Here is a 144,179-nt window from a genome sequence, read left to right as displayed (position 1 = left end):
GTGAAAACTTTGCAGAAGTCTTACAGGATGGATTTTACAGACAAAGATATTGAGAATTTAAATGGTGCTGGCAGAACAGGACAGATTAAGGAAATGATTGCCTTATTGCGAAAGTGGGGTGATGTGGAAAAGTGGAAAGATAGATGGTACAAGAAAAGGAAAGATTCAGTGGACAGGACTTATTCAGCTTTTCCCATGAGAGAAAAAGAAAAAACAGTGGATGCTTATCCTATGAGAGAGATTCCTGGAGGAGGATATGTACATGTCCCATGGACTAGACAGGATATTTTATCATTTACGAATGATTTCCCTCGACTGAGAGAAAAGCCTGTCGAGTGGTATAGGCAGGTAGACAGATTTGTGAAATTGTCAAAAGTGCTGTGGATTGACCTGAATAGCCTGTTTGATATAATTGTTCCAGCAGACTTGTGGGCTGAGTGTAAAATAGTTGTAGATTGGCCTGCTAAGGAGTATCCGAGAGATCCGAAAACAGGAGCACCAGATTCAGAGGTGATGAGGAAATACGAGCAGGTAATTGTGTTCCTGAAAAATAAAGTACCCCCGAAAGAGACAGACTGGGTTAAGATAGATCGAACACATCAGGAAGCAAAAGAGTCCGTTCATGCTTTTTACGAAAGGCTGATACTGGCTTTCAAACAGTTTAGTGGAGATGAACACCTGGGTGATAAGGATTTGAGTCATTTTGTATACAGATTTGTATATGGTTTGAGACCTGAAATCAGTGAGAGAATACGTGAGCATACAGTGGATTGGCAGAGTAAAAAGATTGATGAAATCTTGAGACATGCAAAGTACTTCAGTGATGAGATTGAAGCTAAACAGAGAAAGCTGAAAGAAAAGGCAATGTGGGCACAGGTGAAAGTTGCAGAAAGACAAGAAGCACAGTTGGTGGAACAGGCAAATAATCCAGGAATTATACCCAGATATGCAGGAAAAGGAAAGGGGAATTTAGAGGAGGCCAAAAAGAAATTCCCTTGTCACAACTGTGGACAATTGGGGCATTGGAGATCCGAGTGTACCAATCCACCATTAGTGAGTAATGAGAATAAATCATTGAATCAACAGGTGCAGAACGAGGGGTGTAATCAACAGCAACAACAACAACAACAGAAGGTTGTGAGACAGCAGAGCCAAAAGCCAAAACCGCCCTTGCCGCAGAATAGAGGGTCCCAAAAGTACAGTCAGGATTCGGGATTCTACAATGATGAGCAGGTAAACAAACCGAGGCGTTCTAACCCGGTACAGCAGTACTGGTTAAAGAATGAGGGGAGTGAGTCTGAAGGGGACTATTGACGGTGCCGAAGAGAGGAGGAAGAGTGCATACTTGGTGCAACTCTAGAAATAGACCAGGCAGGACCATTTGTGGATGGGAAAATAAATGGGGAGAGTGTTACTTTTTTGGTAGACACAGGAGCGACGAGATCAACTGTCAGGTCAGTAGATATTAGAAATCTTCCTCTCTCGGACGAAGCAATCCAAGTAGTTGGTGTAGCCAATACACAGATTAAGACTCTTCTTACTGAACCAGTAAGGGTAAGAATAGGGAAATTTTCAGACATGCACAGATTTGTTGTCTGTGACACCAGTCCAGTGAACTTGTTAGGTAGGGACCTATTGTGCAAGATGAATTGTACAATTTTCTGTACTCCGGATGGAATAGCTTTTGAAACACCGGATGAGGATGTTTTGTACCGGATGACTCTAGATAATAGAGAAAGTGAGATTGTTGGTACATATGCAGTGTTTAACCCAGATGATTTGCCACAGGAGTTGAGACACACAGTGAAAACAGCAGTTTGGGATTTTACTGGAGAAGATGTGGGATTGATGAATAATGTAGATCCAGTGAAGATTTCAGTGAAAGAGGGGATTGTTTATCCTAATATTACTTTGTATTTTACATATGCTGTTCTCAACTATTTTTATAATCTTCTTTAGATGTACCTATGATCAATTGATTTTTTTTTTACTGTCCAACTTGATCCCTTTTTATTACTGTATGTTGTGCTTTTATGATATTTTTTATCGAATAAAGCTTTACCTACCTACCTACCTAATATTCCTCAGTATAAACTGACACCAGAAATAATTGAGGGAATTACTCCTATAATTGACAAGATGATTCAACAGGGTGTTTTGAGAGAAATACTGAGTAGCCCGTGTAATTCACCGATAATGGGGCTAAAGAAACCTAATGGAAAGTTCAGGATTTGAGAAAGGTTAACAAAATTGTGGTGGCATGTTGTCCTATTGTGCCAAATCCTTCAGTGATTTTGTATCAGATTCCTCATGATGCTGAGTGGTACACAGTGATTGATTTGTGTCATGCTTTCTTTTCAATTCCATTGCATCATGACAGCCAGCCGATTTTTGCATTTCGGTTTGGCCAGCGTATTTTAGCATGGTGTTGTATCCCACAGGGGTATACAGAGAGTCCTTCGATATTCAATCAGTTATTGAAAAAGTCATTGGAGAGTTTGATCATGCCTGAAAGTTCAGTACTAGTGCAGTACATCGATGACCTACTTGTGGCATCGAAGACACGTGAGGCTTGTGAAGTAGATACCATAGCTTTACTGAATCATTTGGCAGATGGAGGGTTAAAGGTATCTCCAGCCAAATTGCAATTTTGCAAGAAAGAGGTTCATTACCTTGGACAAAATATTGAAAAGGGTTTGAGAAAGGTGACCGATGACAGGATCAAAATTATCAGAGGAATGAGAGCCCCAATGACCCAGAGAGAAGTGAGGATGTTTCTGGGGATGGTGGGTTATTGTCGTCAGTGGATAAGTAATTTCTCCCTGATAGCAAAGCCACTGATTAAGTTGACCAAAAGTGAGGTGAGAGACCCATTGGAACTGGATGGAGAACAAATGGCAGCATTTGAAGAGTTGAAGAGCAGAATGTGTGAAGCCCCTGCTTTGGGAATGCCAGACTATGAGAAGGAGTTTGAATTGTACTGCAGTGAGAGAAATGGTTGTGCACTTTCAGTGTTAATTCAGAAACATGGACAACGGAGAAGGCCGATTGCGTACTTCTCATCGACACTTGACCCCGTAGCTGTGGGTTTGCCAGGTTGTCTGAAAGCAGTAGCTGCTACATGCAGAAGTTTGGAACAGAGTGAGGGTATAATAATGGGATATCCTGTAAGGGTATTCGTACCTCAGGATGTGGCTATTCTTTTGACAAGAAGCAGGACTCAGTACATGTCACATAGTCGGCTGACTAAATATGAGAAAATAATTCTGGGAGCATCAAATGTGACTCTTGAGAGATGTGTGAATGTGAATCCAGCGACACTTCTACCAGATGCTGAAAATGTGAATGTTGGAGATGATGTTGATCATGATTGTTTGGATGTGCTTGACTACTGCACAAAACCAAGACCAGACATAAGAGATTTACCATTGCCTGAGAGTGATCATGTGTTGTTTGTGGATGGATCATGTTTGAGAACTGATGATGGTGTGCTAAGTGCAGCATATGCGGTGTGCAAGGTTTCAGAAGTTATGGAGGCTTCGCCTTTGAAAGGAGTGAGATCTGCTCAAGTGGCTGAATTGGTGGCATTGACGAAAGCTTGTAAGATTGGGAAAAATTTGAGAGTGACTGTGATGACTGATAGTCAGTACGGATTTGGAGTTGTTCATGACTTTGGCCAGCTTTGGCTACAGAGAGGTTTCTTGACGTCGAGTGGGACTCCAATAAAGAATGCTGAAGTGATTGGGAAGTTGCTTGAGGCGATACAGCTGCCTAAAGAACTAGCAGTTGTGAAGTGTGCTGCTCATGGACAAGGAGATGATTTTGTTACACTTGGTAATAGATTTGCCAATGACATAGCACAGTATTGTGCGAAAACCAATCAATCGATCAATAGGGCACGAGAAAGGGAAATGTCTTTTTGTTCTGTGATGTTTACTAATGTCCTAGAAACGTGGGATGAAGTGAAACAGTTGCAGGATGAGGCAGGAGATGAAGAAATGAGAGATTGGATTAAGGCAGGTTGTGCCCCAAGAGAGACTGATCATTTTTGGATCTATAGAGATGGTAGACCAGTCATGCCTAACTCTATGCTGTCGACAATGGCAAGAATGTATCATGGCCAGGGACATTTGGGAAGCGATGCGATGATCAGGTCTTTTAAACAGACTTGGTACAATGCAAAGTTCAGGCTGATTGCAGAGAGCATCTGTCAGAGATGTTTGATTTGTCAACAGTTCAATACTGGGAAAAAGACAGTGGTGAGTCTAGGAACAATAGGCAGAGAGGGAGGACCTTTTACCAGAATGCAAATAGATTTCATTGAAATGCCCCAAGTGAACAAATTGAGGTATGTTCTAGTGGTAGTCTGTTTGTTCTCAAGATGGGTGGAAGCTTATCCGACTAGGAGAAATGATGGAATAACAGTTGCAAAATTACTGTTAAGAGAGTTGATTCCTAGGTACGGGTTCCCAGTGACAATTGAGTCTGATAGAGGTGGACACTTCTATAATGAGCTCATGGGTTTGATTTGTGAAGCATTGAGCATACAGCAGAAGCTACATTGCGCATACAGACCAGAGGCTTCTGGAGTCGTGGAGCAGATGAATGGCACAATAAAAAATCGAATTGGTAAGATGTGTTTAGCCACTGGAATGAAATGGCCTGATGTCTTGCCTCTAGTGTTGCTGACAATTAGGTCTACTCCAGATAGAACCACAGGTTTGAGTCCGTACGAAATCTTAATGGGACGTGCGATGAGACATGCATTTGTGCCTGTCAACAAGTTGATGACAAGAACTGATGACATGATTTTGGATTACTGTAAAGGCCTGGCTGACGCAGTTCATTCTGTGTTTCACCAGGTTGGAGGAGACGCTACCACACTTGAGAAGAAGCAAGCCCATGATCTGAGTCCAGGGGACTGGGTGAGGATTAAGGTACACAGAAGAAGAAATTGCTTGGTTCCAAGGTGGGGAAGGCCAAGACAAGTCATTCTGACTACGACAACTGCAGTAAAGTGTGCTGGTGTGAAAAACTGGGTGCATGCAAGTCATACTCTGAGAGTTCCAAATCCAAAGGATGGGACTGGTAAAGAGTATTTTGAAGAGTCAGATTCGAGTGATGATGAAGAAGCTGAACCAGTGAGAAGAAGGAAAAATCCTGAGAGAGCTGAAGGAGAAAGAGAGTCAGGTGATTCTTTCTTTCCAAGAGAGGCTTCAAGAGAAACATTGAGAGTTTCAGAGGAGGGATCAGATTTTGTAAGAGTGCCTGATGTTCCGACAAGCAGTGGAGAAGAAAGAAGAGAAAAGAGCAATTCCACAGTGACTACACCTGAATCAGATGAAGAAGTTGAGAATCCACTTGAGATTACACCTGAAGAAGCAGGGTCAGTAGAAGTTAGAGAGGGACAGTTTGCGGAAGACCCCCGAGGAGGTGTAGGGAACATTTCTGATAAGCTAGGTGAAGGGACAAGTAGACAGCAAGAAGATTGCGTGTCGAAGACCCGAGGAGGGACAGAAATAGGGAAATCTCAATCAGTGGTGGTAAAGACTGTGGAGCAAAAGAAAACTGCTGAAGAACAAGAGGCAAATGAGACAGAATCAGATGAGAGTGAGAATGAGAAATCAGAGGGTCGAGTTCTGAGAAAGAGAACTTGGATTGGAGAAAGAAATAATAAAGAAGTGAGACCAAAAAGGGTTGTAAGAGGAGATCTTTGGCCTAACAGGATAAAGAGGCTGAGGTACAGACTGATACGAACAATTCCGTCAAAAGCTGAACAAGTGCACGAGGTGTCGAGTCAGAATCAAGTAAAAGGTGAAAAACAAAAGGCTACAAAAGAACCAGAGGAGATCAAGAGAATCAGAAAACCTAACCAGAAGTATAGGTCACCGGAATGGACGTACGTGGCGCTGTCTGAAGGTGAAGAGGCAGAAAGTCAAGGAAATCCAGAGGGGGCCATACGTAAAGTGGTTGAGGAGAAAACTGTTGGAATCCTGACAGTTATCTTGACTGACATTGGAGAAGAGTCAGATGCTCAGGATGTTGTTGATGATCTGATACAATTCGATGTTGCTGAAGAAGAAGTGAAAAGTGATGAAAATCCAAATTGAGTGAATTAAAGAAGTCACTTGGAAAAGTGAAAGAAGAAAATCTGAAATTAGCTGTTTGAAATAATCTAGTGCTTTAGTGTTTCAGTAGAGGAGTAGAAGAGGCTAAGTCAAAAGACACTGCCAAAGTAGTAAAATGGCTAACACAGAAAATAATCAAAGTAGATGTGCCTTCTTGAAAAGATGGTGTAGAATGTGCTGCTGCTGTACTGGATTATTAATGCTATTATGGGGTGTATTAGCTTTATTAGTTACTTTTAGAGTTACAATAGGTACATTTGGAATACACACTGAGAATGTGACTAATGTAGAGAAGAGTTCGCAAAAAGTAGTTCCAACTAGAATTAGTAACATTTATATACATAAAGATAGGTCAATTAATGATTTTTCTAGTAATGTTTTTTCAAAGTTATTGTATGAATACGTAAAGACAATGGAAGTTAGGGATTGCTACGTATGTATGCAGTTACCTGCATCCGTTTCAGAAGGTGTTACTTATCACCATTTACCAGCTACGTATGGAATTTCATGTAGTGTTTTTTTATTTGTTAGAGAAAATAGATTATGAGATGTCTAACAAAGATAACATTTTTGGGCAATTGCCTATGAACAAAAAGCTGAATCCAGCTAAAGAAGCTAACATTTTTGGTGAGATTTGTATTGAGAAAGAAGAATTAACATTAGATTACATTTTTAAGAACAATTTAACTTGCAGTTTGAAAGAAGAGGAGAAGGCTTTCCTAAACATGGTAGAGGAAAGGAGAATGAGCATGCATGAAAAGGCAGGGAAATATAAAGTGGGTGAGACAATTTGGGACATTGAGATGGGAAAGGAATTGAAGAATGGGGCTAGTCCAACTTTAGCTTTAGATGCACCACAGAAGGGTAAGCTATGCATTACTAGAAAGAAATCCCAATATGATACATATTTTGTTGGGACTAGTGAGTGTTATGATACATACTTCATTGCAACAGGATGGGGTTTTAAAGGTGGAGAAGATCCAGTTTTCCCAGGAGTGTATTATGTTTGTGGGAACAAGGCTTATTACAAGTTGCCTGACCATTGGTATGGCACATGTTATGTGGGCCTGGTTTTTCCAAAGATTTTTCATATAGATAGGATAGAAGATGTAGAACATATTAATTTACTAACACGTAGCGTGGTTATCTGGCCTCTTGGATACTTTGGGGTTGGTGGATTGTTGGCGTTTGAAACACCCTACGCAGAAACAGTATTCCTTTCATTCCGGGGCCCATGGCAGTCTCTCAAGGCTAGATTATGTCCTGGTGCCGGCGGCGCATGCGGGGAGGATCGGGGAGGTGCGCCATTTGGCGCGGGGTATTTCAGACCACTCCCCGCTCCTGTTGCATTTCGACATTCTCCCGAGGGGGAAGGGTAGGGTGGTCCCGATTAATCCCTGGTACCTGCGTGACCCCACCATTCGTGCAGAATTGGTTAAATCCCTTAAGCGATATTTTGACGATAATGTGGGGTCAGTGTCATCGGCGGTCTCCCTGTGGGAGGCTTTCAAGACGGTACTCCGGGGGGAGGCCCTGTCCCTTATTTCCCATTCCCGGAAGCGCGAGCGGGAGGAGGTGACCCGTGTTGAAACTGAGATAACCGAGTTGGAGGGTGACCTGGAATGTGGGGTGACGGATGACAAACTACATGTTCTCCGACTCAAGCAGGCGGCCTATAAGGCCCTCGTTATGGAGGCGGCCAGGGGCCTCAGTAGAGAGCAACAGGGGAGACTGTATGATGTGGGTGATAAGGTTGGGAAACTGATTGCGTGGCTGGATAAAAAGGAGAGAGCGAGTCGAGTTGTCCCGTCGATTGAGAAACTGGATGGTGTGTGTGTCACTGAACCGGAAGAAATTGTTGATTGCTTTGCAGAATATTTCCGTGGGGTGTATTCCCCGGTGTCCTCCCGCTCGAAGATGATTCCCATGCCCTGCTCAGGGATATTGCGCTGCCTTCCCTTTCGGAGGAGGACAGGGTGTCGTTGGACGCCGCCCCAACATCTGAGGAAATTGCCCTCGCCATACGTTCGGTCGCTTCCGGTAAGGCCATGGGTCCTAATGGTCTTCCTATCGAATTGTACAAGCTGCGACCGGATACACTGGCGCCGCATCTCCGTGCTATGTTCCTCGCGGCCCGTTCGGCGGGTTCCCTCCCGCTAGACCAGCGTCTGGCTACTACCGTGGTTATTCACAAGGAGGGGAGGCCGCGGGACCGGGTCACGTTCTACAGGCCCATTTCGCTGCTGAATGCGGAACCCAAAATTCTCGCCAAGGTGTTGGCCAATCGGCTGGTTGGCGTGGTGTGCGATCTGATTCACCAGGATCAGTCCGGTTTTATCCCTCATCGCAACACTGCGCTCAACCTGCGGCGCTTGCACGGGGTGCTCGCGCGTGTCCCGTTCATACGGGAGCCGGCCATTTTGGCGTCCCTGGACGCCACTATGGCGTTTGACACACTTGAGTGGCCATATATTTGGGCGACGCTGGCGAAGTTTGGGTTTGGCCCGGGATTCATCGGTTGGGTGAAATTGTTGTATTCCGGACCGCTGGCGCAGGTGGCTGTTAACGGTAGAGTGTCGGCTCCGTTTGAGCTGGGCAGGGGCACGCGGCAGGGCTGCCCGTTATCGCCGCTCCTCTTCGCGCTTGCCTTGGAGCCCCTGGCGGAGTGGCTGCGGTGGCATCCTTCTATCCGTGGTCTCCGATGGACCCCCGAGTATGAGGACCGCGTATCTATTTACGCTGATGATATTCTTTTGTACCTGGATTCCCCGCGTAAATCGCTGATAGTGCTGGTCGATGTATTGCACTCATTTGGCCTCAACTCCGGCCTAGTCATCAATTGGGCTAAATCTTGTGTGTATGTCCTCTCTGGGGAGGCTCCTATCCTTCCGCGGGGTTGTCCTATCCAGATTGCCCCGCGGGGATTTAGGTACCTGGGTATCTTCATTACCCTGGATGCGGAGGCCCGGTATAACCAGAACTTGCTTACCCCCCTCCAGCGCCTGAAGGATGATGTTGCGCGTTGGAGGCGCTTGCCGCTCTCGCCGCTCGGCCGGGCGGCATTGTTTAAGATGATGTCGCTGCCACGTTTCCTGTACGCCTTACAGAACACAATGGACGTTGTCCCGGCGCGCTACTTTCGCGAGGTGGAGAGTTTGCAGCGCCGCCTGTTCTGGGAGGATAGACCGCGTATCGCCCTGGCGAAGCTGACGCTCCCGTGGTACGACGGGGGGGTTGCCCTCCCAGACATCAAGCGATATTACTGGGCCTCCCAGCTGGCTGCGATAAATCACGGCCTTTACGGGCCCGCTCTAAACCCGGCCTTTGAGATGGATAAAATGTTACTGCCGGGCGGCGACTATAATCGGGCGCTTTATTCTAGCTCGCTCGACGCACGTCTGACGGGCCCCACGTGGGTCATGGTGAGAGTGTGGCACGCGGCTAACTTGGCGATGGGGTGGAAGGATCGTTTGACCCGGGCGACGCCACTATACGCATCTGAGCGGCTGGGCTCCCTGTGGACCTCGAAGGGCTTTGAGAAGTGGGACATGATAGGCATCAGCAGGGTGGGCGATCTCTGGACGAGGGGGGGATTCAAAACGTTTGATGCGCTGCAGACGGAATTCCAGTTGCAGGACAGGGAGTACTTTCGGTATATGCAGATCCGTCATGCGTTGTGCTCCGTATTCCCGGACGTTGCCTCCATCCCGGAGTACTCCCCTCTGGAGGATAGAGTGCTAGATGGGCATGTACCGGACGCCACGATTTCATTAATTTACAAAAAACTCATCAATGATCGCTCGGGACTGCTGGCTGGCCTTCGTGAGGCGTGGGGGGCTGATGGATTGGAGCTGGATGACGAGGACTGGGTGTCTGCGGTGGCCTCCCCGAAAGAGGTGGCCATACCGGCTCGCCTTCGCTTCGTCCAGCTCAAGATACTCCATAGGGTCTATGTTACGGGGCCGAGTCTGATGCGTATGGGCTATGCTGTGGACGGGTTGTGTAAGCGTGGGTGTGGTTCTTTGGGGACCTTTCTCCATATATTGTGGGAATGCCCGGAGGTGGCGCGATTCTGGCGTGGTGTGCACGAGGTCTTGCAGGCAGTTACGCATGTGCCGCTGCTGCCCGAGGCGAGGAGATGTCTCCTGAATGTGTGGGAGCCAACCGACTACTCAGTGCCGCAGACGTGGTGGGTGACTCTGGGATATATGGTGGCCAAGCGTGATATTGCGCAACTGTGGGGTTCCCAGAGGTCACCGACTGTCTCGGCGTGGAAGGACAACATGGATTGGTGTATGTTTCGGGAAAAGGTGGTGTATGTTGCGAGAGGTAAGCCTGGGAAATGGGTGAAAGTGTGGGGCCCCTGGAACGCCTACCGTGGGGGAATCTGTACCCCGCCACTGGCGCCTGATCCGTCACCGGCCCCGTCTCCATAGCCTGCTTGTCTTCCTGGTTCTGGGCTTGAGTCCACTTTGTCTCCGTCCCGACCTATCCCCCCCCTTGATATTCCTGTGGACCGGTAGGGTCCCCCCCAGGGGAGCACATGCTATTGTTTCCGATTGTGGGTTGCCTTGTGGACTTGTTTTCTTCGTTATTTATATAAAAATGAAACCGTTGTGTGGGGTCCGGATGGTGTGGCTGCCAACGCTTCTTTCAACTCCTGTGATCTCTCTTCTGCCGCAGCGTGTGTTCTACTGTTTGTATTATATGCTCTTTCTGTCTGCTAGCGGCCGGCCTGAAGGTTGTAGGCCCATCTTTGTATATCTTTTGGATTCTGTAATAAACGGTTTAAAAAAAAAAAAAAATGTACTAACACGTTTTAAGAGAGAAACTTGGTCAGAAATAGTTGGTGATATCTTTGGAGCTTTAATTCCAGCAGTGGGAATTTCTTTAAATGCATATGGGATTCGGAAACTGTCAACAGTGGTGGATCGCTTATCGACAAGTACCGCTGGAGGGTTTCTTTTGGTAAATACGGAGATGATTGCAGTACGTGCCATGTCTATGCAAAATCGACTTGCCCTTGATATTCTATTGGCCAAGGAGGGTGGAGTCTGTGGAATGCTGAAAGTTCAACATTGTTGCACTTACATTCCTGACGAAAGCAAAGACCTGAAGGTCTATATCAAAAATATTACGGATTTGCATGAAGAATTAGTACCACTGGAAGCTGAAAGTATCTGGACCAAAATAGCTAACAAGGTAGTTGCTGTTAAGAGTTTTATTGCTAAAATAGGTAGTACCATTATTGGTAAAATATTATTTCCATTGACTTGTGTAATTGTTGCTTTATTATTACTAAGATTGGGGTGTTTGTGTTGTAAAAACAGGGGAGGGAAAAAGAGAATAATTAGAAGGGATGTTGAAAAGAAACGAAAAAAGTCAAGGAGAGACCCACAAGAAATAGAATTAGAAGAGATGAGGGAGAGTGTTTACTTGGAGACAAAGAGGGATGATGTGAGGGAGTCTGGTGTTTAATGTTGTGTTATAAAAAGACATTTTCGTTTTCTCCTAAAAATTGGGACTTAAAATTGTTTTTTGGGTTGTTTTTTTGTGTGGTTTTTTGTGGTGATAAGATATCACCAAAGGGGGGATTGCTGGAGCAGAGTTTTCTGTTGAAAATTTATCGAGTTTTAAGCTCCAGTTTTGTCTGTATGTTTTGATTAAAATGATTAATTTTAAAACACTAATTAATAGTTTGTCTTGTTAAAGTCAGACTAATCAATATTACTAATGAGAGAAAATATACGTGGGATGCATATATGTTGCTTAATAATAATGTGCGGGTTTTAATTAAATGAATGTTGCAAGGTGACTATTTGTTTAAAGCACAAACGCTTTTTAAAAATAACGTGTACTAATGCTTTATTGCGTTGCAAAAGGCTAGATAATTACATACACATAAGGGTATTAGTGGGGATTAACACTGTTTAATCATTATGCTGTGGTAACGTTGTTTTGTGTTTCTTTTAATTAAGATGGTCTGTTTTGGCCTAAAACAAGATGGCTGCCATTTACAGCCTGCACTCGAGTGATTTAATTTTGACGAGAGGCCTTGCTGAACATGGTCGAGAGTCACCTGACCACAGCTTTTGCCTGGTTAGAAAATCTTCCGTGAGGACAGCAGTTCTGGGAACGTGTCCAGCTGGCCTTGGACAAGGATAAAGCACAATGACCAATGACCAGTCTGCGGTGGCTCTGCTAAGATATCAAGGAAGAACATTTACGAAAGTAACATTTGCAAACTCGAGTTTCCTTCTTCCGTCTTTTTATTTTTGTGATTTTTCCTGAGCGGAGGTTTTCTAAATGTAACCGAGAGACTTCCTTTCCTGTTCGCTCTGCTCAGCGGCTCAACGGATATCTAATTTTTGTTTGTTACTTTCATTTGCAACATAACCTATAAAAATGTTAGACTAGAGAGGGTCCACGTTCGTTCGTCCATTCATTCTTTCCTGGTGGTCATCGCGTTTGGACGTTACCCATGCTGAGGACGGTAGCTCGAGAGACTTTACTGAGAGACCTGTCCTGACCCTTTTAGCTAGAATAGGTAACTATGAGAATGATAATTTTGCTAATGATTGACTTTCATGTGAATTAATTTAGAGTATTGTTTGAATATCAGTGTCGGGTGTTTATTCCTTGTCAATTATTGAGTTCCAAATGTATTTCCTATGTTTAAAATCATGACTCAAGGCAATATCATTCAAGTCGCATTGACCTCATTGTAGATGCAGATTGGTTTAGGTTTTCCCTCCTATATTCAGTGTGGATAGAGTAATAGCGTGAATTTAGTGTGTTGGGCCCTAGCGTATGATGTGTGTATGTGCGTGTGACTGTAGAGTTACTCTGTCCGTGGAAGCAGGGAGATTTTATATGCGCCGATCTGCAGCAGTTGGACCTCGTGTCAGGAGGGAAGGCTGCAGTCACTGAAGCCTACCCCACTCAATGGACCTCAGCAGACGTGGCTGCTGCAGTTGCAGCCTGTTCCCTGTCGCAGAAGTGGCGGGCATCGGGGGCCAATGAAAACTGGCTAAGTAAGAGGGGTCGCGGTTGCGACTAGAGGAGTAGCCCCTCGAGGTGTAGTGAGGAGGGGGGCATGGATTTTGGGTTTGGACCAGGCCTCGGCACAGGTGATATCCGATGCTGTGGGGAAGGCGAGCAGGAGGGGCAGAGAAGTGGCGAAGGGATGCGCTGGGGATTGCAGTGCTGCTGAGGCCTCGGGGGCCTTTCGGAGTCATGCGAGGGGCAGCGCGTTAGGCTCATGTACGGGGCCACCAAAAACAAAGATCAGAAGAAAGAGGTGGCATCTGTGGAGCCGCCAGTGCTGTAAGGAGCACGAGTGGGGAGGGTAGTATAGAAACGAGCGACATCTGCTGAGCCGCTCATGAAGCCCATGCAAAGGGAGGAGACGCGGGGAGCAGGAGGCCCACATGACAGACCTGAGCATTATATTTAACTGGCAGAAGGGAGTGCACAGCTAGTTGACATTGATGAGTTTATGGGTAGGAGGGTCCAGGGGGAGTGAAGGGGCTAGGACCCCTAGCCCGGTTATGCACACAGCGTACTGGGGGGCTGCATATCTTTGAACATTGGGAGGAAGCTGCGAGGCAAGGTTGGAGGGACAGGGTGGCATAGGTGGATGCTTATATGGGAACAGGTGGATCACTCCAATGGGGTGCTGAAGGGCCACAGCCTACAGGGGTGACAACGGAGAATTGGGGGGAGGAGGAGGTTTTCCCCACTGATGGGGGAGAGGAGGCAGCAGGGACTAGGCTGGGGTCTGCATCTGTGTTAGTGGTGCCCATGCTCGAATGGAGCGTGGAGGATGCCATGGATGAGGAGATCTTGGTGGATGAGGAATTCGGGGTCATGGAGAGGGAGCGACCCCAAGTGGGGGATGTGAGGGCATTGAGGGGAGCGCAGATGTCCTGGGACAAGGGAGGGGATACCAGGAGCGGTTGGAGAATTTTCTGGGCAGGATGAACATGTCGGGCCAGGCGCAACCGGCCAGCACACCAGCCCTGTCATCTTTTCTGCAGGTGCAGGGTTGGCGTGGAGTTCTAGACTCAGTAGAGCTGGGTGCGACTCATCAACACTGAGAAGAGATGGCTAGGCCCAGTGCGGGTCGTCTCACGTCGGCGGGAGATCCCTTTGCGACCACCATACGAAGGTCCAGGACAATCTCATTGGCCCCAGCAGCTGATAGGTATAGTATGGCCTCTGGCTCATTCGAGACGACAGGCAGGCAAGTAGTGTGGGCGAAGTGGCAGGGGTGGGTACTGGTCGCCACACGTCGCAATAAGCCTGAAACTTTTGGATCGGCTTCTAAGTGAGATATACGGGCGGGCCCCAGCTGGGGCGATATGGAGGACTCGTTAAGGGTCACAATATTGGACTATGAGGAGGAAAGCCTGGAGGAAGGGGAAGTGCGGGATGAGGAGCCGGACTGTGGAAGGGGTCCACTAATCAAGTGTCCAGTATGTTGCAGGTGCACAAGGAACAGCCGAATAGGAGTTTGGAAGAGGAGAGGCCACTAGAGAAGAGGACGACAACAGCACGGGCACTGACCTTGGCACCAGGTAAGGTCAAGTACACAGTAGGGACACCAAAGATGCTAGCCACAGATGAGCTAGTGAGCAGCTTGCCAAGAGGGGAAGGGAGGGCAGAGGGGAAAGGCTGTATAAAGGGAAATACGAGATGGATGTAGGAGTGGTCAGTGAGGAGCAGGTCAGTGCCCAGGGTCAGTGTAGCGGCGCAAACAAAAACGGAGATGAGCGCAGGCACCGTAGCAGGTAGGGGAGGATCAGAAGAGGCAGGGGCCCGAAAGCAAGGAACTTAAGTTATAAAGGTTACCATATATGAGCGTGACTAAACCACTGGGGGCTCACTTCATGCTAGCCATGAAAGAACATATTTGGAAGGGTGAGTAGGCGGAGATGCTTAAACTCTTCCACAGAGAGGTGTTCTCCAAAGAAGATTTGAAAGAGGAGGAATATGAGCTGGCAAAGCAGGCTAAAGTCCCCCTCACAATAAAGAATTGGATTGCAGGATTTCTGATTTACACCAGTGTATACAGCAAGAAATACCAGGAGCGTTGTGTAGCCATGTTCAAATACATGGATGTAGTGAGGGTGGCCCAACTCACGGGTGTTGGATATGCCTGGGCCCAATATAATGAAGAATTGAGGGTGCATCTGGCTTGGGATCCGGAAGCAAAATGGGGGGGGGGGAACAGGATTCTGATCTCTTGCAGCAAACCATGGGGGCCGCATAACTGGGGAAGACCATCTTTACAGCGAGTGCCCAGCTTATAGTGTATCACCCCTTTAAGGGATGTCCCACCCAACGAGGGGTGTCGGGAGCACCAAAGGCACAACATAGGATGGGGGGCACCTGCTGGGGACATCAACAAGGGAATGTACACTCGAGAATATTGCAAATTCCACCGCAAGTGCTCTAAATGTGCGGGACGATGCCCCCTTGTTAACTGTTATGGGTCAGTGAGTGGTTACTAAGGCCAAGGGGCAGGGCAGTGGCAGCAGTACATGGGTGGCCAAGGAGGGCATCAGCAGGAATTTACAGGTCCCTGAGACGGGAGGGGGGCCCAGGGATCTGGTGCAAGAGGTTAGTACTCCGGTTAACTTTGAGAGGTTGGAGTATCGGCTAGGGTTTTACATGCAAGCAGAAGAGGCAAAGTAGTTATGGGAGGGGTTTTGTTGGGGTTTTCGCTTGGTGTACGGGGGTCCTCCGATGCGGAGGTGGGCAGACAATTTGTCTTTAGCAAAGAAACTCAGAGAGGCAGTGCAAGAGAAAGCGCAGAAAGAGGTCTCAGAGGGGAGGATGGGGGGACCCTTTCATGATTGGCCAATGACAGATCTAATTGTGTCAGCAATTGGAGTGGTGGCAAAAAAAGAGAGGGCCAATTTTATTTGATGCAGCATTTGTCCTGGTCGGAGAGAGGGTCATTAAACAATTTAAAGAAGTGGCTTCCGTATCCTACTCTTCGGTAGATGTGGCCATGTCACTGGTGGTGACGACGTGCCCAGGAGCGTTGATGGCCAAATGAGATGTGAAGTCAGCTTTTCGTCTGCTTCCGGTGCAGACTGATGATTTCCAGCCATAGGGTTTACAATTTGAAGGAAAGTGGTACATGGACAAAGCTTTACCAATGGGATGCTTCATTTCATGCGCACTGTTTGAGTGTTTAAGCTCCTTTTTGCAATGGCTGTTTGTAGGAAGGTGGATATCTGACTATGGTTACCCCCAAATTTTTTGCCTAGTGTCTAGCTGGTTTTTCGACTTAGTTGGCCTGAGATACTGCTATTCAGGATCTCAGCCTGGCTGTTCTCTCTTTAAAATGGACTCCATGTACCCTAGGTACATAACCAATTGGAAGTGGATCACCCTGTCAGCCCCTGTACCAGTGTACACTAGGTACCCAGGGCATTGGTGTACCCAAGGCCTGCCAAGGGCTGAAGCATGTATTATGCCACCCCAGGCTTGGCCTAACAATTTGACACAACTGGCTGATCACTCAGCTGGGGTAAGTTGGTGTAATCACCTCTTACTTAGGTGTAGTATACCTATACCTAACCTTAAATGGGACACCTGGTAACCTATAAGTCACTCCTATGGCAGGCCTTAACAATCCTGAAGGCAGAGTGCTTGGCTCCATGTGAGATGGTGCTCTGGCATGAGCTGAGCCTGTCTGCAGTGGTCGGAACAACTTCCTTCTACTGTTTCCAGATATCGTCATACCATATACTCTTAAGTGCATTATGAACCTTGCGGTTAAATGCTATCTTTGGTTTGGCTTTATCAAAACATGTCGAGTAAGGTGTCATACGAATTGGAATACTAACCCCTCGCCAATTCTGGCGACGGGGTTAGCATTCCACCCTTCTAGAGGGACACGACATGTACAGTACCTGAAACCCGGGTAAAATCAGACATAGCCTCAGCTCCACAAAATGGATGCTGCCACCACAGACACAAGTCTGCCCTCCTGCTGCTGGGAGTCCTTCCAGCTTGGGAGGTGTGGACAAAGGGTTTCCTGCCAGGGGAGGTGCGTGCACCACCCCAGACAGGATTTTGTGTATTGGTCAGGTAGGGCTTGAAAGAAACCAGACATGCCTGTGGCTCACAAGGAGCCTCGGTGCATATGCCAGTTCAAACCGGTCCTGGGGCACACCAGTCCCGGGCCTGGGGCGAGCTGGACAAAGGATTGGGGGTGTAACCACCCCCCTTCCTGGTCCCACCCATAGGGAGGGACCTAGCAGGTAGTCCGGCCCCTAGAATCCGCTTAAAGGTAGGAGCTGTGTCCTAAGACTTCAGACATCCTGAAATCAACTTAACACTAAGAAGAAGACGGGAACTTCGACGCTCTGCTGCACAGAGGACTGAAGCCAATCTCCCCTGTGGTCAGGGAGTGACCACCTTGCTAACGCAAGCACCATCCAGCGAATCAACGTCTGCTTTGCCGCCGCCTCCCGCCGGAGCCCGAGCCCAGAGACTGACAAGACCTGGACCTCCAGACCTCTCACCGCCCGATCCACAGTCCCTGAAAAGAGGAGACCCGTGGAGGCACCGAGACACGTGGAGCCAGCCATCTTGGATCGACTACGACAAGCTGACCAGTGCAACAACCGAGGCTCCCTCCAAGTTATGCTTTGGGATCTGAGAAGCCCAACTCTCGAGCAGCATTTGCACCAAAGGTGAGCCCTCCAGCATCTCCACGATCTGCGTGGGGCCCTTCTGCATTTTGCCACTCGACGCGCCTAACCGGTTGCTGGCCCGCTGGCTAGTGGCCATCTTGGCGACGAACTCTACGAAAAACACCGCTGGTCTGGTTGCTCCAGACTGGCCCTTGCTCCTCTCCAAAGGAGCAATCCCTCTGACCTTGCTGGTCAGAACCAACAGCTGATTTCCGAATCCTCCTACAATTGCTTTTGCCAAGGCTTGTTTGCTTCGACCAAGTCGCCGACACCGCCGACAGCGAGAGCCTGCGTGGGACAGCTCGTGAGCCGACTCCTGGACGTCGTCGACCTTCAGGGACCACGTGGCTGCGGAGACAAGCTACCCCTCATCACCTGTTTGCACCCGACATTGCCTGGTACCTACCTGGTGCCACGCCGGTCACTGGCTAGTGACTGTGAACACTGTCCCCTCTGCTTTCAGGTCTTCTGCAACTCCGATCCACCCTTGGATCCACCGCATCTCTCCCGGACCGACCGCCTGCAGCATCTTTGTCCCAGGCTCAACGGAACAGATAGAAGAAACCCGACGCACTTTGAGGCCTATGCACCCGCTTCCTGTGGGTGAGGTAAAGCTGGTACTCCGGTGCCCATGTGTAGTAATACATCTCTAGTGCCTGTGTTCCAAATCTTAAGTTCCTAGTCAACCCGGAAGATCTCCTTTGCAGTAACTTTGTACTTTTTACGCACCCATTGAAACCTATGGGAGCACGCGTGTGACTATTTGCTCTGCACACGCCACCCGTGGACCTCCTGGTCACTAACTAACGTTAGCTCCTTGTAGGCCCAGCGATTCTAGAGGCCCTAGGCCTTTTCCCTTTTCTGTTCGTGGTACTTATACCACTATTTTAGTATATGGTTCGAGTGGCCACCAGGGCCTGTCCATATAAAGTGCAACTTCTGTGTATTCTGTGATAATCTTGTTTGACGATTTGTGCTCCTGTGCTCATAAAGAGACTAGGGGTCACTTTGAGAAATAAATACATATATATTTTGAATATATATCTGTGTGGTGTCCTTTCATTGGTATAAAAGGGGGTTGCATTTGGTAAAACAGCTGGCTTAACACGCATCACGAGTTTAGCCTCAAAGACTGCTTAGCCTACGCTACCACTAGGGCAGCTAGTCCCAAAAGGTTGACTTACAACCACACCATAAGGGTTGGTTGGCATGGTACAAGGTGATCACTTTAACTAGTGAGCATCATATACCAGGCCAACTTCTCACACTGTTTACATGGCATATGGCCCATCAGCTGGTAACCCACTATTTGGATGACTTCTTTATTGTGGGGGCACCTGGTTGGGCGGACTGCCAGACTCTCCTGGCAAGGTTCCAAGAGCTCATGGGTGAACCAGGGGTGCCGTTGACGTTGGAAAAAATAGTTGATCCACAAACAGTGTTATCGTTCTTGGGCATTGAGATTGATTGCAAATGGATGGTGGCCAGACTACTGCAGGAGAAAAAAAGAGAAAATGCTGACACTGTTAAATGGCATGCTGGAAAGGGAAAAGGTGAAAGTGACTGAGATTCAGGTCCCGTTAGGTCGCCTAAACTTCGCATGCAGGGTGGTACAGACATGGAGGACATTCTGTAGGTGGTTGAGGCGGGCATATCTGGGTTTTCACTGCCTCATCACCATGTTAGGCTTTTGTCAGGGGTCGAGGAGGTCCTGTGAATGTGGTGTGTTTACCAGCACTCTTTTAATGGCATTCCCTTGGAAAGGAGGGAGGACATCGACTGGGACGTACACATTTTTGGGGATGCTGCAGGGGGCTCAGTTTTGGACTTTACTGGCAGGGTAGATGGTGTGTAGAGCCATGACCAGCACAGTGGAGCAAAGGGGGATGGAGAATAGCCTTTTTGGAATTGTTCCCTTTATGGTGGCGCAGAGCTAGCACACAGGAGTCAACAACATGTCAGTAGTGGAGGTGGTGAAGAGGCTGTGGGTTTTTGTGTTCGGCTGCTTGAGCTATGACATCTCTTTCAGGGTGTAACATGTGCCCAGGTCGACAATGGCATTGCAGATGCTTTGTCTCATTAACAGTAGGGGCGATTATGTGGATTAGTCACGGACGCAGAGACCCAATGCCCATACCATAGAAGTTGTGGTACTTAGGCAACGCAGGATGGTACAACTGGTGGAAGGGTCCATCGCAGAACTGACGCCAAGTGCATAAGTTCAGGCATAGAAGGAATTCCTAGCATCTGGGGTGCAGCGCCGGAAGGTCGTTTATGGGAAGATGATGTGATCTAATATATCATGTACCTAATAGACAAGGGTTTATCATGGGTTACCATTGCTGGGAAGTTGGAGGGACTGGGCTATATGGGAAAACTGTTATGAGGATACCCTCCATAGGCAGGCGAGTTGGGATGCAGGATTCTGGAAGGATGGCCGCAGAAGCAGGGCCAGAGGGGTGGGCTACAAAGCTTGTGTCTTGGAACTTACTTGGTAAAGTGTTGCAGCAATTGCCGGAGGTGTGTAGGGACGAGGCAGAGACTGGCTTGTTTTCGACCTTCATTGTATGGATGTTTTTTGGGGCTTTCAGAGTGTCTGAATTATTGGGGGGTAGGGGTACGGGTGAAGTCAGGTGGGAGGACATTGATAGGATGACAGGTAGATGGGAGATATGGCTTAGCCGCTCCAAAACCGACCAAAGAGCGCAGTGGAAGACACAGTGGGCTTGCCATGCCCATATCCAGTAGCCTGGGGTGATTGCTGGGCATCTTGTTGTGAAGCAGATTTTGGTCTGTTTTATCGGCAAAACACCGGGGGAAAAGTAACTGCCTATCAGCTGCTAGCACTGCTGCAAAAGACATTAGTTCGGCAGGGAGGGCAGGCGGCCGATTATGGCACACACTTGTTTTGCATTATTGCAGTGTCTGAAGCGGGAAATAGAGGTCAGGCGTGTGAATATATCAAGGGGCTGGCCCGCTGGTCGTCGGAGTGCTACAGGCACTATGTGCGGGCTCAGGGGGATGAGGGACGTGCAGCAGATGCAACATGGTGAATTGCTTACTGCTTGTTTGTTTCTTTCCAGCTGCGGTAGTGGGCCCAGCGACCGATGAAATAGGTATTTGGGTGGTGAGCCATTCGTTCATCAAGTGAGCAGCTATCCAGGCTCGCCAGAGGGGTGTGGGGTCTAAATTGGGTTTCAATGACCATCTTTTAGGATTACATGGAGGGGAAAGGGGGGAATGCTTTGGAGGGACTTATTACAGACATTAAATGGCATGATGGTGGTGGAAAGGTGTCTGGATGTGTTGCTTCTTCACCTCAGGGAGAGTGACCTAGTCAAAGAGAAAGGGGTTGTGTTGTGGAGGAACATGAAAAGGGACTTGTTGGAGACTAAAGGATATTGGGCATGTTGTTATGTTTTATGGACCGAGTTTGTGCCTCGGTGGTCTTGGAGAGGGGCATTCAAGACGGCTGCGATAGATAGGGCTCAGAAGAAGTTGAATAGGGAGATGTCATGTTTTTGTAGGGAGATTGGTTTTGGCCGGATTTGCCATTTGGACATTACATTTGAGACCACAGAGTTCCATAGGGAATATGGGGGTACATCTGTCTCGGATGGACATGGACTTATACTTGTTGGAGATTAGAGAAGTGTAGGCTTTGAATATTAGGCTTTAGGCGATAGGGTCAGCCACCATACAGAAAAGAGGCGGGGCAGAAAAAGTGGTAGGTTCCTTACCCCCTTGTTCTGGGTGGTGGGGGCATGAAAAGTTTGCCAGGTGATCGCAGAAGTTGGTTGATGCTGCCAGTTGGGGAACCATCTGCAAGGGGAGGTAGTTCAATGTTCAGTTTAGGACATTTGGTTACTTACAGGTTCATACATACAGACAAAGAGTGTAGGGGGAATAGAAAGCTCGGAATGTTGAAATGCAATACAGTTAAATGAGTAAGTTGAGGGGGTATGTTGGGGGACAGGAGGGGTAGGGCACGGGCTAGTTCACTGGACAGTAGCGGCTGGTGTGCCATCATAGTGACAGGGTGAGGGGGTGGACAAACAAAACAATAAAATAAAATTTACCAAAAAAGAAAAACTTGCCTGCCACATCGCGCCCTCCGAAATGTTGTTTTTCTGTTTCTTCCTTGCTGCAGGCGCAGGCTCCCAGTCTTCCCTGCGGCCAATCCTAACGCTGCTATCATGATTGGCCTGAACGCAGCGATTTGCGCTCCCAGGGAGATTGGGAGCCTGTGATTGCTGTGCCCAACCCAGTAATGCAGCTGGCGTTAGAGACACCTTCACGGCTAAGACAGCCAGCCAAACCGTCATGCTCCCTGAATTACCGTGCTAACCAAGCTTCCTCCTGCCTTGCCCTGTGATGGGAGAATAATAAAATTATAATAAACACGTTTTATTAATGTTTTATTTTTCGAATTTTAAGGCAGGCAGGAAAGGCGACGCTCCTCCATCATAGTGGAGGACCTGCCACATTACTGGATATATAGCAAGGTTTTAGATGTGTTAGGCGGTTTGCCAGATACATTTGTGATGTACATTTGTTGCAATAAAGCGGCCTTTTTTACACACCAAGCCGTCAGGTTTCTGTGCTGCGCTCCTCTCTCTCAAAGGATCTCTGTGACACAAGTAGTAAGCAACTGTGTCATTTACAGAGGTGCAACTAGTCACATTTTGGTGGGGGGGGGCTAATAAACATTTCGGGGTGGGGGTGGGGGACTAATTCTTCCAGCAATCAGCAGAGTGAAGATGCAGGGGCTCTAAGAAGGGGTGAAAAAACAACAAAGCCTCATTAACAAGTAAATGGTCTTTTAAAGACCTGTGAAGTACTCGGGTGAGGCTGCAGTAAGATGGACGCCAGACCACAACAGCTCAAAAACTGTCTGTGTGCCCGGAAGCTCTCTCAGCCTGGGCTGACGCAAACGACGGGAGTGGGGGAGGAGGGAGGAGGACTGAAGTCCTTTGAGCCCAATGGGTGTTGCGCACCTGGTCATTTACATAAAATACAAATCTGTGAACTGCATGTTACACTTTGTGCTTTGCATTAAACCTTCATGCTGCTTTACGAAGAGTTAAATCTCTCATCGAACACAGATCTGTTCAGCAAGTGCATTAATACCCATAGTTAGCCCACCTTCATTATTATCCTTTGCTGGGCACACAAACATCTCTGCAACAGGTGTACTAAAGTAGTAAGATAATTTAAAATGCAGCATGTTTGTTGTCCATTAAGCCAGAACAGATCTACTGACAAGTTTGTCCTAGCTGCTAATTTATTTGCGGCAGAGTTTAAATAAATGCATAATTTGACTGTGACTCTGCCCCGCTTCTGTCTGATAGGCTACACTTTCATAATCAGCCCACCTGCTCCTTCAGGGCCCCTCCACAACGCGATCACATTGCCAATGTTAAGCGAGGTGTCTTGACCTTGCTGGTCAGGGCGTGGTGGCATTCCTGGGACTGCAATGATTGGGGGAGGGGAATGGGGGCTCCTGGGGGTGGCACTCGCAGAGTGTGCACCCCCGGGCAGCCTTGGGCACATAGTATGGCCCTAGGAAAGGTAGGCAATTCTGATTGGCTGGCGTTTATCAGCGCGAGCCTTAGACTCCAACATTCTATGTTGCGCACTTTGCCTGTCAACGGTGAGGTAGGGAACGATTTTTGGCTGTTCGTCGATTGTTGTTATCTCAAGCATTAAATTTAGCTCCTTTTAAGCATGGATACCGCTGCTTCTGTCAGAGAAGTGCTGCGGGTGTTATGTGAAGCGGGCAGGCAGGATTTAATAATACCTGGGGTGCTTTCGCAGGCTTGGGTCGGTATGGAGTGGAGAGGGCGCCAGGCGGCAGACGGAGTGTCAGCTGCTGTGTCCGCTTGTATCTCCAGCGAGGGCTCACCAACGCCGTCCATAGACGGCAGCCACTTGCTGAGAGACACATCGCCTTCCATCAAGAGGCAGCTCCCCCGGTCATCTTCTGCTCCTGCCTTCGACGATACTTCGGAAAGTGGGAGGGGTAGATCGCGCATACGCGCAGTGTCGTCCCTTCCCCTTTACAGGAAAAGAAAATGCAAAAAACGAGTCCTTCTGAAGAGAACGGGCTCGGTAAAGGCTAAAAACAACATACTTTCGCCATCTAGTGGCCAAACAGTAACAATGCCTAATGATAATTCAAATACACAAATTGTGAAAGAGAATAAAGATACTTGTATTTTTGGGAAACATTTTTTTTTAAATGTTGATATGTCAAAAAAAAGTTTACCTGACAGAGATTTATCACCGGTTATAGCCATTGAGAATGCTAACACTATTTTGTTGTCAAATAATACTTCAACAAAACTAGATTTTCTACCTAGTTTACCTCAAAATTCTGGTAAAATGCTGTACAACTTTAATAAGCATACTATGCGGTTAAAGATGTCCCCATTGTAGGTGAATTTAACAGAAAGAGCGACGCTAGTCAGGTTTTTAGTCCTATGGGTCCTGAGGCAGCTGGACAATGGGGATACCCAAAGAAATAAATGATGACAAAAGACTATTGAATTTAAAAGAGGGTAGGTCTCTACCAGCTGCAAGTTCAAGCGGCTTGCAGCCCGACGTGGGCGAGACACTGCCAGGCGTGAGAAAGGCAAGTGCGGATATTCCATTCTGGCTTCAAGCGTCCTGCACCTTAAGAAATGGAGATGAGGGGGGGTTTTCAGCGAAATTCCCCACACTGTTGGATGAAAAAAGAGCTTCAGTTTTCAAAAAAGCTATCAATTGGAAACAATATGATGGGGGTGTTGGGGATGGGGAACAGCCTAGCATTAGGAAAAGGGGTGGTAGTGTAGGGAATAAGGGGGTGGTAGGTTCTCAGCAGCTATTTGATGGTAATGAGTCGTTGGAAGAAGGGGAAATTTTTGAATGTGGGGATATTTCAGAAGGTGGCCAACACTCTGTTGGAAAAAGGGAGGTTATACTAAAGACGTCTCGAGAATTTATTTTTCACAGAACCAAGTGAACGAGGACATCCAGTGTGGACTCATTTTGAGACATCAGAGCACGGGGTCGAAGAGTAGACTGTTGACTGAAGACAATACACATAATAAATCAGGTGAGGTACATACATATATTGTGCCCAAATGTTTACGGGTAGATAAAAGTGTGGGCACGGAGGGGAATCTTAATGAGTTAGTAACACCGAATAAGGTCAGTCGACCAATCAAAGAGGTCGGGACAGCAGTTGACAAGGTAACACACTCGGTAAGTTCAGACACCATGAACAAAACAGAATCTGAAGAAAAGAGCACATTACATTTTAACCACTTACCTTATATGGGTTTTTCTATGCCATTAGGTGCACATTTAAACAAGAATACGAAAGATAAGATATGGAAATGGGAATTTATTGATGTATTCAAGCTACTTCATAGAGAAATACAAGCAAAAGAAGGCTCGAAGGAAGAGGCATGGGGATTGGCAAGGAGACCAAGGGTACCAACAAATATAGACGCATGGACTTCTGCCTTTCTCATTTTCGCTAGTGTATACTGCGAAAAATTCCCAGATAGGTCAGTCTCATTGTTTAAGTATTTAGACACGATTCGGAAGGCAGCAACAGAATTTGGGGGCTATGCCTGGTTACACTACGATGAGGAGTTCAGGGCCAGGTTAGTGTTAATGCCAGAAACACCATGGGGAGAGGTTGATAATGAGCTTTGGGTCCAATGGATGTACCCTCAATGGCCTCCACCATCCATGCACACGGCTAGTGGTTCATTATCGGCCTTTTCAGAACAAGCCCACCCTGGGGTTATGGGTACTTGGAACAGACCACAGACAATTGTCTCCGGTGCCTGCTGGAATTTCAATAAAGGGTACTGTGCAAAAAACCCGTGCAAATATAAACACGAATGCTCAAGGTGCGGTGGAAAACACGCAGTTATGCAATGTTTTGGTGAGCAATCAAATTGGGGAGGTAGTTTTCCAAACAGAGGAAAAGGTTTTACGTTCCAGCCTGGAAACAAGGGCTTCTACTCCAATCAAAGTGGACAATTTATGTAAATGGTTACATTTCTACCCTGATACACAAGAGGCAGCATTGTTAGAATGGGGTTTCAAGGAAGGATTTAAGTTGGGATATCAAGGGCCCAGATGTAGCAGATTTGCGCAGAATTTAAAATCTGCGAATACATTTCCTCAGGTCGTTAGAGCAAAACTACCGACAGAAGTGAAGGAAGGGAGGATGGCGGGTCCTTTTGATTCTTGGCCTTTGGATAATCTCATTGTTTCACCTTTAGGAGTAGTCCCTAAGAAAACTGAAGGGGAATTTAGAATGATTCAACACCTATCATGGCCCCAAGGTTTTTCAGTCAATGAATTTATTGCAAGAGAGGATTCCATGGTACAATTTGCCTCTATAGATTCAGCTTTAGCAATGATAAGGAATACAGGGGAGAAGTCTGAATTGGCGAAATGTGATATTAAGTCAGCTTTTAGGTTATTGCCAATGCACCCCTCTGATTTTTCATTGCTGGGAACCTTTTTTGAGGGAAAATTTTTTGTAGATAAGACCCTTCCCATGGGTTGTGCTATATCTTGTAGACTGTTAGAAGCCTTCAGCTCTTTTCTGCAGTGGTGTTTTTCTTTTCGTACTGGACATAACGGAGTGACACACTACCTTGATGATTTTCTATTCATGGGTAAGGATGGTTCCCAACAATGTGAAAAGGCCCTACAGGATTTCAAAATGTTTGCACAGGATATGGGTATGACTTTAGCAGATGACAAAACAGAAGGCTCCAGTTGTTGTCTCACGTATCTTGGCATTGAAATAGATACCAATAGGATGCAGGCCAGGCTCCCTGAGAAGAAAATACTTTAAATAACCAGGGTATTGGAACATGCACGTAGAGTTGAAAAACTGACATTATTGGACGCCCAATGTTTGTTAGGTCATCTTAATTTTGCCTGTAAGGTCATACGAGCAGGCAGAGCTTTTTGCAGGCGTCTGGGTTTTTCTATGTCGGGCATCAAGTTACCACATCATAGAATCAGGGTATCGGTACACATGTGAGCAGATTTTGATGTATGGTGCACATTTTTGACAAGTTTTAACGGTGTGACACTCTGGTCACTGGATGAAGATTTCATTTGGCAGGTACAACTTTTCTCAGATGCTTCTGGAGCCAATGGTTTTGGCGTTTTTTGGGAAGGGAAGTGGTGCGCAGAAAGATGGCCAGCCAGGTGGGTTGCTGAAAAGAAAAGTATAGCTTTCCTGGAATTTTTCCCATTGATAGTGGCTCTGGCAGTGTGGGGGCCCAAACTGGCTAACAGAACAGTACTATTTAACGTAGATAATAAGACGGTAGTTGATTTAATCAACGGTCAGAAAGCCAGAGACAAACAGATGTTGAAGTTGCTGCAAATTTTCATGCTAGGCTGTTTAAAGTTTAACGTTATATTAAAAGTTAAACATATTGCAGGATTGGAAAATAACATCGCAGATGCCCTATCTCGTTTTCAGTGGGAGAGATTCTGTGGTTTGGCGCCCGGAGCAGATATAAGGAAGACTCAGATACCCAGCGAGATATGGGATTTGGCGATATGAATGTTCATCAACTCGTCAAAAACTCTTTAGCAAAGAGTACCAAACTGGCATACAGAAGAGCTTGGCTGGAGTTCTTAGAATCAGATGCAATATATAGAGTTTATGATAGCGTGGGGTTACAACAGCGCAGAGATGATATAGTCAAGTTCATTATGCTTAATGTTGATAAGAACATCTCTGCTACTACAATAGCTGGTAAGCTAGCGGGAATTTCATTTTATGGAAAATTCTTCTGGGGATATGAGCCATCGGCAGGGAAAATGGGTAGGAGAATACTGCAGGTCTGGGCAAAGACAAAAAAGAGAGGGCTATACAAAAGGGAACCAATATCTCTTAAACTTTTGTATAAGATAACAATTAATCTTCATGAGATCTGTTTTTTAATTGCATTTGTTTAAATTGTGCATGATTTGGATTTTCTTCGGTGCCTTTAGGATATCTGAATTGCTAGGAACTTCTATTAATGATGACATAAAGACACAAAACATATCCTTGGTGCATTCAAATGTAGAAATTTTTCTTGAGCATTCCAGAACTGACCAAACAGGCAAAGGTTCAAAAGTAATTTTGCAAGCTATAGGTGGTCCTTTGTGCCCTACATAAGCATGGTTAGATTTTCTAAAAGTAGGAGGTGCAACTTCAACTTTTGTTTTTCGGCACCTGAATGGTTCTCCACTTAAAGCCTCACAATTGCTATCAATAATGCGGAAGTCGTTGGGAAGAATCCAACCAATTTTGGTACACACTCATTCCGCATTGGGGCAGCCTCAGATGCCGCCAAATGGGGGTTTTCCGTTAGCGATGTTAAAAAACTGGGGCGCTGGTTATCGCATTGTTGTTTGCGTTACATTAGGAAGTTAGAATATGACAGTTAAAAGTGGGGATATTATACTCCACAGAGTCTACATGACGGGGCCGAGGCTTCTGCGTATGGGCTATGCTGTGGACGGGTTGTGTAGGCGTGGGTGTGGCGCTTTGGGGACCTTTCTGCATATATTGTGGGAATGCCCGGAGGTGGAGCGATTCTGGCGTGGTGTGCATGAGGTCCTGCGTGTGGTTACGCATGTTGTGCTGCTACCCGAAGCGAGGAGATGCCTGTTGAATGTGTGGGAACCTACCGACTACTCGGCGCCACAGACGTGGTGGGTGACTCTGGGATATATGGTGGCCAAGCGTGATATTGCTCAACTGTGGGGATCTCAGAGGTCCCCGACTGTCTCGGCCTGGAAGGAACATATGGATTGGTGCATGTTTCGGGAAAAGGTGGTGTATGTTGCGAGAGGTAAGCCTGGGACATGGGTGAAAGTCTGGGGCCCCTGGAACGCCTACCGCGGGGGAATCTGTACTCCACCGTTATTGCCTGATCCGTCGTCTGCCCCATCCCCGTAGCCGACCCATCTTCCCTGTTCCGGGCATTGAGTTTTACCCAGCCCTAATCCTGATCTCTTTCCCTTCTTGATACTCCTATGGATTGGTAGGGCCCCCCTCTCAGGGGAGCACATGCTGCTATTTCTGATTGTAGATTGCCTTGTGGTTTTAGTTTTTTCTGGTTGTTATTTCAGTTTAAAATGAAACCGTACAGTGGGGTCCGGATGGTGTGGCTATCAACGCTGCTAACTCCTGTGCATCTTCCTTAGCCGCAACGCGCGCTCTACAATGTGTATCATATGCTCCTTTTGTTTACTAGCGGCCGGCCGGAAGGTTGTAGGCCCATCTTTGTATATTTTTTGAGTTTTGTAATAAACGGTTTCGAAAAAAAAAAAAAAAAAAAAAAAGTGGGGATATTAATTATTTTCTCTTTTCAGGTTCGGAGGCAGGGTAGGCAATGTCACAACATCAAGTCTGGATTATTGGAGACTCATTCATCAAGTGGGCGGCAAAACAGGCGGAAAAACAGCATTTTTGGAAAAATGTAGGTTTTTCTTCTGAAGAAGTTTTGTTGTCTTGGTGGGGGAAAAGCGGCATGAAGTGGGGCCAGCTCATGCCTTTAATGAACGAGTTATCAGTTAAGAGCAAACCAGAAGTGGTCATATTACATCTCGGGGAAAATGATTTGGTCCAGTTATCAGGGCTTGGGCTACTGATAGAAATGAAAACAGATTTGGAAATTTTCTTAAAGACTTGACCTACTACAAAACTCGTCCTAACTGCGCTGATGCCTCGAAGAATCTGGAGGGGGGCAGAAAGATTTACTGCCATTTGCAAGAAGGAAAGTAAATAGAGATCTTGAACGCTTTTGCTCTCTTAATGGGATACATTGGTTAATTCATGATGAAATTCTAAAGATGATTACCAGTTTTTAAGGCACGATGGTGTTCACTTGTCCTTTATTGGAAATGAAATGTATATTTTAAATATGAAAGAAACCATTTCTAAGATTTTGGGTATACACACATGGTGTTGAATTCATGCTGTTAAAGCGACAGCGTTACTGGGATGTTTACAGTAACATAATCTTTTTGCAAAAGTTTTTTCCATTTGTGAACAGCTGTCACCCTTCTCTTCCCCCTTCCATCTTTCCTCCATTCTGCTACTCTTACCATTTAGCCTCTTTTACTCCATCCCTTCTTCTTCCCCATACCCATTTCCCCGCTCCCCATTCACAGCGTTTTATTTTTAGGTAGTTTATGGTGGTAGTTTTTTCCGGACATATGTTATTATGAGTAAGCTATTAACTGTTTGGCGACAGGATGAGTTTATGCTGTTAAGAAGCTCATGTTTTTATATTTCAATAAGATGTTTTCTTGTTTGGCGACAGTGGTACTCTTTTTAAATATAACTGTTGACAGAAGTCCAGTTTTTCTTGAAGGCTTGACAAATGACATGAGATCAAGACAGGCAGGAAGGGTTGGGGGCATTAGGAATAGCTTCGGACAGAGGGAAGCAAGGGAGAGAAATTGGAGGCAAGAGGCAGGCAGGAGAGGGAGATAGGGGTTTGGGGAGGAGGATTAGGCCGAACAAGGTTGGGTAATAGTTGCTATGGGGATATTGCTTAGGGGCGGGGGGGGTTAGTTTGGAATGTTGTTTGAATTATGTTCTGTATATAAATATGTTTATATTGCCTACCTGTCCAATAAAGCGGCCTTTTACCCCAAATTTGGGTCTTGGACGTGCTTATTGCCCGATGGGGGCTCCTGGGGGTGGCACACGCAGAGCAGCTTCGGGCACATAGTATGGCCTAAGACAGGTAGGCAATTCTGATTGGCTGGCGCTTATCAGCGCGAGCCTTTGACTCCAACGTTCTATGTTGCGCACTTTGCCTGTCAACGGTGAGGTAGGGTAACGATTTTTGGCCCACCCTCCCACCCTGACGTTATGAGTTTTATATTGTTTCCTTCACAAAAGGAATTTATCATAAATATCTGGTTTTGGTGGTTGTCACTTGGACAGGTGGCAGAGTTGGAGGAGATCAAGACAGGCAGGAAGGGTTGGGGGCATTAGGAATAGTTTCGGACAGAGGGATGCAAGGAAGAGAAGTTGGAGGCAAGAGGCAGGCAGGAGAGGGAGATAGGGGTTTGGGGAGGAGGATTAGGCCGAACAAGGTTGGGTAATAGTTGCTATGGGGATATTGCTTAGGGGCGGGGGGGTGTTAGTTTGGAATGTTGTTTGAATTATGTTCTGTATATAAATATGTTTATATTGCCTACCTGTCCAATAAAGCGGCCTTTTACCCCAAATTTGGGTCTTGGACGTGCTTATTGCCCGAAGGCTAGGTAGGGGACGTGACAGCAGCAAAGTGGGTTCTCAGGGACGAGGGCGGGGCAGCACCGCTGTTAAAAACCTGTGGTGAAATCTTGTCTGCCTTTTGTGTATTCCGTTTACAGGCAACAGAAGACTCTTTTGTTTCCAAAAGGAACTGGACATTAACAGGTAAGGACAGGTTGATGAGGGGAGGAGGGAGCATCCAGCTCAGACTGGTGCAGTAGAGCAGGGTTTAGCAGCGTGTCACGCTACTGCTTCGAGGCACAGGGAAGGTGGACCTCATCCCCTGGGCCTGGAAGCACCGGATCAGGCTGCAAAGTTAGGTGTGGGTCCCCATTCACTGGTACTTGGGCCATTATCCAGTTCTGCTAAGTCAAAGGCAGGTGGGCCTCGCAGCCCTCCATCAGTCTGCAAAGACTAGATGTGGGCCCCTTTCACAAGGAGTTGTAGCTATTATGTAGTGCTAGGAGGCCCAGGGCAGGGGGTCCCTGTCCTTGGCCTCGCAGCGCCATACTGTTGTATAACTAGATTTTCTTACACAGAGGGACTAGCATGTTTGCTTCTCACCCCAGATCACCAGTGCTAAACTTAGAGGGCTGTCTAGTAAATGCAGCTAGGTGTGGAAAACCTGTTGTTACGTTTCTTTTATTTTGCCAAGTATTTGATTACTTTACACTCAAGTTTTCTTTTGTTTTTGCTTGTGGGCGCTGTTCTCAAAAGATGAGGATTATTTTATTGCAAAGCTACATTGTTTCTTTCTTATGTGTATTTTCTGAAATGATGTTTTAATACATAATCACGCAGTACACCCCAATTAACACCACTCCAATCTGCACTACTCCAATCCACGCTAATCCACGCCAATCCACGCCACTCCACACCAATCCACCTCACAACACACGAATCCGCCCCACTTAATCCAATCCACCCCAGACCAATCCATACACCTCCACTCCACTCCACTCCACCACACTCGAATCCTCCAACTCTAGTCCAAAACAATCTGCCCCACTCCAATCCAAAACAATCTGCGCCACTCCAATCTGACCCACTCGATCAAATAAATCTACTCCACTACATTCAGCTCCGCTCCATTCAGCCCCACTCCAATCTGCCTCACCCCAGTCCCCCACTCCATCCTAATTCACCCCCTCCAATCCACCACAGTCCACCTGACTCCAATCCAACCCACCTCAATCCAATACACCCCAATCCAATCCACCTCACCTCAACCCAATCCAATCCACCCCTCCCAATCCGTCCAATTGCAATCCAATCCACCCCACTCCAATCCCCAAAAATCTGCCCCACAACAATTTGCTCCACTTCCATCCAAAACAATTTGCCCCACTTCAATCCAAAACAATTTGCCCCACTTCAAACCAAAACAATTTGCCCCACTTCAATCCAAACAATCTGCCCCATCCAATCCAAACCAATCTGCCCATCCAATCCAAAACAATTTGCCTAATCCAATACAAAACAATCTGCCCCATCCAATCGAAAACAATCTGCCCCATCCAATCGAAAACAATTTGCCCCATCCAATTCAAAACAATCTGCCACACTCCAATCTAAAACAATCCGCCACACTCCAATCCGCCACACTCCAATCTGTCACTCTCCAATCTGCCACACTCCATCCCAAAAAATCTGCTCCGCTCCATTCAGCTCTGCTTCATTCAGCTCCACTCCATTCAGCCCCACTCCAATCTGCATCACCCCAGTCCACCCACTCCATCCTAATTCACCCCCTCCAATCCACCAAAATCTACCTGACTCCAATCCACCCCAATCCAATCCACCCCTCCCCAATCCATCCACTTGCAATCCAACCCACCCTAATCCAATCTACCCCACTCCAATCAAATCCACCTCACCTCGCCTCAACCCAATCCAATCCACCCCCTCCCCAATACATCCCACTACAATCTAATCCACCCCACCCCCAAAAAATCTTCCCCACAACAATCTGCCACACTCCAATCCAAAATAATCTGCCCTACACCAGTCCAAAACAATGTGCCCCGCTCCAATCTGCCCCACTCCAAAACGATCTGCCCCACTCCAATCTGTTCAACTCTAGTCTGCCCCATCCAATCCAAAACAGTCTGCCCCACTCCAATCTGCCCCACCCTGTAACAATCTGCCCCTCTCCAATCTGCACAACTGTAGTCTGCCCCATACAATCCAAAACAATCTGCCCCACTCCAATCTGCCCCACTCCATCCAAAACAATCTGCCCCACTCCAATCTGCCCCACTCCAATCTGCCCCACTCCAATCCGCCCCACTCCAATCTGCCTCACCCCAGTCCACCCATTCAATCCTAATTCACTTCACTCAAATGCACCACAATCCACCCTACTCCAATCCAATCCACCCCACATCAATCCAACCCACCCCAATCCAATCTACCCTACTCCAATCCACCTCACTTCAACCCAATCCAATCCACCTCCTCCCCAATCCATCCCACTGCAATCCAATCCAACCCACTTCAATCCCCAAAAATATTCCCCACAACAATCTGCCTCACTCAATCCAAAGCAATTTGACCCACTCCAACCCAAAACAATCTGTCCCACTTCAACTGAAAGCTATCTGCCACACTCTAGTCCAAAACAATGTGCCCCACTCCAATCTGCCCCACTCCAATCAGCTCCAATTCAAAACAATATGTCCCACTCCAATCTGCACCAATCTAGTCTGCCCCACTCCAATCCAAAACAATTTGCCCCACTCCAAAACAACCAAATCCAATCCAATTCACCTCAAAGTAATCTAATACACCCTTCTTTAATTCACCCTACTTCAATCCACCTCAATCCAATCCACCTCACCCCATTTCAATCCACCCCACTCCAATCAAATTAATCCACCTCACGCCACCCCAATCTACCCCAATCCAATTCACTCACTATCTCAATCCACTCCAACCCACTCCAACCCACTCCAGCCGATTCCACCCCATTCCACTCTATGGCACTCCACTCCACTACTCTGCACTCTACAGCACTCTATGTGCCTGTGAAACAATGGATGCACAAGAGTGGGATAAATTTGAGAAATTAGAGGGACGGATCTGGCGCCAAATATGTAATCTGAATTGCGCTGTGCCTATTGCAGCGATGAGGCTTGAATTTGGGCTACTCTTCACTTATGTGTTAACTATGGCTGCGTGCTTAAGATGGAGCAACGCACTAGTAAACCGCTCCGAAAATATGTTACGGTTTGCTCTATGCGAGGAAATCTTTGTCAGCATGAAAGATAAGAGTGCTCTTTTTAGGAATCATTTAAAAGCCATCACAATGTTCGGCTTAGATGGGGATAGTGCGGCGGTACTCTGTAAACGTGCTTTGAAAATCAGAATTAAAAAAACAACCTATGGGGTTTCTCGCGAAAGAGATACTAAATTGTGCGCAGTGAACAGAAATAATGATTGTATTGTGGGGAGCAGTACTTACAAAAAACCCAATCATATGTTTTATGGAATTTAAAACATGGAGTTCGTAGAGTTATTCTGTTGCTTAGACTGAATTTACTCCCTTTAAGAATCGTAACAGGAGCCTGGGAGGGCATTGCTAGACAGGAAAGACCTTGTCACCTATGTAACTCCTGTATACAAGACTTAAATCATGTTCTATTTGTTTGTCCGACATTGCAACTAATACGTCGCAGATACCTAAGGAATTGGTTTCTAAAGTATAATATTACCACAGTAGAAGCGGCACGGAACTGTCTGCTGGCACCCCCATCTGAACTCGTGTGTTTTACATTTTTTAGCTTTTTTAAACAATTTTTAAATATATATTAGAACAGTATTGACTGATTTACTATGTATGTTTCTGGGCACGTGCACTTTTGAAAACCTACTTGCTGCTAGCTAATGAGTATTGTATGTTGATTATTTATGTAGGTATTTGAGCACTGGCACTTTTCTCAACTTTCATGCTGCTAGCTAACGAGTACTGTATTCTGATTTCCAATGTATGTATCTGAGCACTTGCATTTTTTCAACCTTTTTTATACCGCCAGCTATCGAATACCGTACACTGAAAAGACACCGGCACTTTTCCAAACCTTCTTGCTGCTACCTAACTAGTACTGTATGCTGCTTTTCTAAGTGTGTATTTGAGCACTTTCACTTTTTCAATCTTTTTTTGTTGCTAGCTATTGAGTATCATAATCTGAATTTTTTTAGAAGTTTTAAAATATTTTTTGTATTAATATTATTATGCTGTTGGCTATTTTGTACTGTACTATGAATGGACATATTCCCGCTTTCGACTACATGGTTATGCTGCTGGTTATCCTGTACTGTATTACGAATTCACAGATCCCTGCTTTTTATTATATGGTTTTAATTTTGAAAGTTTTTATGGTAGTTTTAGATTATAATCTTTGTAAAAGTCCCCTAAGTATCCCTCAATGGTAATTTGATTTATTACAGATCAATCCTCTTTGCACCTGAAAATGTATTGAATGGTTCCCATGTACATGTATTTACTTGTTCCTATATGATATGCTATGACGAATTTAGTACTTTTCTCTTTCTCTTTGGATGGAGTGTAATGTTGATTTTTAGATGTATCCTTTTCTTTTATGTGGATCTCCTCGGAGTCCCAAATCATAATAAATAAACTGTTAAACTGTTACAACACTCTCTGCCACTGAAGCACGGAACTCTACGCCCCTCTACTCAACTGTATGACACTCTACTCCACGTACTCCACTCAACAACACTCTACTCCAACAAATCCAGAATATAGGACTCTACTCCTACCACTCCCCTTAAGGCTACTCCATGCCACTAACTTTTAACCATGCTGAAAAGCAGCCACACTGATGTACAACACGGCACATATACACTGCCAAAGCCAATAGTTCTTATAGGGGAGACCTATTGACTTTGCCAATGCTTGGTAACAGTGATGTTATTCTGATCCTTTGCCTAGAATATTTAGCATGTTAAGATGCACACAACTCATTGGGTATTATTAATGCAGTGGTGAAACACACAATACCACGTGGTGGTGTGCCAAAGGTATTTTTAGCTGTCATTTGAATTATCACTTACATATAATAGTGTTTCATTCCACTTTTTCTAAGTAGTTACTATTATACTATTTAACCCCTTGCATGCTTATGACGAGCTCGTCATGAGGCACAGTGGAGCTGTGCTCATGACGCCCACACGCGATTTATTACCCGCCGGTGCGGGAGAATCAATCAGTGGGCGGGATCGTGACGAGCTCGTCACGAGCACCGCCCCCCCCCCCCCCCCCGGCGCCGTGGGGGAATTACCCCCACGGCGAAGGGGTTAATGACGCTCATATAATGGACCCAGGAAGCTACGATTGTGCCTTGCATAGATTCAAACTCCTGATCTGCAGTTATAGAGCCAGGATGCAACTCACAAAACTATTCTGCTATCAACCGCTTGCCTCCTCCCCAGGCTTTGTTTATTTAAAGATTTGCTATCCAATCCTACGCCCCTTGTGCAGCACACATTGAAACAGCAAAATGCCTATGACAGTTTATGTGCAGGAAGGTCCTCCTTCCTGCACATAAATAATCATTTAAACAAATGCTGTTTTGCAAATTTAATGTGTGCTGCCTTAAGCAGCACAACAAAACAGCATTTCAAGATTCCCTTCAACACAGGCACCCTTGCATTATGGTGCAAGGATGCCTGCGTTGGAGCTAGGCAGCTTAATTTAGCACCAGTACTGGGGAAACGTAGGGCAGCATCATATTCTTGAGAATATGGTGCAGTCCTGCGTTTTCAGAATGTAGAACCGTGGCAATGTTTGCTTGACACTATACTTCTCCATTCTCCTGTACATATGCCCATAGGTCTCTTCAGCAATGACAAAGATGATCAATGGTCCTGTGATGTTGGTTTTCTATGACGTAAATTCTTGTGATGTCACATTCAAATTAGAGGGGCCTCACATCTTCCCTTTCGCCCAGGGCTCCACAAGTCCTAGGACCGGCCCTGACTGAAATAACATGGAAGCCTACAAGCCTACGCAAACCAAGTGCTCGTGCTCCCTGAGGCAGCTGTCACGGAGCATGCGTCGGGGATAAGTGTTTCGGGTTGTGGTCATGCGCAGTAAATAAACATGGAGACCGACTGAACTTTCACTGGGTTTTCAGGTCTCATAGCCAGGTGTCTAGGTTTGATAAGCAATCTTCATCTGCTGCCTGGGTACAGCACACGCATCGATTGTTCCTTCCACGAAATCCGGTCAGAACAGAATAGAAATGCCCTGGCGGAATCCAGACAAGGTGAGTAACCCACACGCGCCGGGGTGTAGTCATAGGAAGGAGGCCTGGGAGACGGGGTCTCCAAATTAAGTCCTTTTGAGTTTAAGTGTTGGTGAACACGGTCTCTTACGTCGTGAGGAGTACAGCTCGCTCGCCATTGTGACAGGTAAACCGGTGCACACTGAGGCGGTGGGCACCTGCATATTCAGCACTTTCCATGATGGGACGCTGAGCAGAGGTTGATGGTGATTGCGATCGCGGGAAAGTTCGCGGAAGTGAAACATTTTGGAAAGGTGGGTTGCATGTTTGCTGACAGTGGACCGATTTGGTTTATTCCGAGGGTGACGGTCTCCAAAACCGTTAGATATCTGTCTCTGGGTACTAACATCGTAGTGAACGTTTGCGGCCATTAAACATAAACACTCCCATGTCGGACACGTTGAAAATACAGTACAATGCTGCATTTTACTCTTGCCACTTCTATAATTGGTATCTAAACGTAAAATATTTTGAATCTAGACTGGTCTAGCCGGGTGTTTAATCTTTGCATAAATCCATCTGTCTGATAACACTGTGAAACTCGTTAGGTCGTATTTTGTGCTCCCTGATCTGACGGTCTTGTTTTCTTCTGGAGTATGGTCTCCACCTGGCATGGAGGCAAATTCAGGACTGGACTGTAAGAAAATCAGGACAAAGGGTCAAAATTCTGAACAAAAGGTCACTTTTATGGACACATCTGAGGTGGGGCCACACCCCACTACTTTATCAAACATAAATTTACTATTTTTTAAATTGCGCTAAATGTAACATTTTTATGCACTCTGCTATATGAGATTGCCTCTAGGTGTGCTACTTTGAGATGGGGCATTATGTCCATGTTTCCATGTTCAACAGTAAATTGATGCCCTTCAGCATGGTGTCAAGGGAAGCAATCATACCCAAATCTACTCAGTCTTTCTTAGAGAGAAAGAAACCGCATGTTTCTAAACATTTCAATACCCATAGCAAACAGTTTGGGAAGCATTAAGGTAAGTGACTTTTTCACATTCTACTCACCTCATCCTCCACTAGACGTCAAACCTTAAAAAGATTAATGAGGCCGAGCAGATGATGTGGGTGTCAGGATGTGAGCTACCCACAACTTGTCTGTACTCTCACGGCACCAGGAAGGCCTGACTGATACATTAGTGTGTGCGTCAGGGACTTATCTCAGAACCCGCTCACCTGACCTAATTAAAAAGCAGAATGAAATCAAGATCAGATGGGAGATCTATAGCAACTGATTCAAAGGGTCATTGCTAAAGAACTTGACAAATGAGGGAAAGAAGAACAAGACAGGACTATTGCTAAATTCAAATGGGCCCTCCATGAGTATCGGAAAGCATTGCGTACATGGAGAATAGTCTCAGCAGAGCAGCCAGAAACAGAAAAAGCACTGTCAAGTGGTAGAATAAGCAGCTCCCAACCACATGGGCAAACTCTGTCTGTATGATGGTCCATTGTTGGTGCTTCTAGTTGGAAGGCTTTGGCTGGGCACCTTGGGAAATTGCGTCCTGAACAATTGTCCACTCTGCCCATGTCTTGAAATGGCTCTGCAGTTGAGCCAAACCCCAACCAATGGCCTGGCTCATCCCGAAGTTCCAAAGAACATAAAAATCTTCAAAATATTTGGGATGCAAATGACACTACAATCAAAGTATAAGAACGTGATAAAGACTTTAAAATGTAGTAAGTGTTTCTTCAACATACAGAAGTGTTTCAGTTTAGTATATTAGATCACAACATTGCATTGAAATTTATTTGAAGTGGAAGTTTCAAAACGTGAACTTTAAAACACTTATTAACCCTCCCTTCTGACAAAGCCATTAGTGAACAAAGTTAACCAACTGTCTGGTGCCCCTTATATCATGTCCAATAATATATTTATGGCTGGTGGAACATTACAGACCATTAAGGCATTTACAAGTGAGATTTTTGTATAGAATCCATCTTGAATTGAAATATTTGAAAATGCTCTCAAATAAGCTAGTTGATTTTACTTAAATCCCATAATTTAGTCATGTGGGTGAGCTGGGATTTGAACCCAGGTTTCCTGGTCACACATAGGGGCATATTTAGCATTGTGTTGCTTTGCCCTTGCATAACGCAAGGGGGCGCAAGGACGATGCAACGCTAAAGTTAGCGTGGTGCGCAAGGGTGATCCAACACTAAAGTTAGATTTACCAAGCCACGCAAGGCCACCTTGCGTGGCCCTGGATGGATTGATAAATCTGGAATAACACAAGCCAACACAATTCGCTGCCTTGTCTTACTCTGCCCCGTAGAGGCGTTCCATGGGTGGAGCCTGGGTGTTCCCATGTATCCACCCATTGATTTTGGTGCATTCCTAGATTTTCCATTAGTAGTAGACCTGGGAATGCGTCAAAATGCTACGCCTCCCCAGGGGATCTAACAAGGAGGTATATGTTTATTTCTCCCACTTTCTTTCCTCTTTCTATGTGTGCTGCATTCTGCAGCACACTTAGAAACAGGAAAATGCCTCTCAGGATTGTTCCTGTGCAGGAACGTGTCCCTTACTGCACAAAAACGATCTTGGTGCAAGGGAGCCTGCATTGACACTAGGCAGTCAAAAGTGTGCCAGTGCATTGAAAAGAAAGGAATGCGGTGTATGATGTTAAATACGGCACATTGTTGCTCTTTCCCTCTCAGACAGTGCAGCACAGCAAGGTGGCTTGCTGCGTTGTGCTGCGTGAAACTATGATGAATATGCCCTATAGTGTATTTAAGCAATTGACTAGACTACTTTCATTTTCTCAATCTTCTTCAACTCTAGAGGACAGTGGCTTTGTACAATTCTGTCAGTTAAGTAGTAGACTGTGTTAAGTAAAAAGAGGTCCTAGGTTAATTTGACACATCTACTTAAAAAAAAAAAAGGTAACCATATTCTAACATCACTGGTTTTCTCAGACTTCACATAGCTAGTCAATGCAGCAGTCGAAGTTGTGATCCTAGCTCCATAAATCATAGGATGATTTTGCATTTCCTGAGGAAAGGATTTCTCTTAGGCCTTGCAACTTCTACTCTGCAGGCCCAATAGGCAACAGTGAGGGCTTCAGGAGTTCACCGCTGGAGTTAGTGGAGCCTCTGGTGGTGAGATTGCTCAAGAATTTTGCCCTTTCGAAAGACCTAGATAGAGTTTACTGTCCTTCTCACGCCTGAAATTTAGCACTGGTTTTGAAAGCTCTGAAGCATTATCCATTCATACCCTAACTTTGTGCCAAAGGTTCCTTCTCCGTTCCACACCACGAAGCAAGTGCTTTTAGAGTGTTGGCTCCAGATTCATCTTCCGAGAAAGAATCTTTTTTTTTTGTATCTATGGATGTAAAACAGGTCAGTCTGTCATGACACGTGAATTACCCTACCCAGCAGTACTGCATTAACTAGTTGAAAATGAAATGTACGATCCAATCAATTTGTCAAATCTAGGTAAAACTAAAATCATGATGTTTGAAAAAGCTAACAAGAAATTTTACCTATGAGGAACCATAGAGTATGTACCTCTCAATACGATGATTTATGAGTGACAATGCACAAAATATTTAATTGCAAACAGACCGAACATCTAACCGATCTAAAAATTGAAACTTAAATACTTGATAAAGTTTTATCACAACCATATCCGCATTAAAGGTCTTTGAGGTCTGGCAGATAAAGGCATATGCAATAGCTCTGAATTTAATTGAGATCAATACTTTAAGGCATGTCTTCTGAATAGAAACAGTACGCCGCTGGTAGTTATATGCCTGGAGGGGGAACTCATGGCTGTGGGTGTTCCAGTGGATGCACAGCCTTAAAAAAAGCTGGTTGGCATTTAATTAGCTAAATCTTTTTGCAGTACAATCTTAAAATCTGTCATGTGAGATGAATTGCTTAGGCACTGGCATAATCTATACATAAGATACATGCATGGCATGAAATCTGAATATGATTTATGTAATGAATTTAACATGGCGAAGGCTGAATTTAAAAAAACATAATTTCACCTAAAGCAAAATCAAGTACATTTTTCTTTAGACTTCTAAAGTGTGATGAAAAGTATTCCTGGCAAAGGACTTAGTTTCAACTATACTATTGTCTCACCCGATTGGTGTTTAATTACATTTTGGAAGCCACGTACTTATACTTACTTTGCATTGTACATATTTGAATATTTGTGCCATAGGAGGAAATAGTGTGGTGACCAGTTGTAGATTATGGGACTTCAATTTAATTTTTTAAACATTTTATACGTATGTGTGCTGCATTTGGAGGTTTGCACAAAAGTAGATTACATCAACAGTTTTTAAAATGTTTGATATTAGCCGAAAGGTGGAGGAATTATGTTTTTATAAATGTAGCTTTTATGGTATGTGTGTATAAAAATGTATTATTATTTGAGAGAATTGGTGACTAACAGTGCAGACAAGTTGTAAGGTTTAGGCAAAGTGGGCAATTGCTCAGGGCCTCACCTTTAAAGATGCCCCTCAGTCTCACCTCTCATCTCTGTATGCAAACTTCTCTTCTCTCAGCCTCTCTCTACATCTGTCTCAATTTGTCAGGCCCATTATAAGGATATTGGGGCCCTGGGCAAGGCAATCCTTTTTTATAAACTTTTTGTATTGGTTTTACCTTACTGGCAATACGAACGGGACACCTTTTATTCTTATATGGACAAGGCCTATTTTAACTGTGTTTGAGTGACTCCTGGCCCTAATTCTGAAAGTTTGGGTGGCATATCACAGGCCTGAATTAGCAGAAAATGTGTAATACAATAAAAAAAGGTTTTTTCCTAACCGGGACCCCAAAAATGTCTTTTCCGGACCCTCAAGGGTTTTTAAGACAGCGCTGTAACAATGTAATTTTGGTTTGGCTTCTTTATCATGGGCCCCCTTTTCATTTAATTGTGTTTAGGTCTGACCTTGAGCCAGTTTTATCAATCTTACAAGCCTCTTGCTACTCTAAAAATCCTAAATAAAAATACAGACATATTTACATATATAGAGGGGCTTTAGTCAGGCATCTTCATCCATTGTTCTTTTCAACTGTCATTATATTTTACTTCTGCCCACCACAGTGGGCAGCATGGGGCAGTGGGTCTGGCCAATTCATCACACCCCTCTTCTACAGTGAGTGAGGACATTTGCCTGATCACATATGCACATCCACTTAAAATAAAGAGGACTTCGGTGCCAGGGCTGGTGGCCCAATACATTACTAAATCAATGTTTTTCTTACCATATTTTATTGTCATTTTATATTTTTTGTGGTCCTTTTGAAATTAAACTATGCGTTTACTTTACAGTAATAAAGCCAACTGTTCCTTTTCTTTGCTTATAGGAATCGTATGAAGCGCATTAAAACTAAAAAGTGTTTCTAAATCGGTTCTATTTATACCTGGTTGCCAGGAAGCACTTTACTGTTGTATTAAAATGATATGCCATGATAATTCTTTTAATTTGCATTGTTATTGCAAGCACACGACTGCTATATTATGCAGTGCCATGGATTATTAAAAATTTTTTTTTTTACATATTCTTTCAATAAAAATAATCAAAGGCTTGCTTAGTTCAGGTCATTTGGCTTTGTCTATGTAAGATTTTTCTGTCCTGAAATATAACTTTCAATAATGGTATGTTATAGCTATTGTTAATCAACAAATGTTTCCGAAAAATTAAAATACCTTTTTAAATAAAAATGCTTTTACCTTCGAAAACAAATTTTGTGCTAACTTTTAAGAAACACGTAAATTGGAGTAATTACGGGCCTGGACATTAATTCTTTCCACTAGACCCCGTTCACCATTCCCTCCAAAAATTTGTACGCAGTTACTTTTTTTTATTTTTTAGGGGAAATGAAGTAGCCTGTGTGATTTGTTAGAGGGGAGGGAATATTGTATTGTAAATGAATTTCTATTCAGCATAAAATGGTTTTCACTTAAGAGATTAGCTGAGAAAGTAATGCAATATTTATTTTCCGTCCACAGGTTACATTCCAGGATGCTTCTACCTATTTCTCCGAAGAGGAGTGGACACTTTTACAGGAATGGCAGAAAGAACTCTACAGAAATGTGATGAAGGAAATCCATCAAGCATTGATTTCGCTTGGTAAATTCACTTCTCCAGTATTTGGGGTGTCTTTCATAGATTCACATGCTTGAATATTCCCCGTCGTCGAAGTGGGAGTCCCACGGTATATATAAAAAGCAATAAGTATCATGTATATATACATATACACATACCTAACCACATAAGAGTATATACATACCCAAATAAACATATATATATATAGTTCAAATAACATATCAAGTTAAAAATACCATAGGATAGCATTGAGACATAGGAAAGCATTGAGAAAAAGAATCACTTTGCTAACATATCACTGTCACTTTATAGTCCAAACTCCAGCCAATCAGGCGCTAGCACCCTCTAGAACCTTCTCCTCAGAGGCTCAGGCCCTCAGATTTTCTACCGCACGTCGTGTGAAGGGAGTCTCCCTGAGCTCTGCTCAGTTCTTCATCTGGTTTGAGGTTTTTTATCTCTCATCATGTCTGCAAGTAAGAAATCTCTTTTCCGTCCTTGTTCATCTTGCGGAAAGTCAAGACTTTTCTCTGAGGATCCCCATGAGAAATGTATTTATTGTCTGTATCCTGATCATAAGGTGGCCAACTGTAAGATCTGCAGAACTTTCTCTCAAAAAACATTGAAAGATAGAGAAGGTCGCCTTTTGATATGGCTTCAAAAACTAAAGGACACAGACAACCCCCTTTCTGAGGTGGAAAGTGTAGCCTCTGTCAAGACAGGAGTCTCCTCAAAGCGTGGAAGTGTCCAGGACTTGCCATCCCCTTTTCTGAAAAAGAAGAGACTTCACCTTGAGGAAGTGTCTACAGGCAAAGTCTCTGTCTCCACGTCTGCGCCCCCGAGACGTAGCTCTCAGGCGTCTTTGACTCCGTCAGCACATGTTTCCAGTCAGAAACTTTCAAAACCGTCGACGGGCCCGTCGACGGCCCCTCCGTCGACGAGATCGGCTACTTCATCAGCCTCGTCGACGACGGTGACGACGGTATCGAGCAGATATCCTTCGTCGACGACAATGACTTCGTCGACGTCTTCTCCGTCGACGGTGGTATGTGTGTCTCTTAGAACCGTCTCGTCGACGATACCACTCACTTCTTCGTCGACGACTGGGAAGCTGGCGCTTCCGTCGACGTCTACAACTCCGTCGACGACGGATAAGAAGAAGAAGAGGAAATCTTCCTCGTCGACGACAGCCCCGTCGACGACAGCCCCGTCGACGACAGCCCCGTCGACGACAGCCTCGTCGACGACAGCCTCGTCGACGAAATCCTCGTCGACGACAGCCACACCGTCGACGAAAGTCACACCGTCGACGAAAGTCACCCCGTCGACGGCAGTCACCCCGGCGACGACAGTCCCGTCGACGATTGCTTCGTCGACGGTCGCCTCGACGACGGTAGAGTCAAATTTTGTTCTGCAATGAGCTGTTAATTTTATAATCTAATACATGCCCGATTTGTTGTCTATGGATTATCTTAAAAGGGTTTTCGATTGTTTTATGTTCTGTCTCCACTCCATCCTGAAGCTTTATGAAGTAACGTAACACTATCATTTTCCCTATACTAATGGGGTAGCTATGTGCAGGTGTATCCAAAATACTAAATTTCAGGGAGTGATGTTGAAAGTGTATGAACAATAGAAAGAGGGCACTGCATTGATAGAACAAGAGGACCAACTTATTGGTGGTTGGTGAAAAACTGAAAAGAATCCATAAAAAAATAATATCTGGGTCTAATGCCATGTTATATGATTATTCAATTCAATAGATCTTTTCGATTCACAGAATCATAAAAGCATCATACATACCAACAAGAAATATACAAGATCTATTTATAAATATAAAACTGATCCCTCGTTAAAATACACATTACAACATTTAAAAACCTAATAGTAGCAAAAAGTGCAACGTAGTGGTTAGCCTAACGCTCATAGCATGTAGTACCTATACATTTTTAACAGCTTTAGCCTATAAGGTACTCCTTGCTTGCTTAGAGTCAAGGTAATCGTATGTAACCAGGATTGATTTTCCATGTTATATGATTATTGCTTAAACTAACGTAGGTCAGTCAAGTGAAAAGATTTTGTCTCCTGATCCAGTTTCATAAAGCAAGGCTGGAAAAAAATCTACCCTCTTGGGGTTACTTCAGCATTTGCAGCAGATTTCAGTTTTTTTAATTTTTTTTTTTATTTTTTGGAGGGGAGTAGGGGATTTATAGCAAATCCCAAGAGTACCTGGAAAAATTAGGACTGTAGATGATTTCTCTTAATCTTCAAAAAGTTCTCATGCAGATTTACAAAAAAGCACTTGCTTCTTTTTTTTGTTGCATTCTGGATTGTGGGAATTTCAAGCAGAACTAACTTCCACAAAAATAGGATTATGCTTTGCAGATACTTGACATTTGCTTTCATTTTCCTGCTTCTTATTTGTGTCCCAGCTTGTCAATCTTGTGTTTCTCCCACTCTTTCTCCCTCTCTTTTGATTGGCTTCTAAACTTCCACTGCTTGCATTTCAAGATCTCCTTTTTACTTTTGTACTAAGTACTCCTTGAAAGTGCACGTGTTTTTCAGCTGTCTCCCTTATGTACTTCTCCCCCCCTGTTTCTCCATGTTTCTGTCTGTTACCTGTGTGCTTCCCCCCCCATCCCTTCATGTTGCGCTCGGTCTTGTGTACTCCCCCCGCCTCCCCCGTTGAGTTATTGTCTGTGTGCTTCTACCTCACCTTCATGTAGCTCTCTCCCTTTGCTCCCTCATTCTCTCCCCCATGTTGCTTCCCCCACCAGCACCCTTCTTCACCCATTGCTGCTCCTCCCCACCCCTGCCCTCTGTGTTGCCTCTGTCCCCCTACTTTGCACCTTACATGCGCCCTCTGTGTTGCAATCCCCCACCTTTGCCCGTGTTGCTTCCCTCCCACGTATTCCATGTTTGTCCCCCCTACTACACCTTTCGTGTTGCCACACGAATGTGCCTTAAAAAACACTTTTGCGCTACACCTATCCAAATCGGTAAATTAAAAAACAAAAAAAGCGCCTCAGTCAATTTGTAGACATGTGAATGAGGGGTACACACGTTAGAGTTTTCGTGCATTATGAACTACTTGCAAAATGTAGATTCGCCTGCAAATTTACATATATACACTGACATTATGCAACTGCACCTGAACGGTTTTACTGTAATGTATTAATGTTTTTTCTTTCTGGCTTATGTTAACTAGGCCTCAATTAGGCCTGGATGCCATCTTGCTTAAAATGGATGTCTCCTTCTGCATGTTAACTCTTCATAATTTCTGCAGTACACTGTCAAGCAGAGCCATTTTTGTTTATTTCCATTGAATGTTCTCGAACAAAAAGTTCCAACACGGATACAGTTGCAGTTTCCCAAGGCCCTTCGGCTAGCTCACTGTTCTACCTACATTAATTTTTTTTTTTTTATGTTTTAAAAGATAATTTACTGGTTAGCAAAGTAAAACATAGTAGCAATAGCATACATTATATAAATATAACAGAATGCAAAGAATTTCAGAAAGGAGATAGAAGCAGAAAAGTGGAAGGGGTAGGAGAAGAGAAAGAAGGATATATCAAGTAACAAAACAGAACAATGTATATTGAATGTAACAATTGAGCGAAAATAATTCCTCTATTAAAAAGCTTATAAAATATCAAGATATAAAACACAATGAATAATCAGCAATCACTAATAATATCAACTTCAAGGAGGTTTGGACACTTCCTCATTGCAAGGGACATGTAGAGGAAAGTATTGAGCAGATATATTCAGGAAGCTAGTAATGGGCAACCATAATAAGTCTCGTTTAATAGCAAGCGTAATTGGGTGAACATAGGCCTCTTTCCAATCTGTGGTTATAACAAACTCAATGCCACCAGGCTTGAAAAGAAACATTTGAGGCATTTTTCCACGCCTTGGTGATTTGTTGGAATGCTACAGCTATAAGTAAATCAACAATGGTCGTGTTAATAGTGGAGGAGGACCATATCTCTGAAACGCTACTGAGGGAAATATGGGAACAAGAAAAGGGAAAATGTGAAGATTTTTTTAAATTAATTTGTTGCCACACTTTACCCCAGAAATTATGAATAGATGGACAGGTAAATAACATGTGTTTAAGATCTGCTACTAAGGCCGAACAGGACCAGCAGGTACAGGGGATAGAAGGATCAATTTTATGTCATTTGGATGGGGTAATCAAAAGTCTATTATATTCAAAAAATAAAGTTTGAGTCGTACTTGCTGCCCTAGAGGACTTCCTTATTTTATTCCAAATTTTATTCCAAGTTGAAATAGAGAAAGAATCATCTAAATCTGATTCCCAATCACATTCCACATTAGATTTCTCACGAGTGGTAGAAGTATCCCGTAATTTTTTATAAATCTGGGATGCAGAGGGTCAAGAGTATAAAAACGGAAGAGTAATAGAAGAAGATTTAGTGTGTGTGGAGGAGAGTGTAAGGGCATCATAACTATTTTGAGCAGCTGCACTCAATAACATATATTTGGGATGAAAAGACGGGGTAGAGAAAAGCGAGACTGAAGAACAGAGAAGGGGATACAGGATCCATCTTGAAAAAGCTGATGAGTCCATTTAAGACCGTGATCCAACCAATCTTTCCAAAAAAGAGTCCTATTTTTAATTTTGATAAGTTGATTATACCAGATAGGGGATTGTAAAATTTGAGTGCGATCATCCAAAATAATAGGAAGAAAGACTTTGTGGGTATTTTTAAGGACGGGAAGAGAACATTTCTTTGGGGCATGTGTTAACAATATAAATTCCTCAAACGTGAAAGGATGAAAGAAGGAGGATTCGACCTCTACCCACAAGGGGTTCTACATACATTCATAATAGGTTGTTGTTGTTCTTGTAACTAGTTTGTCCTGCCATCTCCAGATTATGTTATATTAGAGTGGTCAGAGTCCATATTCATGTATTGGGATGCTACTTAGATGCTAAAGCAATATGACTTTTTATAAAATTGTGCTTTGATTTGCTGGAAGTATAATTCTTTAGCTCCACCATGATGATTTTGCAGAAATTGATGATTTCCTATGCATGAAAACTGTATATGAACTCTCAATTTTGGGGGTGAACGAGAGCTTTGCAGAATGCGATTGGGATGCTGACCGTTTTCTTATCGATGTTGCGGCTCATTTGGGACTTAAAACCTTTCTGATTTTGCACATTAATCTGTATTGCTTTACTTAATGAGCATTCATTGCAATGATTCTATGCATTTGCATTTACAATTTCTGTACTGCACCTTTTGCATTCTTGTAATAAATCTCTTGAGTTTCTGTTCCTGCCTAAGAACTCAAGGATTGAGTCTGTTCTTACTTAATTGGCTGTATATTTTGATCTGATGTAGGGTGTCCTATCTCGGGGACACATTGCCTCATGAAATTGTGATTTAACTTCATCTCTGATTCATCCACCAATTGGCTTGCTGTCGAGGTAATGTTTTGATGTGTGACATTTTTGGAGTTCCATGCACCCACAAAATGACATGGCCGACCGTGTCATAGCTTTTATTTCCATGTTAAGCCATGCTGCAAAGCATTTGCGATGCGGTACAGCATGGTTAAAAACTACTGGCTTTGCCAGTAGCTCCTAAAGGCGAGCCCTATTGGCTTTGCCAATGATTATTTTGAAGTTGGTGAAACTGGCAAGGGCAGTCAGTCGAATTCCTTCTAGATTGGGGTAATGTGGTCATATCCCTTCAGTTCAGATCCTTGATTACGCATAATGCTGCTTGTAGGATGCCCTTAAGGTGGACCACGGTGGAGGTCATGGAGCAGGGCATTCCTACCATTCAGAAGCAAGAGTACAAGGATTTGAACAGCACTGCAGGAGTCGCTTCCTGGGGGTAATGGTTTCGCTTTCGTTAGTGCTGGAACCAGGCAATCCTGGTTTTCTTGACGATGTGTTCCTTCAGGGTGAGATCGGTGTTCAAGGCGAACACCAGAATCTTGGCATTTGGTGAAAGTTGGGGATCCAATCCATCGAGGTTCATGTTGTTGAGCCAGCTTTGGACTAGTTATTGCTTGTTGTTATTGGCAAGGAGCAGAAATTATATTTTGGTAGGCTTAAGCATCAGGTAAGATGCTAGACTTCCAGATCTGGATGAGGTGTAAGCAGTGTTTGAGATGTGGGATGTCTGGAACTTGGAGCTTCAAATACAGGTATTGGTCATCTGCATATTAGTGAATGTTAAGGTTCTTGGTGAGTTGACTCCATAGAGGCTCCATTTAGAGGGTGAAGAGACAGGGGGCCATATGTAATACTGGGGGACCTCTGCAGATGACCTGACCTGAAGCTGCTTCTCTGAATGAACAGGTGTCAGATAGGTAGGAGGAGAATAAGTGAAGGACTTTTTCCAAGAAGTCTATTCAAAACGTCATGGGTGGTCGACAGTGTCAAAGGCAGCTTAGAGTTCCAGTAATAGCGGAAGGCCTGGGTCATCTTTATCTGTGGTAAGCGGGGTATCAGCTATGCTTTGTATGTAATGTCACTGTGCTGCAACATGATTTGAAGCTAGATAAATAGTCATGCAGGAAATGTTTGGTTGGTCTTGATGTCGTGCATAAACTGCTTTTTTAATGATCTTGCTGATGAAGTATAGATGGGGACGTAGTTGGCCAGGTCATTATGGTCTGCTGTGTCTCTCTTCAGGAGAGGGAGTAACTGGCTTTTTATGAAAGCTTAAGGGGAAGAGGCTTTTAGTGAGGGAGTCATTCCTCTCTACTAACGTAAGGCATTTATTTTTTCCATCGTGTTTCCTTACCATGTGAAATTCTCTCTCTAGATTGGGTGTTTACCTGTCATGTGATTTCTCAGTCATTCTGGTCATTCCTCTGTGCAATTATTTCCTTGACTTCAACTTCACTGTTTTGCACTCTTCATCCTTTGTCTCCATCTCTGCATATGTGTCTCATTTCCTTTTCAAGTTCCATCTCTGTGCTTCTTTTTCTTTTGGTCCGTGTGCACTTTATAATATGCATCTGGTTTATTAAAAATCTGCTCAACTCCATTTAGAGATTTAAAGCCACAATTTGCCTATGTTTACACTTGTGCTGCTTCTGGTATTTACCCATGTGTGCATATATGTTCTGATCATACAGTGTACTACACTTTTCAAACGGGCTGTAGAATAATGAATTTCCGATTCTTAAAAAAAAAAATGTTTTTGTTTTCTTTCATAACAGGTCCTCTTATTACCACCACAGTCATTTCACTAAGAGCTAAAGAAAATGAAGAGGTGTGCCGTGGAGGCAATCAGAAGTATGAGAAAAAAACTGGCAGTGATTTCTCAAGTAAGTGAGAAGTAAGTTAGCGGTGACCTGATAGTAATGTTTAGGATTATCTCCTCATATCCAGCAGGCACTCACATGGGCACCTATAGGTGCATGATGTGTTGGGCTTTCTGCAGGGGAACTTTCAGTTTGAAATGGTACAAGAATGCCTCCAGACTCTGATTGCTGCCTCCCAAGATCCTTCTAATGACTAATATACATCATGGATTGTATCAGGAGGGGTCTGTTGCTACGTGCAGTGCATGTGGTCAAAACAGCATCTTTCCCCTAAGCTGAAAGGAATCAACAGGATATTTAAAGCCAAAAATGAACTTCAACTGCGATAGAACATTTTATATAGCCAAAGGTTCAGTAAATAACTTTGCCCACACAGATCAAAGTTAGACTGCGACTTCTGTTAGAGAAAGGTTCCTGAAATGTATCTTCCTCAGTACCAAGATTGAACCTTTCTAACATGGGGAGGCATCTATGTCACTATGTTAGGTACAACAGGATGCCTCCCATCTGATAAGGGATCGTCAACAGAGTCGCTAGTGGCAGGATCCATCGCAAGCTGAAGAAGTCTTATAAGGAAAGAAATATTCCTTGTCACTTGCTTATTGCCTTGACTGGCTGTTATCACAGTCCCTTTTCTCTCGGCGGATCCTGATATTGCTAATTAATAGCTGGAAATTGCTGAAATCCATTTATAGAGTACATAATTGCCACGGGTTTCTTGGTGCTGTTCTCATAAAACAAAAAGCTTTTTCTATCGACATGTTAAAGGGTTGGACCAAAGAGCCATGTTTTCTGTGGGTGTCTATATTTACTATGATTGGTAACAGCACATAGCTCATTTAGAAGTGTACTCCAAAGTTTGGAAGAGCAGACCAAGAAGGTCACTGCATTTAGTTCAGAAACAAATAGCAAGTTTGCCGTGATGGAGCTTAGGGGTGCACAAAGAGGTGTAGATTTTGATACGACTGCTAATGAATGCAGATGCTGGTGCTTTTAGAGGTAGCTGGACAGTACAAAGTATTTTAAACTGTCACTGTTCCTTCTTAAGTAGCCAAGGAAGCAGAGAAAACAAAAGACGAACATGAGAGAATCTAGGAGCAGCAAGGTCAAGTCACACGGCATTATGTTTTGACTGCAACTACCAAATAAAGTAAACAGAAGCTCCCAAATATAGGGAATTGTCATAGTCTTGTCAGGATCCAATCTGAGCAGACTGCCCATCTTTTACTATCAACATTTAAAAATTGAAACCTTTCCCTTAAGAGATTTTAAGTAAAACTTACATTAGGAGACGACTGAGGAAATTTCGTGTCATGATTAGCCCCCTATGCTCACCACCAGGGGACCGCACTGTGGCACTTCAAGCATTCTAATATGCTTCTGGACCTGTCACTGTATGCATATATTGATTTCTAGGCCCTTCGAAATACTCGGAAATTCCAATTCATTCTTGATCCATGACCGCTTTTGTGGAAGACAGTCCGCTCTTGCTAAAAACTCTAATTACCTTGGAATTCTTTGATTTCTGGTTTATCTTCAGCCTTTTAGGCCAAGGATGGGTGGAGGAATTCAGCACACCTAGGTTTAAGCAGATGCTAGCCTGCTTACACCTGAGGCATGCGATCACATTCAGCTCTTTTAAGTCCCAGTTTCCTTCAGTCCCGTAATGGTAATTGTAGCAGTATTCTTGTTTGACTGACTGCTTGTTTCCTAAGTTTTTGCTATCCTTGTTCCCAGAATTCCTGTGCAGTAGTTTATCCGTGTTTCCTGATTCCTGAGCTGTAGCTAATCCTTGTTCCTTTATCTAGCACTGCCTCCAGTGGTACTTTGCTTCCTTGAATTGTAAGCCAGCACTATTTAGAGCATCCTTGATTCTGGAACTTTCACTCCTTCTGTATTCCTCTTTCTCCCTAATGCCTACCTTCTTCACATTTACCTTTCGTTCCACTTACTAGTTTCCTTTCTTCCTGTTCCTACTCTCTTAGTTAAAATTTCCTTTTTGTGGTCTGTTACCTGCTTGCTGCCAAGCGTGCCCTTTGTTTTCTCTTCTTTCCTGTTAAGCACTCCTCCTTGCTAGCTCCTTGTCTATCGTGGCTGTGTATTTTAGTTCTACACCTTTGCTTCCTTTGCCTCCTTGTATGTTCCTGATTGATCGCCAGGATTCATGGATGCAGCTGACAACCTAGGTGGTGATTCTTTCCCACCAGTAACATTGTCTTTGAGTTACTTTTATAACATCATCATAGGTATCAGCTCTACAGACCCTGACTTTGCATGTACATCCTACATGTACATGTGTGTGTTTGCAGTGAGTATCCGTAACGAAATTGTGAGTGAGTAACTTACTGATCTTTGGTCTTATGTGTGGAGCTCTGGAGTGCTTAAACCCACATTGTCTCGATTGTTTGTGTCGTTTTATACATGCCTGCCTCATCAGTCCTTGGTGTTAGTAATTCTGAATGGCAATCTTCCTCTTGAGTGCCTGTCCTTTCGGAGCCTTACCTTTCTTATTCCCTAGTGCAGAGTTTCCCCTTTGTATCCACTTTCTCCGCTGACTCTCTGCGTGATCTTGGCCGACTCTGTACCAAATATTCTGCTTACATGGTCTACCCTGCCACCAGTCCTTGCCAGAGTTCCTGACATTTTGTCAGAACTCGACTGATTAGAATCAAGTTTAACTTTCAGACATTCTTGCAGTTGGCCTGGGTATGGTTAAGTTAGCCATTTATTAGGTCCAGTTGGAGTCAAGACATGAATTGCATTTGCTATTAACCACAAGCACTTCTATGACCCCTCCATATTCACCCATTCATATTCACTCATCTGCCCATCGGCCCATGACATTTGTATTTTCTTGAGTGTGTGTAAAAATGTTTTGGATTTGCCAAAGCCTGCAGCCGGCTTGATTACATGGTTGATTTTCTTTGAATGAAAATACTCTAGCAACCCTTGACCTTGAAATTGTGATACATTATGATTTCTCACTTCTTGATACAGTCCAATAGAGCATGGTGACTTTTCAGTCTTTGTTATGTATTCCTCAACTGAGGTAATCTGGATGATTTCTAACCTCGGGGTAAACATCTCTCATGACCTTGAAGGGACTTCTATTTGTATTTTTTGGAAAGTATGTGCTGATCCTGGCCCAATGAGTTGCTGTATGTCCGCAGTGATGCCAGGCACTAGATTGTCAGGCACACCTGGTAATTTACTGATGATTCATTCCTTTATCCGTGAGTCCATCTAGCCATTTAAAAGATATGGCCATATATCACGACCATTGGTATTTGCAGCAGCATTATGTCCTGCAGACGTAATCTGCAAAATAAGGTTGGTCAGGATTGTCGATATTAGGAGGAAAGTTCCTTTGAGTAGAAGACCATCCATACATGATAGAGCGATGAGAGCATTTGACTAGCAGGTTTGGTGCTGCCAAACTGGCGTTGCATGAGTGTTGAAAATAGTCCCTTGGAGTAATAGTGGCTCTGACATCTTGGATGAACATAGGAAAAAGTTGAGAGCCAACAACCAGCATCTTCACATATTCCTCGATTTCCATGGCATGCTGCGCTTCTCCTGCTTTTGACCTCCCATATTACATCACTTAAGACGTGTTCAACAACATCATTTATGACATCTCAGATGACATCCTCTAGTGAAGGTGTTAGTTTGATTAATAGTTTACATAGTGACGCATAACAACCGTAGGACCAGTTTATCTAATTTTGTGCCGCCTGTGTCAATCTAATGGGTGTAAGTGTTTACAAAAGGCATGTGCTCCTAATACATCATAACTATGTAAACGTTACAAAATATTTGCATTTAAAAGTAACCCTGTGTGCAGCTGATAGTTTGCAACTTGTGTTCAGCATGTTCGACACAAGTTTCTGGGCTCAGTAGAAAAAGGTTGCAACAGGGCAAAGACTCTACATACAACATACTAAGTATTGTAAGCAGCCTTGAGATATTAGGCAGCATCGTCTCCGCATGACAATTTCTACGTAACATAGAAGACTGTGTGCACCAGTTATTAAGCTATGTACATATACTTATTTTGCTTCAGAAGATGGTCTGTCTGTAAAGTTTTTACCACCGTATGAAGGCTGCAGATTGTATAAACTTTAGCGCCTTCACACGATGCTTATTTTAAGCGATAAGTGTACACTGTTCCTAGACACTATTTATTACTCTATGGTGTATTTCTCATGAGAGTTTGTCTGCAAACCATGTGGTGCAGATTAAACTCTCTCCATAGAGTGAATACTGTTTACTGTACCCACTTCTCTTCTCATACCTACTTAATTTCTCAATGTAGGTTCAGTGACTGTAAAGAGTTTTATATAGATATAAGCTGCCCGTAGAAAGGCATTTGTTTTGAAACAGACGTTGAGTATTTTCAGGAACTTGGCTTTCTCTGAACAGTTTACACAGATTGAACACCATATGGAATGATAGTTTCCCATAAATATGTGGTTGATTGTTAAACGCTACCCATAAAGTGTGTTTTTTAAAGGGGAGGGGGCCCAAGTGTTATACTCCCCAAGCCTTAATAGACCTTTGGGACCCATCCCCTGGGACCTTATATTTTGTAAAGAGAAGCGGGCAAGTGGCCACCCTCCTGGAGCCTTATAAGGTCCTGGGGTCCCCCATGCCCCATTTTGTTTTTTTAAAAGGAAAGTGGGCACATGGCCCCATTCCTGTCCCTCATAAGCCCCTGGAGACTCCTTAATATAATAACTGAAAGTCTCACCGGATCCAACAAAGCGCAACTCAGAGGCCAGGAGAGCCACTCTGCTCTACCCTTGCCTCAAAGTCAGAAGATAATACTTCGAGCGGAACAAACCTGCTTCTGCATCTATCCCACGCTCCATCACTGTCGACCTGAACTTATGACTTTTCCATGATCCAGCACAACCAGACACCTGCAGTTGACACCATTTTTACCTAAAGTTTAAGAAACTCATTACTCTGGTTCTACTGATTGGATGTTTGTCGTTTTGCTATCATATTATTTATTGCAATTTACTCTAAATTTGTAAATAGGTATGACATTTCTGTTGTGTTATTTTCACTTTATTACTATTTGTTTTCTGCATGAATTTGTTACACATTGTCTCTAAGTTATACCTGAATGCTTGTGCCACCCTAACAGAGGATTAAGCACAGGTTTATATAGTGACTTTTGTGGTTCAACGTGACAAAGATTGTGAGTATTATTTTAAGTGGGTTCTCACCCCCTTCCACAAATAATCAATTTTCTTGCATGCCCAAAACAGGATTGAAGCCTTTAGTTGGTCATCTCTTCAATGCTGCAATGGCCAGGTTTATATTTATAACAGCGATTTTATTTAATACAAAGCAGTTCAGCAACAAAGGCACAGGAAGAAGAAATGTTGTAATTAATGCTAGTCTGAATGCTTTTATTCTTAGAGCTTAGGATTTATTTTTTTCACCAACTCCTTTACACTTCAAGACATTTAGGGTTACAATAAAAAAGAAGGATGCTGGGGGATTGATTGATAAATCAGCATAACAGCAAAGTGAAGTGATTGGAAATCTTATTTTGTTTTCTTTTTGCAACAGGTGGCATGGTACATAATCACAACGAGTTATTTATAATGAACAGAGAAGAAAGTCTGCATCTAAACAATCGTCAAGAGACACGAGAAAGGCAAAGAAATTATTGTCTTAGCCGAGGTAAGGTCAATGGATGTGCAATCAGTGCCCTTCTGATTTAAGATGCAAGGTAAATAACCCCTCTGCTGGAAACCCAAGACCAGGTTTTAATCCGTGTTCTTTTTCTACAAAGAAATTATTAGTTGATTTAACTCAGTTTGAGTTGGTTGTGCATTACAATTTTATAACCACGTTTTCAAAATGGATGACCATATCTTTATTACTTAAAAAATAAACCAATTTTCTGCTGGCCTGTTAACTTGTATTTGGACTTGTATAATAACAAATTTGCTTATATTGCACTCTTTAACACTAACATGTTTATGGCAAGCATACAATCTTACCAAGTTTACTTTCATTATGTTCCTGTTGATGAACACGAGAGACAGGGAGCCTAGCAACTCACATACCTCTGTTTTCCTTGCTTCTACCTACACTTGATTTTTTTTACATGTTTTTTTTCCCTACTTGCGACCTTTACTCAGCACAGCCGTTTGCTGTTTAGCTGCTGCTTTTTGACCTGTAAGTTAACTTCTTATTCAGAATTCCATAGATAGAAAAAGACTTTGGATATACTGCCTTGCACATAAAGTCAACATGCCTGAATTAGCATTAGTGCCGGGTGCAGAGAGGCAGCGGGGACCCAGCCCTGGGCCAGTAGCTAGCGTCTTGCTCTAAGTACTTAGTTAATGTACGGTTTTGTTCACAGTTGTTTGTACTGAATTTTCACCATATCGTTTTTTTACCAACAATACAATGGTCCTTTCTTTGCTGGTACACATTATTTCAAATGAAGGCTGTACTAGATATCAGTTCAAACAAAATTGTCTACTGTAATACAATTTTCTAGGTCGTTATAAGTTCAGCAGTTGCAATGCAAACTTCACCTTCTGATTCCTTTTCACAACATTCTTCTTTGAGCGTACCTCTGCTGTTGTAGTCTGTTCAGCAAATCCCTACTCCCACCCTCCATAAAGTTGAGGCCAAAGTGTTGCTATATTAAGAGATTTTCTTTCTAGGACGCCAGGGGGCACCCACTCATGCTCGTACTCCTGCTCGTACTCACACACACAGTCCTATTGCTAATGCTGCTTGTTTTTTGAGGAAGGGTAGAAGTGTGGTGTATTACTGGCAATTTGCCTTTGTAGAGTAGACACAGTAGGGGTATTCTATTGGACCATTGATGTGGAGGAGCCCTGTGGCCTTTTATATTTTACGCCAGGTGCAGATGGAGGTTCACTTCTCCACTCACAATGCCGTTGCTTGTGACATTCCCTTCTTTTGAAGGATCATGGCAGAGCTTTAGCACGTTGCCAAACACCCCTACATTGATGACTAATATGATTGCTGTTGCTGAAGATTTTTGAGTCCTTGGAACAGAGGTCTAGGCAAACCAAAGTAATGATAGGAGAATTCAAAGATCTGGTCAGAACCTGCTATAGAGGGGCTGCTGGCATTCCTGCGAAATAAGTATTTAAACCCATATAAAGGGTTGACGAGAAGCCCTGTGGAACATTGCTGGGCACCAATCAAGAATCTGCTGTCTTAAGCAGAGGCTGCACAATACATATGTCAGCGTCTCGTGTCAATCAAGCAAATGGGATCCACGTAGCTGCTGTGTAAACTAGCCAGACACAGTTATCTGGTACTGAGTAGTTCTCATTCTAAGGCCCTGATGTACTAAATTTCCAATTAGGAAATCATAAAGCGACCCATAACGAATTCCAATTTGCGATTTTCCTATTTGATATGCACCAACATGGTTCAGCTGAAGTGGCCAACTTCTTCCAAATGCATTGGCAAAGTGACTGTTAGACCTGGCATGGTTTCCCCTGACTTTTTTTTGCCTTCTGGCCTCCTGTTTTGCTGACTTCGAGTTTGCTGGCTTTAGGACTCTGGACACTTTGCCACTGCTAACCAGTGCTAAAAGTGCATGTGCTCGTTACTTTAAACATTATAACATTGGCTTAGCAACAATTAACATATTTAATTCACTTATAAGTCCCTAGTTAAGTGCACTACCTGAGCCCTGGGCATGTAAATTAAATGCTACTAGTGGGACTGCAGCACGCTACTAGTGGGCCTGCAGCACTGATTGTGCCACCCACTTAAGTAGCCCTTTAAACATGTCTCGGGCATACCATTGAAGAGCCTGTGTGAACCGTTTTAAACTGCCATGTCGACCTGGAAAGTTAACCCTCCTGCTAGGATCAAACCTTCTGTTTTAATATATATAAGTCACTCCTAATATAGGCCCTGGACAGCCCAAGGGCAGGATGCAGTGTACCTAAAAAGTAGGACGTACTTTTAAGTTTTACATGTCTTAGTAGTGAAAAACTCTTACATTCATTTTTCACTACTGCAAGGTCCCCCTCTCCCTGTCCCTCTCCCTTCTCTCTCTCTCCCTTCTCTCTCTCTCCCTTCTCTCTCTCTCTCCCTTCTCTCTCTCTCCCTTCTCTCTCTCTCCCTTCTCTCTCTCCTCTCTCTTTCTTTCTTCTCTCTTTCTTTCTTCTTCTCTCTCTCTTCTATCTCTATCTCTATCTCTATCGTGCAAGTTCCAATTGGGAAGGGATGGGACTCCCAAGTTTGGTGTCTCTGCAATCACAATTTAAAGTCCTAACATATGGTGAAGTTAGATTTTAAATTGTAATTCTGAAAATGCCACTTTTAGACAATTGGTATTTTCCTAAATTAGCAATTTGGTGCCTTCTGACTGTCTGAATACATCTCTGGGGTAGGTGACAGCTGGGCTTTCTGCATTCCCTCAAGACAGCCACTCACAAAGGGAGATAAGGTGTGACTGATGGGTCATCCTGGGCAGGATGGGAGATAGGAGCTGGCACACCTGAAAAGGTTGTGTCTTAGCTCCATACAAAGGGCTGCATACACCCCATTAGTTAATCAGGAGCCAGGGCTGAAAGAGCAGGTGCTCTGTGCACTTAAAGAGGCCTCTTTGAAGTCTCCCCAGCTTCAAAGGCACTACTGAGTATAAGTGCTGGACCTCTGACACCACCAACTCAACAACTCAATACACTTCTGGACCATTGGATACTCTGCCAGGAAGAAGAATTGCAGTCCTGCTACAAGGACTACAACTCTGATTTACTCTTGCTCAGCTGTGCTGACCTGCTGCCCTCTTGCCTGGGAGTGAGGACTGGACCTGCATCTCTCTGCCCCAGAACCAGCGTTACTCAAAGGGCTTGTCTAATTGCCTCCTGTTGGAAGTCTTGGGGAAATCAAAGGCATCATTCCACTCATCCCCAGCACCTGGACTCTGCCATCTGAGAGTCTTTCCATTGGAAGTGGTGCCAATCCAGTCTGGGGCACTTGGAAGTGGTCCTGAAGTGCAGCAACTTCCAAAATCCACACATTGCCGTTGTTGCAAGGCTCGTAACTGGTGCATCGCCCTCTACGCGATGCATGGTCGCTACTGCAAGGACGGAAGACATGACATCGCCGACAACGTGGCGCCTCTCCTCCAGTTACCAATGCACCCTCAACCTGCACGGCTCTACCATGATGCATCACCTCCTTCTTGGGGTTTGCCGACGACGCATGTCCGACTTGGGCGTCTTGGAAACAACGCATCCCCTTCATCCAAAGGGCTCAACGCTGATGTAGCTCCTCCTCTGCTCCACGCATTGGGTCTCTGTCGATGATGCAACAAGGTACTTTGCAGCGGGATATGGTTAGCCCCTGTATCCAACGCGTGTTCCATTTGGGGTCAGCCTGAACCTTTGGATTTGACCCGGCCAGAGCGACCAAGTTGGTGCTTTGTGCTCTAAAGCACTATATTACAAAATATTTATTACAAATTAATAATTCGGGTTATATGTTGCATCTTATGTGTTACACCTTTTTGTGTAGGGAATTCTTCTTCCCCGTGTTCCTTAGCCTTCTAGTTGGACTTGGTTTTGTCCTCTCCTTTTCCCCCCTCCTCCCTTGGTTCTTCCCTCTCCCTGGAGTGGACATTAGAATGTTGTTGTGGAGATTCTATTGCTTCTGTGGCGGAGAGCGGAGGCTGGAAATAAAACTACTGAACTGAACTTGTGTCTGAGGTAGTTAATTCACTGGCGACGAGTTTGGGATATACTTATTGGATGTTTGTTATTTTGGTCTTGATTTGTTCATTAAATGAATCTCTAATTGTCTAACAAGGTGTGGTACATTTTTGTTTTTTTATTTTCACTGTTTTACTGTTTGAAGCGTTGCATAAATACTTTACACGTTGCCTTTCAACGAAAGCCTGACTGCTCTGTGCCAAGCTACCAGAGGGTGAGCACAGGTCAATTTAGGGTGTGTATCTGACTTACTCGGACTAGGATTGTGGTTCTTGCTTGGACAGTGTGCATACCTCTACCAACCAGAAACCCAATTTCTAACAAACACCTATGTACTAAAAGGTTTGTTCACAAAAATACTGAACTGTAGTGGGTCACAATTCGACTTACCTTATTAATATGCATGAGGTAGGTTGCAAATTGCGACCCACTACGATTGGCTAGAGTCACAGGCGTGGTGGGATGTTAGAATCAGCCAACCAATATTTCTGAGATTGCTTTTAAATAAAGCAATGATTGTTCTCAAATCCAGCCCGTTGTCACAAATGGAAAACCGAATACAAAAATGACATTTATGGTCTGCAAAGGCATCCTCTAAAATGTAATGTAAAATTTCTTTGCACATGAGTGCCTCTCTTGAAAAGTTGTTCCTTACTGGCTGTACATGCAGTGATTAATTTGAGCCGGTGGTTTATGGTGCTTGGACGCAGCTCTTAATTGTCAACACTGTCACTTATGACAGACTGCCACGTGGAGGCGCTGTTTGTCTAATTTAGAAATCAGCACAACAGTTATTTAATAATTCAAAGCACTTTAAAAAGGACGAATACCTGTCACCCGAGCCATTCTTATAGCTTTGGAGGCATGGAATAGTCTAAAATGTGACTCTTGTAGATGTATGATGGTTAGTAGTAGTGCTGGTACTGTCATTGGCAGTGCTGGTACTGGCAATGGATGTGCAAGCTGCAGTCGCCTCCTGATGAGGGCCTTGACTCCTCTATATACAAGCCAACTAAATAGGAAAGTTGAGCACATACCATGATTATAGCATATAAAATAAGCATTTGCAATGCAATAGGTTTTGCATTTACGAGAGTTAGAACTATTGGTGTTGTAAATTATAATGGCAGTGGCCCGTGAAGCGGGTACCATGATGATTAAATAAATGCTGCATGGTAATGGGAACAGGCACCCACAGTGTAACAGGAGCAGTAAATAAAAGAAGTAGTCCTGTAAGGAACATATTAACACCTACAATGTAAAGAACAGTAGTTGGCCGGTGCTCATGAGCCAAAAATGGAAGTGATGTATCGGGAGCGCAAACCAATGAGGAGCCAGCAAAGAAGAGTGACAGAGGAATGTCATAAGGAAATTAGGCAAAAGGAGAACATGGAATGCAATGCTTCTATGAACAGGATGCTTATTGACCTAGTTTATATTATTATTGTGCATCTATTGAATGTATGTTTAACCCCTTCAGTGCCCATGACGAGCTGGACTCGTCATTGGCCGCGGTTGCGCTGTGCCCATGACGAGTCCAGCTCGTCATAGACCCCGCCCGCTAATGCAACGGCCGGCACAGGGCGGGGAAAGGGGCGGGCACTGAAGGGGTTAATGCCTGATCAGCAGATACATTTTGAAAAAATGACTTGAAATCAATGTGGCATTGTACTCCGTATTATAAGAAAAGCAACAAAGACCAATTTTTGAAAAAGCACCAAACAGAAGAGACAATCATATGAGCGCCCTTCAGGACATCAGAGACGCAACATAACAAAACTTGGCAGGACTAGTGGCGTTAAAACACTAAACTGCTGTGTGAAAACATGCAAAATTCATCCAATGTCCCCAACCTTAATCGCTTATGTTATGAGCTTAAACAACATTAAGGATATTTTACCTCACAAGATACACAAGTTTTTTTTTTTTATGTCTGGCATTAGCCAGCATCTCTTGATTTGACTAAAATATGTAAAATATACTGCCTTACAGATTTTTATCAAGCTCTTTTCTGTGCCACTTATATTTTATTTCCACCTAATTTAGCATATATCGTAGGCCTGTTTGTCAGCCCACTTCAGCCATTGGCTAACTTCTCTGTGAGTGATGGCATTTTGCACTTGGTTTTCCTTCATCATAATGTATAGCTGCATTTTAACTTTTGCTTTTGAATGTTGAACATTAAAACCTTGTTGGAGGTGGCCCTTTCCTTCACTCCTCTTATTTTCTGAATCTGTTTTTGTTGGCTTTTAGGACACTGCTAACCAGTGCTAAAGTGATTATGATGTCTTTGTAAAATATGGTAAAATTGGCTTACATATGATTGGCACATTTAATTTACTTGTACACCCCTAGTAAAGTGGTACAAAATGTACCCAGGGCATGTATATTAAATGCTACTAGTGGGTCAGCAGCACTTATTGTGTCACCCGTTTAGCAGCCCCATAAAACATGTCTCTACCTGCCATTGCATCATGGGTGCAGTTTTAAACTGCCATTAAAAACCAATCAACAGCACCAGCCATGTTTAAATTGCATTTTATGCTAGAAAATATTGTTTTTGAACTACATATGTAATTGTTGCCATTTTATTTCGTAATTACAATTCATATAGTTAATGAAATTCATCTTTTTAATGTGCTTATTAAATGCCGACGAATACATTTAGGATGAAAGAAGTCAAAAGACACTGTTGTGTGAGGGGAAAAGTTATCCTAAAATTACAGCGTCCTGGAAATTACTTCCACGTTTGCATGCTCTTTGAGTTTGTGGCAATATGCCTTGGGTCGGATTTTGTGTGAGGTGGTGCAGTGGCATGGCGGGTCTGTAAGACACCCTTTGAGAACCTGCAAAGAACCTGTATAGGAAGCACTAGAAATAGGAAGCACTAGAAATAAATTATCTGTGAAAGAAATACTGTATTATATGCCAATAGCCAGGCGTGCTCTTGGGTAGGGAGAGGTCCAATTGAAAGATAGAGAGTTGTTACATAATATGCCTGGGTACATTAGTGGAGGAGTCCTGGAATGTCGCAGCAGGTGAGTGGATTATAAGGCTCAGTAGACAGCGGGGACAGATGGGGAAGAAGGTTATTTGACAGGGCAGGGGCAAGATATGCGGGCAGTGGATATAGGTGAGAAGGGACTAGCAGGTGGTACTGGGAAGGTTATGACTTAAAGATATTATATGCATTATGATGTTTATATAGAACAGAACAAGAAGTGCTGTTGTGTTTGCAGACTGAACTTGTGTACGTTTTAATTTGTATATATAGATGTAGGTCAACAGCATCTGCTTTGTAACGTCGTATTGCTAGGCAAATTATCTCGTTATGTTGTTGTTTTTATAACAAAATAACTGAAAATAAACTGGGCATGCAAATTACAATGAAGATAGTAACTACAGAAGCATTTTTAAAAATTACAAAAGCTTGCAATTAGTATACAAACTCAACTTTAAGAGGTCCATAATGCTATACAGTCCTTCTGAACTATATTTAACGTTGAGTTTAAAGAGATGGTGTTTAGCTGTATTCACTTTACCACGATGTTGACCGAGAGATGCAGATAACCTCAAAGCAGAGGCCCTCTGGTTTATAGTATACTATACCTAAACATGAGTGGATTAACCTTGAAAAACCGCTGCTGGGTTCTGCTATTTACTTTGTTAAATAAAAAATCCTATTACTATTATTAAACCAAGAGCCACTGTGCACTAAATAAATCTGAACATAAACAAAAGATCTGATTTTCCCTTCAAGAAAACAATTGTTTCCAGAGGCGTGCTGTGTCCCAAAACATCACATTAAAGGAAGAAACTACCACCACCCGTTTTTTTAGGTCTCGCCTGACCCAGCGCCTGCTGGTCTGGCGAGACTTTTAGTGAGGGCTCAAAAAATGCTACCATGGCCAGCCTAGAGCTACAGTGCATGTGCGTGGGCGCTCTTAGGAGCAGAGGCACCATATGGCAAACCTCATCATGCTCAATAAGCGCCCGCAATCACTTTCACTTTTGCCTGCGATCACTTTCGCGGCGCCCCTTTGATGTTCTCGTTCAAAGAACATCAAAGAACATGTTGTTGTGTTAATGCTTTGCTGCGCAGCCCGTTTGACTTACAATGTGCTTTCTCTTTCCACAAACTCGGTTTGTGTTCCTTTATTTTGATATGCTTTTAGTATTACTGTCGCACACACAACCACACGCACAACCGCACAACCACACACACACACAACAACCACACAACCACACAACAACCACACAACCACACACACAACCACACACACACAACCACACCCAACCACACAACCACACGCACAACCACACGCACAACTACACCCAACCACACCCACAACCACACCCACACCCACACACACCCACAACCACACACACCCACAACCACACACACCCACCACCACACCCACCCACAACCACACCCACACACACCCACACCCACACACCCACACCCACACCCACCCACAACCACACCCAACCACACACAACCACGCACACACCCCCACAACCACACCCCCACAACCACACCCCCACAACCACACCCCCACAACCACACCCCCACAACCACACCCCCACAACCATACCCCCACAACCACACCCCCACAACCACACCCCCACAACCACACCCCCACAACCACACCCACACAACCACACAACCACCCACACAACCACACCCCCACAACCACACACACAACCACATACACACAACCACCCCCACACAACCACCCCCACACAACCACCCCCACACAACCACCCCCACAACCACCCCCACAACCAGACACACAGACAACCACACACAACACCACACCCAACCACACATCCACACACACAACCACACACAACCACACACACGCACGACCACAACCACACACAACCACACACACGACCACAACCACACACGACCACAACCACACACGACCACAGCCACACACGACCACAGCCACACACGACCACAGCCACACACACAGCCACACACACAGCCACATACACAGCCACACACAGCCACACACAACCACACACAAACCACACACACAACTGCACACACCTAACTACACACACCCAACCACACACCCAACCACACACCCACCCACACAGCCACACACACAGCCACACACACAGCCACACACACACAGCCACACACACACAGCCACACACACACAGCCACACACACACAGCCACACACACACAGCCACACACACAGCCACACACACAGCCACACACACAGCCACACACACCGCCACACACACAGCCACACACACAGCCACACACACAGCCACACAACCACACACACATAACAAACCACACAACTACACACACACAACTACACACACACAACTACACACACACAACTACACACACCCAACCACACACCCAACCACACACCCAACCACACACCCAACCACACACCCAACCACACACCCAACCACACACCCAACCACACACCCAACCACACACCCAACCACACACCCAACCACACACCCAACCACACACCCATCCACACACCCATCCACACACCCATCCACACACCCATCCACACACCCATCCACACACCCATCCACACACCCATCCACACACCCATCCACACACCCATCCACACACCCATCCACACACCCATCCACACACCCATCCACACACCCATCCACACACCCATCCACACACCCATCCACACACCCATCCACACACCCATCCACACACCCATCCACACACCCATCCACACACCCATCCACACACCCATCCACACACCCATCCACACACCCATCCACACACCCATCCACACACCCACCCACAAAGCCACCCACCCACAAAGCCACCCACACACAAAGCCACCCACACACAAAGCCACCCACACACAAAGCCACCCACACACACAGCCACACACACACACAGCCACACACGCAGCCACACACACGCACCCACCCACACACACGCACCCACCCACACACACACACACAGCCACACACACACAGCCACACACACACAACCACACAACCACACCCACCCACACACACAACCACACAACCACACCCACCCACACACACAACCACACAACCACACCCACCCACACACACAACCACACAACCACACCCACCCACACACACAACCACACAACCACACCCACCCACACACACAACCACACAACCACACCCACCCACACACACAACCACACACACACACAACCACACACACACAACCACAACAAGCATTGGCATAGCCAATAGGTATCGCCTTTGGGACCTTATAAGTGTTTAGCCACGCAACAGTTGATGTGGTTGCACCAAGGATATTGTGCTACATAACTAAATACTTAGAAGGTCCCAAAAGCGAGACCTATTGGCTATGCTAATGCTTGTTGCACCATGGCGTCTGATGGGAGGGGGCATGATTGTGAACAGAACTTTCGTTCACACAAAAGTTCCATAGCAGCCTGGGTTGGGGGGGGGGGAGGGGAGGAGCTAACTCAACAAACCCTCAGACCCTCAGTTTTCTGGGACCAGAGCTGTCCAGGAGTTTATTTTCAATGCAGGGAGGTGGAAAAGAACATAAATAAGAACTAGGGGCTCTGCCTGCACTGAGCTCGCACTACTATAGAATGAAGACAGAAAGAGGTCCGCCCAAGAGGAATGCCAGGCTATGCGGCTTGGTTTACCAGCAGTGGACAAATCTTGCCTTCTCCCTCCCCTCCCCTCTCTTCCCTTCCCATTTTTCACAGACTCTTATGCCTGCTGCTGCCAACCCGCAAGTGTATGCAATAGCCTTGTTCACGCCTGTTAAACACAAGTAAAAGAAAGTATACAGAACATTATTAAGCACTTCAGGAGAGCACACTGCATTGATCCGAGGGCGGGCTGTGAGGAAACGTCCACTTCTATTTATAAAACATTAATCCAAATATTGGAGGGGAAAAAAGGGAAACCCCTTCCGCCTCTTTCTACTTTACTCGTATTCGTCTCCAAACACGGATTTTTACTTTTGAAATTTTTAAAAGAGCTAACGGTTCAGAAAGCGTATTTTTGGTAAAGCGCTTTCCACCGTTCCTTTTTGTCTCGTTCCACTTTGAATACAAGTCCCCGGAAAAAATTATTTTAAAAATGAAAGTATGACGATGAATAATTTGTGGTTAGCGTTCTCTGGATATTTTGCCACCCTTATGAAAGGAAATAGAGGAATGATAGGTAGACTCTGCAGGAGCAGTACAATGAAGGGAAAGCGAAAGCAGTGAGATTGCACACTTTTATCTTGTGCGTCCAATAAAGAAGGCAATGCGAGAGTGCCTATATAATGTATAGTTTGTTACTCTCTAAATTAAGGTATTCCCTTGAGTATCCTTTGTGGCTGGCGTTCAATCTAGATCTGGAACTAGTTGCATATGTGGTCAAAGACATTTAAATATTTAGCACACAGACATGCCCAGACTCAGCCTTCTAACTCCTGCAGCCGGAGTAAACCTACTGTTGGAACTTCACCTGGTAAAGCTCTCCGAACACGGACTCCGCTGATATCACTGTAGTTTTAGCATAGAGTTCCTCAGTTCGGGCAGATTATTCCTCTGAAGGGTTATTACGTGGAAAATCACACAAGGAAAGCAGCCTGAATGTCTTCAACTCCCTTAAACAGAGGCAGCAATAACGCTGCCGGAGGAGGGACCCGCCGAGAAAAGGCAGAGTGTAGATAACAAGCTCTCCTCTAAAAAGGAAAGCATGTTTTTTTTTAGGTCTCGTCTGAGCCAGCGCATGTGCTGCTCTGGCGAGACATTTAGGAGTGGAGTTTTAAAAGTCTGACCATAGCTTTGTGTGGCATACAGTGTGCGGTTACGCGCACAGGCAGGAGCAGAGGCGCCATCTGGCTTTCCTCTCGCTCAGCCAAGCGCGCTCGCCTTGCTTCAATGCCCCTCCCCCACCACAGAGCACGTCTCGCAGCTTGTTTCACTCCCCACCTCTCCTCTCTGACCATGCCTCCCTCCTCCCGCCCCCGTAGCCTCTTGTCCTTTTCTCCCCACTCCTCCCACTCTGTTTTCCTAAACCCTCTCTGTTCAGCTTTCTTCTCTTTCTCCCCGTCTTTGCTTTCCCCTTCCTCCGCGCAGCCTCCCTTTGCACCCCCGTCCTTTTCACCCACTCTCTTTTGCCTCTTTGACTTTCCTCCGACAATGCCAATGCTTGTTGCCAGTTGTGTCTGAATGTGCTGTGCCTACTGTGTAGCAGTTTGTTTTGCTTATTAACTCTTACAATCTACTCCCTTCCCAGTTTTGTGCATGGAATGTGGGCGCCGCTGAGGGCAGCTTGCCCTGGAGGCATGGCTGAGGTCTCTGCCGAGGAAAGCTCGTGCTCAGCCTGAGGGCACTGCAGGGAAAAGCTCACTCTGTGGAGCGCTCGCACCCGGTCGCGTGCAGCTCCGGGCAGTGCTGAGGGAAACTCAGTAAGAGAACTGGAGCAGAAAGCTCTCACTGCTGTAGCAAGGCTACACTCAAACCACTCCTAAGTCTGAGAGGAACTCAAACCACCAGGCACTGCCAAGATAAGCTTACTATGAGGAGTCGGACAACTCCCCAGAGAAGTTTACATGCTGCGCAGTGATGAGGAAAGCTCACACTGAGAACACTGCTCGACGAAACTTAGACTTGGAGCGCTATTTTAAGAAGCTCAGATCGAGAGCTTTGCTCAGAGGATCTTGCACTGAGGGAAGTTTACTCTGAGCGCATTGCCGATGGAAGCTGGCACCCAGGACATTCCTGAGAGAAGCTCAGGCTGAGAGCGTGTCTGGTGAAAGCGCACACTGGGCACTAGGTAAGGTGTGTTTGGAGGGGAAACAGGGCAGGTACACAGTAGCGTAGCAAGGGTGCCAGAGGCCTGATGCAAGCCCTGGTAGAATGCTGTTAAGGTGTTAGTTACAGCAATTTTCAGATTTCAATGGGCTCCGCAGGGCACTGAGCCTTGGTGCCACTACACCTGCTGCACCAATGGTAGCCACGTCCCTGCGAGTACACGTCATTCTGTGGGTAGGGAGTCAAAGGCCCGTGTAGCTCTATGGCGGGGACACTGCCCAAATTGTGTTATTTTGGGAACAAGGTGTCATTTCTTGAAGTGAGGGAACACACCGGGTGGTGAGGGAGTGCGCATGATGGCACATTTGTGCTGGTTATTCACCACTTAATAGCTAGAGCTGCTGACTTTGAAGCAGGGGAACCAGTGTCGAGTCTGGCGGAAGGCTCAAGCATCCTGTGATTCTGGGCAACTCACTTAATCTCCCCGTGCCTAAAAAAAAAAATGTGTCCGTGTGTAATGCAACTGGTGCTCAGGTAACGTGCTCTGATACCTTCGGGTCAAGTTCACACTTTATAAAACTGCGAAAATAAATAAATACATAACTAAAACAATCTGTGTTCTACCGTAGCGTTTTTGGACTATGGGTGCTCTTTTCCACATGCTTTTTGTTTTTTTCGTTGACTGTGTGGTTACAGCTCCCGGTTTTATTCTATATTCTGTTTGATTATGTTTTGTAAAATATGGCCTGGCCTATCTCTTCGCCGAGAATATCAGAAGTCCATCATGAATGTGTGCGCCAAATAACTTAGCGGTTTATGTAGTTCGCCTGGGATAAAAGGTTGTCCATTCCTCATTCCTGATATGAGCACTCTGCCTGTGAGGGCATTCACCAGTCGAATCTATAGCTTCAGTGTTGTGCGCGTGTGCTATGTTTAATGTAAGTTGCCATGAAGGCTTTTAAGATGGAAGTCTGTATGGTCAGGAGGAGGAAGTGCTGTTGATTTTGGAATACTTTGCCAGCCGCGTGGCTTTGATGTCATGCAGTGCACACGCAAGTGTTAGGAGGTCTATCGATTATGTTCTGTTGGAAAGGACTGAATAATATGTTTTGAATTTCCAGCACACACATTTTGGCGGTAGGCACTCACACCTGACTTTCGATCTTCATGATGGGCATTTTTGCAAATTCAGCCAATCAACAGCTCGCGAACGGAAGGGGTAGGTTTAATTTCCACTACTCTTGGTGGCGCATCTACATACCTTGGAATCCTTCAACACAGTAGCCATCTTGGTTTGGATGTGATTGTTTGTTGAATAAACGACACACATCGTTCTGACTTTAATAGTTCACTGCTTTTACGTCACTTGGCGCCAGAAAGCCCCTTTAGCATAATAAAATTAATTAATATGCCTTGTTGAATGGCAGGGGCAGTTGAGAGTTCATTATTAGCTGATTTTTTGGTATATCCAAACAGTGTTGGATGTTTGTGAGAAAGAAAAAAAAGCATTAACATAGCCAATAGGTCTCGCCTTTGGGATCTTATAAATGTTTATCCATGCAACAGTTGATGTTATTGCACCAAGGATATTGTGCTGCATAACTAAATACTTATAAGGTCCCAAAGGCAAGACCTATTGGCTATGCCAATGCTTGTTTTTTAAAGAGCCTTGCATTGAAAAGAAAAGTAGAATTGCAAAAGGTGCTTCAGCACGCCTCCTCTCTAAAACAATTACCAATGTATAAAAAAATAAAAAATGCCGCTATCTGAGCGCATTTTGCCCCGCACGCCAAATGAGGCAAAAGAAACAAGCATTGTTAAAGCCAGCGAGCCACATGTAAAAATCAACAAAATAGGTTGCTAAACTCATTTACTATAGCATGAAAATGCACGCCTTGGGAAAGAGGGCTGGGGGAATTGGAGGGGTGTAGGAAATAGTACCTGGATCAGACCGGACAGCCAGTTATCAGTTATCAAGGTAAATATATCTGTGGTTGAGCGGTGCTCCTCTGGTAGAAATGGAAGTGATCTATCCAGCGTACAAACCAATTAGGAGGCAGGAAAGATGAGGGACGCTGAAATCAGCGTATGGTAAGCAGTAGGTGAGATTTCACCCAGTATAGTGATCACAGCAGGTCTTGCAGACAGCGATTGCAGGCTGACGCTCGACTTAAAAAGGTACAATTACAGGAAGAATACTATTCGAGCCAGGTTAAAAGCAGATTTATTTTTAAGAAAACAACATTGGATCATACAGAGAATATATTTTTAATTGGCTGACTGGTAGGTTGCTCACTATCGAAAAATAGATTCTGCTTCTTAATGGTTACCCCCACTTTTTAGGTCTCGCGCCTAGCGTTGCAGTGTGCAGCAGTGCTCGCGCAGCGAGAGACCTCTTGTAGGGGGTTCGGAAACTGACTTGGGAATCACACACGCTCGTGCGTGTGCTTTTCCTTTTGGGCCACGCTATTGGTCTCTTTTTTTACAAAGACAGCATGCACTTGGCCAAAGGCGGGTGCATTGCTCCGCCCATGGCCTATTGGTGTCTGTTACGTGCAGCAGCAGCATATGTTTCCAATTATCGTGCCCAGACACGGGCGTGAAAATTGGAAACACATGCTGCTGCTCGCAACCGCGCGCGCACACCAGCCGCTCCCGAATCTCGCGTGCACCGTTCCTGGGCTTGTCTTGATGAACTTCAGGTCCAAGAAAAGGACCAAGCCACAGGGAAGCTGCGCAGCTTGCCTGCTCTGGTGAGAAATGTTTTTCAGTTTCATTTAAGATTACAATTTATTGTCTTTATATTGACTATTCTGTAAGGACCAAACTGCCCAGGGTTCCACATAAGTATGTATTTTTCACACATAGTTCTACGTTTCCTTAGACTTTCAATCCCATATTTTGATAACTTCCTAGTTTGAATGTTTGTGTGGTACTCGCCTGTTGCCCCGTCGACTTATCCTCTGCGCGATCATGAAGTTCTCGCCTTCATCTAATGTGCAGTAGAATGGTTGCTCATTTCATTACCCGAGTTTGTGCTGATAGAGAATGCAGCCTGCCCTGCCGTAGGCTTCAGCATGGCACCTCTGCTGTGTTGGACAGTTTGTGGGCTAACTGTAAGATTCGGTTTTGGGATCGACATTATATCGGCAGGGTTTGGGTTCGTGGTCACACTTTTTGTGCTAACTTTTTGCTTCTGAAAGCCTGCGACAGTCGTAGATGTCTAAGAATGCATCAGATTGTAGAATGTACTGATGCAGAATGTAGGTAGAAAATCTTCCTCTCTGCACTATACACGAATATGTTTGCTAAACCGTTTTTTAAAAATTAAAATCCCATAAATCCAAAATTGTGTCTGTCGGGATGTGACATTTCCATTGTAAAATGCTTTTTTCGTGAGGTTGAGTACTGCGAACGTGCTCAAAAGATGGTGAATTTGACACTCATTCAAAGCACCCAATGGCTTTTCCTGGGGAATATTTACAACTACTTGCAAATACATTTTAATGAATGAAGCTGGAAAGCTAGGTCCGCTAATTGGTTTGTAACATAAGGCACTTTATGATATTGTAGCATTTTCTAGGTGGTCATGCTGCCATAGTTCAATATTTAAAAAAAGTAGGTATCTGAACAACGTCCGCCATAGACATCATTGCCACTGTTTGCAGTGGTCAGATTGGCTTCGACTATCGCTGCTGGCCTGCATTGGAAGTTCATTTAGAGTGTGCCACAGTGAGACACCCTACAGACAGTGATGTTTACTGGCCTCTGTGGGATGCTGAAAGCATGGCGACGTGTGCTAATGCTTTTATTGCTCGCGTGCTGGCCTGTCCACAGCTGGTAACTGCCCCCTTTCCCTGATTATACCTCCTCGCCTTCGGCTGAGCCAACGATTACAGAGTAAGCAAGTAACAGCTGTTAATGGCCCTGAGCAGAGGACAGTAATGCCTAAATATTATTAAATGTACTCATTAAATCTACTTGTCCGACTTGTGCCTCGCTGCCTGGGTGTCAGTGTTCATGTCCCTGAACTACACTCGTTACCATGATTCTCTGAAGTATAAAAAAAAATCACGATTTAAAGGGCACCGGAAGAGAGGGCGGAATAGGAGAGATCCCCGCCTTTGACAGCACTGACTTTTACCGTATGCAAATGAGTTGCTGCTAGGAGAAAGCTGGGCGTGCTGTGGGCAAAGTAGCACCTGGTCTGCCTCTAAGCCCAGACAGTGCTCTCTGCGCTATTGTGAAAAGAGGAACTTGCTGCATGCTCCTTTTCACTAATTGGATCGGAGAGTTTCTCCTTACTCTGCAGTGTAAGGGGTGAGAATGGATCCCACCCACTAATCGGGCTCCTGAAATGCTTCTAATTGGGTTTTCATTTAAAGTTGGAACTCTCTCTTGCACCATTTCAGGTACAGCGCTTTATAATAATGACATTACTATTATTATGTTTGCGCTTTCTGAACAAGTTAAATATACGTTGCGGATTCGGTATAAATTGCCACAGGGCCTAAGGTGAATTCTATCAGGTTCGGACGATAATTATTGCATGAAATCTGATGAACACAAAGAGTTAACAAAAAAATAATAAATTGCCTGAAACCAATGTCATCAGTTTAAGATCTTAGCCTCGGAAAATCTCACCGTATATATTTATTTAGCGATTCGATGTTAGTGTTGCCATTCCATTGGACTACTATATTTTACTTTTACATAAAGTACTTTATTTTTTTCCATGCATTTACTTATTTTCATTATTTTTGCATCGGTTTTTAATGTCTTTATATTTTATTTGATTTTATTATTTACAGTTAATAACATTACTGCTGGGTTTATTTACTCTTTTTTAACTCCTACTGTTTCTTTTCTGAGTACTTGTTATTTTATTTATGGTATCACACGCGCTTTGTTGTAGTTTATCATTCTGCGTTATGCACTCTTACATCCGTAACCGCCTCCCGCTGCTAATCACCTCTCAGGACTGCAGTCTAGCAATAGCCAAACTTTGCTGGTAAGTAGCACATGTTGTCTACAGTGCCACAACCCCCCAAAATGGTGGTGGTAAGCGCTATATAGAACAAGTATTACGCAATGTTTACTCCCAAAGAAACCCAAGCTGTGACGCCACCATGTTAGTAGCAAAGCTCTATAGATAGAGGAATCAAGGAGGTATTTGAAAGGGGGTGGGGTGGTGAGTGCACCTTCGCACCCCTCACTTGTGGCACTGCTGTTCCCTACTACTACGCTAAAAGAGAGTATTCAGAACATGGTTCACTGGCATCGTGTAAAATGTAACTCACAAATAATTGTGACACAGAATTCCCACACCAAGGCTATCATTTTTGTCTGTATGCAGGGTGTTTTACAACACCGCATAATCTGCATAAATACACAATACAGTTACTAGTACAGATCCACGCTGTTGTCACCTGATGTTTACAGAGCGGTGCTTGGGTTTAAGAGGAACGAACACACATGCACTCTCTCATACACAAACTCTAACACAATCTCTTACACACATTCCCTTACACACATTCCCTCCCACGGGCTTGGCAGCTGCTGACAATTGCACCCCCTGTTTCTTTTCACATAGCGCCAAGATAATGGCCTAGGTGAGGGTGGCACTCTATAGTAAGTAACATAACTCGTGACTTGATTCCTCACTACACTTATCTCCTGTGCCTTAATGTTCATAAGACAGGCAGTGGAAAGATGTTATTCAGTTCGCGGTTGGCAGTTCGCGGTTGGCGCTGTAATCTCAAAAATACGGGTGATTTTGTGTGGAAAATAAGCTTCACGCCCAGCTGCACCGACAAGCACCTTTCTTATTACAAACCAGCTACAAATATGCGCCCTTGTCCTTTCCCATTGTGGAATCCATGCACGTTTGCAGGAAGAGTCACTTCACATTCTTTTCCTTTCTACAACCCCCGCCCCCACTCCTCCCGAAGGGACATATTTCAGGATTCTGGGAGCCCGGGGACAAGTGTATTTTGGGGGCCCCTGTTCAGAGCAGCTTTGAATTTATGATCCAATTTCAGCCCTTTCATGCCCTCTTTGGCCAGGTCACTTTGGGTGCGCAATGCAGTAGGTCTCACAATGACCATGCCTTTTATTTATGTGTTGGTTTTTAAAACCTAAATAAAAGGCATTATTATTTACAATGCCAATAGCTTAAACTCTCGTAAATGCGAGACCTATTACATTGCAAATGCTTGTTGCTTCATGTGATGCTGTTTTTGACCAGTCTGACTGGGACCCTGCTAACCAGGGCCCCAGTCTGCTTTCTCCCTAAGTTGTTGTATGCAGTACTTCGGTACATCCCAGATTGGATACTGGGGTACCCTTATAAGTCCCTAGTATATGGTACCCATGTACCCAGGGCATAGGTACCCCAGACGTCTCCCATGGGCTGAAGCATGTATTATGTCACTCCTGAGAGACCATTCAAAATGGAACTACAGACCTACCATTGCAGCCTGTGTAAGTTGGTGCATGCACCACTTACTAAAGATATAGGTTTACTATATCTAAGGGTCACCGCACTTAAAACCTAGAAGTCACCCCTATAGCAGGCCCTTACAACCCTGAGGCAGGGTGCTTGGTTCTAAGTGAGAGGGTGCCCCTGCATGAGCAGGACAACCTTGCAGCCTACGGAGTCCATTCTCCCGGGTTGTCAGTGAAGCAGCCATATACTATATAGAGGGGCACCATGTAATCACGCAATGACCATCTAGAAAACGGCTGCAACAAATCCTATCATGTTTGGTATCAGACATGTTGGAATCATACCCCCCACCGTAAAAGGTGTGGGAGGTAGGATTCCAAGCACTGGAAGAGTCCTCCTTTAGGCTCTGTGTTCCCGGTACCAGCCTCCTATTCCCAGACAGCACAAAATGGTTGCTGCCGACCAGAAACACATTTCTGACCTCCCGCTGTTGAGCCAGGCTCGAGCACGGGAAGGTAGAACAATAGGCATCCTGTCACCATCCTGTGACCACCTCCCGGGCAGGATTTAGTGTATTAGGGCTAGGTGGGGGTGCTTTCCAGTGCCTGAAAGTCTGCATGAGGGGCACATTTAGTGTCCCTGTGCATAGTCCAGTTCAAGCGAGTCCTGGGAGCCAGTGGCTGCTGCTCTAGCGCGAAGCTGGACAAAGTACATAGGAGTAAACTCCCTCATACCCCACCCCCCCCCACCCAGACCCTTCTCTGTGAGGGTCCCCTGAATCGTCACAACCCTTTCCTTAGGGTACTTAAGTGCTTACCTGGGTGTAGGTCCCTAAATTTGTCGTGGGATGAGATTCAGACCTGAAACCACACTTCTACCATCTGGGTACTCTGGGCTTTGTTTGGGCCTGACTTCATCTCCCTTCCAGTCTGTTGCATCGTATGTGCATCATACAGGAACCTTCCAAGGCCTGTGAAGCATCAAGGGCTACAGCAGTAATCCCTCTTGGAGTGAAGGAGTCACTCCCCTGTATTCGCAGGCATCGCAACTAAGTCAACCGATCTGCAGATCCTGAGCTCTTCTGGACTCCGTGGGCTCTGCAACACAGGTGGTGGTTTTCCCCAGCTCCCGAGGCCTGCTCCACCCTCTCACCAATTTTAAGGCAAGTAGTCATTGTGGGGGTTGCCATAACCGAACCCCTGAGTACTGCGTCCCCTTTGCAGTTGCAAAGGCTTGTTGATATCTTTGCAAGAAGATCTTTGGGCTCCAAGTAGCCCCAACCTCGAGCACCACTAGTGACCAGGTTCTTCGGCCACACCGCATCGTGTGCATTGTGACCTGCATCTTTTGGTGAGATTCTTGAGGTCCTCTTGCGACTCCTGTGCCTCGGGCCTGTGGGTCCAATTGATGGACACCTTTTGTTTCTTTGGGCTTCCCTGATTGCTCGGGCCTGCCCTAATTCCCCTGCTTATGGTGAGTCTCCTCGACCTTGCTGGACCCAACAGTGCACCTTCTTGACTTCCTGCGTGGGTTGCATTTGCCAAGGTATGTTGGTGCTCTTGTCACACACCGACCCCTCAACACTCGACATCCTTCTTGAAACCGCTCGTATTTGGGTCCTGGTTGTCCTCCGCTTCGCCTGGTCCTTGCAGCTGCAGAGTCAAGGTCACTGTTATCTTTCCTGAAGCACCCGATATCGGAGGGCATTCGTCTTCCAAGTTGCCTGGTCACCCCTGAGTGACATAGTCTCTGTCCCCTCTGCTTTCAGGTACTCCTCTTCAAGAATCCCCGTTTGGATTCCTCCGGGAACTTCCTCCTCTTCCAGAAGCAGCGTTTTCCTGAAGTCCACCATTGGGTTCGACGGCGGTTTCTGACGCCACTTCACACCTATGCATCCTGCTTCCCTGGGATAGGTAACTTGAGATCCACGGGTAGGGTGGCTCTCCAACCCTCTGTCTTCCACTGGTTTTCTTCAGGGTCCACTTGGAAGCGTCCCTAATCTTTACAAATCCAACTGCGATTTGCACATATTTTATTTTACAGAGTTTTATATAGCGCAAACTTGCCCCAAATCGGGTATCAGAGCGCTTTACATAGCACCAGTTGCATTACATGAGGACAAATTCATTTTTTTGTTCGGCACGGGAAGATTAAGTGATTTGCCCAGAATCACAGGATGTTCAGCGTCCTTGCCGAGACTCGAACCCAGTTCCCTAGATTCGAGGTCGACCGCCATAGCCGTTAGGCCAACTCCTCTCCCCATAGACTTGTATGGAGCACGCGGTCGTGTTAACACACTTTCCGTAGGGTCCCTATCTACTTACCTTGGGTGGTTCTGTGGGTCTGCAGCAATTCTACGTCCTCTCAACACTGTCCTGACTCAAGTCGTGGTTCCTATACCACTTTCTTAGTATATGGTTTAGTTCCTCACGTCCTTAACCCCCCCGCCCCCCCCCCCCACCACCATCCCGGGGCACACTGTATATTAGTGCTATTAACAGTGATTTATTTGCTTCAGTATTGTGCTCTTTTTGTCCATCTCCATGTGGAAGATACTATAACGTACTAGATAGTGTTATATAATAAATACATATTTTTATACATACTCTGTGTGGTTCTCCTTTCATTTAATCTATACTATAAGATTTCATTCTAGTAAAACAAGCTGCTTTATACTCCTTCAAGACTAAGCCTGAAAGCTGCTCTCCACAGCTACCACTTGGATAGCTTTCTAAGGTTGTCTGAGACCTCTTAAATCACCATAAGGCTTGTCTGGACTGGAGCCAGGTGCCCAATTACATTAGTGGACATCATATACCAGGCCAGCTTGTCACACTCACTATCAAGGCAACATAGCTAAAGCAGTCATGTGAGTGCCCGATGGAGGGACATATGCGGTCTTGAAAACTAGTAGCAAAAATTTTAAAATAATAAAGGCACCATCTCTGCTAGACTGTGTATTGTATTTGGAAATATAAACAAAACACTATACGTTTTAACCCCTTCCATGCTCATGACGGAACGGTTCCGTCATGAGCATCGGTTGAGCTGTGCTCATGACGGAACCGTTCCGTCATGGCCCCGCCCGCGCTCGAACCCTTCAGCACTGCGGGGGAATTCCCGCCGCGCTGAAGGGGTTAAATATGCTACTAAACCTCTGCAAAGGAAATGTATCTTGATTTCTACAGGAAGTAAAAAGAATTGCCTCTGTTATAATACACATTGTAGGCAATGTGCGGAAGCAGAGATATTTTGAGTGACTGTCACTCTTTAAAGATGTTGCAAACTCAGCCCACTTCTTATGTCTGTCATGATTTTATAGTCTATGACTTTCTGATGCTGGTAGTGACACATTTTCGCTCCTCCAAATGTCAGCGGCTTCTTTCTCCTCATGCAGTTCACTGATCGCAAGGATGTCTCAAATCCAACTGCACCCCCGTTTATGTGGTCCATGCTTCATTCTGAAGTTAAACAAAATGTATGATGACGTACAACACATTGGAATATTTAAACACATAGAATGTAGAGGTTAAACATTTGTACTATACAGAAAAAGATTTATGCTTGAAAAGCTTAACTGTTCGTCACAAAACGAAAACCAAAATGTGTAATCTCGTGCGAGTTAGACATGTCATTTACAGTTATAACTAATCTAAATCAATGTGACCAATCTTTTTTTTTTTTTACATTGTTGCTTTAAAAGTAACTTTTGCAGTGGCTTGCAATGATAAAATATGCCAATTTGTTTGTCTCTGTAACACATTACAGTTGCTAATTTGCTCTCTCTGATTTTCCTTTGCGTGAGCACAGACGAAGAGCCAGTTTTAATTTTAATTGACCAAAGTGATGAAGAGGTCGAAGAAAGCAGAATTGGACCCAACCCAGGTGAGGTCGTCTTGCCCGTGAGCCCATCAGTGCTGCCAATGGATGACAAATAACCCGACTTAGGCTCACTCATAGTGGACCTTGGGATGTTGGTCAGTCATTTAGCCTTTCTCAGCATGCCACAGATGCTCTTACATTGCTACATTTCTTAAACCTGCCCAGATTCTGAGCTCATCTGAGTTCAGAGACATTACATGTCTGCTCTTCACCACAGAACAGCCAGGAATAATTATAAAGCGGCTTTCTTGTTTGTCAGTGACAAATGATGAGAACCTATCAGCATCCATTTTTAATTTTTCCCACAAGCATGGGATGCATTTGCTCTTGGGTATATATCTTCAGGATAGATGGGTATTTCTGTTCCATTTGTCATTTTTTAGTTTTGATCATTGTTTTTACATTTGTCTTTGTTTATCGGTTGTAAGTCAGTTTGGTGTGAAAAGGATTTTTTAACATCAGCATTTGTTAGAAAAGATTTGCAGCCCGAATGTGTACTTTTTACAATGCAAGTCTCTCTTGTTAGCGGCTACCTTTTCCATGTTAAACCTGGAAGCAACCTGCGTCTTGCCCAACAATACCTTTCGAAGCTTCAAAAGATGCAAGATTACCCATGTATTGGCACTTCCTGCGTGCAACCAGATAGATGTGGTATTGGCAGAGCTATCACACTATGGGCCACCTAACAGAGCGTCACCTGTTTCACCTACAAACAGGCAGGGACTCTTTATATCTGAAAGTGATGTTCCTCGATGAGAGAAGAAGGTGGTAGTTCTCTAGCTACGATTAAACATGACTCACAGAGGAGATCAGCATAGAAGAAGGCGCATTTATACAAACTGTTGACTGTGGCTCCTGTATGTCAGTTTTGGGTCTATAAGCTATCTTCACCTGTAAGTGTACTTGAGCTGAAGAAATAACCAGCAGATATTTAAGGCCATTTCTAAACAGAGTACTAGTGTGGGGAGGACACAGTCAAACAGTAACAAGGTACAGATGCCATTGACTTGAAACCGTTGCATGATTGAAGGTGCGGCAAGCTAATTTTCAGGCTGTTTGGTGGGGTGAATTTAATAGTACTTTATTTCCAGGAGTTGGCTTTGTGTACTTGTTGAGATTGAGTCAGGTGTGAATGTTCTTGCTAGGTTCCCATTTTTAAGGGCTCAAATAGCCTATTGATACACATGGTGGGCATACTCCTACCATCTAGTGTTGGGCCCGGATGTTTTCAAGTTTCTTAGAAGAAGCTGTGACTCCTGCTCCTGCTAGTAATGCACCTGCTCAGCAACTTCATTGTTAAATTGTTTTCTTTCCACTGTTTGGGTCAGACGTGTGCTCTGTGCTCTGATTGAACACCGTCATGGTGCTCTGTTCAGTCTACATGGGTTCCTTCTCTTCCTTTGTTTCTCGATCGCGCCCCTCTTTTCTCTATGTCTCGGGTTACCAACTGCAGCTTCAACGAGGCGACTCTTGGTCGGCCTCAGCCCCACATGGGCTTTCACCCTATGAGGCCTTCTTCCGTGCCCAGACCGTGTTTTCGCACCTGCCCCCTCCTAACCATGCCCTTCTGCTACCGTTCTGAGCTGCCACCACCACTAAGCCCTGACTTGCCTCTCCTTCCCCCGATCACAGGACAACTGTCGGAGAGGCATCTACAAAGGTTCCCGAATGTCATCTTTCACCAGTGGGTGTTGGATACTATCCAACATGGTTATTGTCTGGAGCTCATTTCAGTGCCTCCCACCATTCCACCTGGCAAACGCTCTCCCCAGAAAACCAAAACCTACTCAAGGAAGAGGTCCAAGCGCATCTTTTCAAAGGGGTCGTAGAACCTGTCCACCACCATCAGCAGGGCAAGGGAGTAGACTCTGACAGTTTCCTCCAAACATTCTGGACTTCCAGCCCCTAAATGAATTTCAGAGCATTTCCACGTGGTTACTCATTAGTATGTCATCCCCCTGCTACAATAATGTGATTTCCTGGCTACTTTCGACCTGAAGGACTCTTATTTCAACATACCAATCCACCCAGCACATTACCGGTATCTCAGGTTTGCAGTTAGCTGAAAGCTTTACTAGTTCGAGGTGATCCCTGGGATCCTGGGACCAGTTTTGGGGCATCACCCCATATCAGCCTGGCTAGCTTGAATCCAGTGACACAGTGAGTCCGGGAACCACGTCTGGGAATACCCGGCGTAAATCCAGTGACACAGTGAGCCCGGGACCCACGTCTGGGAATACCCGGCGTACTTGGGGCGCGAAAGCAAAAGACACACAGATGATGGACGGAATGCAGAGCAAATGAAACATTCACCCCCAGTCAATAGATCTGGGTTGAATCCATCGTTGTTTTGCTCACCATGCCACCTCAGGTTACCCCGAAGCCGGTCCCAGGATGCTTGTTTCCGGTCCAGGGAAGATCTGGCTTGGCAGTTCGGGCTGGACTGTCCCATGAGGCACAGGGTCAAGACTGATTTGCATATGGCTGGATCTGAACTGGGGTGGCAAAGTGAGCTAAAGAACGATGATGGGTTCAACCCAGATCTGTGACTGGGGATGAGTGTCTGAAAAGATGTCCATCATCTCCTTGTGTTTGCTTAGTGATAGATCTAGACATCAAAGGGGCATATATGCTCATGCAGATATGTCCTCCCATAAAATATAATACACCCTGCCTTAGGGCTCAAACGCCTGCTGTAGGGGTGACTTGCATATATAAGATGCAGTGACTTTGGTATGACAACCATGAGTGTGTCGTGTCATGTTTTCATTCATGGTTTGCACCATTTCACACAGCCTGCAGTGGCAGTCTGTGTGGAATTTGTATGTGGGTTCCTTAGGGTGGCATAAGATATGCTGCAACCCTTAGGGACCCTCTTCAACACCCATGCCCTTAGTACCTGGGGTGCCATTTACTAGGGACTTACAGGGGTGCTAAAGTCCTTAACCAGTTGTAGAACAATTAGACTTCACCTTGTTTTAGGGAAGGGGCATTGGTAGGGAGATCTGGTTAGCAGGCCTCCGTGCGCTGTCAGAGTCGAAAACCAGCATCTAGTAGCTTAAAAGGGGAACAAAAGTGGGGGGTACAACTGCAACAGCCATGTATTCTCTTCAGAAGCAAGGTGCACCTGATCTTCCAGGCTCTCTCACCTAGCCCAGAGCACTTGGTGGGGGGCAGTCCGACAGAAGATCTAACTGCTCGCGGAGTACCTGCTGGGAGTGGACAACGACTTGCCGTCCCCCCAAGCAGTATGCAGCAACAAGTCCATGAGTGGTAACTCCACCCTCTAGTCCTCCGCCAGTATTACTGCCATAGGGGCTCTCAGAGATAGACCTCTTCACCACAGCAGAAAACGCCAAATGATGAAACTTCACCTCTAGCTTCCCTCACCCACAGTCCTGGGACAATGCACTATGGATTAGTTGTCAGGGATATTTACCTACGCTTTTCCTCCTCTACTACAACTACTTCTGCTTTTGGGTGGGAGGCTTCGGCAGATGTCTCTCACCCTCATTCTGGTGGTTCCCACCTGGGACCGCCAACCCTGGTTTACCACTCTGCTCAAACTCTCATTGGCTCCCCAACAGGCCGGACCTTCTCACGCAGAATTATGTAGAGATCGGGCAGCCAGACCTCGGGTCTCTCAATCTTCCGATCTGGCTTCTGAAGTCCTAGAATTTGTGTACCATAATCTTCCACTGGAGCATTCTCAAAGATGCGCTCGAGCCTGCTGCTTGGGCTTGTTATACTGCCAAGTGGAAGAGATTTGTATTCTACTGCCATTCAAAACACATTGACCTTTTAGCAGCCAACGTGCAGGATGTTGTCTGCTACCTACTTTACTTGCAGACTTGTGATTTCGCTTTCACCTCAATACGATTACACCCAGCTGCTGTAGCCCCCTACTTTCAGAACCGACAACACATCTCCCTCTTCAGAATTCCAGGTATTAAGCTTTTAATGGAGGGTCTCAAGAGAGTCATTCCTCCTCGGGTCCCACCAGCCCAGACATGGAACCTCAATGTTATACTGACAAGACTCATGGGCCCTCCGTTTGAACCCTTCCAGTTTCTACTCTTGGAAAGTAGCATTTCTGGTTATCACTTCACTCAGGCATGTCAGTGAGTTTCAGGCACTAACCGTAGAATAACCTTTCTTTCCGATACACAGGGATATGGTTGTCCTCCTTACAAACCTCAAATTCCTTCCTAAGATGGTCTCCTAGTTCCACCTTAATCAAGACATTGAACATCCTGTTTTTTTCCCTGCAACGTCACTCACTTGCAGAATGGAATCGCCATACTTTGGATGTTGAGCGAGCCCTCATGTACTGCCTTGACAGGTTTAAACCATTTAGGAAAACAAAACAGCTTTGTTGCTTTCCCCAGACTCAACATAGGGAAGGCCTTATCCAAAACAGGCATTGCAAGATGGATCATAAGGTACATCCTTACTAGCTATGCTAAAGCTAAATGGACTTTGCCCATTTCTCCTAGAGCCCACTCCACTCGGAGAAAAGGAGCCTCTATGCTCTTCCTCTGGAGCATTCCAATAGCTGACACCTGTAAAGCAGCTACTTGGTCCACTGCCACATACCTTTACATACAATTTTTGTGTGGATGTGGTCGCTCACCAACAAGCCAAGGTTGGCCAGACAGTGCTCTGTACACTCTTTCAATCTACTGCAACTCCCACAGGCTAGTCACTTCGTCCTGCGAGGACTGCTTTACAGTCTGTGCACAGCATGTGTATCTACAGCCATGCATGCCTCGAATGGAAAATGTTACTCACCCAGTAATTATCTGTTCATCTTTACCTGCGGGGAAAGCAATCTAAAAATGGAGTTGATGACCATGCGCGTTAACAGCAGGAGGAGGAGTCACAGTACCTTGTGACTCGAAAGGCTTCTTCGAAGAAAAACTACTTGCACACATCTGGGCTCAACAGTAGATGGCAGGAGCATGTACAGCATGTGAATCTACAGCACTGCATACCGCTAACAGTTGCTTACTGGGTAAGTAACCTTTTCAGTTTGCTGTGTTCTTTGCTTTCCAGAAAGAAAATGATCCGCTTCAGATAAATTCTTTGTCAAATCAGTATAAATCTATTTTGAAAAGATGTTAAAAGTGGCTCTGCCCAACACACACACTCTTCCTGGAGAAAATCCCCACTTATTATATGGATATGTCTGTTTTGATATTACACTTAAATGTGTTTTTTTTTGTTAGGATATGAGATCATGTCATTTCACATAAAAGACGAGGATGAGACGTATTACACCAAGCATCAAGACATCAAGAGAGAGGAAAAGATTAGCAGCTCCACAGGTGAGTAAATAGCGATCTGCCTATTGGAAACAGAAGCATTACATGACACCTGTGGAAGCACATTTTGTGTTTCCTTTCTGCTGTCTGTTTAAAAAGTATATTCACTCTCTGTCCTTTGCACTTTAGTTTATTCTGTGATAATTCAATTTGTGATTGACGGATTGCTGAATTCATTGAGCGCAGCAATAGCTGACAGTGTTTACCTTACCAACATATGGAACAGAAGCTCTATTAAAACAGGCAGGCTTTCATCTAGATCCTAAACTTTAAATTGTCCTGAGTGGAGGGCCATACAAGGGATAAAGAATTCCTGTTTCTGGTCCCAAAACGAACCCTGTGTGCCACCATACAGGTCCATTGGACAATACAAGGAGAAAAGTAAATATCAGCACAAGAATGGGCTCTGGGACTTTTATTTATTTATTTATTTGTGTGTTTTATAGAGCGCGAACTTGACCCGTTAGGGTATCCGAGTGCTTTACAGGATTTAAACTTGTATATAAAAGAACTAAGTAAGGGGGTGGAACATTTGGGAAAAGAAAACAAATATATACATTTTACAAGAGCGAGAGGTCCAAGAGTCTAAGGGAGGGATGCCCGAAGGTGTCGGATGGATACAATCCGGTGAATCCAAGGTGTGGCAGTAGTACGTTATAGAACAAGTCGCTGAGGTGAGTGCAGTGCAGGACTTAGGCAAGGAATCTGCCCATTAGGAAGGTTTTGGCCTCCTTTTTAAATCGTGCCAGCGACGGAATTCCATATTCTTGGTGCGGCCTCTGAGAAAGCCCGATTGTAAGTTATTTTTCTTTCGCACGCGCGGAGGCTGGAGCCTGGAGGTCTATGGCGGACCGGTAGTTTCTGGTTCCTCCGGATACCACAAGTGTCTGGGTGAGAAATGCTGGGGAATTAGTGTATAGAGCATTGTGAACGATACAAGCGAATTTAAGCTGGATTCTGGCCTCGAGAGGAAGTCAGTTAAGAGCTTTCAGGTGTGGTGAAATGTGGTCGAATTTCTTTGAGCCTGTTAGGAGTCTGGCGGCAGCGTTAAGGCAGGCTTTTAAGGGGGCCAGGGAGATCTTGGGGAGGCCGAGTAGAGCAGCCATATTCAAGTCTGGAGATGACTAGTGCCTGGACTGCCATTTTGAGGTCGGGAGTGTCGAGGAAGGGTTTCAGCTTTCTTAAATAGCTCAGGTGAAATCTGGCGGGTTTGGCCATCGAGTTGATGTGGCCATGCATATTTAAACTGCAATCTAGGGTTATTCCAAGCGATTTGGCAGAGTCCATTATGGTCGGAGTGTAGTTTAAGGCAGTGATCGCTTTGGTCCATTCCTGAGTATTGGGGTTGTTTTGGGGTGGGGAGATTAGAAGAAATTCTGTTTTTTGTGTGTTTAATCTGAGCTGGTTAGATGTGAGCCATTAGAAAGTCTACATCAAGGCCTCGTTCAGGGAAAGGATCTCTTCGGGGAAGAATGCGCACTGCGGCCTACCCACAGCGATATATGGTGGTAAGCATGAAGAAGGTGTACAAAGATCCTTGAAACATGTTGCTATTCCCCTCTCCAATAGCTTTGAAAAAGAAACCTTGTCAACTATCATATTCCAGCACAGACTGCAGCATGGAGATTGTCATACTGAAATAGTAGATGGTGCCTGCCATATGACAAAGAAAGATATCTTTCATTTTTTGACAATACAATACCAACCACAGAGGACTGTATTGGATCTTGACTAATCATTTTATGTTCGGGTAATGTCTTCAAGTGGTTTGTTTCCATTCTATGAACAGGCAGCTAATTAGCAAGATTGCAAATAAAAGTCGAGAACCTGCCAAAATATGGTATGGCATTGTTGGAGTTATATGTCACATGCTGTTGCGCGTGCAAACTTTAGGAATCTTGACGGAGAGGTCCTGTAATTTCCTCCAACAGTTTGGAAACTACACTCACCTATGCTTAACTTACTTCATTACAACTTCCTCACGTCCTACATAGGAAAAATACAGTTACTGATGATGCCAACTTCCTGTTGTCCTGTCAGTTTCTGAACAACTTCACACAGTTGATCTAACCTTGGAGTTAAATGTATGAGGCTGGATTCGCCATTGCTCTATTCCAACTAGCAAAGCCAATGTCGCCATGCCGAATCATAATACATACCCACATATAAAGAACCAGGTAATCAGTAACTTTGTTTTCTATCATGCAAGAGAATGAAATGTAGGCAATGCCATCCTTAGAGTTTACAACAATCCACTATGGCTCCTACAAATGGGGTCCATCGCATGGCTTTGTGACTAATGACTGGTTATTACTATTATTATATCTACAATATAAAGCTCCATAGGTATGATAAGTGTAATGGCTGTTTTAGAATGATATTCTATCCTGCTATGGTAGTATATGCAGTTCTGAAAGCCTGTTGATTTAAAGGGTGTCTGGAGGGTGGGTGCGGGGATAGGTGTGTGGAAGAGAGAAATGTTACATTTGAGTGTGTCATAGTAGCTTGTATTAGTTAATTTAGAGTTCTAAAATATCACATTGTATAATCCTTAATAACAAACAATAGTAATTATAAATAATAATTAAAAACAAACTCCACTTTTTCAATAAAGGGCCGCACCCAGTAATCAGAGGAAGAAAAGGTTATCTACAGGATAGAGGCAACAGTTTGACACGTAGGCAAATGTGGAAGAAAAGCAAGATACTGGGAAGAGCCAAGAGGAGTCAAACTATTAAACCAAGAAAGGTGCTCCAAAAGTAATAAAGATAAGAGAGGAAATGTTAAGAGGGCAGTGAGAAGATTGAGACAGCAAGGTGGGGAGGTATCTGGTTTGGCCCATCTGTGGAGGCAGTCGATAAGGCTTAGATATTTTAAGTGTAGATAATGCTCTCAGTCTCACTCAAAGTGTCTTTCTAAAAAGTTACAATATGGAAGTGGAGGAAGTGAATTCAAATTGTTTTCTGAATATAGGAGACGCAAGGAGGAGGGAGCCTGCATTTCTCAAACCGGTTAAACACAGAAATGTTCAAATTTTCAGCCAAATTAGGAGTTGTCATGTGGAGGGCCTTGTGAGTGATGCAGTCTGTTTTAAATTGTGCTCTTGCTTCATTGACAAACCATTGTACTATAGAGTGATACTGAACACCTCAGCAACTTGACACAATCTAATGCATCCTATTGTTTGTAGATTATCCTGTGTATAAATGGGTTTCGTCTACCCTTCCTGTCTTTCACTCCCCTCCTGTCCTTCTATCTTTCTTATTAAATAGCTTTTGTTTATAGGAATTATTCCCACCTTTTTTTTCTTCGTCTGCCCCAGTTAGCAGGGGAAAATTGTCACCTACATTCCATAAAAAAGAGCTCACCGATCTAAAAGACTGCGGATCTCTGAGTCAGAGGAGCAGATGCACCTGTTTTGCACAAAATCTTTAATGGAATTGCCCCATGAAGGGGACATACAGCAGTGTATGGTCAAATGTAATCCCTCCTTGGCCAGAAGTGAAGCGGTTAGCTAGTGCTTTGCCCTGCTAGGCTCTAGAAACAGTGTGCATTCATTTAAAAGGATTGTGTGGGAATGCCCACAATAACAAATATATTCTAAACAACGCAATAGAAATCACATTTTCTAGATTGGAACAAATGTGGATAAATGTGTGTTCATTATCCTGGCCGACGTATTCGAACATTTAAAACCGAATTAGCATTTAATTAATTTTCACTCAGAAGAGTATTTAATTGTTTACACTATTAAGTATATGTACTATTTTGTTTAGTTGATCCAGTATTTACATCCATTAAGTTAGAAGAAGATCCACATTTTTACAAGGAGCCCTTGTCCGAGGCAAAATCAACAGGTATGTGAACTTCTTTGGCTCTGGATAGTCGAAGGATGGCGGGTGGGGTGTGTGTGTGTGCGCGTGTGTGTGTCTGTGTTTGTGTTAGAAAATGAAACAAATCCTCTCTATATAGCTTCTTCACCAAGCATTTGGCAAAAGACTATTCAAAGGAGCATATGAATGATATATCAACAGTACTCTAGTCATATTTGATGTAGACCAATGACTTATGCAGAGCGTTCTACCTAGACAATTGTACGGAGGAGCAAAACTTATTTTAGGGTTACCTAGTAGTAGCAAATGCTAGTTTTATATTGTTGCTTGCATGGCTTGTGAACAGCTTTATCTAGCCTGTATCCTTTAGTAAGTATGTTTTTAGGAGCTGGCTATTTGTGTAGTTGACAATGGCTGTTTAACATGATGTAGAGCAGCGGCTCTTAAACTTTAGTCTATGAATTCCACTCAGGGGGCCCCTGAACGCCTAGAAACTTAAATAAATAATACTAACCTAAATAATAAAGTGTATATAAAGAAGCAGAATGCAAAGTTTTAAAACGTTCTGTAAATGTGAATGAAATTCGAAATTGGAGGCTAAAAACTATCCTCCGATTGATTTGTGAGACAGCGCAATTGTATCAAATAGAATATAGCATGAACAATGGGTTGCCGTGATTCAATTTCGTAAAGCTCCAAACTTCCCATTAAAATAAAGTTTTGTTTGTTAAATATTTGTTTGTGAATTAAATAAAATGTTCATCATTTTGCATTGTTTTGTATTTCAAAAGATCGAAAATGCTTAAGCCAGGGTCCCTAGCTTCCAGTCATGACTCAGTGGGGATAGCTGGATTCTAAATGTTATTCAGTGGGGTCCACGGATTCCAGTAATGATTAATTGGAAGTCCACATAAGTCAAAAGGTGAAGAGCCACTGATGTATTTGATGTTCAGTTATAATAATTTACATAACTTGTAAATGAGCATTGGTCAATGCCCGGCAGTAATTGAAGGACAAGGGTACGTTGGTTTTGATTTAGGCCTCTTAGGGCACCTCTTTACCACTCTAAAAAGATATCTGCCAGGCAATTAAAATAGTCCTGGCCGCATCAGCAGGAGATACGAGCCCCAGTTGATCTAGAGTTAAATCTAGCACTGGGAGAGGCTCTGCTAATTTAATATCTCCGTGATATCAGGCCTCCAATTGGGAGTATTATTTTAGAAAATGAAAAAGGGGTGGGGAAGAGAAGTGAGCCTCCTTCTTTTTTTTTTTTTTTTTTTTTTTTTTTCTTCTTTTTTTGCCTTAAACATTTTTATTGGTTTATAGCAATAGGCAAAACATACACAATTCTATTACATATGATAGGTGGAGATGGACAAATCACGCGAAGCATGACCAATTGAGTTAATTATGAGCACATGTTACATACATGGCATCTACCTTCATCAACTCAATCACACCTATATCAGTTGGGAAGTTGTGTTGACACGCGAACGTCTGTGTTTAGTGTCTTCAGAATAAGGCTGTGACTGCATCCTGCTTCCACACTCTGAAGATGCTAGGGAAGATATTCAAATGGCTCCTGAGCAACACTAGAAAAACTGTCACTCACCCCCTAGTCACTGGCAAGTTGGACTATGGGAACACCCTTTACCCTGGGCTCATCAAGAAACTCACTAGAAGAATTCAAACCATCCAGAACTCGGCAGTCACTCATCCTCAACCTCCCACACAGATGTCACATCACACAACACCTCCTGGAGCGCCACTTAATCCTGATACACAAATGTGCTCATTTCAAACTCCTCTTGTACACATGCAAGACCTCACCATAGGCCTCACCTACCTGACAAGTCGCATCTCCTTCCACCAACCACACAAACGCTTCTGCTCCGCAGGACTCTTATTCGCTCACATCCCACGCAAATGCAGTAACAGATAAGGACAGGCGTTCTCTTACATCACTTCTAAAGCGTGGGACAGCCTCCCACTCCATATCAGAGCCACCTCCTCTGATTGAATTCTGCAAGAAGCTGAAGACCTGGCTTTTCAATCAACCAACCTTCCATAGGAAAGGCTAGGTACACACACCTGCTCAGCACCAGGAAACCCTTGTGGGTTATAGTGCACTGTACAGATATGCAAACATAGGTCAGCATTAAGTCAAAAGCCTCAATTCTAGCCAACTCGTTCATCGCTTCTATGGGCAGTAGACTGCATTTTCAAGATTACAACAGCAGTCCATACCGATATCCCATTCATGTATGGGGGAGTGGCCCGAGCACTCCACTTCCTTGCTATGTCTTGTTTGGCTATGAGTTAAGACCTTAACATCTTCCAAAGCAATTGGAACTGAAAAGCCTAGCTATACAGAAGCTTGCTCGAGAGCCTGATAACTACATTAATTTTCAAAGTGTGGTGATTTAAGGAAACTGCTAGTAGTTTGTAATACACCTGGTGGGCATTTTGAACAGTAAATGGAAGATTGTCCATCAATACTCCCTCACTACAAATAACTTATGTCAAGCTCACTTTCATTGTATATATAAACAATCGTCCCTTATAGTGAAAAGTTGACACAAGCTAGAAACCTAGCTTGCAGTCTGCTTAAGGATTTATCCAAACCTCATGAAACGTCAAAACCCAGCTTGATGACCATGGAGTGCAGCTCCCTGATAAATTAGAAAATAAAACCAAAGAAAGCAGTATCAAATGCACCCAGTGCTCGTCGGGTGATTGTGGACTGGCCAGGTCAGCATAGGCCTTTTAGACAATAAACTGAGGCAACAGAGGCTACAAGGTGCTACACATTGAGCCACATTTCAACAATCCTTAAAAGTAATTCCAAAATAAGAATGAGAACAAAAATAAATTAGATGCATTCAAATTACAAGACCGTGTAATAGAGACATTTTCTATAATGTACTTGGTATAACTGTTGTGCAAATATTTTTGGTTTAAACTGAACTCTTTAGTCTTGGCATATTTGTTGAGAGATCGCAGCTCAGGTATTAGCGCTGCCTTTATGTCATATGAAGAAGCATAATGGGGAAATCTTAAACAGCAATGCAGAACATGGGAAAGTGTCTTACATAAACACTTGTTGATGTAGAGGACTCCAGGAAAAGGGTATAACAAAAAGGTAGTCCAAGACTTAATTCAAATCATGGCCACTCAGGCAAAGTTATGAACAAATAATACAAGGGACTTGAGAATAGACAAGGAAACACTAAGATAATAGTGAGGGACATCACAGAGCTTGGGGAACTGTCTTCAAGACTTCTTCGAGTTTCTCTGGGTGGCTTGGTCAGAAATGTAATAAAGATGATGGAAGATTCCCCCCTCCTCCCCCCCCAGGAAGCAGAACATCTGTCTAATTGTCTGGCTAAACTCATTTGTTTTCAGTTACTCAAGACCTATTACAACTAGAAGAAATAGGTTACCATCCTTCCAAGGTTATTCTGATGCACAACCTTTCGCTAGTCGCTTTGGCGATGAGAACAGAAAGTAGTCTCTGATCACCCAACCTCAAAGCAAATACAAATGCTGATCGGCATTTTCATCTGGTCCATTGTTTGACTTGGCAAGTCACACAGAATGTCAACTTTCGAAGAGAGTGAATGTGTCTCAGGCATAAAAAATCAAGAAGGCTTTTCAGGGGAGCAATCTACAGGGAGAAAATGAGTAAAATGGCAATGGCAATGGCACCTGGTGTAGAAAGAGTGTAAAAAGACAAAAGAGATGAGGTACTTTCAAGTAGAAGACCAACACCCGATTGTGCAGGACGGAGGGGAAAACGGGGCAAATTGATGTGATTTCTTGAACGTGTAAGGGTGCTTATATCTAATGGGACAACTAAAGACCCATTGTTATATTTCTCTTTACTGCAGGCGGCGATTGCGCGTGTTATTTATGTCTCATTTAAGTGATTTATTTGATGCTTTTTATTATTTTTAAATTCTTTATTGATGTTTTTCTCCCACATATAATACAGAACATAGATATGAGAAAGAATAAAGCCAAAAAAAGAGAAACAATGTCGCTAATGTAAAAGACCAACAAAATCATTGCAAATAATTAAATTAGCAGTGAAGAGTCATATAAAATACAGGCTCAAATATTTGTAGACAAAGAGGCACATAATGGCAATACCTGTGCTACTTAATAGATTGATTTAATGCTTTCTTGTCACCCGTTGCCCCCACCTTGGCTATCTTGCGATCATCTTATTAGAGGGGCCCAGATTTCCATCCCCGTTTCTCTTGCTCTATGCCCATTTCTAGCATATACTGCAGTCTCTAACCTGTATACTGCCAAGAATCTACCCAGCCACTGTTGACCTGTTGGTGCAGCTGGATCAAGCCAGTGAGTGGCTACACAGAGTCTGAATACTGTCATGGCAATGAACAGGAAGGCCTGAACCCGCGCCAGGAGCAGAGGACTACTTACTCCAAGTACAATCAGCTGTGATGACAGATCTACTTTCTGACCCAAGTGAGATTCCAAAATAGTGCCAACATCCCTTTTAATTGTATCCAGGTTGGGGCAGGAAGCAAACATGTGTACAATGTCTGCAGCTAGACAGCCGCACCGTGGGCATGTTGATCCCGCAACTCCTCCCCATTTTGTAATCTTCTCCGGGGTTATATAGAGATTAAACCATGTTTTAAAACATTGCAACTGAAGGTTGGCTGCAATACATGAAGTTTGGGCCATATATAGTGAATCTTCCGCCTCGCCTGCAGCCACCAATAGTCGCTCATGCCAGCGGTCACAGTGTTTTAGATAGGTCATCTGGCATCGTCACATTCAATTTTTAATAAATCCCTCCAAGTGTACCTGACCCTTTAGGCAATATCTCTACCAACGTCACCGGAGCAAAACCACTACTACCCCCTGTCTTTCTTGCTAGAAAATCTCTTATCGGGAGATATTAAAAAAATTGTTTGTTCCCAAGCCCAAATGTCTCCTTGATCGTAATAAAAGCAATCACTCCTGTCTCATCCATAACATCACCAACCATCCTGACACCTTTGTTGTCCCAGTTTTTCATATGTCCGTCATTGAAAATACTAGGGAGTGACGCATTGCTATATAATGGGGTATAAGCATTAATAAGACACAGACCGAGCCTTTTCCGAACTGAAGTCCAGATTTTGCAAGCGGCAGTCAGCGTCTTAAACTTCACCCTTTTGTAATGGTTAAAAACCGCATGTCACAAGAGACAGCCGCTAGCCTTTGCCCCTAGTAGCAGTTCGTAAATTAAGGCGGGGGCCGCCATCTGCAGCTGACCTGTTTCACCCCTAAGTAAAATACCCATTTTATATTATATTGCAGCCCAATGGTATAGCTGAAGGGTAGGTACCGCCCACCCACCTCTATCTCTAGGTAGTGTTATATCCGAGGGCGACAGCCCGGAGAAATTTAGTAAGCATCTGATTCATAGACTTGAACTAAGCGTTATCAATGGTTAAAGGAACTGCCCTAAAGAGGTATCGCATTTTCGGCAAAAACATCTCACCACCTCAACATCGGTTTGTCCCCGGCCGGAGCACTATCGATCATGTTCTAAGGGTGATTGTTCTCTTTGACGCTGCAGGGATCACCGGAGACCCCATTGGGCTAATCCTGCTAGATGCGGAGAAAGCCTTTGATAGGGGTCTCCTAGCCTTTCTTGTGGGCAACACTTGAGAGTAGAGGGCTAGGCAAAGGCTTTATCAAAGCCATCACAATAATGTATAGCAACCAGAGTAGCAATAATGGGGGAATTGTCATGTCCTGTTTCGATTATTAGGGGGACTCGTCAGGGTTGTCCGTGCTCACCCCTATTTTTTGCTTTGTACATTGATCCATTAGTTAGGAAGATTATAGGCAATAATCAGATCTTGGCAATATGCAGTAATGGGGGACCACTAATATCCTGGCGTATCCCGACGACTTAGCAATTGTGACCCCTAACCCACAGGGCGCATTAAAAGAAATTGAAAAAGAAACGCAAATTTTTGGACATATATCGGGCTATAGACTTAATTCCAACAAACCCTCGTTGTTGTTGGCAAGGGACTCCAGATTAATGACCCTCCGGTCGTCCGGAAGGCAACATACCTCAGGGTCGAAATAATGGCCGATGTGTCAGAAATTGTGGAAACTAATCTGGGCCCATTACTTCAAAAATTTAAAGCAGATTTGAATTGAATAGTTATTCTCAAGCTTACGTTGGTGTGGAGATGCAATGTTATTAAGATTTATTTGATGCTGGTGCTTTTTCAAGTCATGAAAGACGTGCTGACTGTTTTTTCCAATTGTCGGGTAGGAGCTGCCAGGGAGACAAATGCTTAAAGTTTCAGAGAAACGGCTCCACCTGTTCGGCTTCAGACCATGGGGACTTGTCCTGTTGTATATGGGGAAGTTTGCTCTATGTGCTTTTTTCTTGTGGGGCTTTAAGATGGGGAGGAAAGGTAGGTTTGATGGCGGCTCTTAGAGGCACTTAGAAAAATTACTGTACAACAAGAGGTAATAACACCACGTTGGGGAGCAATCAGACTGTAGACTGGGTAGCAACACTGCATATGAAATGCACAAACCTGCCTAATAAATGGGATGGCACTATTAAGCTGATAAGGAAGTTGAACAGCGGTGTCCATTGCATAATGGAGACGTATATTATACCACAGAGATTGACAAACTGACATTTATAGTGCCTGACAAGCATTTTCCTGCTTCTTGCACTACCAAAAAAACTTGGATTGGCAGTCTTATTCACACATCTAATAAATAGCTGCTATAATTTAGCTTCATATGAAATCAAGTGGGAATTTGACAAGAGTAATGTAGTATACTCTTATAAGAAATGATAATTGGTGCATATACTAAAATCATATATATTTTGAGGAGTGTAACTGCAGAGGTCTGAGGAGCTCCAAAATGGTAGACATTCCAGTATCTGAATACGCCACAATCACTTAAACCCTAAAATTAGGCTGAGGGGAACGAAACTGAGTACGTTAAGATTTTATGACCAACAGTACATAGATCCTGTACTGTACGCAGAGGTCAAAGAACAGATCATGGGATCCTTTGAACTCCGTGGATTAAGAGACACATCCCTGAAAAAGTAAAGAGCTCAAAAGAAGCTTAATGCAGGGTAAATGGATTTTGAATATAAGCAAAAGGAACCATTGTGCACACAAAATTATAGGTAATCAATGTCTGTTAAAGGACAATTGAACCCACTTCTCAAGAAAGTAATGCAGTAAACCAAACTTTCTAAGAGCAATGACTGCAATAATAGCCGCAGTTGGCATAGATGACAAACAATTTACTATATTCTTGGCAGCCAGAGTTGACATCCTTCTCCATATTATGGTAGACCAAAAACAAAAAGGGCTTGTGTTAACCAGAAATGTGATAACACTGAAAGGATTGTGGACAATTTTGCACAAGAACAGAAGTGTAGCTTTGTTTTTTGTTTCTTTAGATGCCAAAAAGGTGTTTGATCTATGGCTATGAGAGGGATTGATCCGAGTGAGAGTATGCTTAAGGTGATTTTTTTGATAAACAAGTTTTATTGTTTTAAACAGCACAATAACAGAAACAGTCTGGTATTCCGAATCAGTACTACATAGCAATACATTAGGAAGCACCCCCCGCTCCCCCCCGCCCCCAGAATCCCCCCCCCCCAGCCCCCGAACCGCCCCATTAAGGTATGTTGCCTAGCCATTTCCCCCAAACCTTTCGGTATTTCTTGGGGCATCCTCGTGCCCGATAGAGAGTCCGCTCCTGCGCCGCGCACCAGTCCACCCCAGCGCCCCACTTGGCCACACTTGGCGGCAGCGGCTGCTTCCATGCCGCAGCAATGTCGCGCTTGGCCACCATCAAGGCCGTCATGAGAAACAGCTGCTCTGAGCGCGTGCCATCTAAGCCATCTGTGATGCCCAGCAGCGAGTGTCGTGGATCATGCGGCACCTCCCACCCCAGGACCTCCGTAAGTTCGGTCTCAATGCCTCTCCAGAACCCCTCCAGGGCCGGGCAGGACCACACCATATGCAGGAAGTCTGCCGGGTCGGAACCACATCGGGGGCAGGCCGCATCCCCGGAGAGGCCCGCACGGTGAAGGCGAGCCGGTGTGAGGCATGCCGCGTGGAGATAATAGATTTGGATGAGTCGCAGCTTAGCGGAGGCCGTCACCAAGCGGGGGGCCATAAGGGCGTCCCGCCAGTCGGTCTCGTCCAGGGGACCCACCCATCCCTCCCAGCGCTCTTTAAGACCCGCAAGGGATGTAGGGGTGCAGTTAATGAGGGAGCGGTAGATCCTGGAAATGCCCCCCCTCCCCAGGTTGCCCAGCAGGACCTGAGCCTCCGGAGGGCTGTGATCTGGCAGCCGGACGTCCAGTGGTGTGTAGGTGCGTATGGCGTGGCGCAGCTGGAGGTACCGGTAAAATTGAGAGGAGTGAAGGGAAAAACGCGCTTGCAACTCTGAAAAGGAACACATCCGCCCTCCCCGCCAGACGTCCCCCAGCTGGGAAATGCCGATAAGATCCCATGATTTGAAGCCTTCCAGCTTTGTGACCTCCCGCAACCACGTCCCGTGCCACAGGGGAGTGACCCGGGTCAACCGTCCCGTCCATCGGGTGAGGCGGAGCGCCGCTCTCCAGGACAGGAACACAGCCCTGGTGATGTCCGGGCAAGAAGCAGGGATGGGGGCGCCGTACAGGCGGTCTTGGATGTCGGAGAAGCCCAAGCCGTTAAGTTCCCCCCTGTAGGCCGGGTCGGACCAACCCCCTCCAAACCAGTCGTGAATGACCAGGAGGCGGGTGGCCATGTAGTAGAGGTAGAGATCAGACATGCCCAGGCCCCCGTCAAAGGTGGGAATGCGGCACGTCGACAGAGCCAGCCGTCGCCTCCCCTCGCCCCAGAGAAATCTCGTCGCCATCCCATCGAGCTCGCGGAACCACGGGCGCGGAAAGGAGAGGGGGGTGTTTTGCAAAACATACAGAAACCGGGGAAGGATCATCATTTTGTAGAGGGCGACCCTTCCCAGCGGGTTGAGGGGCAGCTGCTGCCACCGTGCCAGATCGACCTTGGCTCTCTTGACCAGGGGGAGACGTTGAGCGCCCAACTTAGCTCCGGGAGGAGGGAGACCCAGATGCCCAGGTACTGAAATGATAAGCGACGCAGAGGGATGGTCACCTGCCAGTCAAAGCAGTCCCTGGAGGGGTGCAACGGTACCAGGACCGACTTCCGTGGGTTGAGGGAGAGACCCGACGCCCGGCCGAAGCGGCTCAGAATGGATAGTGCGCGCGGTCCGGAGCGTGCTGGGTCCCCAAGGTAGAGTAGGACATCGTCCGCATAGAGGGCGATTTTGTCGGCTTCCAGGCCGGGCCATTCCCACCCCCGAAGGAGGGGGTCAGATCTAATCAGGGCGGCCAGAGGTTCCATCGCCAGAGCGAAGAGAAGGGGCGACAATGGGCAACCCTGCCTCGTCCCCCGGCCGATCCGGAAGGGCCTTGACAACGCACCATTAACCAGCACTCTGGCACGGGGCCGGGCATAGAGGATTCGCACCATCCCCACGAACCGGGGGCCAAAGCCCATGCGGGACAGGACGTCGAAGAGGTAGGCCCACCCCACCGAATCGAAAGCCTTTTCGAAGTCAACGAGGAGTAGAGCGAGGTACGGGGTCAGTCGATGGCGATGGGCCAAGGCCACATGGAGACGGCGCAGACAGTGGCGCGTGCCCCGAGCGGGCATGAAGCCACATTGCTCCGGGTGGACCAAGGTCGACAACATGGGCTTAAGTCGTTGGGCCAGGACCGCCGCATAGAGTTTCACATCAGTGTTGATGAGCGAAATTGGGCGGTAGGCCGCTCTATCAGTGGGCGGCGGCGTGGATTTGGGCAAAACCACAATCGTGGCCAGGTCGGATTCCAGGGGGAAGGAACCCCTCTCAAGCGCCTCCGCATAGTGGGCTCTCAGCCGCGGGACCAGGGTGTCCCTATAGGCCGCAAAGAATTCCTGAGGAAAACCATCCGGTCCCGGTGTCTTCCCCGGTGACGTACGCCCGATTGCCTCCCCGATCTCCTCGACGGAGATGGGCGCCTCCAGGCTCTCCATTTCGTCCGGCCGAAGCCGGGCCAGGCAGGTGCTCCCGGACGCGAGCAGGGCATCCAGAGAAAGGTCCGGCGCACGCGCTCGGTAGAGCTGGGAATAGAACTGGGCAAATGCCTCTGCCATCGCCACGGAGGAGGACTGGAGCACCCCAGAAGAGTCGGCAATCGCCGGAATGATGCGCGACGCCCTGGGGTAAGTGGCCAGGCGGTGCAACAGTGCGCCGTTCTTGTCACCCCAGCCATACACCCTCGCTACCGAGGACTGCCAAAGAAGCTTGGCCGCCTTGAGGGACCGCTGACAAATCTCCTGACGAAGGAGCCGCAATTGTCGGTCCACCACCGGGTCGTCATGCTCGGAGAGCGACTGCTCCAGCCGCAACGCCCGGGCCTCGCAAGCAGTGAGCTGCTGCAGCTGTGTCTGGCGGTGCCGCACCGCCTGTACCTTGGCCGCCCCCCTGATGGTTGCCTTGCAAGCCTCCCAGAGGGTGCCTGCCGACGAGACAGAGCCCTCATTGGCACCATAGTAATGAGCGAGCTCAGTGCCAACCGCCTCGCGCACTGTCTTATCCTGGAGGAACCAGGCGTTAAACCTCCACACCGGCCTGGCCGCGTGAGGCCCAGACCCAGGAGGACTGGTGAGTGGTCCGAGATGCCCCTGGGAAGGATGCGGACATCCTGGACGCTCCCGCACTCGGTGGGAGGGACAAAAATCACATCAATACGAGCGTGAGAGTGGTGAGCGGCTGAAGTGTGGGTGTATTGACGGTCGTGAGGATGCCAAAGCCTCCAGGCGTCGCAGAGGCCCTGGGCCTCCGCCCAACCCGCCAGCTGTCTCGCTCGCGCGGCGCGGGAATCCGAAATCGGTCCCAACGAATCCAGCTGTGGGGCGAGGACCGCATTAAAGTCGCCCCCAAGCACGATAGTGCCCACGGGGAGAGATTCCAACAACGAGGCGGCGTGGGATAAAGCCTGCGACAGTCCCGAGGGAGGCACATAGAGTGAAAGGAAGCTGACCGGGCGACCCTCCAGCGTACCACAAATGGCAATCCCGATTCCCAGGGGCGCGCGGGCCACCCTCTGAAGGACGAAGGGGAAGGAACGACGCAGCAGGACCGCCACCTCGCGGGAACCACGGGAGAACCCCGAGTGCCACACCCGGTCGTAGCCATAGCGCGCCAAGAAAGGGCATTTTTCCCCAAGGAGATGGGTCTCCTGAAGGAGGAGGACGTCGGCCCCAACGCGCTGAGCATACTTGAGGACCGCCGTGCGCTTAAGCCTATCCAGCAGGCCGTTCACATTCCAGGACAGGATGTGCAGCTGTGCCCTGGGGGTTACGTCAGCCATGGATACAACGGGTGCATCGGGACACTGCAGGGTCGGAGCCACCCCAGGGGTGTCGGGAGGACATCATGTCGCACTGGCGCGCAGGGAGGAAAGGAGGATCGCCCAGGACCCGTGGGGAAGGCAGGGGGCAGGCAACAGGGGACCAGGGGTGCCCGGCCGGGAGCGAGCGAGCGGCAGTAGACCGTGTGCAGGAGCCAGCGCGGAGCGCTGCAATGACGCCCGTGGGAGGAAGCCAAGGGGCGCCAGGACGGGAGCGGGCAGCAGCAGGCCGTGTGTGTGGGCAAGCGCGGGGCTTTGCAGTAACGCTTGCGGGAAGCTGCGATGCGGCGCACCCAGGGAAGACCAGACATGAACGAAAAGGACCACCCCCCCTAGGAGGAATATCCAACTAAAACATCCAACAAAACCCACCCCATAACCCCCAACCCCCCACCCTACACTTCGAGAACTGAAGCATCTGTCGCCCTAACTTCAACAACTATTACAAAAGCCCCAAGCGAAACGCTCGGGTGTCAAGAGCGTGGTGGACCCCTCCAGAAGTACGGATGCAAGCGTTCCGGCCTAGACTACTACTCATGAGCGGAGATCCGCTGAGTCCAGGACCATGGCGGCGGCCCCAGCCGCGGGACCGGGCCACCAGAGCTGCTGCCAAGACATAAGGCCACCCCAAGTCAAATGACCGGGCTGCGGGAGAGATCAGAAAGGACCACAGGCGCGATGAGGGGGGTCAGGGACGGGTCCGGCGGGCGCGGCGACCGGCTCCGGAGGCCCCCAGCCGCCTGAGAAGATGTCCCGGATGAGGCAGACGAGTCCCTCGGCATCCTGCCCGACATGCTCGTGGACCGAGGCCCAGCTGTCAACCCCCCCCCGGGGCCGCCGGGACTGTGTGCGTCTTCTACGGCGTGGGCGAGGAGGCCTGGTTGTACCCAGGTCCGTAGGCCTCCAGGCCGGGGACGCTCGCCCAGATTGGCGCAGGGGTCGTTCCTCAGTGAGCCAAGTCCAGGCCGCCCGAGGAGTGTCGAAAAACAAGGTCTTATCCTGGAAGACCACACGGAGGCGGGCCGGGAATTGAAGTTGGTATCGAAGACCCAAGGAGCGCATCTTATGTTTCACCTCCAGGTATGATCGGCGTTGCTCTTGAACCTCCCGGGTGTAGTCGGGGAAAACCATGATGGTGTGGTTATTGAAGGACAAAGGAGACTGCGCCCGCGCCTCCTTCAGAATAGCATCCCTGTCTCTGAAGTTGAGGATCCGCAGGATGAAGGGGCGCGGTGGGGCCCTCACCGGAGGTTTGGCGGCCAACGACCGGTGCGCTCTTTCCACCACGAACCAGGTGGACAGGCTGGCCGCCGGCATCCAGGACTTAAACCACTTCTCAAGAAAGTCATCGGTGCGGCCAGATTCCACCCCCTCCGGAAAGCCCACCAGGCGGAGGTTGTTGCGGCGGGCCCGGTTTTCGGCATCCTCTGCCCGCCGATGCAGTTCCTTGGAGTGGGTCGTGAGCTCCCGGACCTGATCTTGGAGCTGCCGGATGTCGTCCTCCGCGGTCGAAATGCGGGACTCCGTCTCGGTGATGCGGGCCGTGGCATTGCGAAGATCTTGTCGGAGGAGCGCCACGTCCACCTTCACCTCCCCGACCATCCCCTCCAAGGACGTGCGGGAGGCGGTGATGGCCTGCAGAATGGCGGCAAGGTCCGTGCCGGGAGTCGGCGCCGCTTCCCCCCCAGCCCCCGGGGGCTCAGAGGTCGTGAAACGGTCAATCTTGGTCTGGTGGGGTGCAGCCGCCGACTTGGCACCCCGTTCCTTGCCCATGACTGCCCTCGGGGCGCGCGCGCCGGTGCTCGGGCGCCGCGTGGCTCGCCGTCCCAGAGTCCCAACTGCCAGCCGGCGCGGATTCGGGGGGCAGGGGTGGTGCCCTCACCCCGCTATGACGGGCCACCGGGGGTGCCGCAGCCCCGCGTAAAGGCGATCCAGTGTGGCAGAGTCCCACCGTTGCTCCAGGCACAGGGCCCGTGACCAATCAGGCCCCCACAGCGGCCTCTCTGGCTTACTCCGGCGGCGCTCCCCGCCGCGATCGGCAATGGAGCCCCTCCCTGAGGAGGGGGGAGGAAATAGGGGGCCCTCTCCGTCCAGGCGGCGGCGGGGGAAGGGAGCGCACGGACCCCCGTGTGGCGATGGGCCCCCGCCGCCAACCGCCGACGCCGGCACCTGCTGTGGGCACTTCCACGTTGTTCGCACCAGTTCTCGGCCACCACCAGGAAGGAGTCCAGGCCCTCGCGCAGGTGCGCGTCTCTCACCTCTGATCGGCGCTGTCTCGGGGTCCCTGCAGGTCTCAGGCGTCCCGTGGGTACAGCGTGCATCCTCTCCACACCGGGAGCGGGGCTCAGCAGCTCCGGGCGGGAACGGGACCCCCCTCCTCGGGTCTCGCGCAGTTGGACCAGCCGCCGTCAGCCACACGGCCCGTGCCCCCTTCGGGCGCCGCGGTCTCGCGTAGCCCCGGGCGCCGACCTCAGATCCGGCCAGCCGCGTCTCCTGCGGCCGCGGAAGCGAAAGGCGGCAGAACTCGGGCCAGGCGGCAGGCAGACGGCCAGGATTGTCACAGATGGAGGAGCCCCGGTCCCGCAGCAGATAGGGACCTCCGGGGCGCCGCTAGGTCGACGGAACACGGAGAAAGTTCGGATGCGAGGGGTCTAGCATCGGGAGCCTCACATCAGTGCGGCCATGTTGCAGTGCGCCACCTAGCGCTCCCGCTTAAGGTGATTTTAACAAACTATAATTATCCAGCAGTTTGGGTCTTGGTCATTTTGCAGCCGTTAAACAAAGTTTATTTGAGGATTAAGACTGAGCAGGGGTGTCCATTATCCTCTATAATGTATGTCTTGATTATGGAAGTTATGCAGAGAGGAGGTGATATTGGAGAAGCTTATATCTTCCTCCAACGTTTTAACCGTGAATTGCATCCACTAGCTCAGGCACTCGAGTTCCATCTCCAGTCCAGATGACTCTCAGACCTACACTAGCCTTAAGAGAGGTGAAGATGCCTGACTATTAACTCTAAGCGTCTACACACTTTGCTTCTAGATGGAGAACTATATCTACTTAAATCAATCTACTTAAATCATCGGGAATAGGATGCGGCTAAACGGCTAGAGCTGTCGACCTCGAAGCTGGGGAACCCGGTTCGAGTCTCGGCAAGAATGATCAACATCCTGTGAGTCTGGGCATATCCCTTACTCTCCCCATGCCTAACAAAACGAATGTGTCCGTCTGTAACGCAACTGGTGCTCATGTAAAGCGCTTCGGGTCAATTTCGCGCTATATAAAACTGAGAAAGAAAAAAAACGTAAACTGCACCAAAACCGAATACATTGAGGGTGGATGGTGCCAAAAATGCTACTCTTGATTTCAAATAGCAACTAACACTTGAACAGATATTAGTGCTTGGCATAATAACCATTCTCAATAACCACAGACGCACTTTAGCCTAGATTCATCTTTATTCACCCTCCTGCTACAAGACATAACTGAGGATTATAATAGTAAGGTCCGAAATTATTAATCATAACCATGACAGTGCCCCATCTGAAACCTGATGGAAGGAATTCCTATTCCATCTTGTACCCCCCTAAGCTCTCCAAAAATGCCTCCAAAGCTTTTAAACATAACCTACTTAGAAGAAACGCAGAAACCTTAATCTTAGACCCCTCCTTCAACATAAAAAAAAGGTGCTATTATTAATGACTTTATATTCTTTACTTCTAAAATGACTAAATGGCGCAATACCCTACATAAGCTGTTGAAGGTACAGGAATTGAGAAACTTTCCTTATGGCACTAAGATGCTAACACCCTCTCGAAAAAACTGAGAGCAACACTAAGCATTACATGCTGTAAAAACGGCACGTTTCTCATTCAAGCCGCCAACAAAGATCTGGAACGATTTGACGAATATTTCTCAACCTTTAAAGATCACATCCTGAACATTCCTCCCTCAAGAATCCGACCAAATAACAATTTGCAAGCCATCTCCCCACACAGGAATCAATCTGTCATGATAGAAAACTTAATCGCTAAGGAACCCCAACAGGCTAATCAAGCTGCGTCGATAGAAAACATCGTCGCTAATGAGTCCAACAGTCAAAACAGGAAGCCAGAAACTCCAAATCTATGAGTAACAGCCCACATCTATCTAAATAGACATTATCCACCACTAACCACAGAGACTTTAGCTCCAATTCAAGCCCCAACACCGGTCACAACCCTCTACTGGAAACAGTCAGTAGGATGGAGTCAACAGTCTTTGCCCAGGTTAACTGGAGAGGTATTCATATGACCGACACTAGGAAACGTGAAACAGCAGCTAGATATAAGGAAACATGAACAGAACAACCTAACAGTTGTCCCTATCCCCCAGAGATAATTTATGCTAGCATACCACCAGGGGCACCCATACAACTTCCTATCATTCCTCAACCTAGTATAAAGACGGAAAATCTCAGGGCCCCTCAACATAATAGGGAGCTTAATAATCTCAGCTCGCAATCCAGCAAGACTTATAAAGCTATGTTCTCATCCAGGGGATACTCATCAATAGTCATAATCTATGAATAATCCCCGCCCATGTGCGGGATCCCGGAGCATATAGAAAATACATATATATAAATATATATATATATACATATGTGAAAACATATAAATGCAGCCTAATAATGTTCAAAACATGGCAATGCTGTAAATTACATATTTTTGCATAGTAGTGCCCCCGTAACCCGTAAGGAAAAAAGGAAGCATCAGGCAAATTATAACACAGCACTGCTTTATTGCCATAAAGCAACATGTAATTGTAGGCATTCGCCAGTAGGCTGCAGTAGAGTATCAAGAATACAAGAAAACTGACACCTTGCCTTTAAAGCATTAGAGTAGGGGGACCGTGCCTTTAAGGCCTGCCCGTGACCCCCTGCTCCCATGATGCACTACAGGTGACAGTTGGGCCAGTTCTTTTTTCCGGCTCCTTCTGTGAGGATCCTGGAGCTTGAGCTCTTCAGTTTTTTGACTGAAATTTTGAATTACAGCTTTTTCTAGCTTTTTTCGACGTTTTCTGGCTTATAAGGGCTAATTCTGCTGGTTCCAGTGAATTTTCCAATTTTTTTCCAGTCAGAATGTCTCCTTTATTTAGGAAATGCCCTTCTTGTGGTAATAAAATGGCACTGCTGGATCCACACTCGGTGTGTATTGTGTGTTTACCATCAAAACACGATCCTGACCAGTGTCCCCACTGCCAGAAGTTCTCAAAGCGCACTCTGAGGGACAGAGAGCGCATTAAACTGCATGCAAGACTGGAGAAGGAACGAAGCCGTCGTGAAGGCGAGCATTCCTCATCAAGACCACCTTCTTCAGCTACGCAAGTACAGAAACGGCGACATACCAGCTCCCCGGGCTCCAAGAAGACCAGGAGTCCAAGAGGTTCGCCGTCGACGTCGAGGATGCCGGCGAAGAGGCAGAGAACTTCGGCGTCAAGGGATTCATCCCACCATCAAGAGTCTCCGCCGCGCAAAAGTAAGTCGGCGTCGAGAGGCGGCCCTTCGGGCTCGAAGGCTGCTAGTCTGGTGACATCTGAACTGTCTCCGTCGACGTCGAGGCTTCCGTCGACGTCGAGACACTCTCCGCCACCCTCGAGGGGGTCGACGTCGAGAGATGCGGCGACGTACATTCCGCCGCGAGTGGGCCGGTCGCCGTCGATGGTTACCCCCACTCGGCGACATAGAAGGTCGACGTCGAGAGGAAGATCGACGTCAAGAAGTCGACGTCGAGAGAGGTCGCCGTCAAGATCACCACGTCGACGTCGAGAGAGGTCGACGTCGAAGTCGCCCAGTCGACGTCGAGAGAGGTCGACGTCAAAGAGTCGGCGTCGAGAGAGGTCGACGTCGAAGTCGCCCAGTCGGCGTCGAGAGAGGTCGACGTCGAAGTCGCCCAGTCGACGTCGAGAGAGGTCGACGTCGAAGACACGGCCGACGTTGAGGTCATCTAGCCGACGTCAGGTGCCAGAGAAGAGGAGATCGACATCGAGGTCTCCACGACCGGCGTCGAGACCAGAACGGCCACACTTGCCGATGGTGACGCAGACGTCGTCGACGTCAAGGGATTCGACGTCGAGGGCGAAGACTGGACCGCCCGCGGAGAGGTCCCCAGGAGAACAGTCATCATCTCCGGGACTGCACATCGTGCAAATATCTCCAGAAAGATCACCCGAGGCTCCAGAGCGGTTTGGACTGTCACCGCGCTGGTTACGAGATGTGGGCGCTGCCGCATGTCGGAGTCCGGGATCGGACTACTCCCGCATGTATTCCCCACCGCGCAGGAGTAAATCGCCTCCGAGGGATCCACGGCTAATTTCACCACGCCGGTCTCGTTCCAGGGACCGTCGCACCGCGCCAAAACGTCCAAGATCTCCGTCCAAGCGCAGATCAGGATCAAGGGCTCACCAAAGCGAACGCTCCCACAAGAGGCGACGCACCAGGTCGTCCACTGGGACTGCATCCACAAGATCCTCAGTCCGGGACTACTCTCCTACTTTTTCATCCACGCCTCCATCGCGAGTGTCCCCGGTGGATGACATTATAACTTTCTCGGACGTCCTGGGTAGAGGGGCGCAAAAGTTGAACATCGCACTGCACGCCCCTCAGGCACCCACTTCTGTGATCTTTGACACTTTACACCATCGGTCAGCTCCCAGACCTCTGCTCCCGTTGGTGCCAGGATTGTTAGAACCAGCGATGGCCACGTTCCTTACACCGGCTACAGTGGGCTCGGTCCCCTCGAGAATAGCAAAGAAGTACAAGGCTCCGACCGAGGACCCTTTATTCTTGAGGGCGGACCCGCCAGCGGATTCGGTGATAGTGGCGGCGGCCATGAAGTCTCACTCAGCCTCAATATCTGCTTCTGTCCCCCCTGAGAAGGACAGCAAGCTGATGGACTCCTACGGCAGGAGAATGTGCAACACATCTGCCGCGCACATGAAGGTCGCTAGCGCTTCAGCCCTGCTAGGGAGGTATGATCGTTCCCTATGGGATTCCCTGGCCAGATTCGTGGAGAGATTGCCTAGGGAGGACAGGCAGGACTTCACGGAGATCCTACATGAAGGCGGACTGGTGGCAAACCAAGTAATAAGCGCAGCGGCGGATGCATCAGACCTAGCCGCGCATGGCTACTCCCATGGCATCTGCTCCCGCCGTTCGGCCTGGCTCAGATTAACAGCCCTCAAACCAGATGCGCAGAAAAGGATTCTTAACCTGCCGTTTAATGGATCATCGCTATTTGGAGCTCATGCGGACGACCAAATGAGCAAGATGAAAACGGAATTGGACACTGTAAAGGCTGTGGGACTGGAAAAACGCAAAGAGTTCCGCAAGCGCTTTCGCCAGGGCGACAAACGTGCCTTTCACCAGCGCGTTCAAACGCCCCAATGGTCCTCTCAAAACCAACAGAGGTCCCAGTTTCAGCAAAGGGGCCGGGGCAGAGGAAGAGGAAATGCTAAACAGCAGCAGTCCTCTAACAAGCAACCTCCCAAGCAGTGAAAACTTACTTCCTCCGCACTCGTTCGCCACTCCGGTGGGAGGAAGTGTCACCGCTCACCTGGCAGAGTGGAATACAATTACAAACGACAGATGGGTGCTGAGTATTGTAGAGCGTGGCTACTTGCTGAGGTTCAAATCTCCCCCTCCGCAGGTACCCCCACGGAAACAGCCACTCCCTCTCAGCCAAAACAAGCTTTTAAAGGACGAAGTTGCCACTCTCCTCTCCAAAAACGCCATAGAGGAAGTTCCAAACAGGCAGAGAAATCAGGGAGTGTACTCCCGGTATTTTCTTGTTCAGAAAAGAGGAGCGATCGGAGACTACAGACCCATCCTCGATCTCCGCCTACTCAACAGATTTCTCAGAAGGGAAAAATTCAGGATGCTAGCACTGCACCAGATCTTCCCACATCTACACCAAGGGGACTGGATGTGTGCCATCGATTTACAGGATGCATACTTCCACATTCCTGTCTCAGCGAAACATCGGAAGTTTCTCAGATTTCGCATCTTTCACCAACATTATCAATACAAGGTCCTGCCATTCGGCCTCAAGTCCGCGCCACGAACGTTCTCAAAGTGCATGGCGGTGGTGGCTGCATTTCTCCGCAAACGGAAGATATTCGTCTACCCATATCTAGACGACTGGCTCTTAAAAAGTTCCACCCCGGTTCAACTCCAGAGTCATCTCTCGTTCTGCCTAAACCTTCTACACTCGTTGGGCCTTCAGGTCAACTACCGGAAGTCGATCCTCAATCCAACTCAGCGGATCCACTACCTGGGCGCCTCTCTAGACTCCTCAAGCGCAAGCGTGTGTCCTTCGGAGGAGAGGTTATCCTCCATGCTGCAAAAAAGCTGCACGCTTCTCAGCACGGAATATCCCACAGCCAGACAAGTGTCATCTCTCCTGGGATCCATGGCCTCGTGCATCTACATCGTGCCCAACGCACGTCTGCACATGCGTCCTCTGCAACAAGACCTAGAGGATCAGTGGTCGCAGAGGACCGGCCGCTGGGAAGATCACATTACCCTTCATCAAGCCGCCAAAGATTCCATCCGGTGGTGGATGAAGCGCTCCCATCTGCTTCACGGCGTCCCATTCCATCAGGCGCCTCCGACACAGACGGTGGTCACAGACGCCTCCATGCAGGGCTGGGGGGCTCATATGGGCCGGCTTCAAGTACAAGGTCTCTGGTCCGCTACCGAGCAGAGCTATCACATCAACTTCTTGGAGCTACGAGCAGTCCACCTCGCTCTCAAGTCCCTGTACCCATCCCTGCAGACCGACTATGTTCAGGTTCAGACGGACAACACCACAACTATGTTCTATCTGAACAAGCAAGGAGGGACCAGATCACGGGTCCTGTCTCTGGAGGCCCAGTCAATCTGGAAATGGCTTCTGGCGAGAAACCTGACGATCGTCGCTGTTCACCTGCCAGGGACCCTGAACGTGCAGGCGGACGGCCTCAGCAGAGACTTCGTCGAAGCGCACGACTGGGTGCTCAACGAAGGCGTCGCTCAAGACATCTTCCGCTTGTGGGGCATACCAGACATCGATCTGTTCGCAGACGCGGACAACAAAAAATGCCCCGTCTTCGCCTCCAGGTTCCCTCAACGGGGGTCGCAGGGGAACGCGCTGTTGATCAGCTGGTCGAGGACATTGCTTTACGCTTTTCCTCCTCTCCCTCTCATCCCGGCTGTGATTCAGAAGTTCTACAGGGCCAGAACTCGGATGATCCTAATAGCACCGGAGTGGCCCCGGCAGTGGTGGTACCCGGATCTACTCCAGCTGTCGGAGGTACCACAGAGGAGGTTGCCATGCCTGCCGAACTTGCTGACCAAGGACAAGGGGAGAGTGTTCCACCCCAATCTCCCCTCCCTCCGCTTGACGGCATGGCTCCTGAATTCATCCAGTACGGACATCTAGATCTTCCACCGGACTGTATGAGCATTCTTCGGGAGGCGAAGAGGCCCTCCACGAGGAAGTCGTATGGCTTTAAATGGAAAAGATTCTGCTTCTGGTGTAGAGATAACACCCTTGATCCGATCCGGGGTCAAGAACAGGTTATTCTTCCCTACTTACTGTACTTGGCGAAGTCTGGGTTAAAGTACTCTTCCATCAGAGTACACTTAGCTGCTATTACAGCCTATAGGAAGTCTCCTACCCAGACCTCATTCTTTCAGATGCCAGTGGTAAAGGATTTCTTAGAAGGGCTTAAGAAAGTTTACCCACCTGTGAGGTCTCCTTCCCCTTCCTGGGAACTGAACATCGTTCTCTCTAAACTGATGGGAGGTCCTTTTGAGCCGATTCATAAGGCTTCCTTGCAACATCTGACCTGGAAGGCTGCCTTCTTAGTAGCCATCACTTCGGCCCGTAGGGTTAGTGAAATTCAGGCCCTCTGCTGCAAGGAACCTTACACGGTGTTTCATGCTAATAGGGTGGTGCTCCGTACTCATCCGAGCTTCCTGCCCAAGGTGGTTTCGGACTTCCATATTAATCAGGTGATCACGTTGCCCACCTTCTTTCCTCAGCCGACCACACCCCCGGAGAGAGCTCTACACTCTCTTGACCTCCGGAGGGTTTTGAAATTCTATCTAGCTAAGACCCTTAATCTTAGAAAGTCAGACAGGCTCTTTGTTAACTATGGACCCACTAATACCGGGCTGGCTGCGGCCAAGAGATCTATCTCTAGATGGATTGTCTCTTGTATAGCTTTGGCTTACCAACTGTCCCACAAAGTTCTGCAGGGTAAACCTAGAGCACACTCTACTCGGGGGAAGGCTTCTACGGTAGCACTCCTTCGCAACGTTCCCATGTCTGAGATCTGTAAAGCGGCTACATGGCGCTCAGTCCATACTTTCACGCGCCATTATTGCCTAGATTCAGACGCACAGGCCGACGCCCAGGTGGGGCAGGCCTCTTTGAGGAACCTATTTGCATAACTGTAATGCAAGATGTGTCTTTTAATGTATGTTTTAACTGCTTTGTTGCTCGTCCGCGAGACTTTGGGTATGGGCTTGCTACTCTATTCATAGATTATGACTATTGATGAGTATCCCCTGGATGAGAAGGATTAGTTACTTACCTGTAATCCTAGTTCTCATCCAGGGGTATACTCATCAAAGTCATAAGCGACCCACCCACCTCCCCGGACGAGCAATGTTTTCTCTTTAAATAAGTGATGTATGGAAGACAGATCTACTCAGGTGCGGAGGCACCGCCAAAAAGAACTGGCCCAACTGTCACCTGTAGTGCATCATGGGAGCAGGGGGTCACGGGCAGGCCTTAAAGGCACGGTCCCCCTACTCTAATGCTTTAAAGGCAAGGTGTCAGTTTTCTTGTATTCTTGATACTCTACTGCAGCCTACTGGCGAATGCCTACAATTACATGTTGCTTTATGGCAATAAAGCAGTGCTGTGTTATAATTTGCCTGATGCTTCCTTTTTTCCTTACGGGTTACGGGGGCACTACTATGCAAAAATATGTAATTTACAGCATTGCCATGTTTTGAACATTATTAGGCTGCATTTATATGTTTTCACATATGTATATATATATATATTTATATATATGTATTTTCTATATGCTCCGGGATCCCGCACATGGGCGGGGATTATTCATAGATTATGACTTTGATGAGTATACCCCTGGATGAGAACTAGGATTACAGGTAAGTAACTAATCCTAATTCGCTATCAGAGATATGAAGAACCTTCTGCGCTTATCAGAAAAATGGCTTTCAAAACTTGAGCTCCTACAGAAATCCACTCACGAAACCCAATATAAACTAAGATCTACCCCAATGGTAGCGACAAACAGAATATTCTGTCCTCGTAATCAACTTAGTTATCTGACAGACAATGAGATACAAACCCTTTTGTTATTGTATGAACTAGCCCCATTACTCCCACTAAGTTAGGTGAACACAATATTAAATCAGCCCCAACTGTCAGGACCCACAAGAGGTTTCCTCCCGTTAACGCATCTTTGGCTTCTATCTCTCCTTCTCGAGATGATCAAAAGCCTTTTTATCCTCTAAGCTGGAGTGGTTGTTGGCGTAGATGGAACTCCAAGATGGCTGCAAACATGCCCATGCTGCTGCAGCACTCTGAGGTCAGCAGTCTAGTCTTTCAGGCTTCTGACACCTGTTGAAGAGTTCACCAACATTCTACTGTGCACTTCACCGACTGAACTGAGAGAAGAGCATCGGAATTTCTTGCGTCGTGTGAGACAGTTAGGGTAGTTTGCGGAAATTGCGGGGTTAGTTTCGCCGGTATCCTCAAGTCCCCCTGCAGATTCAGGTTGGTGAATTAAAAGACTTTTAGTATAAAAATTCATGGTGAGTGGAAAGTTCAGCCAGGGTTTAAATGTAGTCCTTCCTCTTCACTAAAAGAACTGTTATGAATAACTTGTGACAGGAATTATAAAATAAAATTCAACGAGAGTTGAAGGAAATGCGCATTTAATCCAAAAGTAATTAACTGTGTTTACTGACGCGGGCGCATTCACTCAAGCGCCGCGCCAGCAAAATACGAGTGACACTTCCCTCCAGGTTACCTTAATTCCGAAGACAACCATCAACGCGGGCGCATCATTTCAAGCGCCGCATTGTTAAAGATAATTATCGTGGCATTCAAGTGAACCTCGTAACCTCCGGAGTTTAGGGGTTACGCGGGCGCATTAATTCAAGCGCAGCGTTTCCCTACAGAGGCCAAGGCATTTCTTCCTGAGGGAAGGGTTGTAGAGTCCGAGAATAACCTTTCAACTCCCGTTGCTCAAAGGTCGTTTGAGTTTCCTCAGGAGCTAGCCTAAGCATGTCCCAGGGAGCTTCAAGTTCCTTCGTGTCGAGTTAGAAGAGTGCCATCCTATTAACAGACACTAGGGTAGCACGCGAAAGAATAAATGATAAATCTCCTCAAGTACTAGGGCTTACAGAATCATTATTAGCTCACAATAAAACGGAAGTAACATAACTCTATCGAACCCCCCACAGCAGCTATTAGGTTCCAGTAAAGAATAGGGTGTCTGTGAAGTTTATAAGCTCCTTCAGCTGTACCTACGAAAAGACCAGTCTCCTCATCACCACAGAAGGAGGTTTCCAGACCCACATATGTTCAACCAGAACCCCAGTTAATTCCTCACTCACGCTTCAACCCAGTACGTAACAGGAATAAAGGAAACACTCGCACACACGCATAATTGAATAACATAGACATGCAATGCTTATTGTGTTCTCTTTCTCATGTAAAGGGGTAAGAACGGACCAGAACAGTACCACCCTGAAAACGAAGGAAGAAGTGTAGAGTGAAGACTTCTCATTCAGGCTAAATAGAATAGAGAAGTAGAAGAGTAGCGAGCTCACAAGGCATTCTGGTAAGATAAGTAATTTAAGTAAATATAGAAGAAAAGAACTGTTGGCCTGTTAAAAGTAAGTTCTAACAGTAATGTAACAATTGTTAGACCTGTAAGAAGAAGGAGAAGAAGAAGTTTACAGGCAGATCTTGGAGCAGTCTCTTCTCTGACCGATTCCCCTTTCCCCCCTTGGAACTTACCTGCGATGGACCTGAGAACCTAACAGGTGAAGTTCCGAGAAGGGCATTGAGACCTATCGCCTTCTGCTCCTGTGCAGCAATTGTAACTAGGTTAGAGGTCCTGACACCAGCTAATGCATTGCAGAACTGCTAAGACTATCAATAGAATGCTAAATTTTAGCTTCCTAAAAAATGTGTTATTAATTTCCGACAAGCAAGACTTGTCAACGCTAAAACCACAGAAATACATTCAATGTATACTACTCAACTGTCGGTCAGCAGAAAAGCATGCTGCAGACATAGCCGACCTCCTATTAAGAAAATAAATCGACTTAACTATACTAACAGAATCATGGCTATCTGACTGTTCTTTCCCATGCCTAGATCTGTTAGTCCCCCCGAGCTACTGCATTATGAGACTAAGCAAGAAAAATGTCCACAAGGAACTTATTTGATTTACCACATTTGTCAATAAGGAGTAAAAATTATACTCATAACCGATTAAATCAAGAAAACCGAAGGTATAAAAGGAGATTATTTCAATTGAAAGATAAAAAATTCAATAAACGTGATTACTTAAGTAGCCTGGAGAATTTATTTACTTCAGCCGAAGTAAATATAATTTATTTCATAGATCATAGTTGTATCGCAAGGCAGTTTTTTGTTTACTACAGGCACAAGTGAAAAAGGTGAAAAAGTGAACCCAGTGAAGTGATCATAGCCTATAAGGTGAAATCAATAAATCAAAAAGGTCTTAAAAACAACAATGATAGGCATTTGACAATATGATGAATCTTTCTTGCTCTTTCTTGGTTGGTGTCGACGACGTTTCAATCCACTCAGAATAGGGGGTCTCTTCAGGACAAATATCTGGGGACTATTAGTAATCTTGTATCTCCTTGGTAACGACAACAATCGAGTCAAGGCACCCGAAGGCACTTAGTCATATCCAATGGAGCTTGGTAATAAATCTTTTCCACGTGTGTCCGTTATTTATAATGTCAGCTTAGCTTCAATTTGTATAGTTCTTTTTGAAAAATGGCGAACAGGCGAGACGAGTAAAGCGTCTACATGGACCCACTCAATCGAATCCAGCGGATGTAATTCTATTTAAAGAAGTGATGATTTAAACTTCTAACAGGACCCACTCAGTCGAATCCCACAAGCTGCAGTCTGTGATTTATTACCAAGCTCCATTGGATATGACTAAGTGCCTTCGGGTGCCTTGACTCGATTGTTGTCGTTACCAAGGAGATACAAGATTACTAATAGTCCCCAGATATTTGTCCTGAAGAGACCCCCTATTCTGAGTGGGTTGAAACGTCGTCGACACTAACCAAGAGAGAGCAAGAAAGATTCATCATATTGTCAAATGCCTCTCATTGTTGTTTTTAAGACCTTTTTGATTTATTGATTTCACCTTATAGGCTATGATCACTTCACTGGGTTCACTTTTTCACCTTTTTCACTTGTGCCTGTAGTAAACAAAAAACTGTCTTGTGATACAACTATGATCTATGAAATAAATTATATTTACTTCGGCTGAAGTAAATAAATTCTCCAGGCTACTTAAGTAATCACGTTTATTGAATTTTTTATCTTTCAATTGAAATAATCTCCTTTTATACCTTCGGTTTTCTTGATTCAATCAGTTAGGAGTATAATTTTTACTCCTTATTGACAAATGTGGTAAGTCAAATAAGTTCCTTGTTGACATTTTTCTTGCTTAAGCAAAATACCCAGTTCACAAGGACATATTGGTCGCTCTTGTATTTTGTAGCATTTTGAGACTAGACAGGCTAGACAAAAAGGGAGGAGACATTGCCTGTATACATAGATCTGACATTTTCATTACAAAAATACAATCTGACCCCTTAGAGTCGTGTGAATATCTCGGCATGTCCTTAAAATCCTCTGACAATCAAAATTGTAAACTTCACGCATTCTACCACCCCCTGGGGAAAAATACCAGGTTCATAGACCAGCTGCTAGAAATCATCACAGCAAACTCTACTCCGCATTCCAATTATATTTTCTTAGGAGACTTCCATCTTCATTGGGAAGATCACACTGACAATCAGATTATTCTACTCAAAGCCTTCTTTGAAGATCAATCGCTGGTCCAAGAATGTCATCTACCTACCCACTCCAAAGGCTCTACCTTAGACTGAATCATACCTAAAGAAAAATCTATCAATCAAATTGAAATCGCCCCCTGCGATTGGTCTGATCATCACATCATTACCTTCCAAATACCCTTCATAAGAACTAAAACATCCTCACAATCAATTAATCCCAGAAAATGGACTTGTGACACTAGAAGACTCAATATAGATAACGTCGCAGCATGCTGTGAAATAGAATAGCAACCCCCTAATAATATGGTTGACGTCAGTGACCTCACGAAGTATTATAACAATACAATGTCGAGTAATATTGAGGACATAGCCCCGTTAAAATTCAAAAAGATCCCTGACAAAGACAAAAACCCTTGGTTTAACAGTGCCGTAAATGAAGAAAGACATTCACTCAGACTCACAGAGCGACAATGGCGACAACACCCTTCCTCGCCCCATTTAATCCAACTAAGACAGTCCAGCAAAGCCTACAATAAAAGTATTCTAAACTCAAAAAAGACTTTTTCAGGAAAGAACTGGATAATGCAAAAAACAGACTGAGGAAACTATTCGATCTGCTAAAAGATCAATCCAATAAATCTGCCAAATCTGCACCAACTACTATAAAAAAAGATCTTAAGCAGTGAAGATTTCTCCTCCTCCTTCACAGTCACATCCAATTCCATGGAGGTGGAGCTCAAAAAAGCAGCTGTATGCCCTGAAATCACTAAGAGCACCTTCTATGAGCATCAATATCAACCAGATCTGAAAAAACCTAAAAATAATGCTCGATGGTCAGAATTCAAGCCGGTCGGTGAACTAGACATTGCGAAGATCATTTCGACCATTAAACCTAACAATCATTACAACGATCCCCTACCTGCAAAGTGTTGGTCTTCAATAAACCATCTGCTCATCCCTTCATGGACAAAGATCATCAATGCTTTGTTGGCACAAGGCGCAATACCGGACTGCCTAAAAACAGGGCAAGTTACTCAAATAAAAAAAAAAAAAAACAGAGAACCCCTCTGACCCTAACAATTTCAGACCAGAAGAAAACATTCCCATGCTATCCAAAGTCCTGGAAAAATGTGTACAACAACAATTGACCCATCATATCTCTGAATTCAATCTGTTAAATGACTTCCAATCCGGATTTAGACCAAACCATAGTACGGAAACAGTAATTTTGCAGCGTGAATCTTTCTGGATTCACTATGCTGTGCATTATTCCGCGGTCCGGAGGTTGGGTCCGGAATCGTAGTCTTTCTTCCTTTTTTTTTTTTTGTAGCCCAGGTGGGCGTCGACGTCCCACCATTTGGTGTACCTCTCGTGACGTTGGCACGCTTCCTGCGGAAGCTCCCACCTTGGGGCGCCATCTTCAGATTCTTTTTTCCAGCGTTGGGTCTGGATCGTCACCATGAAGCTCCTGAGTTTTTTGGGAAGTAAAGAAGAAAAAGCACGAGTTTCATCGAGGAAGACTACAGAGAACAAGATTGACAAGCCGGGACGACGAAGAAGGAGGAGAACCTAGAGATCTTCGACTTCCAACGGAGAATGCGCACTCTGGGACACTGAGCGCAGGAATGGACAAGACACCCTTTAAATTCTGCCGTAACTGCCACCATAAATACGCGCAGAAGGACCAACACCCGGTCTGCAATCTTTGCCTGCCAGTCGACCACGAGAGCAAAGACTGCAACGCCAGTTCCTTCTTCACACCGAAGACACTCCGGGTTAGAGAGAGACAGAGGAGAGCCAATTACAACATGCAGGGCAAGGGACAGACCCCGTCGCTGCACGAACTGGGCTTCTCCACCGACGAGGAAGACAACGTCGCCGAGGGACCAGATGACTTCACGGTCGCAGAGACCGATAAGAAAACGTCTGATAAGGTAGGAGAGACGTTGAACATTAAACCCTCGACAGGGCCCCGAAAGCCTGAGTCAGACTCTCGAAAATCAGAGTCGAAGTCCTCGAAAGGAGCACCGGCGCCGAAAATTTCGACGACCACAGCTGCACCCAAGGACGAACGGCCCGGCGGAGCCTTCGAAAAGGACTCACAGGTGACGAAGACCGGCGAAAAGCCAAGGTCGTCGAAGCAAGGCCAAGAACTGGGGCGCTCGGCCTCGAAAGAGAAGGTCGCGTTGACGCCGGCGAAAAGACCCGCGCTCGACGCCGAACAGGCCACAGAGTTGGAAAGAAAGAAGAGGAGGCTTGAGGCAGAAATGGAGAGCATCCTACAAAGAAAGGAGGAGTTCGACGATAAAATGAAAAGATACACGATTCCAACGAAACCACCGTCGGTCATTGTAGACGTCGAGGAACAGGAGGAGTTTGACGCCGAAGAACCGTCGATAACTCCCGGAGGAGAAGAAGAGGACCTATACTATGAGGGAGAAGAAGATGATGACCAACAAACAAACTACGGCTCGGCGCCGTTGACGACACAGGAGCTGGAGTGGCAGGACCTCGACGCCAAACCCGGAAGAGCCTGTGGAGACTTACCCTTCGAGGCCTTCGCCGCCCGATGACATTGGGGCCTACAATATGGTCATCAAAAGCGCAGCAGCAGCTTTTGGGGTCAAGCTGGAGGAAGAAAAGCCTAAAGCAGACTTTTTACTGGAAACGCTGCTCCCCATTTAAACGAGGAGCCAGTTCCTCCCCATGCTCCGTAGTGTCATCGACCAGGGGAAGGAGGCGTTCAGGGACCCAGCAACATGCAGGTCCATCACACCTAGGACGGAGAAGAAGTATAAACACTCCTCCCAGGACCCTTCCTACATCAAGGGATCCGTCACAGCGGACTCCATCATTGCGTCAACTGCCAGGAAAAGGGCTAATGTCCCGGCAACCTCTGGCCCACCACCAGACAAGGAAAGCAGGAGGATGGACCTGACTGGGAGGAAGATTGAAAGAAACGTGGCAATGCACTGGCGCATGGCGAACTCCAATGCCCTACTAAACAGACACCAATACCAACATTGGGACGAAATGGGGCAGCTAATCAAGCACCTCTCCGAACAATACCAGCAAAGAGCCTCGCACCTGGTGGAGGAAGGGAAGAATATCGCAAATTCTTGCCTTAAAACGGCCTTAGATGGAGCCGAAACATCAAGCAGGTCGATGGCAATAGGGATAACGGAAAGAAGGCAGGCCTGGCTCAGCATCTCAGGCTTCAAGCCAGAAGTCCAGAACAACATCCTGAACACCCCTTTCAACGGGGATACCCTGTTCGGAGCCCCGGTGGATGAAAAACTCACCCAACTCAAGAAAGATAACTAAACAGCAAGGTCCATGGGGGCCCTGCAATTCAGAGGGATGAGAAGAGCTACTCCGACACGGAGACCATACGGAAGGGGCGGAAACCAGCCGGGAACGTCACACCAGACATTCCAGCAGTGCCACCAGGGAGACAATCACGACCAGCAGGGGCAGCAGAAACAAACTTGGCAGTACCAGCCTCGGGCCAGTCCTTTCGCAGTAGGGGGAACAGACGAGGGCAAAGACGAAGAGGGGGAGAACAACCCGCCTCAAAGTGACTCCGCCCGGCGAAGCGTGCTCACCCACAAGATCCCTCCGAGGGTAGAGCACAAAAAATTCAACAAGAGAGGGTCACACAGACCAAACGCCAACGAACATGCAACACCAGTAGGCGTCAGGCTGAGACGTTTCTTCCAGGAGTGGAAAAAGATAACAACAGACAAATGGATACTCAACATCATACAGTTTGGAAACTGCATAGAGTTGGAAAGGAAACCACCAAACAGAAAACCAAAGAGAAGGGAACACTCAGGACAGGAGCTAGTGCAACTCCCAGAGGAAGCACAAGAACCACTCCAAAAGGAGGCCATAGAACCAGTACCATTCAAAGAAAGGAACAAGGGAGTGTACTCAAACTACTTCCTGGTACCAAAGGTGGACGAAACACTAAGACCCATCCTGGATCTACGGTTCTTAAACAAGTACACAAGGACACAAAAATTCAAAATGACGTCCCTACAAGAGTTACTCCCTCAGATGAGAGACAGAGACTTCATGTCCACCGTGGACCTCAAAGATGCCTACCTGCACATCCCAATGAACAGGCAGCACAAACATCTGTTAAGATTTTCCATCAACAAAGAACAACTCAGAACCATGGCATTCGGACTAAAGTCCGCACCAAGGGTTTTCACAAAATGCCTTGCGGCAGTGGCGGCGTACCTGCGGAGGGAAGGGATTCATGTATACCCTTATCTTGACGACTGGCTAATAAAAGCAAGTTCAAGCGAAACATGCGAGGAACACGCACAGCGGGTCACAAGGTCGCTAACGAAGCTGGGATTCCCCATACACTGGGGGAAATCCTCAATGGAACCGGAACAGGTGAAGATCTTCCTGGGGGCACAGATCAACACCATACAGAGAACGGTGGTCCCCAGCAACAAGAGAACACTGGCCCTGCTGAGGGAGACGCGCCTCTACCAGAAGGGGTGAGCTCTGACAGTGAGGACAGCAAGCAAGATCATGGGGATGATGGCGTCATGCATTAACCTAGTCCCCAATGTACGCCTACACATGAGACCATTCCAGGAAGGGCTGCAACAGCAATGGTCACAAGCAACCGGAAGTTGGGAGGATCTAGTGGATGTAACGCACGCAGTGCAAGAAGAGATAGCGTGGTGGAACAAGGAGAACATAACAATAGGGAAGCCCTTGACACCACCAAGCCCAAGGGTGACCATCACCACAGACACATCCCAGATAGGATGGGGAGCACATATGAACAAGCTCAGAGTGAGGGGTCTGTGGACTCCAGATGCGGTCAGACACATCAACTACCTGGAATTGAAGACCGTATTCCTAGCCCTGAAGGCCTTCCAGAAAAAACTGTACAACCAGAAGGTGTTGATACAAACAGACAACACGACAACAATGTTCTACATCAACAAGCAGGGGGGAACCCAATCATTCCCTCTATCCAACCTGGCACAGGAGATTTGGAAAATAGACCTGCTGGCCATACACCTACCAGGGACAGACAATGTGGAAGCAGACTGGCTCAGCAGGCAGACTTCAGCATCCCACGAGTGGGAGCTCAATGGACAGGAAACGCAAAGGCTATTCAGAAGGTGGGGTACACCGACGATAGAGCTGTTTGCAACACACCTGAATGCAAAATGCCAAAACTTCGCATCCAGGCAACCAGAGAAACAATCCCAGGGGAATGCCCTATGGATAAGCTGGTCGAAAACATTTGTCTACGCTTTTCCCCCAATACCACTGATACCCAGGGTACTCAACAAGTGCAGGACCAGCAACATGACACTGATCCTAGTAGCACCACAGTGGGCGAGGCAGACCTGGTACTCACAAATAATGGAAATGGCACAGGGGCCACAAGTTCACCAAAAGGAAAGACTTACACTCCATGCAAAACGGAGAAGTTCTACTCCCAGAGCCAGAGAGCATCAGCCTAGCGGCATGGCTCCTGAAGACATGGAGTTCGCACACCTTAAGCTACCACAAAGCACCATGCGAGTGCTCCGGGAGGCAAGGAGACCAACGACACGAAAATGCTATGGGGAAAAATGGAAGAGGTTCACACAATGGTGCAGCAAAAAGAAACTGCAGAACAAGTTGACCAAGGAATCAACGGTGCTGAGATACCTCACACACCTACTAAAGGCTAAACTATGTTCATCCTCGCTAAGGGTACACCTAGCAGCGATTGTAGCTTACACACGAGGTAAAACGGGGAAAAGTTTCTTTACATTGCGAGTAGTAAAGAGATTCCTGAAAGGGGCGAAAGGATAGCGCCACCAAAGAGGATGCCGCCGCCGGCATCGAACCTCAACATAGTCCTGACGCAACTTATGAAGGCACCTTTTGAGCCCATCCACAAGGCCTCACTACAAATGCTGACAATGAAGACTGCCTTTCTGGTGGCAATAACCTCGCTGCGCAGAGTAAGCGAGCTGCAAGTTCTAACACTGCAAGAACCTTACATCCAAATACACAAGGACAGGGTAGTAATGAGAACGGACCCACACTTCATGCCGAAGGTGGTGTCGGCATTCCATATGAACCAGACAATACAAATACTGAGCTTCTTTCAGAACCCAGCCACAAGCGCAGAAAGGGCACTGCACACTCTAGACGCAAGAAGGGCGGTGATGCACTACATCGAGAGATCCAAGGAGCACAGGAAAACTAAGCAGTTTTTTGTGTCCTTCGTAACCAGCTTCCTGGGTAGACCAGTAACAAAAAGCACCAGCGCTCGATGGATCGCACTGACGATACAATTCTGCCACAAACAGGCAGGGCAAGAACTATCGGAAGGGGCACGGGCCCACTCCACAAGGAAGAAAGGAGCAACAATTGCTTTTCTGGCTAACACACCCATTCAAGACATATGCCTGGCGGCAACATGGGCTTCAGTTCACACGTTCACTAAGCACTACTGCGTGGATATACAAATGAACAAGGAAGCACAAGTAGGACAGAAGGTGCTTCAACATATATTCAACGACCAACGCTCATCTTCCACACAGCCGCCACAAAGATGACAAACCGCTACAAAGTCTATGCACAGCATAGTGAATCAAGAAAGATTCACGGTGCAAAACAAATAGTTTCTTACCTGTCGGTGTAGTTGTGCAGCTTGAAGATCTTTCTGGATTCACTAGCGAACCCACCCACCTCCGCCAGAAAGATGAGGCTGGAGAAGAAGGTGGAAAGACAGAGAATAGAGTACAAGCAGAGACTTAAGAGAAGTGTGTAAAAGGATATAATTAAGGAGAAAATAATAAAATTGCGTAGGATTCACAAACGGAACACAAAAAAAAAAAAAAGAATCCGAAGATGGCGCCCCAAGGTGGGAGCTTCCGCAGGAAGCGTGCCGACGTCACGAGAGGTACACCAAATGGTGGGACGTCGACGCCCACCTGGGCTACAAAATTAAAAAAAGGAAGAAAGACTATGATTCCGGACCCAACCACAAGACCGTGGAATAATGCACAGCATAGTGAATCCAGAAAGATCTTCAAGCTGCAAAACTACACCGACAGGTAAGAAACTATTCGTTCTGCACATCATGGATGACGCTCTACTTGCCCTCGACCACAACGAAACATGTCTCCTAATCCTGCTTGACCTATCATCTGCTCTCAACACGGTAAACCATGCTAAAATACTAGATCGCATTAAAAATGTAATGGGATTAGAGGGTACAGTCCTAAAATGGTTTAGCTCTTTCCTAGAGAACAGATTGCAAAAATTCATAGTCAACCAAACATTATCAATTTCATGCAAAAATACAATCGGAGTTCCTCAGGGCTCAATACTATCTCCGGCATTATTCAATCTGTACGTAGAGCCACTCGCTGAAACATTACAACGAGCAAACATTTCTTTCCACATGTAGGCAGATGACACACAGCTGTACATCAGTCACATCGACAGAAGAGATAGGTGTCATGAACCAGGCACTAAAGAGAACCATTCATTGGCTAACCAGCAACCACCTGAAGCTTAACCCACATAAAACCGAATTCCTGCTGATCTCCCCTCAGAAAAGCGCTCCGAACATCCTAGAGTGGACCAATCTGATCACGGCATTAAACTGTACTCTGAAGATTGTTGATTCCACCAAATCCTTGGGAATTAGTCTTGACTAAAACTTGAACATGCTATCACATACAAACACGATGGCAAAAAACACCCAGTTCCATTTAAGCTACTCCAGAAAACTGAAACCATTCTTAAATAGGTCAGACCTCAAAACAGCAGTCCAGGCACTTGTCATATCAAGGATCGAGTACGGTTGCACAACTCTGTCCGGTCTTCCCAAGATCTCAACAGCCCCACTAAAAGCTTGTCTTAATGCGGCCACAAGACTTATAACTGGATCCAAAAAATTTGACCACATCACCCCTCATTTGAAAGCACTCAGCTGGTTGCCTTACGAAGCAAGAGTACAATTTAAGTTGGCATGTATCACTCACAAAGCGATACATTACAAAACACCAGTGCCCAGAAAATCACACTATCAGGAGGATGCCATGTCTCCAGGAGCCATGGAGATCTACTACTGAAACCGGCCCGTTTTCGTAAGAAAAGAACTTATGACCGAGCGTTATCTGGTGCAGCTCCTAGAATTTGGAATGCTCTCCCTCCTAACATTAGATGAATCCTGTCCAACTCTGCATTAAACAATGAAGCTAAATCTTATTATATGAGTAAATACCTCCCATAATCTCAACAGACTCGCCATCATCATGGATCCTTCATGATCATATACATGCTACCGCTCTTCGAACATTAACCTTTTTGTGGTTATATATGTATATTAAGCGTAATGTTTTGCTCTAAATCATTGTACAACAACTGATGACCTGGTAACCTAACTGTTTTTGGAAATGCAAATGTAAAGCGCTCTGATACCCTACTCAGCGTCATGGCGCTATATAAAACACCAAATAAATAAATAAAAGTAATGTTTTACTAAGATCTGACACTCTTACCATCAGATAAATACAGAAGGCAAGAGAGTAACTTAAGCTCTCTCTCCTTATAAAGTTTCTTCTGCTTCTCCAAACCTAGATAATTTTACCCGAGTGCTAATTTGATGGAATTAATTAAATTTGTAATAACACTCATTATTTTTTTAAATGCTAAAAATAAAGAATAGTGTTTATCCGGTGCTAAACGATTCTTATTGTTTTTGTGATGTTTTTTATTAACTTACAGTGAATATTACTACTACAGTCAAAACTTCCAAACAAGTGACACTCGTGAGGTTGAGGCTGGGGGTATTGCAGCATGGTCTAAGCTAGCCCTGGCATAAATCTAGTTACGGGAGCTGGAAAGGTTTGAAAGAAGGTGCCCAGTGTGGCCCCAGTTTACAAAAGCGAGAACACATGATGCCTGCCTTAAAAGACCCTGGGTTGGGTTAGGATCTAAATCAACTTCCTATATAACATGTAAAAAGCTTATTCGAACGTAGACCAAGATGCATACAGAAAGCTGTACACCGGGATACACCAGAAAAACCCCTTAGATGAGTTAACTCACAAAAAACATCCAACAAAGGTTCGAACAGCATTCGTAAAGAGAAATATGTCTTGGAGTTCGAGGCTGAGGGGTTTGTAATGCTTTAAACCACTCTCTGATAAAAGACCACAACCTTGAAATAAGGCTCTTGAAAATAGTAGTATTCTTATGGATACTTCTACCTGCAGATTCCTCACCTGTAGAACAATCCCAAGCGTCAGACTGGATCTGAAATCTTCAAAACTTTGAGGTCGCCAGGAGAGGGTGCTGCACTTGGTAGGCTCTGGAAGTGATGAATGCTGATGCCTCTGATGTCATATAGTGCCCACCCTGGCGCACCTACGTTAGTTCCCTTTTTCCATGCCTTTGATGTGGATCCATAACCTCACCACCGAGCGAAATCTTGGCCCTATCAATTTGTTATTTAAATAACTGCAGTACCAAAGCATTTTACAATGTCTTCTCCAAAGAATTCAGAGTTTAAGCCTTGCAAGAATCATGAGGCACAAACAGCCTTCACAGATCCCCAAGCCATCTGCTAGTGGTGCTTAGGCTCCGACCACAACACTAAGTTGTATTCAAAACACCTCAGCATGAACCCTAGGGCCATCAAAGAGCACAAGGCCAAACTGTTTATGGCCCAGGCAAAGGATGATCACCTCCATTGTAAGTAGTCTCATCGCTGCTGCTCTCCATTGACAATGTCAGGTAAAAAGCAAAAAAAGGTTTAGAAGAAGGACAAGAAGCGCTCTAGAGGTCTCCTCATCGATCTCCATCTCCGACAGGACCCTCTACCTCAGAGCCTTAGCTCGTTCTTATCCCTACAGAGAATCCTCCGTGTAGTCTTGCTTCCGTTGTGGAACTGGCTCCGGACCGACCTCCTGTACCGACACCATCAACTCTTAAGCACTAGCAGCAGCCCTAGTGCTTCCTGACTTACCAGCGCATGGTGCGGATTCTGCAGCATTTTTCAACTCCAGATATTCCATATTTGCTAAAACGTCCATGCCATCTAGTGCCCTGCAGAGCCCAATGGACCCACAGCAGATCCCACTCTTCATTTAAATAGTGTGCGTCTAACCTTAGGTGTCTTGGCGCCTGCTGAGCCTGAACATGCTGAGAAGAGATCTGTTAGTTGTTAAACAGCCATGTTTTTAGCTCCTTCCTGAGGCGAGCAGGTGGGAGATGGCTCTAAGATGTGGAGGGAGAGAGTTCCCCAGCCTGGCAATGCTATTGACAAAGCACCTACTTTCCCAGTACACTTTCTTGAATTTAGTTGTGGTAATCAATCTGGCATTGGCCGAACTCAGATGTCGGTTGGGAATGTACCACTTAAGATGTTCCCATAAAAATTCAGGTCCTGCCTGATGCAGGGCTTTGTGAGCCACACAGCGGGCCTTGAATTTAATTCGCTTGTGGAAAAGGGAGCAAGTGCCGTTTTTTGAATTCCTGAAGCGATCGCATGAAATTTTGGAAGATTCAGAATTATACTGGCTGTTGCATTTTGGATCCATTGAAGCGGTATAATCAGTTTTTCCAGTATATTCATATACAATCCATTGCCGTAGTCCAATTTTGAGAAGCCTAATGCTGAGACCACAATTTTCCTGGTATTTATGGGAATGAAACGAGTGATTTTCCTCATCATCCTATAGTGTGGAAAGAGTAAGGCACTACCTTGAATACTTGTGCTCCAAATTTAAGCTTATCATCAATAATAAAGCCCAAGTTTTTAGCTTTCGTCACGGGTACAGGTGATGGACCTAGGCTATATGGCCACCCTGCCGGGGACCATGCAGGGAGGTGGTTTCCGAATAGTATTACCTCCGTTTTACCTGAGTTGAGTTTTGAACAATGCTTACTCATCCATAGGCTGATGGCACCCATGCAATCATGGAGTCTTGATGGACCTGAGGAGACTTTATCAACTGTTGACACTACCAGCTGAGTGTCCTCCGCATAGGAGGTAGGATTCAGGTTGAAGCTTTTGATCAGAGTTGCTAGTTCTGTAACATACATATTGAACAGGGTTGGGTTCAATGAAGAGCCCTGAGGAACCTCGCAAGGTAGAGTGAATGGTAGGGAGATATATTCACCCAGTGTCAATATTTGAGCCCTCTCTGAAAGGAAGGATGAAAGTTTTTATTAAGGCAGTTTCCGTGCTGTGATCTGCTCTAAACCCGAACTGACTAGGGTCTAAATGAGGGTTGTCAAGGATTAATTTTGACAGTTCTGAATTAATCATCTTTTCAGCGATTTTTCCCTGGAAGGGGAAGCCTAGAGATGGGACGATAGTGGGTGGGATCATTAATATCAAGATTGGGCTTTTTTGTTAGGAGGAGAATACAGGCTTGTTTCTACAAAGTGGAAGATAAGTAGGAGTAGATAGGTTCTGTCGCAAGTTTCAGGATCCTGATAGGGCATGGGTCATCCGGTGAACCTGATTTAGCTCCTAGTAGGAGAGCAGCTACTTGATCGGGTGAGGTGGATGTAAATTCCAAAAGCGGGGATAGCCAGGAGCTTCCTGATGTTGCGCTCGAAAGTAACCTTGGATTTTGAGTTGTCGGATATATTAAAGATTTGGTCGACTTTGTCTTTGAAAGTAAAAGCCAGAGTGTCACAAAATTATTGACTATGTATGGTCGAGTTGTTTTTCGGGACCGAAGTAATCTTCGTGACCACCTGAAACAATTCCTTGTTGGAATTGGATGCATTCTCTATCATTTGGGTATAGCACAGACTTTCTTTGTTAATAAGAAGGGTTTTATATTTGGCTAATGCCAATTTGTATAACTGTTTATCTTTGGCATCATAATACTTGTGCCAACATCTTTCTTGCCTTCTGCAGGCTTGTTTTTCTTGTCTCAGGCTTCAGAGAACCAGGGGGCAAAAGGTTCCCATCTGTATTTATGAGACCCGGTAGGTGGAGCTAGTTTAGAAAAGATAGAATTAAGCCAGAAAGTATAGGCAGATGCTTAAGAGTTGGCGTCAAGAGAGATATCAGGTTGGCTCTGACCTTTTGAGATGTTCCTTTGGAACTGATGCAGACACCATACTGCTTTAACCCCACAGTTTGCTTCATAGCACTTTAACCAGCTCTTTGAACTCTGCAGAAAGCGCCACCGCCAACTCTACCACCACCACCACCACCACCTCCTCCTCCGGCAACCGGACGTCAAGCTACAAGTCAAGTTCACTCTCGCCGAGCGGCCCATTGAATTCTGGAAGAGGAGGGATATAGAGCTAGCCTCCATGAGATTTTCGGGCGGATTCCGACCCAGTGGAGCATTATTCTGATGACATACCCATCCAAGCCCCCCTGGACTTCCAAGGACTATCCTCTGCAAGCAGGTTTGGCACCTCACCTGAACTCACCTTGACTGGACCACCTATGCCAGAGGTTGTCTCCTTTCACAAAGTGATGCTCAAAGCTGCTGAGGTATTAGACCTGAAGTTGCCTACCATTGACATTAAAACAAACGTCCTAACTGAGGTTGATCTTCCTTCGGTGGCTTCAGCTGAGCCTCTTCTCCCTTTCAGTGATGCCCTGTTGGATCCGGTGCTAGCAGCTTGAAAGCAACCTTCCTAATTGCTGGCAGTGAATCTCCTAGTGGCCTGCCAATATTGTTCCGCATCTGGCAATCTGCCTTTTTGATGTCCCATCCCTCCCAAGAAAGCCTGGGTATACAAGCTTCCTGTTCAGAGGCACCCTTCCGTGGTACCTTTCCAGCAGTCCCTTCTGACAAAGAATCAAAACCAAACTGATGAAGGCTTGGGGAAAGAAGTTCTTTTCAACAGGAAGCATGGCCATGATATAACTTAATGCTAATAGCATGCTTGCTCACTATAATCATGTGTTATAGGACATGGCGCAAATGATTCTTCCCCATGTGAATCCTGACATAAAAGTTTGCTTCAAGGAAGTGATAGCTGATGGCCAGTATGCTTCGTGCCACACAATAAAATCTGGGCTGGTTACAGCGGATTCGCCTGCCTAAGCAATGGGCACTTCCAGCTTAGTGTGCAATGACATGCTTGACTCCGGACATCAAATTTCTACTCAGACGTCCAAGCTAATCTAATGTATTTTCCAGTCAGCATTGTTCAAATCTTTGGGAACAAAACCAACTTTGCACTGTAGAGGTTTAAGACCAGCAGGGCCACCGCCAGGTTCCTAGGCCAGTAGCCTTCTTCTGCTAGGGTTTACAGAAGCTTTCGCCATTATTTGTGGCCTTAGAAAAGGTCCATCCTTTCATCCCTGCCAGTACAGACCGGCACTCCTGCAACAGAACCCACTTGTCATGCAATACAGAGGCCTTGGTAAATCATAGGCTGAGGATCTACATTACAACCCTCCTCCTCCTCCTCTTCCTCACCAGAATCCCAGGAAAAGCAGAACTAGTTCACTTCCTTAACCCCACGCAGAGCCTGAGGGAGTAAGGGTGTCCTGTTTTCTGCAGGCCTGGAAGGCCATCACTTCGAACCAATGGGTCCTACAAATTGTAGAAAAAGGTTAATCCCTTCCTCTACCTACAGGTAGGGGAAGGTTTCACCTTCTATTCCAGCTGCCATCCTCCCCTCCTCCTGACCACCTGGCCATTCGGCAACAGGAAGTGGCAGTTCTCCATATCAAAGGGGCAGTGGAGTTTGTGCGAGAGAAGGAAAAGGGCCAAGGTTGTTACGTCCGTTACTTACTGGTGCCCAAGATGGACAGTGGTCAGTCTCTGCCCTATCCTGGATCTCAGCAGCCTGAACTTCTTTCTAAAGAGGGAGAAGTTTAAGATGCTGACACTAGCTCAAGTTCTACTGGCTTTGGAGGTTGGAAACTGGATATTGTCCCTGAACTTGTAGGATGCGTACTTCACCATCTCTATCATGCAGTCTCATCTGAAGTATTTGTGGCTTATAGTGGGTTCTGTACCATACCAATCTAAGATGCTAGCCTTTGGTTTCACATTCACACTTCGAGTCTTCACAAAGGGGATTTCTGTGGTGGCAGCCCATCTCAGACGGTCGGGCATCCTCATCTTTCCTTACCTGGACGACTGGCTCCTCAAAGCCAGTTTGCAGGAGTTGGCTTTGCACCATCTGCAGTTGACAGCATCTCTGCTGTTCGACCTGGGCTTTCCAATCGACGAGCCCAAATCTCATCTGCGGCCCTCCTAAAGAATCCAGTTCACAGGATCAGTTCTGTACACCAACCTTCACAGAGAGTCAAAGACATCCTGGTAATTATTCCACTGCTCCAACCAGGCATGATCATTCCAGTCCTGAGAGCCCTGCGATTCCTAGGTTTTTGGCTTCCTGCATTCTCCTAGTCATGCACACATGATGGCCCTGCAGTGGTGCCTCCGCAGGCAGTGGTTACAATACAGGGGAGATCTGGCAGACTCCATTGTAATCTCCTCCAGCACTAAGGCTGAAGTGGCTTGATGGAGGAACAAAGCGAACCGGACGACCGGGATGGCCTTTACTCCTCCATCAGCTGTTGCTTCAGTAGTGACAAACGCCTCCATCTTGCGGTGGGGTGCTCATCTGAAGATCCATAGGAACACGTGCTTCATATCCACTTGCTAGAATTGCAGGTGATTCGGCTGGTGCCAAGGCCTTCCTCTCCTCTATCGTAGATCAGTCCGTCCATATCTTGACCGACAGCACGACGGTCATGCGGTACGTCAACAAGCAAGCAGAGTAGGGTCTTGCCTCCTTTGTCTGGGAGCATTGAAACTGTAGTCTTGGGCACACCACCAAGGGATGTGGCTCATTGCCAATCATGTATCGGGGTCTATGAATACCAGAGCCGACAGCCTGAGCTGGCGTCATCCTACTGATCACAAGTGGTGTCTTCTACCAGAGATAGTCCAGGATATCTTTGACCAGTGGGGAACTTCTCATGTGGACTTGTTTGCTTCCTCACAAAATGCTCAATATCCACAGTACTGCGCCCTCCAGTATCTGTTGAGGGGAACCTTGGGGGACTTGTTGCAGTGGAACTTTAATGGAACTTTCCATTGCAATATGGCTCTCCCCATACCCTTGATTCCTCTGGTTCTGAGGGAGATTTGCAAAGACTGGTCCCAAGTCATTCTCATAGCCCTGGATTAGGCAAGAAGGCTGGGGTATGCAGACCTCCTGCACTTCTGCATGTGTCCTACACTGTGCCTGCAATTCAGGCGGATCTTCTTTCCCAGTCCGGGCAAATGGTTCTGCACCCCAATTTCCGAGACCTACACCTATATGGTTGGAAATTGAGTGGTGACAATGGAGCTCCTTTAATCTGCCACCAGAGGTTATAGATGTTATCTTGTCTGCACGTCGCCACACCATTTAAGTCAATCTCTTCCGGCCTATGGAGTAACTTTGTTGCATTCCATGTGGAGAATGATGAGGATCTCTTGCAGGCCATGTTATCCCACATCCTGCAATTTGCACTTTCCCTTGCTCAGATGTGATGTTCCGTAGGCACTGTGAAGGGTTATTCAGCTGCCTCTTTCTACTGGATCAGCCATCCCTGTTTAAGACCCCTGTTGTCCTGTTTTTCCTAAAGTGAGTGACCAACCTTTTTCCCTCCCACTCCACTTTGTGATTCCTCAATCAGACTTTAGTTCTTACATTTTGGATGTGGACTCCATTTGAGCCCCTTCACAGTTGTACACTTTGTAAGTTAACTTTCATGACTTCGTTTTTTGTTGCAATAACGTCTGCTAGGACAGGTCAGTGAGTTACAAGACCTTAGCTCTCGTCCTCCTTTCACTACCTTCTTCCTAGATACGGTGTGTTGTAAACTCTGGCTGCTTTCCTTCCTGAGGTAATAACTCCCTTCCATCTTGCTCAGTTCATCACTCTTCTAATCTTTACCTTCGTCCTCATCCCACAAAGGAGGAGGAGCATTTGCATTGGTTAGATCCTATGTGAGCGGTCAACTACTGCCTAAACCTTACCAAGGAACGTAGGTTTGCTGATCAGCTATTCATTGGCTACTGTGGTGCCAAAAAGGTAAAGGTGGTTCAGAAAAAGACTGTGTCAAGATAGATCATCCTCTGCATTAAAACTTGCATCACCTTAACCAAGAAAAAGCCGTCTGAGGCGATCTATGCTCATTCCACCAGAACCAAATCTACCACTTCTGCTCTTGCGCTTGGCCTTCCAATTGTAGATATTTGTAAGGCAGCGACTTGGGCCTCTACACACATTTATCAAGCACTGTTGTCAAGACTCAGAAGTGAGAAGAGATGGTCACCTTGCTGGGTCGGTCAGCACGACTTCCTATTATAATCATACATGAACCCTCCTCCTAGGTAGCGTATTGAGTGGAATCTATTCTACAGGTGAGGAATTTGTAGGTAGTAGTATCCATCAGAAGACAAAGTTCTGTACCTGCGGTAATTATCTTTCTGGTGGATACTTCATTTATCTGCAGATGCCTCACTGACCCACCCGCCTCCATTTGATGGATGATTTACAGGAAACATTATTAAGATCCCATTTTGAATTCCTTAGGCACTACAACAAGTTTTACTGATGTAATTTTGCCCTCTCGCCTCGAAGGCTTGGAAAAAATGGAGGGCAACTGGGATTGATGTAGTAGGGCGTGCGCTATATGGCCTCGGTGGCGCCATCTGATGTCTCTTCTGATGCCTACCGAGTCCAGCAGCCTCTACTGGCGACCTCAAAGCTTTGAAGTTTCTGGATCCAGTCTGAATACTGGGCTTCTTCTACAGTTGGGGAATCTGGAAGTAGAAGAGTATTCACCAGAAAGATCTTTACCACAGGTAAGAAACATTTTCTTTAGACAAACCTTAAACCACGGGCTATCAGCATGTTCTCAAAAGAAAGAATTGCCAAGTTGATTATCTCTCTGTGCACAACATAGAGCATTGTCCGATTACCTCTAATTCACTGTTTTCAGGCACATCCCTGTGGCTCTTGCCAGAGACATTGTGGTGCTGGCCAAGCCTAAAACTAGAGGTGTGCTAACTTAGTTCAAAAGCCACCGTCTATACTCCTTGTTTATTTACCATTTATGTATCTCGGTGCTTATTTAGTAGCTGGAAGATGACATGCAAGTTCTATAGCTATTTTAGAAGACGTGTTGCTCTGTGGTGCTGACATCACAGAGGCAAAGGCTTCTGTTCACGTTTCCATTACAATTTACAGCAGCCCTCAGTGCTGCACAGTGGTTACTTCTGCATGAAAACTGCCTCTTCTCTTTGGGACTATGCTGCTACCCCAAAGAGCTGGTGCAAATATCCCTGGATTCCTGTTTTGTGGGGTTCCAGTCCATTGATTATTGCACTCATTCCAATGGGTTCAGTCACAGCGCAGCTTTACCAAAACCAGGTAAATGTAATAGAGAGCGATGGAGAGATGTGTCCAATGCAAATTATGGGGATAAAGATCTCCTTGGCCAGAGAAATTCCCATTTTCAGATTACATTGTACTTCCTGGCTGCCACTGGGTTTTGGTGGTATATGCATTCCGTCTTCCTATTGGTAAGCCAACCAGTTTCTGTAGGCAGAAATTCCTAAAGCTTTCAGAAGTAGCCAGGAAATAGAAATTTTGAGAAGGAAAGATGCAGCCTGGAAATGGGCAGTTGTCAACAGAGTACTCTATTGCCGTACGCCCTATCTTCTGTTGCTGAGTCGACATTTTCAACATGCAGATTTTCCTCCCAGTATCACTGATACTTTGGGCACAATTCTGGTTTGGTTATGCACAGGAATAAGACAGAAAACACTGTGTGTCTTTTTGTTGTGTTTTTTCGCATACAGTTGTATAATTACGCCCACCATATCTGACTGGTATTATGGCTAAAACTTGAAGGAACGTGACAAAATGTACGAGTATTGCGTACAAACACTAGTTGCAAAACACTGCATCAGTGATGCTTATGGTCTGAACTCTAGTATCTTCTTGGCCATCTGTGATCTGGTCGAGTCATTAGGGAATTCTCCAGTAGCAGTTTTAAAGGGTAATTTCTTAACATCTCTGATTAGATTTCAAACTGGCTTGTGGCCCTCACGTGCAACATATTTTTATCAACAGAAAGATTTGAAAATCATTTTTTGTTGTTGAGCTTTTGGCACAGGGTACAAGAGGTAATTACCATGGTCTCATCCGTGATTGATTGTACCGAGCCTGCTTATTTTGTCTTTCATCCTACAACCCGTTCTGTTTCCAGTTCTTGTGTATGTCATGTCATTTGAATTGCCAAGATCGCAAAATACCAGCACTGGCTCACAGTATGCGTATGAAATCATTTTGAGATGCTGTGTATGTTTAACTGTGCCATTCACTAGATGGGTACTCTCATTTGGTGGAACAATGCTGGAGTTGGGCACTTCTGAGCCCAGGCTGCCAGGTGCTGGAAATACCTATATGAACACACCGAGACTTAATAATGACCATTTAATTTTGTGTCATGTTCTTATAACCATCCTGGTTCTTTTATAAGGTACTGATAGCTCCTTTTTCCAATTATATTATTTTTCAGCATGAAGAGGCCAGTAGTGCTTCATGTGTATTCATTGTGCTTTGTTGTATAAATCTCACCTTAAGATGAACTTGTTCTAGGATGCAGTCATCCTCTTCCCATTGCTCCACCACCATGTTTTTCATTCCCACAGGTTTGACCACTTGCTAGGATTCTGGCATATCTACGCAATTGTCAGGCAAGCTGTAGAGGAGCCCACCTTTGCTCTAAATACTAAATCATGGCCTCCTTGTAGTGAGTGCCACAATGTGATTTCCAGTACTGCTTGTTCATCTCTTTCACTTGTACAACCCTAATGCCCTGTTTTTGTAATCCAACAGTTGGAGAAAGCAGGAAAAGAAAAGCTGCTCACTCTGGACCAGGTTCTGAGAAAAAGACCGCTTGCAAAGAGGTGCATGGGAAAGCGAAAGAGACGGTTGATGAGAGCACGGAACACAGAACAAATGCTGAAAGTCAGTTGTGGTCTGGAAGTAATCCAGAGTTTGGTAGAGAAAAATATGCTCAAAGCCGCACTGCTTGCATTCTGCCAGATCATGGCAATTTCCAGCAAGAAGCGAACAGCCTAGTGAGGTCTGATGACTCTGGTGATTTCGAGAACAGTCAGTGGAATGCAAAGCTCAAATGTGAACCAAACACACAGGCGAATTTCAGACCATATGCATGGACCAAATATGAGAAATTTTTCAGTACAGATACGGAACATTCTAGACAGCAGAAAACGCAGATAGAAGAAAGACCATATCATTGCACGGTGTGTGAAAAGAGCTTTTTGCGGAAGCAGCATTTTATTCAACACCAAAGAAGTCACACAGGAGAGAGACCTTACCAGTGTAATAAATGCATGAGAAGATTCAGTTTGAAAGGAAATCTCAATAAGCATCAAAAGAGCACATCACGATGTGCAAAATCCCAAATTGGAAAACTCCTTGTCTCATCAGAGGCACATCCCTGAATGAGGATAGCATGGAAAGAATTTGGAGGAGAGCTATATAGAAAAGTACTGTAGAAGGAATGAAAGGTTGGAGTACCCTCATTGCATGGAGGCAGTGCAGAATGAGAGAGTGCGGGCTTAGCCATGAAAGTGTCTAAGTGATAGAAGGACAACTGATATACTCCGCAACAATGGTCTAGCCGACCGCTCTAGATCCAAAAGTAATCCCATGTTGGGGGGGGGGGAAAGTAGAAGAGAACCCTGTATAGCTCTAAAATAAATGCATTCCATGGACCCAAGTTGTCGGAAGAAGGCTAAAAATTCTCAAACCCAAGTAGAATCCAAAAAGAGTATTGTAAAAAAGAGGTTAAACTTGAAGAAAATATTAAAATTAATAGTGAAGACAAGGCACTCCTCAAGAACTCGTATCAGGGAGACCTCATGATGTTTACAGCACAGTCTGAAAGAAAAAAACTCATATCTTTGCTGTTGTGCAACCTATAGCACACTGATGAGGGGATTTAAATACCTTTCTACTCACAGTGGACCATAGGAATCCTCTCCAAAAGCTAGTCTGCCACTGTTCTCAGCTAGACATTATCACAGTCAATGGATGGAAAATGCATTAGCATAGAGCATAATTTTTGTCGTAGCACTCCTTTGTGTTTTCTCCATTCTCCTTAGTTCTTTATGCATATGCATAGGTATCCCTGTGCTTGTTGTTTGACATCATTTGGAAGTTGGGGAAATCTTGTATTTGGGCACTTTACCAATGTGAAGTCCTGTGGTGTACAGAGGGCAAAATTGTGAATTAAAGGGGCAAATGCATTACCATAAAGCATAATTTTTGTCGTAGGCACTCCTTTGTGTTTTCTCCATTCTCCTTAGTTCTTTATGCATATGCATAGGTATCCCGGTGCTTGTTGTTTGACATCATTTGGAAGTTGGGGAAATCTTGTATTTGGGCACTTTACCAATGTGAAGTCCTGTGGTGTACAGAGGGCAAAATTGTGAATTAAAGGGGCAAATGCATTACCATAAAGCATAATTTTTGTCGTAGGCACTCCTTTGTGTTTTCTCCATTCTCCTTAGTTCTTTATGCATATGCATAGGTATCCCGGTGCTTGTTGTTTGACATCATTTGGAAGTTGGGGAAATCTTGTTTATGGGCACTTTACCAATGTGAAGTCCTGGGGTGTACAGAGGGCAAAATTGTGAATTAAAGGGGCACTGGTGGGCAGGACCCCTCCTTTATGACTACTTCCTTCTGCATGAGAACCTGCTTCCCTTTTGCACCACCTGATGTAACATGGTAATGTATGGTAAAGACACTGAGGTACTGATTTACAGATTTTATGGTGGTAAATCCACCACCATAAAAAGACAATTTCAGTCCTGAAAATGTACAGAGGCATCAATATCAGGCAAATGCATTGTTGAGAGCAACCACACTCATGACGTGAATGCTGACAACTAGGAGGTTGAACACCAGGAGTAGCCAAATAATTAGGGAACCACTGGGGAGTTTTCCCTAAGTCATGTACTCCTATACCATAGCGTTCACCGCTGATATCCGGCATGACTGTTCACCACCTCCCCTATCATTCAACAGTATGACTTGACTTATAGCTGGAAAAGAGGGGTGTTAGGCAGAGGTCACGGAGAACCAGAGCAAATGCTTGGTACAGTCCAAAACACATACGTGAAGTCCATGAGAAGGCAAAAGTATGTTATAAGTCAGACAAACTGACATTGTTCGGCCACAAGTGCCAATACCATGGCTGTGGGATATTGCAGTAAGACATCAATACAGACTTTGTTTACTTGTGCAACCTCAATGCCAGAGGTTGGCTTGTTTATGTAATATGATGAATCATAAGAACTAAGGCGTTCAACATCTACACCAGCACACATTCAGCCACATCCCAACTCTGCGTACTAAATGAGGGAGTCCAAGCGAGGATCTGATTCGCTCAACTTCAATTGAACACATACAGTGAGCAAAAAAAAGCCTTGGTATGTTTGTGGCATGAACATCATCAATGCACATGTGTACACAGTGTCTATTGGGAAAAACCATACAAAGAGTAGGACCAGTGGAATCTGGCATGCCCACACAAGCATGCCTATTCACTTCCTCTGTATACCAGTGTAACCTACAGATGACCAAGAACATATGCTGTCTCACAAACTGCGAACAAAGTAAAAAGCAGAACAAATATCACCAACCTCTACGTCAACTGAAACTGTTTTGTATCCTGGAACTCTGGCGTGTGAGATAATTTACAGGTAATGACCACATGATGTGATTTATCTAACAAACATTAAAAGCAGATACTAATCAGTACCCACCTCTTTCTTAGAGTCTCGTGGTTACTTTATTGCGATTTATCTTTATTTTCATTATTCTCACCTTCACTGATTTTAGGTTGCATGGCAACATGACCTTGGAGAGCAATTTTGTGAAATATACAGCACAAGATCAAATGAGTCTCCTTTTCCAGTACATGCATGAAGGCAGGGCTCTGCCACTCTTAGGCAATACAGGGAAACTTGTGTTCACCAGGCGGAAGACTGAAACCTGTTCCTAGTTGTGAAGAGAGGTTTTATGGGGCCATTTCTGCCAGTGTATTTGTGTTTGTCATGGGGGCCTGTACTCGTGGTTTAGATGGGTAGACTGCATTCCCCATACAAATAGTATTGCACACATAGTGAGGATAATACCTGAAGAATGCTAGGTAAGTTAAGAATAAGTGATAGGGTTTACTTCCCAATTATCAATGTTCTCCTGTTGTCTGTTGCTGAATGTTAATGTTTGACAATTCCATGGATGCAGGGAGCACGCCGGGAAGCCTACAACAGATGGTGAGATAGGTATCACATGCAACCTAGGCTCTGTAGCTGTAAAACTGTTTCCATTTACAAAATAGCTATTTTGTGAATTTGACTTGTAGGAAGGACAAATGGGTGCAATCTAGGGCTTCACACACTAATTAGCATTCCTGCAATTGTGTAGACGTCTGCATTGATATGGTTGAGGGTGATAGTATTGGCATGGAATTGAATGTTATGTTTAACAAGTTGCGGCATGTCGGTTAGCATTTGCTCCATGGCTGTTGAATGGCACCTTTGAGATGTTATTTGCAATTCCTATTGTGATCTGGAAATGTAGATTTTTCCTATTCCCTGTATGCACAGCATGCCAGCAAGCCCTCACCTTTCACATGCCACTACACACCTGATGTCTGGGGATCACTTTGAGTCTCTTCAAACAAAACATAGGAAGTGAAGAATATAGGTTAACGTCTGTGGACGAAGAAAAAATGGAGGGACAAGGCAGTTGTTACATGTAGCTAGGTACATTCCACCTCATAAACATTTTTAGCACAGTGACATGGGCCACCACGGAATGATATTAGACAATAATGTCACTGTCAGTAAAGTGGCTTCTGCTCATATTGGACACAGTTGCTCCCCCGTTATCATGCCGCATTACTGACTCCAAACATTCTTGAAATAATTGAAATCAACTGCCTTGAGAATTTACACTTACCTACCTTATAGTAAAGAAAAGAATACATGGGATCAAATGGCCAATATTGAAGAAACAAGCCTAAATAGATTTCTACTTAATTTGGATTTGAGCCCTGATAAAGCAATAATGTATAGTTTTTTTAAATTTTTTATTTTATTTAAACATTTCACAGTAAAACATTACATACTTACAGTGCACTATGCTGTCTGCGAAAATAATGTCAAGACTCAACACAAATAACATAGGTAATAAGCATCCCAATATGGGGGGTAAAAGCAATGTTAATACTTAATGTCAAACAACCAATTGAAAACATAATCCTTATAACCTTTATTTTGCCACTAGAGTATACATCTTCCCACGCAGCTCAAATATACCATTAGTTTTGGGACCCCACAGCACAATCTATGTATATATAATCTTAATTGTCACCATCCAGCTCCCCGTCTCTTTCCAAACAAGGTATTGTTTATACAATCCCCAGAAACTCATGGGATGACTCTGTGGGGGTAATAATTTGTTACACAAATCGGACTGCGTGTTACAATATAACATATCTTTTGTCCGTTCTGTTATTGTTGGTACAGGCCCTCGTGACCATCGCATTGCAATTCTACGTTTAGCGAGGAGCAATCCCATCGCCATTAATCTTCTGACATCCCTCTGCAGTGTCCCAGTGTAACCCAACAAAGCCAGCAGAGGGTCTGGAGCGAGTGAAACCCCTGTGATTTCGTTTAATACATGAAAGATTTGTTTCCGGAATTCTTCGATCCGAGGGCAGAGCCAAGCAACATGCAGGAATCCCACCTTGTCCTTCCCACACCGCTTGCAACGGGCTGTGTCTCTCAGTCCATATCGAAACAGTCTCTCCGGCGTATAATACTCTCTGTTGAGAAACTTTAAATGTATGCGTCTGTGCCTTCCATTCAGTGAGACCCTCTGAGTGACCTCTCAGCAGTGCCTCCTCTTGACATTATCTATTGGTCCTCCTAGATCGTTTTGCCAATCCAAGCTGGCTCTGCTATATTGTGTTTTCCTGACTTCTTGCACCATATTCATATATGGTAAATACTAATTTATTGGGAGATTTAGAACACAAGAGGAAAGAGAGTGAAAGTAATTCAGAAGGTTCCTCAAGGTCGTCGCCAAGCAGAGCACGCAGTGCATGCCGTACCCTGAAGAAATGGAGCTGTAAGAGTGGTGTGAAATAGTGTCCCTCTACTGCTACCTCGGCCAACGCACGGGCCTTGCCCTCAGAAAATAAATCACCCATGGTAGAGATGTTGAGTGATTGTAAAGCCTGTATCTATCTACACTCATAACATTTGTATTTTGTAAAGCGCACGTTCACCCAGAGGTCTCTTGGCGCAGAATAACATTGGTAGCCAATAAATCGTGCCATGCATGCACTGTAGAATTGACAGTCTAGTACCCCGTTATGCCTGATAGGCTTCCGAAACAGTCTCTGAGGGAGCGGGTCAAGTTCGACTGCCACTTGTTCAATATGCAGATGAGGGAGATTTTGCAGGCCATGGATCCAGTAATACGCATGTGAGCACTGAGCTACTCTATAATACAACTCTAAATCCGAGCACCAAGACCACCCATAGAATAGGGTAGTGTTACAATGTCCCATTTGACCCGCGGGTGTTTGCCAGCCCAAGCCAGTTTCCCCATTAGAGAGTGTATAATCTGGAAAGTGTGTTTCGGAAGAACTATCGGAATATTTAAGAAGAGAAATAAAAATCTGGGCTAGACAACCATCTTCATCAAGGAGATACGGCCCATTAGGGATAAAGGCAGGCGAATCCAGCGTCCAATATCTTCCTCAAGTTTAACAATAGCTTTTCCATAATTCTCACTGATCACCACTTCTGAATTTGAATTGACCGCACACCTAAATAACGAACCGGGTCAGTAGACCACCGCAGAGGGATGTCCAGAGCCACCGGTGTCGTGGACATTGTCAAAGGAAATACTATAGATGTAGACCAATTAATTCTTTAACCGGAGACCCGTCCAAACTTCATCACTTCATTAATTAGCGGTGTTAGGTTAGACCCCAGTTCACGCACATATACAGCACGTCATCCGCGTACGCCGACACTATAAGATTGTAGTCCGGGAAGCTAATCACTCTATGCCCATGGTTTTCTCCTAATGTGCGTGCCACAGGCTCTGCTACAATGGCATATAACAGTGGGCACAATGGGCAGCCCTGCTGCGTACTCCTCGATTTCTTAATAGGTGATGTGACCACATCACCAGCTCGTACCTTTGTGACTGGCTGACTTAGAGTACTGACACCAACTTAAGAAAATCCTCCCCCACTCCCATGCGTCTTAATACCTGCTACATAAAGGCCAAATCCACAGATTTGAACGCTTTCTCTGTGTCCCAAAAAACCGCAGCCGCTTTAATCTCGGGTCTTACAGGTTGAATAGCACCAAATACAGTTCTCAAATTATATGACCAGGTGCGTCCTGGAACTAATGTGGCCTGCTTCTGCCCCACCAAGGTTGGGATCAGTGAAGTCAGCCTATTCCATGGGCGTCCGCGGGGGGGGGGTGGGGGGGAGGGGTAAGGGTAAGGAGGGGATCTTGCCCCCCCCCCCCCCCCCCCCCCCTGGTTCGCCGGTCCGTCCGGTGCAGGCCGTACGGGTGGTAACATGGATTGTGCGGCCGGGTGGCAGCCGCAGCATGGGCGACTGTGCGCCATTATTGTTTTTGTAATGCTGGCAGTGTTGCCATATTGGGCTATTTCCCGCACAAATGGGCGACATTTTGCTCATTTGTGCAGGGAAAAGACCCATGTGGCGGGTGACTTCATTTTGGGCTGGACTTGGCCCTGTGTGCGGAATTTATTAACGGTAGGTGGCGCCCCTTTAAATAAGTTGCATTCGATTCAATTCAGCTGCCTGGTTTCTTTTTCTTAGGCAAACTCAGGCACTCTGTAGCTTCCCCCTCTCACCCTTCCCCAAGTCAGCCCCCGCCGTCAACTATGAGGCAGCAGGCTCACACAAAATGATACAAGTAGTTACTTTAAGGCGCGAGGAGACGCACCTCACGGTAACTACTTGTGTCATTCTTGACAGCCCCCCCAGTGGTGTTTGTCTGCAGGGCTGTCAATATTAAGAGCGCAAGAAAGCGCATGCATTGACGGCCCTGCTTGATGAGCGGGAAAACTGCTGCTGATCGGCAAGAGAGAAGGTCTGGGCCAGGCGGCTCCCACAGCTTGAGGTAAGCATAACCTCTCCTATTTTCTGTCTAGCTCTTCGCTTGCTGAAAACTGTGACTCCAAGAACTGGCTTCCCTCTCTTTCCTCTCCTTTGCTTCATTTGTTCACCTTTGAAATGGATCTAAAACGGAAGTAACTTTTGCTGGAAATGTCGTTTTCTGATGCTTTTCTTATCGAAAGTGCAGCCTAGGGATGGAGAGAAAAAAAGTTAAAAATACAAAAAATAAATAACTAAATAAAGCAAGACCGAGTGGTCACAAAGTGGCCAGCCTGGTTTTATTCACACCCAAACACATTAGCGCCACTTTACAGACTTTGCCAGTGAAGCACTACTTTCATTTTTTCTCGTCCTTGAATAGCATTGTTTTCTTCAGTTGAGGAAGTTCACCATTCCTGGAGGTAATGTGATATCTAGTTGATGCGTGTGTAGAGTTACGCTCTAGTCTAGGAACCTCGATCCTGTCGGACGTTCCCCGGCGCTCTCCCTGCAATAGTAAATGTATATTTGACAAATAAATCTGCTATACCCAATACCCAAGTGTGAGGTGTAATGCTTCCATACTCGTAACACCCACACTACAAATGGCGACGAGAGCTGGGACGTGCAAAGAAGAAGACCGAAGAGAGCTCGAGCACTAGGAGCACGTGGCCAGGAACCAGGGAAGCAGGCCCAGAACCACACAGGCAGGCAGTGTGGGGGTAGCGGTGACTCCTTCCAGACCAACTAAGCGAGCCACAGGCAGTCTGGGAGACAAGGGGCCCACCAGTAAGCGGCCAGCCAGGCTAAAGACTTGAGAGGCAGAGGATACCCTGGCGGAGCCTGCAGTGCATAGTAGAGGCGGCGGAGCGGCAGCGCACCAGAGCCCCCCACACCAGCAGAGACCGAGTGCGCCGGGCAGTCCAAGGGGAGAAGACGAGCCACGGAGGGGAGGAGCGGAAATGTGCGCCCAACCGTCCTCACTCACGACACCTATCCCCTTCCTACCAAAACCGGGTGAACCATCTATGAAATGGGAAGATTGGAGAGAATACTTCATGAACTATGTAGAAGCCCTGGAAGACGAGGCAGGAGAAGCGTTCCCCAGCAAAAGGAAGAAAAGGATTTTGCTGCACAATCTGGGACCAGAAGGAATCGGAGTCTTTCAGAATATAGTTCGCACGCCGAGGCAGGCGGCAGATGACGACGTGTTCCAGCATGCCTTAGACGACTTAAACAAACACTACAGACCAGCGGTGTGCACGTCCATAGATAGATACAATTTCCAACAAAGGAAGCAGGCAGAAGGGGAGTCCATAGACGAATACGTAGTGGCTTTGAGGAAATTAGCCGTCACATGCAAATTTGGCACGCTACATGATGAGTTCATCAAAGACCAAATAGTCATGCACACCATCAACACGACGATACAGGACAAGTTATGGGTCAACGGAGACGCAACATTAAAGGAGGTAATAGCCATGGTGAAGGCGGAGCCATCAAAGAGATGCGCAGAAGCAGCGAAAAAGGAGGCATCCTCAAGGGCCATGGTGAACAAAGTCACGGAGGCAGAACCGCCGGAGAGAGGGAAAGGAGCGGCGGGGGATACGAGGACGCAAATCAAGTGGACGTCCAGACCGACCCCGGCGAGGAAACCGGGCTCGGAGGGCAAGAACATGTGCTACAGGTGCGGCAGTCTAGCACACCCAGCGTACGACAAGCGATGTCTGACCTTCAAAGCCAAGTGCATGTTTTGCGGAATAATTGGGCATTATGAAAAAGTATGTCGCCGCAAGCTGAAGAAAACATCGGTTAAATACGTTGCACGAGAGGAGGAGGAAGAAACGGAAAATGGAGAAGATGATGACAGCGTACTGTGCATAGACGAACACGTACTGGGAATAAGTTGCAACCGCTCAAAGAAACTGCAGTGTGACCTGGTGATAGGAGGGGTACCAGTACTGATGGTAGCAGATTCGGGATCCCCTTACACCATCATACAACGCAGCGTGTGGGAGAAACAATTCAAGAACCACCTAGGCGACCACCTGGAGCCTCCAGACATCTGTCCGGTTACCTTCACAGGAGAACCCATCCCGATGGTGGGATACCGCTGCCTAAAGTTCGAATTCAAGGACCGACACGCCAGTTGCAAGTTGTATGTGGCAGAGAAAGGCCCATCGGTCCTAGGATGGGTAGATCAAGGAGATCTAGGGATACCGTTGAATGCAGGCGGTGTCACACAGGTCTTGATGACCGGCGACGGAAGACGTCCAGAGACGGGGAAGTTGAAGACAGAATTCCCCAACGTGTTCGGGGGCAAAGTGGGAAAACTAACAAAATTCATGCACAGAATTGGGCTCAAAAGGGATGCCAAACCAGTGTGCCACAAAGTGAGGAACATCCCGCTGGCTATCAGAGAACAAGTGCAACAGGAACTTCACAGACTGGAAGAGAACG

At 45.9% G+C, this 144,179-nt stretch overlaps 1 protein-coding gene across 4 annotated transcripts; it reads left to right on the top strand.

The window, feature by feature from the left end:
• Positions 1–37,238: 37,238 nt before the first annotated feature.
• LOC146866741 (uncharacterized) lies at positions 37,239–137,327 on the top strand. 4 transcript variants are annotated; one of them, XM_085601053.1, is made up of 8 exons: positions 37,239–37,432; positions 43,434–43,554; positions 50,740–50,847; positions 56,428–56,541; positions 79,610–79,684; positions 84,910–85,008; positions 88,782–88,862; positions 134,360–137,327. In XM_085601053.1, the coding sequence occupies exons 1-8, from the start codon at positions 37,409–37,411 to the stop codon at positions 134,989–134,991; spliced, it is 1,254 nt and encodes a 417-aa protein (XP_085457179.1). In that variant the 5' UTR covers positions 37,239–37,408; the 3' UTR covers positions 134,992–137,327. The 4 variants fall into 4 exon arrangements, with proteins under 4 accessions (XP_085457179.1, XP_085457196.1, XP_085457188.1 ...); XM_085601043.1 differs by lacking the exon at positions 37,239–37,432 and adding an exon at positions 37,572–37,704; XM_085601070.1 differs by lacking the exon at positions 88,782–88,862 and having other exon boundaries at positions 37,250–37,432.
• The last annotated feature ends 6,852 nt before the right edge of the window (positions 137,328–144,179 follow it).

This window comes from Triturus cristatus, chromosome 1_2 (assembly GCF_964204655.1).
Source record: "Triturus cristatus chromosome 1_2, aTriCri1.1, whole genome shotgun sequence".
In the NCBI taxonomy this organism is placed as follows: domain Eukaryota; kingdom Metazoa; phylum Chordata; class Amphibia; order Caudata; family Salamandridae; genus Triturus; species Triturus cristatus.
This window is presented reverse-complemented; position numbering and strand designations above follow the sequence as displayed.

Coding starts and splice junctions, on each gene's coding strand:
- LOC146866741 (XM_085601043.1), top strand. CDS start 37,654: ATGGTGATTGCGATCGCGGGAAAGTTCGCGGAAGTGAAACATTTTGGA. Junction 43,555..50,739: donor TCAAGCATTGATTTCGCTTG/GTAAATTCACTT, acceptor CTTTCATAACAG/GTCCTCTTATTACCACCACA. Junction 50,848..56,427: donor AACTGGCAGTGATTTCTCAA/GTAAGTGAGAAG, acceptor TTTTTGCAACAG/GTGGCATGGTACATAATCAC.